This window comes from Triticum aestivum, chromosome 6A, assembly GCF_018294505.1.
Source record: "Triticum aestivum cultivar Chinese Spring chromosome 6A, IWGSC CS RefSeq v2.1, whole genome shotgun sequence".
Classification (NCBI taxonomy): Eukaryota; Viridiplantae; Streptophyta; class Magnoliopsida; order Poales; family Poaceae; genus Triticum; species Triticum aestivum.
Window position 1 is genome coordinate 205,613,917 of NC_057809.1, and position 144,179 is coordinate 205,758,095.

Consider the following 144,179-nt stretch of genomic DNA (forward strand, 5'->3'; position numbering starts at 1 on the left):
CTCTTTTCGGCGGAGTCCAGAAAGAGAACACGGTCTCGTGTTATGCTTGAACGTAAGTAGTTTCAGGATCACTTCTTGATCTTTATAGCTTCTCGACCGTGCTTTGTTTCTCTTCTCGCTCTCATTTGCGTAAGTTAGCCACATATATGCTAGTGCTTGCTGCAGCTCCACCTCACTACCTTTTTCTAACCATAAGCTTAAATAGTCTTGATCGCGAGGGTGTGAGATTGCTGAGTCCCCATGACTCACAGATTACTTCCAAACAGATGCAGGTGCCGATGATGCCAGTGCAGGGGATGCTACCGAACTCAAGTGGGAGTTCGACGACGATTCGGGCCATTACTATGTTGTCTTTCTTTATTTTGGTACCATAGTCGGACCTTGATTGTATTCTGGATGATGTATGCTATATTTATGTATTGTGTGAAGTGGCGATTGTAAGCCAACTCTTTATCCCTTTCTTATTCAGTACATGGTATGTGTAAAGATTACCCCTCTTGCGACATGCCTACTATGCGGTTATGCCTCTAAGTCATGCTCCGACACGCGGGAGATATAGTCATGCTCCAACTCTTTATCCCTTTCTTATTCAATACATGGTATGTGTAAAGTTGGTAATCAGAGCCTTCCCCGACTTAGGAGCCCCCTGCTTGATCGAACCGCTGACATTGTTGAGTCTAGCAAAATGTTTTGAGTCTTATATGATTATATATATCATAGAGAAGGATTCTTTTTTACTCCTCAGTCCCTTCGTCATTCTGGTGAGGCATCCTGACATAGAGTTTTGACTCTTCTCTCCTCAAATTTCACAAAAAAAATTAGGATCACGCGAGTATCTCGGAATCGTTCCGATGGTTTTGTGAGGAGATGCTACCTCTTGAGCACTGCGTTGGTTTTCTCCGAAGAGGAAGGGATGATGCAGCAAAGTAGCGTAAGTATTTCCCGCAGTTTTGAGAACCAAGGTATCAATCCAGTAGGAGGCTATGCGCCAGTCCCTCGTACCTGCACAAAACAAATAAATCCTCGCAACCAACGCGATAAGGGGTTGTCAATCCCTACATGGCCACTTACGAGAGTGAGATCTGATAGATATGATAAGATAATATTTTTGGTATTTTTGTGATAAAGATGCAAAGTAAAATAAAAGCAAAGGAAATAACTAAGTATTGGGAGATTAATATGATGAAGATAGACCCGGGGGCCATAGGTTTCACTAGTGGCTTCTCTCGAGAGCATAAGTATTCTATGGTGGGTGAACAAATTATTGTTGAGCAATTGACAGAATTGAGCATAGTTATGAGAATATCTAGGTATGATCATGTATATAGGCATCACGTCCGAGACAAGTAGACCGACTCATGCCTACATCTACTACTATTACTCCACTCATCGACTGCTATCCAGCATGCATCTAGAGTATTAAGTTAATGAAAACAGAGTAACGCCTTAAGCAAGATGACATGATGTAGAGGGATAAACTCATGCAATATGATGAAAACCCATCTTGTTATCCTCGATGGCAACAATACAATATGTGCCTTGCTGCCCCTATTGTCATTGGGAAAGGACACCGCAAGATTGAACCCAAAGCTAAGCACTTCTACCATTGCAAGAAAGATCAATCTAGTAGGCCAAACCAAACCGATAATTTGAAGAGACCTGCAAAGATAACCAATCATACATAAAAGAATTCAGAGAAGGTTCAAATATTGTTCATAGATAGACTTGATCATAAACCCACGATTCATCGGTCTCAACAAACACACCGCAAAAATAAGATTACATCGAATAGATCTCCACAAGACAGGGGGAGAACATTGTATTGAGATCCAAAAAGAGAGAAGAAGCCATCTAGGTACTAACTATGGACCCGTAGGTCTGAAGTAAACTACTCACACTTCATTGGAGGGGCTATGGTGTTGATGTAGAAGCCCTCCGTGATCGATGCCCCCTCTGGCGGAGCTCCATAACAGGCCCCAAGATGGAATCTCGTGGATACAGAAAGTTGCAGCGGTGGAATTAGGGTTTTGGCTCCGTATCTGATCGTTTGGGGGTACGTAGGTATATATAGGAGGAAGGAGTACGCCGGTGGAGTAACAGGGGGGGCCACAAGGGTGGAGGGCGCGCCTAGGGGGGTAGGTGCACCCCCCTACCTCGTGGCCTCCTCTTTTGTTTCTTGACGTAGGGTCCAAGTCCCCTGGATCACTTTCGGTGAGAAAATCACGTTCCCAAAGGTTTCATTCCGTTTGGATTCTGTTTGATATTCCTTTTCTTCGAAACCCTGAAATAGGCAAAAAAAAACAACAATTCTGGGTTGGGCCTCCGGTTAATAGGTTAGTCCCAAAAATAATATAAAAGTGGATAATAAAGCCCAATAATGTCCAAAACAGTAGATAATATAGCATGGAGCAATACAAAAATATAGATACGTTGGAGACGTATCAAGCATCCCCAAGCTTAATTCCTGCTCGTCCTCGAGTAGGTAAATGATAAAAATAGAATTTTTGATGTGGAGTGCTACTTGGCATAATTTTAATGTAATTCTTCTTAATTGTGGTATGAATATTCAGATCCGAAAGATTCAAGACAAAAGTTCATATTGACATAAAAATAATAATACTTCAAGCATATTAACAAAGCAATTATGTCTTCTCAAAATAACATGGCCAAAGAAAGTTCATCCCTACAAAATCATATAGTTTAGTCATGCTCCATTTTCGTCACACAAGAATGCTCTCATCATGCACAACCCCGATGACAAGCGAAGCAATTGTTTCATACTTTAGTAATCTCAAACCTATAAACTTTCTCGCAATATATGAGCTCGAGCCATGGACATAGCACTATGGGTGGAATAGAATATAATGAGGGGGTTATGTGGAGAAGACAAAAAGGAGGAAGTCTCACATCAACGAGGCTAATCAATGGGCTATGGAGATGCCCACCGATTAATGTTAATGCAAGGAGTAGGAATTGCCCTGCAATGGATGCACTAGAGCTATAAATGTATGAAAGCTCAACAAAAGAAAACTAAGTGGGTGTGCATCCAACTTGCTTGCTCACGAAGACCTAGGGCACTTGAGGAGGCCCATTGTTGGAATATACAATCCAAGTTCTATAATGAAAATTCCCACTAGTATATGAAAGTGACAAAACAAGAGACTCTCTATCATGAAGATTATGGTGCTACTTTGAAGCACAAGTGTGGCAAAGGATAGTAACATTGTCCCTTCTCTCTTTTTCTCTCTTTTTTTTATTTGGCCTTTTCTCTTCTTTTTTTATGGCCTTTCTTTCTCTCTATTTTTTATAATTCCTCACTTGGGACAATGTTCTAGAAAATGATGATCATCACACTTCTATTTATTTTACAACTCAATGATTACAACTCGATACTAGAACAAAAGATGACTCTATATGAATGCCTCCGGCGGTGCACCGGGATATGCAATGGACCAAGAGTGACATGTATGAAAGAGTTATGAACGGTGGCTTTGCCACAAATACTATGTCAACTACATGATCATGCTAAGCAATATGACAATGATGAATGTGTCATGATAAACGAAATGGTGGAAAGTTGCATGGCAATATATCTCGGAATGGCTATGGAAATGCCATAAAAGGTAGGTATGGTGGCTGTTTTGGGGAAGATATAAGGAGGTTTATGTGTGAAAGAGCGTATCATATCACGGGGTTTGGATGCACCGACGAAGTTTGTGCCAACTCTCAATGTGAGAAAGGGCAATGCACGGTACCGAAGAGGCTAGCAAGGATGGAAGGGTGAGAGTGCGTATAATCCATGGACTCAACATTAGTCATAAAGAACTCACATACTTATTGCAAAAATCTACAAGTCATCAAAAACCTCGGCACTATGCGCATGCTCCTAGGGGGATAGATTGGTAGGAAAAGACCATCGCTCGTCCCCGACCGCCACTCATAAGGAGGACAATCAAATAACACCTCATGTTTCAAATTTGTTACATAACGTTTACCATACATGCATGCTACGGGACTTGCAAACTTCAACACAAGCATTTCTCAATTTCACAACTACTCAACTAGCACGACTTTGATATTATTACCTCCATATCTCAAAACAATCATCAAGCATCAAACTTCTCTTAGTATTCAAAACACTCATAAGAAAAATTTACTAATCTTGCATACCTAGAATATTAGGATTTTAAGAAAATTACCATGCTATTTAAGACTCTCAAAATAATCTAAGTGAAGCATGAGAGATCAATAGTTTCTATAAAACAAATCCACCACTGTGCTCTAAAAGATATAAGTGAAGTACAAGAGCAAAACTATATAACTCACAAGATATAAGCGAAGCACATAGAGTATTCTAATAAATTCCAAATCATGTATGGCTCTCTCAAAAGGTGTGTACATCAAGGATGATTGTGGTAAACTAAAAAATAAAGACTCAAATCATACAATACGCTCCAAGCAAAACACATATCATGTGGTGAATAAAAATATAGCTCCAAGTAAAGTTACCGATAGAACTAGACGAAAGAGGGGATGCCTTCTGGGGCATCCCCAAGCTTTGGCTTTTAGATGTACTTAGATTATATTGGGGGTGCCATGGGAATCCCCAAGCTTAGGCTCTTGCCACTCCGTGTTCCATAATCCATCAAATCTTTACCCAAAACTTGAAAACTTCACAACACAAAACTCAAAGTAGAAAATCTCGTGAGCTCCGTTAGCGAAAGAAAACAAAATACCACTTCAAGATACTGTAATGAACTAATTCTTTATTTATATTGGTGTTAAACCTACTTTATTCCAACTTATCTATGGTTTATAAACTATTTTACTAGCCATAGATTCATCAAAATAAGCAAACAACACACGAAAAACAGAATCTGTCAAAAACAGAACAGTATGTAGTAATCTGTAGCTAGCGCAAGATATGGAACCCCAAAAATTCTAAAATAAATTTCTGGACGTGTGGAATTTATCTATTAATCATCTGCAAAAATAATTAACTAAATATCACTTTCCAAATAAAAACGGCGGCAGTTCTCGTGAACGCTAAAGTTTCTGTTTTGTACAGCAAGTTTAACAAGACTTTCCCCAAGTCTTCCCAACGGTTATACTTGGCACAAACACTAATTAAACACAAAAAACACAACCAAAACAGAGACTAGATAATTTTTTTATTACTAAACAGGAGCAAAAAGCAAGGAATAAAAATAAAATTGGGTTGCCTCCCAACAAGCGATATCGTTTAACGCCCCTAGCTAGGCATAACAAGCAAGGATATATCTAGGTATTGCCATCTTTGGTAGGAAATTCTTAAATGAGGCGTCTACCATCTTTAGGAATTTCTTTCCTTTTATTGATTATCAAACTTTTAGGCACAAGATTGAAAAATCCATCTGTAATGAATGGTTCCTTAATGATAGCAAAAAGATTGGGATGAATACTTATAGATTTGAGATCCGCAGTTTCCTTAGAGGATTCACCCTTATTTTTAGGAACATACATAAGCTTGGAAATTTTAGTGGAAGGACTCAGAGTATTCTTTACCGAAGAAAAAGCGGTTCCCAAGTTGGTAATAATATCCTCAAGTTTATCGATCCTAGTGGAATCATTATTTATTTTCTCATTAACTATGGGTTCCTTCTCTTTAATATTTTTCAAAGTGACTCCTACTTTAGATCCATATTGAAAGATTCGGTTGTGGATCTTTTTATCCAAATTTTCAATTAACTCTATGGTAGCAACCTTATTTTCAATAATTTCAAGTCTTTCCATTACCTGTTCTGAAGTTAATACAGTTCCATTAACCAAAAGAGGGGGGAGCCAAACAAATCTATCATAGCATTATAAGAATCAAAAGTATGGCTACCCAAGAAGTTCCCTCCAGTAATAGTATCAAGGACATATCTGTGCCAAGGAGTAACACCTACATAAAAATTGCGAAGAGGAACGGAAGTAGATTGCTTCCTGGTAGATCTATTTTGAGCATTGCAAATTCTATACCAAGCGTCTTTTAGATTTTCTCCCTCCCTTTGCTTTAAATTTAGAATTTCATTTTCGGGAGACAACGGAGAAGATAAGGGACTAGCCATAACGACAAGCAAACGAACTAACACACAAGCAAACAAAAAGCAAGTGGGCAAAAGGAAGCAAACGGGAAAGAGAAGGAGGATAGAGAGAGAGAGGGCGAATAAAACGACAAGGGTGAAGTGGGGGAGAGGAAAACGAGAGGCAAATGGCAAATAATGTAATGCGGGAGATAAGGGTATGTGATGGGTACTTGGTATATTGACTTTTGCATAGACCTCCCTGGCAACGGCGCCAGAAATCCTTCTTGCTACCTCTTGAGCACTGCATTGGTTTTCGCCGAAGAGGAAGGGATGATGCAGCAAAGTAGCGTAAATATTTCCCTCAGTTTTTGAGAACCAAGGTATCAATCTAGTAGGAGGCTACGCGCCAGTCCCTCATACCTGCACAAAACAAATAAATCCTCGCAACGAATGCGATAAGGGGTTGTCAATCCCTACACGGCCACTTACGGAGTGAGATCTGATAGATATGATAAGATAATATTTTTGGTATTTTTGTGATAAAGATGGAAAGCAAAATAAAAGCAAAGTAAAAAAGCAAAGGAAATAACTAAGTATTGGGAGATTAATATGATGAAGATAGACCCGGGGGCCATAGGTTTCACTAGTGGCTTCTCTCGAGAGCATAAGTATTCTACGGTGGGTGAACAAATTATTGTTGAGCAATTGACAGAATTGAGCATAGTTATGAGAATATCTAGGTATGATCATGTATATAGGCATCACGTCCGAGACAAGTAGACCGACTCATGCCTGCATCTACTACTATTACTCCACTCATCGCCCGCTATCCAGCATGCATCTAGAGTATTAAGTTAATGAAAATAGAGTAACGCCTTAAGCAAGATGACATGATGTAGAGGGATAAACTCATGCAATATGATGAAAACCCCATCTTGTTATCCTCGATGGCAACAATACAATACGTGCCTTGCTGCCCCTACTGTCACTGGGAACAGACACCGCAAGATTGAACCCAAAGCTAAGCACTTCTCCCATTGCAAGAAAGATCAATCTAGTAGGCCAAACCAAACCGATAATTCGAAGAGACTTGCAAAGATAACCAATCATACATAAAAGAATTCAGAGAAGATTCAAATATTGTTCATAGATAGACTTGATCATGAACCCATAATTCATCGGTCTCAACAAACACACCGCAAAAAGAAGATTACATCGAATAGATCTCCAAAAGAGAGGGGGAGAACATTGTATTGAGATCCAAAAAGAGAGAAGAAGCCATCTAGATACTAACTATGGACCCGTAGGTCTGAAGTAAACTACTCACACTTCATCGGAGGGGCTATGGTGTTGATGTAGAAGCCCTCCGTGATCGATGCCCCCTCCAGCGGAGCTCCGGAACAGGCCCCAAGATGGGATCTCGTGGATACAGAGAGTTGCGGCGGTGGAATTAGGGTTTTGGCTCTGTATCTGATCGTTTGGAGGTACGTAGGTATATATAGGAGGAAGGAGTACATCGCTGGGGCAACAACGGGCTCACGAGGGTGGAGGGCGCGCCTGGGGGAGGGGGGGTAGGCGCGCCCCCTACCTCGTGGCCTCCTATTTTGTTTCTTGATGTAGGGTCCAATTCCCTTGGATCACGTTCGGTGATAAAATCACGTTCCCGAAGGTTTCATTCTGTTTGGACTCCGTTTGATATTCCTTTTCTTCGAAACCCTGAAATAGGCAAAAAACAGCAATTCTGGGCTAGGCCTCCGGTTAATAGGTTAGTCACAAAAATAATATAAAATTGGATAATAAAGCCCAATAATGTCCAAAACAGTAGATAATATAGCATGGAGCAATCAAAAATTATAGATACATTGGAGACGTATCACGAGAACATTGTTCTTGGTGCCTCCTGACATTTAGGGGTTGTGGCAGTGTCCCGGGGAGTTGAGCTCCGAGGTGTTGTCGTCACAATTTTATCGTTGCAGTTCTGGAATACCTGAGTTCGCCGACATCGAAAATCTCTTTTATGCAGTTGTTGGTGAGATAACCTAGACGCCACCCAGTACTGGGGCGGGAGTTCGGGAGTATTGCCATAACTCGTATAACGGATGCTTTTCGAAGGTTGAGGTAAATGATTTCCGAAGGTTTCTTGGTTATATGTTGAAGGATGGATACAGCTGGATGTAGTATTTGCTAGTTTTGGGTGAGATATGATGCTTCCCCTGTATCCGCAACACCTGATTGCATAACCAGAAAGTTTCGGGAGTTTCATAGGTGGGAATTCATGTAGCTCTAGTATTTCTTCCCGCAGATATTTGGTTTTTGATTGGGTAATCCTTACCAATTATTTGTTCATATCCATACCTTGTTGCTTTATTCATCTACCTTTATCTAAGTGGCTTCTCAACTTATGGAAGTGTGATGATTTACTTTGGAATTCATTTGTTCATTCTTGTTCGAATGTTAAGGCTATATGTTGCAATTTCGATCCATTGATTCAACTTGAATATATGTCTTTCAAGATGCTAACGGATGTCAACCTCTTCAGGATGGCTCCTCCAACGCGTCAGAATCCGAAACCTCCGCCACCACCTCCACCTCCGGAGGCATGGCAAGATGTCATGGCTGCTACCAACGCCAACACGCAGATGCTTTTGCAACTCTTGCAAGAGCGCAACCAAGGAAATCAAGGCCAAGGCAACAATCAAGCTCAGTTCGCTACCCTCAATCAGTTCCTCGCAAACCAGCCGAAGTCCTTCAGTAACTGTGTCGAGGCCACAGACGCCGACGACTGGCTCGTGGATATATGCAAACATTTTGAGTGTAGTAATGTCAGGCCTGAGGACTTTGTCAAGTTTGCTTTGTTCCAACTCAAAGACCAAGCTGCTGAGTGGTATCAACAATACAAAGATTCCAGAGGAGGTCGTGTGATTACCTGGGATGATTTCTGCGAGACTTCAAAGCTCACCACATTCCTCAAAGTGTTGCTGAGAGTACGCGCGAGGAGTTCGGCAATCTCAAGCAAGGCAACATGTCTGTTTACCAATACAACATCCTGTTTCAGAGGACCGCTCGCTTCGCTAAACAAGACGTCCCTAATGAGAAGAGCATGATTTATCAATTCAGAGGTGGCCTCAGAGAAGATCTGCAACTATCTCTTGTGCTTTTTGAGCCGACCAAGTATGATGAATTCTACAACATGGCTCTAAAGAAAGAAGCTTCTCAGCTCAAGTGCGATGCTTCTAAGAAGAGAGTCAGGGATGAAACTCAATCGTCTTCTTCATCTCAAGTGGCAGCTAAGCAGCAGAAGTTTTGGTTGCCTCCTCCTCCTCCGTTCCGTTAGCCTTATCAGCAGAAGAGTAAAGGTGGCAATGGATCTTCCCACCCACCCAACCCAGGCTAACAGAGCAAAGCTTCGTCTCATGCTCCAAGGTCAAGTGCTCTGTATCACCGGCCTCTCTCAGAGGTTACGTGCAACAAGTGTCAGTAGAAAGGGCACTATGCAAACAAATGCTTCAACCAAAGGCGCCTTCCGCCTCCTCCTCCTGTGAGAGCTGCCAGCAATGCAGTGGTCAAGCATAATCACAAGTTCGCAAAGGTCAACATGATGAACGCAGCTCAGGCAGAAGACTCTTCATAAGTAATTATGGGTAATCTTCATGTTAATGATATTCCTGCAAAAGTTCTTTCTGACACTGGTGCATCGCTTAGTTTCATCTCAAGACCATTTGTATCTATGCATGAGTTGACTTTCCAAGATTTGCCTAGTCTGTTAGCAGTTGTCTCACCGGGTAAATGCTTGTACGCAAGCTACATCATTTCGGATGTTTCTATCAAGATGGGTGACTATAAGTTTTTGTCTTCTCCAATTGTTCTGGGTAACTCGGATATTGATCTAATTCTCGGCATGGATTGGCTTTCTAAGCACAAGGCTCCCCTTGATTGTGCTGCCAGGCAGATTCAATTGACACACTCGTCTGAGGATGTGATCATCTATGCCACTCGTGATGATACCATTCAACTGTTTTCCCTCAATGAGAAGGGTGAGTTGGATGCCATCTCTTAGATTCCAGTCATTTGTGAATATCAAGACGTCTTTCCAGAAGAGCTTCCAGGAATGCCTCCTCACGGCCAGTTGAATTCGTCATCGATCTTGAGCCAGGCACGGAACCTATTTGCAAACGTCCTTACAAGCTTGGACCAGAAGAGTTGAAGGAGCTGAACAAACGACTCAATGAACAAGAGCGTATGGGTCTGATCCGATAGAGTTCTTCTCCATGGGGTTGTGGTGTTCTTTTTGTCAAGAAGAAGGATGGAACGGAACGACTCTGCGTCGACTACCGTCCATTGAACAAGAAGACAATTAAGAACAAGTACCCACTTCCCAACATCAATGAGCTTTTCGAGCAACTCAAAGGTGCCGAAGTATTCTCCAAGCTTGATCTCCGTATGGGCTATCATCAGATTCGCATTCGTGAACAAGATATCCCCAAGACAGCATTTAGAACAAGCTAGGGTTCTTATGAATATACTGTCATGTCTTTCGGCCTTGTCAATGCTCCTCCAACGTTCTCTCGCATGATGAACTTCATCTTCAACCCTTACACAAATGATTTCGTCTTGGTATATCTTGATGATATTTTGGTCTTTTCCAAGTACAAGGAGGATCATGCCAAGCATTTGAGATTGGTACTCGACAAACTCAGAGAACATCAGTTCTATGCGAAGTTTTCAAAATGTGAGTTTTGGCTCGATGAGGTTCTCTACCTTGGCCATATCATCTCCGCCAAGGGCATAGCTGTTAATCTTGAGAAGGTGTCTGCAATTTTGAATTGGGAACCGCCTCAGAATGTGAAGCAACTCCGCAGTTTCCTTGGGCTTGCAAGCTATTGTCGAAGATTCGTTGAGAATTTCTCTAAGATCGCGAAGCCTCTTTCCAACCTCCTCCAGAAGCATGTGAAGTATGTCTGGATGCCTCAATGTGACATCACTTTCAACACCCTCAAAGAGAAGTTAGTCACATCTCCAGTTCTGACTCCTCCTGATGAATCCAAACCATTCGAAGTTTTCTGTGATGCTTCCCTGCAAGGTCTCGATGTTGTGTTAATGCAAGAGAAGAAAGTTGTGGCTTATACCTCTCACTAGTTGAAGCCCAACGAAAAGAACTACCCCACTCATGACCTCGAGCTGGCAACAGTTGTCCATGCTCTTTTAACATGGAGACATCTCTTGTTGGGAAGGAAAGTGGACATCTTCACTGATCATAAGATCCTCAAGTACATTTTCACTGAGCCCAACCTCAACCTCAAGAAGACTCGTTGGGTCGAAATGATTCAAGAGTACAACCCGAGTATTGAATATACTCCAGGCAAGGCCAATGTCATTGCAGACGCTTTGAGCAGGAAGGCTTACTGCAACAGCTTAATTCTCAAGCCCTTCCAACCGGACCTTTGTGAAGCTTTCTGCAAATTGAATCTCCAAGTTGTTCCTCAAGGATTTCTTGCCAACCTCCAAGTCTATCCTACTTTGGAAGATCAGATTCGTGAGGCACAACTTCTTGATGCCATGGTGAAGAAGGTGAAAATGGGATTGCCAAGAGCCAACCCAAGTACAAGTGCTATCGCCTTGATAACAAAGATACTCTATTCTTCGAGGATCGAATTGTGGTTCCTAAAGGTGATCTACGTAAAGTCATTATGAGCGATGCACACAATTCACTCCTATCTATTCATCCTGGAAGTACGAAGATGTACCATGACCTCAAGCAGTCGTATTGGTGGACTCGAATGAAGCGAGAAATTGCTCAGTTCGTAAATGAATGTGATGTCTGCAGAAGAGTGAAAGCAGAACACCAATGGCCAGCTGGTCTCCTCCAACCTGTTGCTATTCCGGAATGGAAGTTTGACCATATTGAGATGGACTTCATGACTGGATTTCCCAAGTCCAAGCGTGGAAATGATGCCATCTTTGTTGTCATCGACAAGCTTACAAAAGTGGCTCATTTTCTTCCTATCAAAGAATCTATCACAACAGCTTAGTTGGCAGAGCTATATACCTCCAGGTTTGTCTCCTTGCATGGCATTCCGCAGTTGATATCTTCAGATCGTGGAAGCATCTTTACTTCTAAGTTTTGGGACTCCTTTCAGAAAGCCATGGGCACCAACATTCGCTTCAGTTCAGCCTTCCATCCTCAAACTAGTGGACAAGTCGAGCGAGTCAATCAAATTCTTGAAGATATGCTCAGGGCTTGTGTCATTTCCCTCGGTATGAAGTGGGAAGATTGTCTTCCATATGCCGAGTTCTCCTACAACAACAGCTTCCAAGCAAGCTCGGGCAAGGCCCCATTCGAGATTCTCTATGGCAGAAAGTGTCGTACCCCTCTTAATTGGTCAGAGGCTAGTGAACGCTAACTTCTTGGCAATGACTTAATCACAGAAGCTGAAGAAATGTGTAAAGTCATCCATGAAAATCTCAAAGCCGCACAATCGTGCCAGAAGAGTTACTATGATAGCAAGCACCGCGACTTGGCTTTCGAGATAGGAGACCATGTCTACCTCCGCGTCTCTCCGATGAAAGGTACTCGTCGCTCCGGTATCAAAGGGAAGCTTGCCCCTAGATACGTGGGTCCTTTCAAGATCATTGGCAAAAGAGGCGATCTCGCCTATCAACTTGAGCTTCCGTCCAACTTCGCGAATGTGCACAACGTGTTTCACGTGTCACAGCTTCGCAAGTGCTTCAAGACTCCTGACTGCACCATCAACTTCGAAGAGATTGATCTCCAAGAAGACATGTCTTATCATGAGCATCCCGTTGCTATTCTTGAGCATCCCATCGCAACAAGTCTATCAAATTCCTAAAAGTGAAGTGGTCACATCATTCCGACCGAGAAGCCACCTGGGAACGCGAGGACCACCTCCGTTCCGAGTATCCCGAGTTCTTTCTGTCCTAGATCTCGGGACGAGATCCTTTCGTAGTGGTGGAGTGTTGTAACACCCCGGATGTAACTTACCATATGTGTACTCCGACTCTTGCCATTTTCGGCTCTAAGTTATGAGATTCCCTCGTGGTTGGGTTTTGTCTTCGGTTTTCATTTTGTTCATGTCATGCATTTCATATCATGTCATCATGTGCATCTCATTTGCATACGTGTTCGTCACATGCATCCAAGCATTTTTTTCCCCGTTGTCCGTTTTGCATTCCGACACTCCCATGTCCTCTGGCGCCCCCTTTTGTCTCTTTTCATGTGCGGGTGTTAAACTTTCTCGAAATGGACCGACATTTGCCAAGCGGCCTTGGTACACCACCGGTAGACCTCCTGTCAAGTTTCGTGCCATTTGGAGTGCGTTTGATACTCCAACGGTTAACCAGGGAACCGTAAAGGCCTCATGTGTGTTGCATCCCAACACCCCTCCAAAGTGGCCCAATAACCCATCCAAACCTATCCCATGTCCTCCGTCGTTGGATCATGATCGCATGGCCGAAAACTACACCTCATTTGGACACTCCCACCTCCTTCTAGGTATAAATATGTCCTCCCCATCCAAATTTCGGGTCCAAACCCTAAATTTCATCCCCGCCGCCACCGGACGTGTCCGCCCTTCGCCGGACAGAGTAGCGCCGCCGCCCGCAGCCAATCGCAGCCAGCCACGTGGCACCGCAGCGCCGTCCACCGCCGTCGGCCCGCTCGGCCCGTGCGGGGCCCCCGCGGCCCGCACCGCGCCCTCCGCCACCGACGCGCCTCGCCGCCTCCACCCGCCGGCCGCCTCCGCGCGCCACCGCCGCCCGCCGCCGCCTTCGCACCGCCGCCTCCGCGTCGCCTCCTCCGCCGCTGTCGTCGCTGGCGAGCACCAGATCCAGCGCCCCGCTAGCTTTGGCGAGCTCCGGGCGTCTTCCTCCTTAACTCCAGCATCTTCTTCCTGTGAGCCCCGGTGAATCTCGATCCGCGCGCGCCAGATCTGGATCAGATCCACCAGGCCAGCAAACCAAACGGTCGCCCGCGTTCGGGATTCTGCCGTCCCACTTCCCTCCGTCCCGTTTTCGACAAGGGTAATTTACTCTAAGTCCCCAGATCCATACATTTCCAGGCCCTGTTCATCATGCCATAACTTTGTGCTCATAGCTTTGTTTTGTGCATATAATATATCGAAATGTTCATCATGATGTGTTCTTCATTTTGTTCCATCGTGAAATGCTTGTTTGAGTCCATCTTGATGCCCAAATCATTGATGCAAGAGTGCTATAAAATGTTAGGTGCTGATTTCAGGGACTTAGAATTTCACTAAGTCATTGCTCTGCTGATATTTTTATGCCATGTATTCATGTTGCTACAGTGAGATCCATGCTTCTTTTGAGTTGCTTCAGTAAGGATGATCTAGACATATGGTTGTGCTCTATCCATCCATGCCCCTTTTTGCATTTATGGAGTGCCCTACCATGACATAATCTTGCTCTACTTTTGCTATAAAATGTTCCTGGCAGATTGTTTACATGTTAATCAATTTTGCCATGGTTGTTGTAGTTGATCCATGCATTCCATAAACTTGTTCTTGCCATGGTTAGCTTCATGAACATGTCTTCTTACTGATAGTATGCTTAGTTTGTCATGCAATGCTTTGTGGTGAGTGAATCGAGCTCGCAAAGAGGCCTTCATAACTCTTGTTTTTGCCATGCTCAGTTTTCTGCTAAGTCTGAATCTGTTAACGAAACATGCTATGTTTACATGGGTGCCATCATATCTTCTGCCCCTTTTTGGCTTATGGTCAGTAAGGGAATTTTGTTCTATGCTTTGAGTACATTCATGCCATGCCTTTGTTTTCTATGATCTATTCTTGTAGCATGTTGTTTGCTTGCTGTAAACCTTGCTTCATGATGTTATTCCTGGCATGTTAGTTTTTCCACTAAGTCTGTGATGCTGATATCTTTTGCACTTTTGTCATGCTTGTTTGAACCTGCTCTTGTGTGAATTAGCCGTATCTCAGTGTTCATCTTTTGTCAAGCATCTTGAGTAGATCACTGCCATGTGCTATGTGGCTATGTTGGAGTGCAGTAGCTTAGTTTATTATTGCATTCTAGATGGCATCGTGTTGTTAATCGCAGAATTGTGCCATTATTGTTTTGCTTGCCATTTGCAAACCGTGCATCTGATTCCGGTGATCTTTATATCAATTTCAATCAAAATCAACTCATCTTTCCAGCAGCACACTTGGTTTGCCAAGTTGAGCCCTGGTTCAATCTTTCCTTTTCGAAGCACGCATATGCATTGCATATCACATCCCGCATGCCATGTCATGTTTTGCATCATGTTGATTGCGCATTGCACCGTGATTGATTGTTGGTCCTTTGCTTGTATTCTTGCTTTGGGTAGAGCTGGGAGACAAATACGTGATCGAGGAACCAGTTGAGTATGCTTATGAGGATCAAGATTTCGTCAACTTGGAGAACTTTGCAGGCAAGATGACCATACCCTCGAAATCACTTCTATCTTTGCTTGCTAGTTGTTCGCTCTATTGCTATGCCGCGATGCCTACTACTTGCTTTATATTGCCTCCCATATTGCCATGTCAAGGCTCTAACCCACCTTTCCTAGCAAACCGTTGTTTGGCTATGTTACCGCTTTTCTCAGCCCCTCTTATAGCGTTGTTAGTTGCAGGTGAAGATGGAGTTTGTTCCTTGTTGGAACATGGTTATTGTTGGGATATCATTATTATATCTTGTTTACTTTAAAGCACCTATATACTTGGTAAAGGGTGGAAGGCTCGGCCTTATGCCTGGTGTTTTGTTCCACTCTTGTCGTCCTAGTTTCCATCATACCAGTGTTATGTTCCTTGATTTTGCGTTCCTTACGCGGTTGGGTGTTATGGGAACCCGAGGGAGTCCTGGATTAGGGGGTGTTTGAATAGCCGAACTATACCTTCAGTCGGACTCCTGGACTATGAAGATACAAGATTGAAGACTCCGTCCCGTGTCCTAAAGGGACTTTCCTTGGCGTGGAAGGCAAGCTTGGCGATACGGATGTTCAAATCTCCTACCATTGTAACCGACTCTATGTAACCCTAACCCTCTCTGGTGTCTATATAAACCGGGGGGTTTTAGTCCGTAGGACAACATACACATCAACAATCATACCATAGGCTAGCTTCTAGGGTTTAGCCTCTCTGATCTCGTGGTAGATCTACTCTTGTACTACCCATATCATCAATATTAATCAAGCAGGACGTAGGGTTTTACCTCCATCAAGAGGGCCCGAACCTGGGTAAAACTTCGTGTCCCTTGCCTCCTGTTACCATCCGGCCTAGACGCACAGTTCGGGACCCCCTACCCGAGATCCGCCGGTTTTGACACCGACATTGGTGCTTTCATTGAGAGTTCCTCTATGCCATCGCCGTCAGGCCCGATGGCTCCTACGATCATCAATGGCGATGCAGTCCAGGGTGAGACCTTCCTTCCCGAACAGATCTTCGTCTTTGGCGGCTTCGCACTGCGGGCCAATTCACTTGGCCATCTAGAGCAGATCGAAAGCTACGCCCCTGGCCATCAGGTCAGATTCGGAAATTTAAACTACAAGGCTGACATCCGCGGGGACTTGATCTTCGGCGGATTCAAACCACCGCCAAGCGCGCCGCACTGTCACGACGAGCATGATCTAGCTCTGCCGCCGAACAGTGCCCTGGAGGCCGCACCCGCATCGGCTCCGACCCTTAGTTCGGAGCCAACCGCGCCGATCGAGGATGGGCAGTTGGACGCCACCTCGGGGGTTGTGATCCCAACGGCGGTTGAGCCAAACACCAGCCCCGTACTCTGCGAGACTCGTGACTCCACGGAGACGGATTCTTCCGCGGACTCCGAACCCTCTGCGCCCATGCCGATCGAATCCGATTGGGCGTCAATCATGGAGTTCACGGCCGCGGACGTCTTTCAGCACTCGCCTTTCGGCGATATCCTGAAGTCACTGAAGTCTCTCTCTTTATCAGGAGAGCCCTGGCCAGACTACGGTCAGCAAGGTTGGGGTACGGACGATGAAGAAATTCAAAACCCACCCACCACCCATTTTGTAGCCACTGTCGACGACTTAACCGACATGCTCGACTTCGACTCTGAAGACATCGACGGTATGGACGCCGATGAAGGAGATGATGAAGAACCAGCGCCTACTAGGCCCTGGAAATCCACCTCGTCATATGCACATACATGGTGGACACCCCAAAAGAGGGAGAGGGCGATGGAACAGCGGAGGATGACCCCTCCAAGAAACAGCCCAAGCGCCGCGTCAGCGGCGCCGCTCAAAATCCCGCCAACACAAAAATGGTGATTCCAGCACGGGAGATAATAATACTCCGGAGAGTGCCGAAGAAAACCCCCTCCAGCAAGGTTTAGCACAATAGGATGGAGAAACCAGCCCTCATGAGAGAGCGGCAGATAGAGAGGTCGAGGACTATAATTATATGCCTCCCTCCGAAGACAAGGCAAGCCTCGACGACGACGAATTCGTCGTGCCAGAGGATCCTATTGAGCAAAAGCGTTTCCAACGCAGGCTTATGGCCACGGCAAGAAGCCTCAAGAAAAAAACAGCAACAGGTCTGAGCTGATCAAGATTTGCTGGTTGACAGATGGGCCGAAGTCCTTGCGGCCGAAGAGCATAAACTCGAACGCCCCTCCAAGAGTTACCCAAAGCGCAGGTTGCTACCCCAATTAGAGGAGGAAGCACTTGATGGGGCCGAACGGCCACCTTGCGGCCGGGACAGAGAGGCCTCCCGGCCCTCCACTCAAGCCGCACCCCGTACCAAGGCACGGGAATATGCGTCGGACTTATGAGACATGTTGGAGGACAAGGCAAGGCAAACACGATCGATCTATGGATCGCGTGGGCACCCCACGGCTCGAGACGGTAACCGTCACGCCGGCCACAAATTCGACAGGGCCAAACACAGTAGACAAAACTCATTGGAGCTACGTCAGGATATCGCCCAGTACAGAGGCGCCGCACACCCACTATGCTTTACAGGCGAAATAATGGATCATCAAATCCCTGAGGGTTTCAAACCCATAAACATCGAATCATATGATGGCACAACAGACCCTGCGGTATGGATCGAGGATTATCTCCTTCATATCCACATGGCCCGCGGTGACGATTTTCACGCCATCAAATACCTCCCACTCAAGCTTAAAGGACCAGATCGGCATTGGTTCAACAGCTTGCCAACAGGATCAATCAGTTGTTGGGAGGACCTGGAAGCCGCATTCCTCGACAATTTCCAAGGCACTTATGTGCGACCCCCAGACGCCGATGACCTAAGTCACGTAATTCAGCAGCCATATGAATCGGCCAGGCAATTCTGGACACGGTTCCTAACAAAGAAAAATCAAATAGTCGACTGTCCGGACGCTGAGGCCCTAGCAGCCTTCAAGCACAATATCCGTGACGAGTGGCTGGCCCGGCACCTTGGACAGGAAAAGCCGAAATCTATGGCAGCACTCACGACACTCATGACCCGCTTTTGCATGGGAGAAGACAGCTGGCTTGCTCGTAGCAACAATATGACCAAGAACCCTGGTAGTTCGGACACCAGGGACATTAGTGGAAGGTCACGTCGCAACAAGCAGAAGCGCCACATTAACGGCGACAATGCTGAGGATATGGCAGTTAATGCCGAATTCAGAGGCTCTAAATCCGGTCAGCGGAAAAAGCCATTCAAAAGGAATCCTAGGGGCCCGTCCAGCTTGGAGCGAATACTCGACTGCTTGTGCCAAATACATGGCACCCCCGAAAAGCCGGCCAATCACACCAACAGGGATTGTTGGGTGTTCAAGCAGGCAGGCAAGTTAAGCACCGACAATGAAGACAAGGGGCTGCATAGCAATGACGACGAGGAGCCCCGGCCACCAAACAACAATGGACAGAAGGATTTTCCCCCACAAGTGCGGACGGTGAACATGATATACGCCACCCACGTCCCAAGAAGGGAGCAGAAGCGCGCGTTAAGGGACGTATACGCGGTAGAGCCAGTCGCCCCAAAGTTCAACCCATGGTCCTCCTGCCTGATCACCTTTGATCGAAGAGACCATCCCACTAGTATCCGTCATGGCAGATTTTCCGCATTGGTTCTAGACCCAATTATTGACGGATTTCATCTCACTAGAGTCCTCATGGACGGCGGCAGCAGCTTGAACCTGCTTTACCAGGATACAGTGCAAAAAATGGGCATCGATCCCTCGAGGATTAAGCCCACCAAAATGACCTTTAAAGGCGTAATACCAGGTGTAGAGGCCAACTGTATAGGCTCAGTCACAATTGAAGTGGTCTTCGGATCCCCGGATAATTTCCGAAGCGAGGAATTGGTCTTCGACATAGTCCCATTCCGTAGTGGCTATCATGCACTGCTCGGACGAACCGCATTCGCCAAATTCAATGCAGTACCGCACTACGCATACCTTAAGCTCAAGATGCCAGGCCCTCGTGGAGTAATTATGGTCAATGGAAACACCGAACGCTCCCTCCGAACGGAGGAGCACACGCCGGCCCTTGCAGCGGAAGTACAAAGCAGCCTCTCCAGGCAGTTCTCCAGTCCGGCCATTAAACGTCCGAACACCGTCAAGCGCGCCCGGAGTAACCTACAACAAGACCGCCTGGCATGTTCTGAGTAGGCGTAGCAATACGACCCCAACCCCAACCCTAGCAAAAAGGCGACGCCAGTACTTCGCGTACATAATTACGCTCTAGAAATACCATGGGCATAGGGGGAGGGGCACCATCACGGCACACCGAAAACACGGCTTAAACCGCACCAGGGGCTGCTGATTTTTTACTTTTCTCTTACTTCTAGGACTCTACTCTTCGGAAGGCCTGTTCAGCAGTTCAATTGCCGCACAAACGATGCAAGAACCAGGGAAGCGGACAAGCCATGCCGCATTACGGAAATCCCAGGTGGTCTCTATTCCGCAGCTTGCCCCTAGAGCAGACATGTTAAATAGTCCAACTTTTCATTTATCGCATTACTTGTATCGTTCTGCTTTGATCACAGCTATTTTTAATAAACAATGCATAGCTTTTGTCTATTTTTGCACTATCTTTTTATAAATAAATGTTCCTTAACGACATGTCGCACCCGTACAACTTGGTACGGCCAAAATACGCTAGGGGCTTTTAGCACCCCTCAATATGGTGTAAGAAGTCCGAACACTTTCACAAGTGCGGCACCCCGAACTTATATCATTATATGCATCGGCTCAGAATCATGTCTTGGGTCAATAGTTGGGTTTGCCCGGCTCCTATGTTTTGGTGCCTTACGTTCCGCTATATCGGCTAAGGTAGCACTAGGAGAACCACTGCGATTGTGCCCCAGTTGAGCTGGGCCGAGCACCTCAATGGAGAAAGCTAAAACTGACTGTCATGATGAAGCGAGAGCTGGTCGCTGTTTGAGAGGTTTTTTTCGAGTCCCTAAAGACTTATGCCGCTTAGGGCGACGAGTCGGCTCTGTGCGGCTAAGGCGTGGATAGCGCCCCGAACTCGGTCTTCCAAATACTAGGGGCTTCGCCGAAATTTAAAATTATAGAATTCTATGGCTAAGTGAGAGTGTTCACGCATTATAGTACGATTGCCTCGTTCGTCGGGCTGAGCGCCTCCCTCGAAGGACCCAAATATGGGAAAAAGAGCGCCCAGATTTATCCCCGAACACCCCAGCACTAGTGGCAAGGGGGCAGAAGCCGATGACTCGCCATCTCTCAGTATTGATAAATAGCCGCACAGAAGGTAATATTTTAAATTCAAGCAGCATTGCTCAGCGCATTTGAACAAGTTTTTAGCGCACAGGACAAAAACGAGCGAGTTTTACTCAAAAATTACATCCCTAGTACATTCATCCGCCACAAGGCGGGCACCCTTCAGAACATCCTTATAGTAATTTTCGGGCTTGCGATGCTCTTTCCCCGCTGGTGGCCCGTCCTTCACAAGCTTCTCCGCATCCAGCCTGCCCCAGTGCACCTTAGCGCGGGCAAAGGCCCTACGGGCACCTTCAATACAGACGGAGCGCTTGATGACTTCAAGCCTTGGACAGGCCTCCACCAGCCGCCGCACCAGCCCAAAATAGCTCCCAGGCAGAGCCTCTCCAGGCCACAACCGAACTAGGAGGCCCTTCATGGCCTGTTCGGCCGCCTTGTGGAGCTCGACCAGTTGCTTCAGCTGGTCGCTCAGGGGCACGGGGTGTCTGGCCTCAGCATACTGAGACCAGAACACCTTCTCCGTTGAGCTGCCCTCCTCGGCTCGATAGAATGTGGCGGCATCAGATACACTCCGGGGAAGATCTGCAAATGCCCCTAGAGAGCTCCGGATTCGGGTAAGTATCAAGTAACTCACGTTTATGTGTTTACTTTGCATAAAGAATGCCTTACCCGCCGCTATTTTCTTCACCTCATCCAACTCCTGGAGGGTCTTCTGGGATTCGGCCTTGGCAGACTTGGCATTTTCAATAGCCACCGCGAGCTCGGACGCTCGCGTCTTCGAGTCAAGCTCCAAACTCTCATGTTTCTTCATGCAAACCTGGAGCTCTTGCCGCACCTTGCCAACCTCGGCCTCATACCTCTCCCGCTCGGTGCGCTCCGCGGCCGCACTCTTCTCGGCCTCGAGCAGCGCTTGCTTAAGGGTCGCCACCTCAGATGTGGCCCCTACAATAGCCATGTTAATCCTGTCATTTCTTGCAATTGCACCTTTTTTATATACATATTCAACCAAGGTATTTCTTACCTTCCTTCTCCTCGAGCTGCTTCTTGGCACGCCCGAGCTCTTGCTCGGACTTCTCGAGGCTCTGCTTCAGCGTGTCCACTTCTGCAATGAGTACGGCAGACGCCAGCAGAGAAGCCTGCACACGCATATTGACTCCTTTTGTTGTTAGACTCCTGCGAATTTTTTGATCCTCTATTCGGCTTTTCTTCCCGAATGCCCAACAGAGCATCAGGGGCTACTGTCTATGCGGTAATATTATTTACACATTATTTACTTACCTCAAAGCCTGTCAAAAGGCTAGTACAAGCTTCAGTCAGTCTGCTCTTGGCGGACTGAACCTTCTGGACCATTGCACTCATAATAGCGCGGTGCTCCTTGTCGATGGAGGCGCCTTGGAGCACCTCCAACATATTGTCCGGCGCCTCCGGGTGGACGGGGGTCGCCGGCACGGTGGACTTGCTCCTCTTGGAAGGAGGTCCCCCGCCGGACTCCGGAATCCTTGAAGGTTCCGGAGCGGTGTCCGGCCTAGAGCCGAACTTGGAGCCCTGGGGGGTTTCATCCCCTTTACTCCTGGAGTCCGGGAGGTCGCCTTGTGGCGCCTCTGGGAGCACCTCCTCCCTGCTTGGAACCTGTTGGGACAACACCTCGGTGTCGTCCATAGGGCGGGGGGAGGAAGTCGTCGGAAGCGAGTTCACATCTGACGAGTCCAGTGAGCCGCTCGACGACGCGTCGAGCCGGTCTTTGGGTGGGCTGCATAAGCATATTCGACATAAGGGAAAGTTGTGCAATAAACGAATACTATGAATTACTCCAGTATCCAGATACTTACGATTTTGCCAGGGGCTTGGCCCTGGGCTGCCACTCCTCTCCGCCGTCGTCGGCGTTGTTGGAGTAGTCCGGAGGAAGGGTTTTCCCCTTCTTGGACCCTCCAGCCTCCTCAGAGAGGGCGGCCTTCCTTTTCTTCTCTCCTCCCGCTGGAGGGGGAGAGGTCTCTTCTTCTTCCTCCTCGTCTTCATGAGAGGAAGGCGCTTCGGGACCGTCGGATGATGAATCCGACACCTCCTGGCGCTGGGCACTCTTTCGAGTCCCCGTGGCCCTTTTCGTGGCCTTCTTATCCGGCACCACATAGGGCGCCGGAACCAGCAGCTTCGCCAAGCAAGCGTCCGCTGGGCCTTCGGGCAAAGGGGCCAGACAGTTGATCTGTCCGGACGTTACCTCCCAATCCTGTCAAAGATAAGGGAGCTCAGATCCCGCATAGAGTCAAACTATGAAAAACTGATACCCTGTAAAAGTACAAAAACAACTTACCGCATGAGCGTGATGCTGAGTACTGAATCCGTGATCCTCGGTAGCGGATGCGGGAGCCTCGGCGCCTTTGAAAAGCATCCTCCAGGCATCTTCGTACATCGTGTCGAAGAGCTTGTTTAGAGTTCGATGCTGCGCCGGGTCAAACACCCACAGGTTGAAGGCCCGTCGTTGACATGGGAGGATCAGGCAGATGAGCATAATCTGGACTACGTTGACAAGCTTGAGCTTCTTGTCCACCAGGGTTTGGATGCATGTTTGGAGTCCGGTCAGCTCTCCTTTTTTACCCCAAGACAGGCCTATCTCCTTCCAGGAGGTGAGCTGCGTAGGGGGGCTGGATCGAAACTCAGGGGGTGCGACCCATTCGGCGTCGCGCGGCTTGGTGACGTAAAACTACCATGATTGCCACCCCTTCAGGGTCTCCACAAAGGAGCCCTCGAGCCACAGGACGTTGGCCATCTTGCCAACCATGGCACCGCCGCACTCCGCCTGGCTACCACGCACCACCTTTGGCTTGACGTTAAAAGTCTTAAGCCATAGGCCAAAATGGGGGCGGATGCGGAGGAACGCCTCGCACACGACGATAAACGCCGAGATGTTGAGGACGAAGTTCGGGGCTAGATCGTGGAAATCCAGGCCGTAGTAGAACATGAGCCCCCGGACAAATGGATGCAGAGGGAAGCCCAGTCCGCGGATGAAATGGGGGAGGAATACCACCCTCTGATGGGGCCTAGGAGTGGGGATGAGCTGCCCCTTTTCGGGAAGCCAGTGCGCGATGTCGCTAGCCAGATATCCGGCCTTCCTCAGCTTTTTGATGTGTCCCTCCGTGACGGAGGAGACCATCCACTTGCCTCCCGCTCCGGACATGACTGGAGAGGGTCGAGGTGGTAGTGCGGACTTGGGCGTTGGAGCTCGAGTGCGCAAGAATGGATAGGCAAAGGAGGAAGAAGGCGTGGGTGAAAAGGTGGATCCTTATCCCCTTATATGGGTGGACGCAACTACATGTCCCCACCAGCCTGGTAAAACTCGCTTATCTCCAAGCGCCATAATCAAAGGCGCGGTTGGGTTATCCACGCCCGTATTGATGAGAATCCCGGAAAAAGGGGATACGATCTCTGCTTTGACAAGACGTGCCAAGGAAACCGCCTCGCATGACGCGCTAAGGTGGGATAATGAAACGACTCGGATAAAAGCTTGGCCGTGGTGTGTCGCACTATGGAATACGCCAGCAGATTAGATTTGTGTAAATATTATTCTCTCTATGGAAATATGTGGAAAACTTATTTTGCAGAGCCGGACACTACCTTTGTGTTTAAAATCTTCTATAAAGTACTTGGAGGAGGAACCCGCCTTGCAATGCCGAAGACAATCTGCACGCCGGACTCGTCGTCATTGAAGCCTGGTTCAGGGGCTACTGAGGGAGTCCTGGATTAGGGGGTGTTCGGATAGCCGAACTATACCTTCAGCCGGACTCCTGGACTATGAAGATACAAGATTGAAGACTCCGTCCCGTGTCTGGAAGGGACTTTCCTTGGCGTGGAAGGCAAGCTTGGTGATATGGATGTTGAGATCTCCTACCATTGTAACCGACTCTATGTAACCCTAACCCTCTCCGGTGTCTATATAAACCGGGGGGTTTTAGTCCGTAGGACAACATACACATCAACAATCATACCATAGGATAGCTTCTAGGGTTTAGCCTCTCTGATCTCGTGGTAGATCTACTCTTGTACTACCCATATCATTAATATTAATCAAGCAGGACGTAGGGTTTTACCTCCATCGAGAGGGCCCGAACCTGGGTAAAACTTCGTGTCCCTTGCCTCCTGTTACCATCCGTCCTAGACGCACAGTTCGTGACCCCCTACCCGAGATCCTCCGGTTTTGACACCGACAGAACCCCTTGACAGTTCTCCTTGAATAAAACTCCTCCAGCAAGGCCCAACCTTGGTTTTACCATTTGCCACCTAAGCATTTTTCCCTTGGGTTCCGCGGACTCAAGGGTCATCTTTATTTAAAACCCCCGGGCCAGTGCTCCTCTGAGTGTTGGTCCAACTTGTCAGCCGCCGATGGCCACCAGGGGCAACTCTGGGCTGGCCTACCGGAAGTTTGGACAATCCGGTGTGCCCTGAGAATGAGATATGTGCATCTCCTATCGGTATTTGTCAGCACATTCGGGTGGCTTTGCTGGTCTTGTTTTACCATTGTCGAAATGTCTTGTAACCGGGATTCCGAGTCTGATCGGGTCGTCCTGGGAGAAGGAATATCCTTCGTTGACCATGAGATCTTGTGATGGGATAAGTTGGGACACCCCTGCAGAGTTTTGAACTTTTGAAAATCGTGCCCGTGGTTATGGGCAGATGGGAATTTGTTAATGTCTGGTTGTAGAGAACTTGAAACTTAACTTAATTAAAATGAATCAACCGCGTGTGTAACCATGATGGTCTCTTTTCGGTGGAGTCCGGAAAGAGAACATGGTCTCGTGTTATGCTTGAACGTAAGTAGTTTCAGGATCACTTCTTGATCTTTATAGCTTCTCGACCATGCTTTGCTTTTCTTCTCGCTCTCATTTGCGTAAGTTAGCCACATATATGCTAGTGCTTGCTGCAGCTCCACCTCACTACCTTTTTCTACCCATAAGCTTAAATAGTCTTGATCGCGAGGGTGTGAGATTGCTGAGTCCCCGTGACTCACAGATTACTTCCAAATAGATGCAGGTGCCGATGATGCCAGTGCAGGGGATGCTACCAAACTCAAGTGGGAGTTCGACGAGGATTCGGGTCGTTACTATGTGTCTTTTCCGGACAATCAGTAGAGGAGCCCAGTTGGGGCGATCGGGGATCTAGCATTTGGGGTTGTCTTTCTTTATTTTGGTACCGTAGTCGGACCTTGATTGTATTCTGGATGATGTATGCTATATTTATGTATGGTGTGAAGTGGTGATTGTAAGCCAACTGTTTATCCCTTTCTTATTCAGTACATGGGATGTGTAAAGATTACCCCTCTTGCTACATGCCTACTATGCGGTTATGCCTCTAAGTCGTGTTCCGACACGTGGGAGATATAGCCGCATCGTGGGTGTTACATTTAATTTCTATGCATTCTTAGTAGTAACATTAAAAAGAAAACCCAAAAAGATTTCCTTGTTCTTCTTTTGCTTGTTGGGAGCTTTCCCATGTAAATAGTTTTTCTTGTTTTTGCTTTTCCCTTATTTGCTTGTTCGAGAAAACCAAAAACTCCAAAAACATTTCAGTGTGTTTCTCTGAATTTCTTTTTCTTTTTATTCTAGTTGTACCGAGGAGAAGACCATGATGAAAATGTTGAGTGGCTTTGAATTGAATAACTGTTGAACTAATAAAAACACATTTTACCTTGTCTTCTCATGTTGAATAAAATGTTTTGCAGATTCCATCTTAGTCCATGACACTCTTGCACTATTATTATTTTCATATCATTCGGTCGTGCAAGTGAAAGGCAATAATGACGACATTCGATGAACTGGCCATGGCAGAGAGAAACTGGTATGAACTCGACTTGTTCTATCTGTGTAAATATGTTTAACCTAGTATCCATGATTCAGCCCATTATGATTAAACATGTTTGCAATGACAATTAGAGATTATAGTTTCCCATGCCATGCATAAGTAGCTGGGAGTTGATAATGATTTATCTTGTATATCAACATTGCATTAAAATGGTTGTGATGTAGTATAATGATATGGTATCCTCCTCTAAACATTCAAGTGGCTTGACTTGGTACATGTTCATGCATGTAGTTGAATCAAAACCAACATAGCCTCTATAATATTTATGTTCATGGTGTTCATATCCTACTCATGCTAGTGTCCAATGTTACTTATGCATAATGCATGGTCATGATCGTTGTTGCTCTCTAGCTGGCCGCTTCTCAATCTAATTGCTAGCCTTCTCCTATACTAAGTGGGGGTTCTGCTTGTACATCAAAAACCTTGAACCCAAGTTATTCCAGATGAGTCCACCATATCTACCTATATGGGGTATTACCCTGCCGTCCTAAGTAAATTTGCATGTGCCACCTCTAAATACTTCTAATAATATCTGTTTTGTGTGCCTCGATTGTTCATGGAACGATAGGAGGTGGTCGGTATCTTCCATGCTAAGTGGGTTATTCTCAGGTCGAGTGTTTATTCACTCGCCATGGCATGAGAAAAGGGCGGTAATAGGGACGCCCAGTCCCAAACAGCAAAATACAAAAAGATTTAATCGCTCGAATAATCAAACAAAAACTCCCAATGGAGTCAAAACCTTTACTTTTATCGCTTGGGAACCGCCACTAGCCTGTTTAGCATGGGAGATATTGATAACTGATGGTCGTGAATTAAATGAGAAGGGTGCATGTCTCAAAATAACATTTATCTCTGTTTTAAAATTTGAGCTCTGGCACATCTACAAATCATGGCTTCCCTCTACGAAGGGACTTTCTATTTACTTTTATGTTGTGTCATCACCTTCTAAAACAAGCGCCAGAAACTGAGTAGAGCACAGTTGTCATGATTTATGCATTGTGTGTAGCTAATGCTGGGTGCATCATGACTAGATCTTTTCTACCATGAATTACAGTGTTTAGTCGCTGCTTGAACTTTGGAGGTGCTCTGCATTTATGTTTTGCGGTCTCAGAAACGGCTAGCGAGATACCACTGTTGTCATATTATATCATAGTTGTTTTGACAACGTGTTGCTATTTGAGATATCTTATTATTGCTCGGTAGTTGATTATGCCATTGATATGAGTCATTATAATCTTTAAGAGTTATTGTCGACATGGTTAGTTATAATGTTGGCTGGAAACCTTGGTGTTGTTGAAGCTTATTTATGCAAACAAGAGCAAAAGAGTTCGTAAAAGTTTTTCTTTTTCACTTCCAGTTTATCAACTGAATTGCTTGGGGACAAGCAAAGGTTTAAGCTTGGGGGAGTTGATACGTCTCCAATGTATCTACTTTTCCTAATGCTTTTCCTCTTGTTTTGGACTCTAACTTGCATGATTCGAATGAAACTAACCCTGGATTGACGTTGTTTTTAGCAGAACTACCATGGTGTTGTTTTTGTGCAAAAATAAAACTTCTCGGAATGGAACGAAACTTTGCAAAGATTTTTTATATCAATAATAAGAATTTCTGGAGCCAAGACCTGCATGAGAGGGGCACCTGGGTGGGCACAACCCACCAGGGCGCACCCCCTCTCCTAGCGTGCCCAGGTGGGTAGTCCCCACCTGGTGGCCCCGCTGATCCTGAAACCAACTCTATAAATTCCTATTTTCAGAGAAAAAATCAGGGAGAAAGAATTATCACGATCCACGAGACAGAGCCGCCGCCAAGACCTGCTCTTCCTCAGGAGGGCAAATCTGGAGTCTGTTTGGGCCTCCAGAGAGGGGGGTCTTCGTTCTTCGTCATCACCAACCCTTCTCCATCACCAATTCCATGATGCTCCCCACCGGGAGTGAGTAATTCCTTCGTAGGCTCGCTGGTCGGTGAGGATTTGGATGAGATTCATCATGTAATCGAGTTAGTTTTGTTAGGGCTTGATCCCTAGTATCCACTATGTTCTTAGATTGATGTTGCTATGACTTTGCCATGCTTAATGCTTGACACTTTGGGCCGGGTGCCATGATTTCAGATCTTAACCATTTATGTTATCATCATTATATCCATGTTCTAGATCCGATCTTGCAAGTTATTACTGTAGTGACAATAACCGGGACTTCTTTCGGTGATTACCGTAGTTTGATTACTGTAGTATTCACTATGTGTTAATGCTTTGTTTCGGTTCCCTATTAAAAGGGGGCCTTAATATCCCTTAGTTTCCAATATGGACCCCGCTGCCACGGGAGGGTAGGACAAAAGATGTCATGCAAGTTCTTTTACTAACGCATGTATGACTATTTACAGAATCCATGCCTACATTATAAAGATGAACTGGAGCTAGTGTCGTGTTGCCCTAGGTTATAACTGTCACATGATGAATATCACCCAACAAGTCACCAGTCCAATGCCTACGAACTTTTCCATATTGTTTCTACTAAGTTACTACTGCTATCATCATGGTTACACTTGCTACAAAATTATTGTTATCACTGTTACTGTCACTATTGCTGTTGTCATACTATCAAAACTATCAAACTACTATGCTACTGATCACTTTGCTGCAGATAATTAATCTCCAGGTGTGGTTGAATTGACAACTCAGCTACAAATACCTTCAAGTATTCTTTGGCTCCCCTTGTGCCGAATCTATATATTTGGGTTAAATACTCTACCCTCGAAAACTGTTGCGATCCCCTATACTTGTGGGTTATCAACCAGCAATTGGGTGTTCCATCACAAGACATGCCCCGAATGTTCTCTCGAGCGCTACAAGGCACGCTAGGTGGCACGTGGTTTCGGATAGCGAGACGGCGTGGACTTCACCGACACTTTTGCTCCGGTTGTCAAGCCAAGCACGATTCGTGCAGTTCTTTAGTTGGCCATATCTTGTGCCTGACCAGTGCACGAGCTGGACGTGTCTAACGCTTTCCTGCACTGACATCTGGATGACCGAGTGTTCTGTCAGCAGTCTACCGGTTTCGTCGGTGATGCCTACCCTGATCACATGTGCTTGCTCTCTCGTTCGCTCTATGGGTTGAAGTAGGCACCACATGTGTGGTACCAGCGTATCACGGTATTTCTTCAGCAGATGTGGTTTCGGTCCACCTGGTCCGACGCCTCGTTGTTTATCTACCATTAGGGATCCGCTACAACATACATTCTCCTATATGTAGATGACATCATCCTGACAGCATCATCTCTTGAGGTTCTCAAGCAGATCACCGCTCGTCTTTGTGCTGAGTTCGCCCTCAAGGACTTGGGGGCTCTGCACTACTTCCTTGGCATCGAGGTTGACTGGCGTGCCACAGGATTCTTTCTGCATCAGCAGAGGTATGCCAACGAGCTTCTGGAGCGCGCATGCATGCTTAACTGCAAGCCTGCCTCCACGCCTGTTGACATGAAGGCCAACGTGTCCGCCGTCGAGGGATCTCCGGCGTCTGATGCTGCCTTCTACCACTCCATTGTTGGCGCTCTTCAGTACTTCATCGAGGAGCCATACGACTGTGCATACGATTCATACACCATTGTTGCCTCTATTGCCCCTGCTTGCTTGTGTTGGCGCTTCCCTCGTTTGATACGACCTTGGGTGGTAGTATAATATGTCATATTTTCCTCTGTTTTTTCTAGAACTTCCTTTTCCTCGAGAATTCCTGCAGGGTTAGTTCCAACACTTGTATTGGGCAAATATTAAGAAGATTCAACAATGCAAGGGTAGCACATAATTTTTTTGAGTTGACGACAAATTTCACCTAGTGAAGACTTAAACCAAACCAACTTTAATAGCAATTCATGCATAGCATCAATGCAAAAAAAGAATGCAAACTCTAGTAAAAATACTCAAAACTAATAAATACTCCTACTTACTGCCGGGCTCCCGATAGCGCTTTCTTTAGAGCCGTATAGCTAGGCTTCGATGCTCCATATATCTACCAGGATCCCGAGGGATATTGACCTGTTATCTAGTTGGGCTTGCCTCTAAGCACTATTTGGAGCAACTCATAGCAAAGTTCAGTCAGAGTCGTACCCTCTTGCGGTTCATCAGCATCATGTATGTGAAGAGGTCCTCACCCTCAAGCGAGAACCAATGCACCGAGCTAGGCATACATGTATCCTTGTTCTTCTGCAATGCAATGGTTTGAGACTTGAGAAGAAAATAAGGATAATACCTTGGCTATCATTGTAGCGAAATACTTCATAAAATTCTTCCTATGGAGCGGATACTTCAACACTCCCTATTAGTTTCCCCTGCATGAGTGAATTGTCCAAATAAACATAGTTTGACATTAGCATCGTTAAATCAAGAGTATTTTCTTCCTCTAGTTTATCATTACTGCTAACATAACAATTGTCATCCTCAACATGATGGTGACATTCCTGCATGGGAAGTTCGTTGGCATCAAATTCATTCAAACTAGAGTCATCATCATACTCTTGTTCCCGCAGATTAGTATCATCTTGCGATTTTTCTTGATCCTAAAGATATTTTTGACAAATCTAAATTGTTGAATCCACTTTGCATTGTATCCAATTAAGAAGTTTGCCCTTACTGCATGCTTGGACCATTTCGATCTTCGAAAATAGCATCCTTCGACTTGTTCGCAACACATACCAGATGACATCCTAGGTGGGATTAATCTTAGCCCCACCCTTTGCATGCCTAGCACCGAATATGATTTGTGCATTGAGCCCTAGAGTGGTTCATCGAAAGACAAGGGTATAGGTTCCTCTGGCATTCACAGGGCTAGAGATCAGACAAGGCCCAAGAATGCATCTTTCAAAGAAAACATAGATCCTGCTCTTGACTGCTCATTAAACAACTGACCACAAACTGATCCCTGCTGATTGCTAGGAAATTCAAGCCGCTGAAAGCCTGATTGACGAACTACTGGAGATGAATTTGGATCAAAGAATCTTGGAGATTGAACCACTTGAGTATAAGATTCCGAGTACCCTTTACGAAAACCCTGGTCCATTCTGCATTTTTTTCTCGACAGCATAACTCGAATTCACGCAAATAATCCGGTCCTCTAGAGCCCTAATGCCAGAATGAGAGGTTGAAATTCTGATTTCAATGTTACCCCCATGATAGATTGCAAAACCTACATCCTTGGAAGCTGTCGGATTTCGGGTTCCGGCAGACCCTTGAGGTTCGAACACTGGGGTGCACGCGGAGATCTCTCCCCTATTGATCTACGTCCAATCCTCTCGTGTGAACTAAGATAAAAATGATGAACAACATAGGAGACACGAGGTTTATACTGGTTCGGGCCACCGTTGTGGTGTAATACCCTACTCCAGTGTGTGGTGTGGTGGATTGCCTTTGGGCTGATGATGAATAGTACAAGGGAAGAACAGCCTCGCGAGAGGTGTTCTTGAGCTGGTGCGATGAACTACTAGGGTGAGTTCAGTCGCCTCTTCCCCTCTCTTTGCTAGGGTTCTACCAGATTTCTAGCTGTCGCTCTACTCTGTGGTGGCTAGCTCTATTTATAGAGGCCCTAGGCCTCTCCCCAAATAATGAGCGGGAAGGGTGCCAACAATTGGCCATTTTGAAGGGGAACATCTAGTATAAGTTATCCTGACCAAAGGTGGTCTTTGGCTGCCAAAATCACTGGTGATGACGCCGTCTTAGGCTCCACGGTGACCTTTGTCCTGCCGCTCTGCTGGTCTTGGTCTCGTTGCACCGGAATGGTAACCATTGCCTGATACCTTGGCCTGTGCTTGCCCCCTTTGAACCAAATGGGAAACAAGGACCCTGCGCAGGCCGACGCCCGCCTGGCCTTGATTGTCATGGCTTGCGTCATGGGATCCTCGTGAGGTACCCCCTGCCTTGATCTCTCCGCCTCCTCACGAGCCTGCCTGATGAGGCTGCCTCTGAGGAAGCTTCCTGTCGTCCGCCCCGCGAGGCTTGGCCCCTCGCGAGGGTCTTGAGCTTGGGTTGATGAAGATGGGCTGCGTTGGGCCCCCACCTGAGCCACGTCGCAGGCCGCAGGCAGGCAAGTCTGGGGACCCCCGTTCCTAGAACGCCGATAGTAGCCCCCGGGCCCAAGGCGCACGCGGGCTTGGCTTAGCAGAGAAGCGAAGGGGCAAGCGCGAAGCGCCGCGGGCCCTAACAGCCTGCGGCCTTGGGCTCCGCGTGGCGGTTGATTGGACGTGGGCGTCTGTGCTTCCCCACGATGCCTCAGCGACCGCACGACTCGACAAGTCCTTGCATGCAGAGATATGGGTCATGATTACCTGCGATCATGGTGCTCGGTGGTTGGCCTTCCCTGGCTATAAGAACGGGGCCGTGTGAGCTTCTTCAGTTCACCCCTTTCTGCTACTCCCTTCTTCTTCTTGGCCACTCGCCATTCTCATGGCTCCGAAGAGATTCTCGGCCGCAGAGAAGGGAAAAGCCCGCCAGGCAGTGCCCGACTCCCCCCGACCAAGCGCGGTCGGGGTCGTCCTCGCAAGCATCCCGCGGTCTCTACAGCGGCTCCCCGCGGCTACGGAGGCGGCTCCCTACGCGGTGGTGAGCACTCGGCTACCGAGGGGAGGCATGTCTTGACCGCGCGGCCCACAGGCCGCGCTTTTGCTCGGTGGAGGTGCTGCCGGAGTTCGTCGTGTGGTCGGCGGACCCGACCAGCACCTGGCTCCAGCTCCCCCGCTTCTTCGTAGGTGAACTTCCGGCCAGCGCCCAGTGCGGCTTTTGGCTCCAGGCGGATGGTTGCTGCAGCAGGGCCTTCTGGGCTTCGCTGGAGGTCTCCCCTTCCGGAAATGGGGCCCTGACTCGCGGCTGGCAAACGTTTGCCCGCGCGCGCGGCCTGAGTCGGCGGTGCACCCTGCACTTCAAGTTCGATGGCGACGCCACCCTCTACATGAGGGTGTTTGGGGAAGATGGTCGCCGCGCTGGGTGCTGCCCCGAAGATGGTGACCGCGGCCGCCTGCCCAGCCCCGGCACCGACTAGGATGAAGACAGCGTCAGGCGTGCCGGCAGCGGTGCTCGGGGCTCGCCAAGCTTCGGCGACTCTTCCTTAGGCAGCGGCTCCTCCAGTGGTGGCCGCGACCAGCCCCCGCGCCGTCGCTCCTACCTAGGTGAAGGCAGCGGGTCCACCCGCCGCCGCGCCTTGGTGAAGCGAGAGGAGGCGTCCACCTGAGCCCCGGGAGCAGCTCGAGCTTTTGCTGTAGGTTGGTGTTGGACAGGTCGTGTCCATTTTGTTTCCTTCCTTTCCTACGTAAGAAGAAGGTAGTACAGGGCCCCGCGGGGGCGTGTTAGAACTGTTGCTGTCAAGTGTCACGTTGCTTTTGCCATTTCTGCGCTATGTTTCCGTGCTGCGTGTCCATGTGCGGGAGTCATTTGAGCTTGGTGGAGCTTGACGCGGCCCTCGCCTCCCGAGGCTGAGGCCTTGCCGTGCGCTTCATGCCCTGCAAGGATTAGTTAGAGGGGTAACCTTTGGCCCCGGCAGCGGGGGCGATCAGCCTAGGTCCTGTATTCGTGTCGCGATGCCCATGAGGCATGGACTGGGAGGGGTGCTCCCGCAGAGGACTAAGACAGGAAAGCTCCAGACGATCGGGGCAGAAGACGCTCGCGAGGGCGCCCACGAACATCCCTCGCGAGACTTGTGCGAGACAAAATGAGGCGAGTGGATGAAAAAGACAGAGAGTCACAAGCCAGGAATGCCAACAACTCCAACAAGACTTCAAACGGGAATAAACATGCCAACTGTAGAAAGCAAATGAAAAAGCCGCATCCGGCACCTATTCTAGTCTTCGATGTCTTCTCACCATCGCGGAGCTAAGTGCTGCCACTGGGCGTGGGCGGGAGCCACCGAGGCCCAAGGGCGGCACTTCGGAGACTCCGGGCGTGTACAGCCCCACTCATTATTACGTGAGAGTGTCACGGGCGGCGAGCTTCACAGGCATCGGGCCTTTTCCAAAGCGCGATAGCTTCACAGGCATTGGCCTTCTTCACAGGCACCGGGCCTTTCCCAAAACGTGATAGCTTCACAGGCATTGGCCTTCTTCACAGGCACCGGGCCTTTCCCAAAACGCGATAGCTTCATAGGCATTGGCCTTCTTCACAGGCACCGGGACTTTCCCAAAACGCGATAGCTTCACAGGCATTGGCCTTCTTCACAGGCACTGGGCCTTTCCCAAAACGCGATAGCTTCACAGGCATTGGCCTTCTTCACAGGCACCGGGCCTTTCCCAAAACGCGATAGCTTCACAGGCATTGGCCTTCTTCACAGGCACGGGGCCTTTCCCAAAACGCGATAGCTTCACAGGCATTGGCCTTCTTCACAGGCACCGGGCCTTTCCCAGGTGCTAGGCCTCACTCAGGGGTAGAACCTCCGGAGATGTTGAATGTTCCATGCGTTCTGGATGGGTACTCCCTCCGGAGTCTCCATTCGCGCGGAGCCAGGCCTAAGAACATGAACAACCTTGAATGGGCCCTCCCACATGGGAGAGAGCTTGTGCAGCCCCTCCCTGGAGAGAACCCGTCTGAGCACGAGATCCCCTACCTCAAGGGTCCTGGGGCGGATGTTGCGGCTGTGGTATCATCGTAGCGCCTGTTGATACCTTGCCTCTCACAGTGCGGCTTCCCGACGGCGTTCCCCCCAGCACGAGGTCCGTCCCCCGCATGGTGTCCTACTGAGCCTCGTCGAATGCCAGGACCCGTGCGGAGCGACGCCGGACCTCGTGAGGGAGAATAGCCTCCGCTCCATAGACGAGGAAGAACGGGGTCTCGCCAGTCAGCTTGGTCGCTGTCGTGCGGATCGACCACAGCACGGACTGGAGCTCGTCGTGCTAGCCCCTGCCACAGGCCTCCAGCTTTTTCTTGAAGGTCCTGGCCTTGAGGCCCCTCAGGACCTCCATGTTGGCTCGTTCAGCCTGGCCATTGATCCGGGGGTGTGCCACCAAAGCGTAGCATACCTGCGTTCCAAGGTTAGCATAGTACATTTTGAAGAGATTACTGGTGAATTGCGAACCGTTGTCAGTGATGATGCGGTTAGGCACCCCAAACCGGCTCACGAGGCCCTTGATGAACTTGACTGCCGAGCTTGCCGGGATTGTGCGGACAGCTTCCACCTCATCCCACTTGGTGAACTTGTCCACAACGATGTAGACGTAGCGATAGCCCCCTGGCGCCCGATGGAACGGGCCCAGAATGTCCAACCCCCAAACTGCGAACGGCCATGAGAGGGGTATGGTCTGCAAACCCCCCGCAGGCTGATGGGTCTGTTTAGCGTGAAACTAGCAGGCCTCGCAAGCCTTCACCAGCTCAACGGCGTCGTTGAGTGTTGTGGGCCAGTAGAACCCGCTGCGGTACGCCTTGCCGACGAGGGTTCGTGACGACAAGTGGTGCCCGCAGTCTCTGTTGTGTACGTCCGCCAGCAGTTCCTTTCCTTGCTCCCTGGAAATGCAAGATAGGGACACGTCATTTGGCCTCTTCCTGTAGAGCTCGCCATCCTGGATGCAATAAGCCGTGGCCTGCCGTGCCACACGCTCCGCCTCCTCCTCGTCCTCCGGCAGAATCCCTTGCATCAGGTAGTCCTTGAGCTCTGGGATCCAACATCCCACCTGAGGCTCCAACGCCAGGAGCAGGCATGCCCCTAAGGCCGGGCCGCAGACCGGAGTTCCCGAGGCAGGCGGCTGAGGAGGCTCCTCCCTTGGTTGCGCCGTGCCCGATAGCGACGGCACCGCCGAGGGCTTGAAGAGTCGCTCCTCGAAGATGGCAGGTTCCCGCGGCAGCCGCCTAGACACCCTCTTGGCAATGTCGTCAGCCTCCTGATTGGTGCCGCGAGGCACATGCTGCAGCTCTAGCCCCCAGAACTGTTTCTCCATCCTGCGGACTTCAGCGAGGTAAGCTTCCATGTGCTTGTCCTTTGGCTCGTATATCTTGTTGGAGAAGTTGATGAGGAGCTGTGAATCGCCCTTGATGGTGAGGCGCTTTACCCCTAAGGCGATCGCGGCTTTCAAGCCTGCTATCAGGCCTTTGTACTCTGCTATGTTGTTGGAGAGATTATCTCCGTGCTGGAAGCAGAGTTGCACGACGTAATAGAGTTTGTCCTGAGTGGGGAATACGAGCACTGCGCCAGCTCCCGCGCCGTGTCGGGAGAACGCCCCATCGAAGTACATGACCCAGCCGTCCGGCGCTTCGCTTCCTGGGGAAAGTGACCGGTCTTCGCCAGCCTTGAGACCCGGTGCTTCTGCCCATTCTGCCACGAAATTCGCAAGTGCGGCTCCCTTGATAACCCTGGTCGTACTGAATTCCAGCTGAAATGCTTGTAGTTCGATGTTCCATTCAGCGACCCTTCCAACTGAGTTGGGGCTCCTGAGTACCCTCTCCAAGGGGTATGCCGAGACGACCTTGATGGGGTGGCCTTGGAAGTAGTGTTGTAGCTTGCGTGAGGCCACCAATAGCGCGAGGAGGAGCTTTTGAGGCATGGGGTACCGCGCCCTCGCGTCCCGTAGCACTATGCTAACGAAATACATGGGATGCTCGATGAGGTTGAGGGTGTTGACGCAGCTTGCGTCCTCCAGGGGTCGTGGCGCCTCCTGAGGCAACGGAGCTCCCAGCCCTTGATCGTTTGAAGGGGCCTCCCTGCCTCGGGTGCGCCCTCCTGCTGCGGCTGCCCCTCTCCAGTTGTGGTCGCGACCCTCGCGGGGCCCTCCTGGCCTTGCTCTGCTTCAGCCTGGTCAGTCGACGTTGAGGTTGGCCCCTATGGTGAAGGTGGCGCTAGTGGACCCGTCCTCATTGACTAGTACCTGCTTGGTTTTCGCCTTGTCTTGGGTGAACAACTACTTCTTTTTAGCCGGAGCAGCCCCCTTGGGCTCAAGGGCGTCGGTGCTAGTGGGCTGCGCCACCGCGGCCGCCCTGAAAGCAAGCCGGAGCACCTGCAGTGCATCCCTTGTGTCTCCTAACACGGTGAGGACGCTGCTGCTCCCGGGCATCTTCATGAGGTTGTACGCCGGGTGAGTTGCTGCCATGAACCGAGCCAAGGCCGGATAGCCCAGGATGGCACTGTAGGGGAGGCCGATGGGGGCAATGTCAAAGTCGATCAGCTCCGTGCGAAAGTTGTCGCAGGTGCCGAAGGTCACTGGGAGGCGGATCTACCCCAAGGAGGCGGTGGAACCGGCTCCGACGCCCGAGAAAGGCCTGTTGGGTTGGAGCCGCTCCAACGACACATGGAGGAGGCTGAAGGCCTCCACCGAGAGCACGTTGAGGCTGGCACCACCGTCGATGAGGGTCCTGGTGACGGCCACCTGGAAGATGGTGGGGGTGCACAACGTCGGGAGCGCGCCTGAACCAATGGGGTTGAAGGGGTGGTCCTCCGAGTCGAAGGTTAGATCGGCCTCGAGCGCCACCCAGCTCGGGGGGGCTTCTCGGCGCTTGGAGGCGGTGCTGATCCGGCAGGCGAACGGCTTGACGTGATGAGTCGAGGGTGGTGCCTGGGAGCCACCCAGGAGAGCTGCGACGACGGGCGGCGCTGGTGCGACGAAACGGGCGAGGAAGAGGTCACGCAGCTCCTCCCAGGAAGTGACAGAGGCCGTCGGCAGGTGGAGGAGCCACGCGCGCGGGATGTCGGTGAGGGCCATGGGTAACCAATTGGCCATCACCCGATCATCGCCCCAGCTCCGAAGACGGCCTCCTCGTACGCCAATAGGAAAATCATTGGGTCCGTCGCGCCGTCGTAGCGCGGCGGCATCTCGGGCCTGAACTTGCGCGGCCACTGCACCTGTCCCAAGGCGTGGGCCAAGGCCCGGAGCCCCCTAGCCCCAGTGTCGGCATCCGTTGCTGGAGCGGGCGGCGCGTTGTCCGCCATGAGGGCGGGATGCGATGTCGAGGGAGAGCGGGTCGTTGGGAGGGAGGACTCCGGCGCACCCCTACCTGGCGCGCCAAATGTCGGATTTCAGGTTCCGGCAGACCCTTGAGGTTCGAACACTGGGGTGCGCGTTGAGATCTCTCCCCTACCGATCTACATCCGATCCTCTCGTGTGAACTAAGATGAAAATGATGAACAACACAAGAGACACGAGGTTTATACTGGTTCGGGCCACCGTTGTGGTGTAATACCCTACTCCAGTGTGTGGTGTGGTGGATTGCCTCTAGGGCTGATGATGAATAGTACAAGGGAAGAACAGCCTCGTGAGAGGTGTTCTTGAGCTGGTGTGATGAACTGCTAGGGTGAGTTCAGTCGCCTCTTCCTCTCTCTGCTAGGGTTCTACCAGATTTCCAGCTGTCGCTCTACTTTGTGGTGGCTAGCTCTATTTATAGAGGCCCTGGGCCTCTCCCTAAATAATGAGCGGGAAGGGCGCCAACAATTGGCCATTTTGAAGGGGAACATCTAGTACAAGTTATCCTGACCAAAGGTGGTCTTCGGCTGCCAAAAGCACTGGTGATGACGCCGTCTTGGGCTCCACGGTGACCTCCGTCCTGCCGCTCTGCTGGTCTTGGTCTCGTTGCACCGGAATGGTAACCTTTGCCTGATACCTTGGCCTATGCTTGCCCCCTTTGCACCAAAGGGGAAACAAGGACCCTGCGCAGGCCGGCGCCCGCCTGGCCTTGATCGTCATGGCTTGCGTCATGGGATCCTCGCGAGGTACCCCTGCCTTGATCTCTCTGCCTCCTCGCGAGCCTGCCTGATGAGGCTGCCTCTGAGGAAGCTTCCTATCGTCCGCCCCGCGAGGCTTGGCCCCTCGCGAGGGTCTTGAGCTTGGGCTGATGAAGATGGGTCGCGCTGGGCCCCCACCTGAGCCACGCCGCAGGCCGCAGGCAGGCAAGTCTGGGGACCCCCGTTCCCAGAACGCTGACAGAAGCAACAACAAAAATGAACGACCCATTCTAACATCATGTTACCTTGAATTGGGAAGCATGCCCGCCAAAATATGACTGAAGAATAAGCTCCACTGTATCTTCGTTGAGCTTGATCTTGAAACGAGAAAATTCAGCCACAAGGAAAAATTCCTTGAGATTACATCCATCAATAAAGTTCACTGGCACACCAAACTTCTTCTAGTTCTTGCCATCGAAGGCCAAACCTTGATCAAACTAAAGGTCGGAAAGAGCCATGGATGGTAATGGGTGGTGGTCGTCGTGGCCGGAGTAGCAGACGACGATATGGGGGGGGGGCGTCGCGACCGGAGTGGTCAGCGGTGCGACGGCTGAGCATTGGCCGGAGTGGCCTACGGTGGGCTAGGTGGAGTAGCTAGGCCGTAGTGGGCGTGTACTGGATTTTCTCGTACATATTGATTTAGATGTTTTGTGCTTCAGATCCTTAGAAGTAGAAAGGCCACAAGGACTAATTTGTCCTTCAGTTGGAAAGTCATTTTCTTTGACAAACTGCACAACCAAGAGCTAAACAATAGGTAAGCTGGTAGAGCAAGCGTATCCTGATAACTAAGGGTGTGTTTGGTTGCGGAATGAAGTGGAATGGAATGTCATGGTTTCATTCCACTAGAATAGGTTGGTTTCATTCTTACGTTTGGTTAGGAATAATAGGTAGAATGGAATGGTTACGTTTTAGTGTTTGGTTGGTGAGATGGAACAAAACAAATTTGGTTCATTTTGATAACATACATACACAAGCATGGCAGATATATGATATTTAGTATATCTACAACCATTTCTCTTGCCCCAATACATTTCTAGGAGTACAAGACAAAAGAAGCAATGTTCAGAGAAGAATCAAGAATATATGAAAGTAAGGAAAGAAATATACTAGTGCACCATATGGTAGTGCTATATCACTGCCTCCCCTAGCACATCAGGCCGCAGCCGACAACCATCAGCCGGCCACCCCATAGCCACTCGCTAGTCACAACTTCTCCTCTTCTGATCGATAGGAAGAGATGAGGGAGAGGTGACACAGTACGAGGGATGGAGATGCTAGCCACCATGGGAGAAGGAGAAATGATGGGAAGGTGAGGGGAGACGATGGGGAGGCGAGGGATAGACGACGCTGGGGAAGGAGGGAGGTGGCTTGGCCTAGCGCAGCTCAGATTAAGAGAGGGGAAGGTGCGAGAGATGGAGTGTGTCGTGCGAGTAGAGGAGAAAGCTTGATCCGCATGGTCCACTCATTTTTTGAGGTACTGTCTGGTTCTGCATAATCAGTGAATATGTTGGTCCCTAGAACCAGTGTGTTCTGGTACCTTGGACGAACCAAACATGAGAATGGGCCTTCATAGAACCGACCCATTACGTTCCACCCACTATCAGGAACCAAACACACCCTAAGATGTTTCAAGGTTTGATATCTCTTCCAGCTGAAAAGAAACGCCATTCAAAGCTAGCTTCCAGCCAGATAGTCACATTTCCATGGATCGCTCATCTCTTCTCTCTTCAACACTTCAACCATTTCATCACCTCCATACCAGTACATCCCCTCCATCACCATAGTCTGCAGATTCATATGAATTTACCACCATCTAAGTATACACAACACGTTCGGTGTCATTTTCCTAAATATTTCCCTGGTTATGGTCTTCCCCAAGCCACACCACTTCGAAACTTAATCCGATATGAAGCTTTGTCTACGCTAAGATGAGATCCATATGTCAAGATAGACACCCCAAAACATGAATAAACATTGTGCTTTCTCAATGCTTTTGCAAATTCGCAAAAACCACTTCAGAAAATGTCCAATATATATTAGAGAAAAATTCATTGTATATTAGCAAAAGGTGCACTCTACATTAAAAAAAGTTCATTATATATGAAAAAACGTCCATTGTATATTAGAACTTTGTTCAGTGTGTATTTTAAAAAATGTATCGATACCCGAGGCAGCGAGCTCCTATGCAGCGCTTCACGCGCTAGGGAAGCTACCTAGCACCCACGCGTCAACACTGGTGGGCCAACCCATTTACATTTCACATTTATTTCCTCATTCGCTAGACCAAAATTTGGCCAAAAAATGAGAAAAAGGAAAAAAATGTGAAATCAAAAAATTCATGGATTTTTTTAAAAAGTTCACCGATTTAAAAAAAAATTCATTGAATTTTTAAAAAGGTTCATCGAATTCGAGAAAAAGTTCATCAAAATAGAAAAAAAATCATCAATTTTGAAAAATAGCTCATTAACATTAAAAAGTTCATTGAATTAGGAAAAAAACATCTATTCAAAAAAAAGTTCAAGGATTTTGAAAAAAGTTCATCAATTTTATAAAAAATTTAAAATTGGTAAAATTCGTCAATTTTGAAAATAGTTCATGAATTTCAATAAAAGCTCATGGATTTTGGAAACAAATTTGCACGAATTTGAATAAAAGTTCATCGGTTTTGAAAAAAATGTCATGAATTTGAATGAAAGTTCATGGATTTTGGAAGAAAGTTTCAATGATTTTGAAGAAAAGGTTCATAAATTCTAAAAGAATCCACGCATTTAAGGAAAAGGAAAAAATCAAGAAAAAAGGAAAAAGAAAACTGGATAAAAACTTCTAGAAAAAACCCATGAAGTGGAGAAAGTAATAAAAGGAAATAAACATCAATTATTTCAAAACCGGTTTGATAGCCGAGAGGTTAGTGCACTTGCCCATTGAAGGTGACGTTGTGAGTTTGAATCAAGTTTTTTGCACCGTTTTTGGAGTTTACATAAAATGAAAGGGTATGGGTCAGCCATGGTAAGAGTGCCTTCAGCGCCAATTAACGAAAGGGGGTGAATTGGTGACTTGGCAGCTTGACTTGCTCTCTTGATCAAACAACCGGAAACCTTTTCTGTGCAGATATGAAAGGTTTTCCCTTGAAGGTTCAACTAGATTGCGAAGGTTTTCCCTGGTTCGCTAGATCGCATTTTGTTAGAAAGGCAAAAAATAAAATTAATTCAGGAAAACACAAATTCAAAAAAGTCATGGATTTTCAAAAAATGACATCAATTTAAATAAAGTTCATAATTTTTTTTTAAAAAGAGTTCATCAAAATCGGAAAAACTTCATCAATTATGCAAAAAAGGTTCATGGATTGGAAAAAAAATTGATTTCCAAAAAAGTTCACAAAATTGGAAATGTCCAACAATTATTTTAAAAAAGCCCACTGATTTTGAAAATTGTTCACGAATTTGAACATAATCTGATGGATTTTGAAAAAAAAATGTTCAAGAATTTGAATAAAAGTTCATTACTTTGAAAAATGTTCTTGAATTTGAAAAAAAAGTCATGGATTTAGCAAACTATGTTTCATTGAAGTTCAAGAAAAAAATCATAAATTCTAGAAGCATCCACGCATTTAAGAAAAAAAAGGAAAAAAAAGAAAAAGAAAACTGAATAAAACCATCGAGAAAGAAACCCACGAACTGGAGAATGCAATAAAAGGAAATAAAAAGTAAGTACTTCGAGGGAAATTATTTCCAAGGTTATATGGCTGGCCCATAGTATTAAAATAATGTACGCATTTTTAAAAGTTCATATTTCCCACATTTTTGTTACAATTCAAAAAGGTGTTGAGAAATTCCAAATTTTGTTCACATTTTCTATGAATTGTTCTGAATTTCAAAAAAAGTTAGGAATTTTAAATTTTATTCAGGTTTTCAAAAAAAGTTTGGAGTTTTTGAATTTTGTTCACGTTCTAAAAAATATTTCAAATTTTGCAATTTTGTTCATATTTTAACAAATTCTTCACAATGTTTGAAAATATTCCAAATTTTGAAAGGAAATCATGTCCAAAAATGTTTGGAGTTTCATAATTTTGTTCATGTTTTAAGAAATTGTTCTCATTTTCAAAAAATGTTCAGAATTTTAATTTTTGTTCATGTTTTGAAACAAATTTAGGGTTTCAAATTTGTTCATGTTTCTAAAAATTGTTTGGAACTTATAAATTTGTTCGTGTTTCAAAAAAATTGGAGGAAATTTTTTTTTGTGTTTTCAAAAGTTATTCATTTTAAAAGAAAAATAAGAATTTTAGTTTTCTGTTCACATTTTTTAAAGATTGTTCATAATTCCTAGGATCGTTCGTGTTTTCAAAAAAAATTGCAATTTCAAAAGAAATTGGAATTTGATAAATTGTGTGTGCTTCTTAAAATCCTTGAGTAGTGTTGAGTTACGTTGCATGTCTTTTGTTCTACTAGAACAATGTTCGTGCGTTGCAACGGGATATAAATATTGTAGTACGTTAGCTTGTAATTTACCCGTCGATAATAATGCGACAATGAATTACCCTATATTTTGATTAGAAGTTTGGTAGGTAAGTTAAAGTGGAATTGGTTCAGAAGGTATATAAATTAAGATGATTGATTATCATATACATGAAAGTTTGGACCAAGAGATGGTGGCAAGAAATGTGAAATGAGAACCTTACATTCTTTTTAAGTAGTAGGGAAGTTATATTTCGCGCTGCCCATATGTCACGACCACTGAGCCAGTTCGACGGCTAACGATGTTCCGACCTCAACAAACGTTGTTCGGATCGAATCCTGGCTCGCACATTACTTTTTTTCATGATTTTTGCGCCCTATCATACCCTAAGTGTTTGACCCCAATGGGACGGCCCAATCAGTTGCGCTCTGTGCGAAGAGGCGTCTATTTGCCGCAGAATGCGACAAATAGAAGCTCCCTTCGTTAGTCTTCTCCTACTTCACACATTAATGGATGAAATACTGCTAAATTGTGCGGATGGGCTAGGCCGAGTAGGCATCAGTACCACTCAATTGTTACCCATACTTCGCCGCGAGTTTCACTTGTTTTTTTCTTCTTCCTTTCTTTGACAGGAAGGCTGTGAGGGGCCGCCCTATTTTAACATATAATGAGGCTGGCCAACTCGTCTCCTTAGTTGTCCCTCGATTTGCTTCGATTTGGACCGTTGGATGTTGGTTAAACTGTTTATTTTCGCGTTGGTGGACGTTGGATCTTCGTTGGTTCTCGTTTTGACCGTGCGGTGTGTTCTCGGCAGACCATGACCTGTGGGCTCGGTCTCTCAGCCGATTGGCTGGGTGAGCCTTTTTCGGGCACGAGCGGCCTCTCCCGCCGCGCCGCGTGCGTGCGTCGTGGGCGCTATGCGCGATTTACGCGTTATGCGGTTCCCGCTCGCCCCTGTGGTTTGCTTGTCAGTGACGCTGCAGGTGGGGCTGTCTTCTCCTTGGTCCCGTGCGTCATTGTCCTGCCTCTTACTTTTTTGTGTGCGCGTGGCCTCCCGCGTCTGGATTGGCTCGTGCCGAGTATGGAGCGAGGAGGGACGCCATCGCCATGCTGCGTCGCGTCGTGAGGCATACTGGAGGCTTCTTTTTCTTTGGGTCGTTTGTTACCTTTTCCTGTGTCGCTTTGACCCGTCGCCCACCTGCCTCGTCATCCCTCTCGCTGTCCTCTCTGAGGCATAGCCCTCTTCGTCCACCCCAGGCCCAGCAGGTGATGGGGGCGCCGCCCTGGTTGCGAGGAAGCTGCTGGAGGAAGAGCTCAACTTGGACATTGTCGACCGAAGGAGGGGATCGATTCGATCTGCAGAAGAGATATAGTAGATGAGAGGGGGAGAGGGAAGGAAGGAGAGGGATTCTATCTCCAAGAGAGAGAGAGAGAAGATGAGAGGGAAAGACAGATGGAAGTAGAGGAGGGAGAAAGAGAGAGGAAAGATGAGAGGGAGACGCGACAACGGACATGAGAGGGTCAACAGTCGGCGTTGGCCTGCCCGGGCAAGGTAGGGCGCGACCAGAAGGTTGGTGGTGGCTCGATCCGCTTCTAGATCAGGACCTACGAGGAGGGTGGGGCTCGGGCGTGAGGTACGGCAGGCTGCGCTCCACCTCTTCCTCGAGGTGCACGTGTAGTGGGTGGACGGCAGCTCGCGCGGTGGTGCGGGGGCCTCAACAGGTGCGCAATGGGGACTCCATGCATCTCCTACGCTCCGCAACGAGAAATTTGACTATTTATTATTAAGTTCATCGAACTTTGATTATAACTACAAAGTTCATTTTTTCTTGACAAAACATGGCTAGGGACTAGTTTGTGAGAGAAGATTAGTGCTAGGGAAAAAGAAGAAGATCCCACACGTCGTATACATGTACAAGTACAAGGTTGGTGATCGGCCCATAACTATCGACATCGCTCCATGCCTTCATCTATACCTAGCCGTCGCAACTCATCAGGCAGCGACGCCGCCTCCTCAACCCCAGGCGACGAAGTCATCGTCCGGTGCGCCGGCCGCCGGCAAGTCAGGTCCCCAGCAGATCCTAATGTTCAGGCGGACATCCGGCTAGCCGCTCACAATTCTTCTACGTTGTTTCTAATATCTCCATGTAAGTACTCAATCGTACTTGGCAGTATATGCCGCTAGCCGCTCACAAGTCCGTCTAGTACTTGTAGTATGCTAATTTCTCCATGTACTTTGTAGTACTCGTAATCACAAGGTACAGTCAGTTATCCAACTTTTGCAAAATATGTATGTTCTCTCAACCCTGTGGAAATAAGTGTGCGCTTTTTAGTGCTAGGAAAAGTAGAAGAAATGAGGCTCCATGGGAAGCTGCAAGTAGTCCTCGAGCTGTGACAAGGAGGTAAATAACTTGCTTGCTTTCTTATTTACAATACTTTTATGTTGCTTTCTTATGATATAGTTTCTTTTCCTAGTCAAACTGCATTATCTCCTGGGCCAGTTACAAGCAGCCAAACTGGAATGTCCCTTGCGGAAACTCCATCCAAATCTCCTGCAAATTCAATAAAGAATCCTCCCAAAAAGCTCACACTGAAGAGGAGGAAGCTCGATCTGTGATATTTGTTTGTCACTAGAGAGAGTTATTTGCCATGGAGTCATTTGCAAGTTCTGTGCTATCAAGTTCGTGACGTTTGAAGTTATTTTTTTCAATAATTTTATGAGATGTGAACTCACCTCGATAAGTAGATGGTCAAGCATAAACTACTTATTATGTCTTTTCCTCATGCAACATTCTGCCGGATGACACTTTTATCTGATATATCTTGTTATTTTGAGATACTCATCATTTGTTGAAATCATTTTGTGTGTGTTTTCATATATCTATCATACGCTAACTGCTAGATTACTTGGCAAATCTAGATGCTGCTGTGTACGCTTGCTACCAGTCGGCATTGTTGGCCTCGCACGAACTTAGCGCGAACTGATCTAGAGGCCAGCGATCAGTTCGATCTTTTGTTTCCCTACTATAGTCGTAGCATGTCAATTGTCAAAAGTAAAAAAAATGAAAAACGTTGCACGTAAAATAGAATCGTAGCATCTAGCACTGGGCACCACACTTTTTTTGGTCTTGGAACGATGGATCAGTATATGTTGTGTGTGTAGCGATCGATGTGTATACGACCTGTGTACACGTGGGATCTTTTTCATTTTCCCCTAGCACTAATCATCTCTTACGCTCTAGTCCCTGGTTAACGTTTTGTCAAGAAAAAAATGAACTTTGTAGTTATAATCAAATTCAAACGAACTTAATAATAAATAGTCAATTCTCTCCTCCGCAACCCTCTCCTTCCCGACACGGCAGAAACAAGGATGCCGAGGCCGTTCAGGTTTGCCTTCACCTCCTCTCATCTGCAGCTTCATTCAATCATATATATTAAATTGGTAGGTATTCCAGGGATTTAGCTTACGGAGAAGTTTCCATGTACACATATCACTAAAAGTGGAATGTGTATTCCAAATGCCAACACAACCATAGTCCAATATGCAGAACTATTTGCGCCCACGCAGCACATACCTCTTCTACACTTACAAGTCTTCCTTTCCAGGATTGCCATGGTGAGCTGCTACTGTATTGCTTTATAATTTTTTTGTCCCTTTGCTAAACTTTGTTCTCTTATTTTGATGCTATGATTTGTAATGGCTAGATGAGATTTGTGGTGAAAAGTTTCCTTTCTTTTGTTTACCTACAGATCTTGAATGCACGATTGATGATTTTGTTTGATAGGTTAGAAATCTAAATAATAAACATTTTTAAATTGTGTAGTTGGTAAACATCGAAATACAAGGAAAATATACTAGCTTACTACAATGTTGTTTGATCAATTGCTTTGCAGGAGGCTCACTGATGGAGTATGCCTAATCTCAGTTTATTGCATGGTGTTGGTATGTTTCTTTTATTCTATTTAGGAGGGTTCTAAACTATTAAGGGAAACATACAATTTATCAGTTTGAGACCTGCTTCAGTCTGTGTGCTGCTGCAGGGGGACTTTGGATGGTGGTCTTGATATTCCGCACAGTGACAAGAGATTTGCTGGCTTCAAGAAGAATGAGAAGTAGCTGGACACTGAGATTCACCGCAACTACATTTATGAAGATCATGTTGCAGACTACATGAAGGTGAGTTGGATCCATTGTCATTGTGGTATTATTATAATGCCATTTCTTCGTTCCCCTGGGCTATCGTTGTTGTATACATGAATTCTTTCTGAGCCCGATTCATCCATATAAAAGTATCCTAAAACAGTGTACTTTGTTCTTATTTCTGAAGCAGGTTACTGAATCTTGTTTTAACTTCTGCCCTACCCTTATTTCAGTCAATAGCTGATGACGAACCTGAGGCGTACCAATTTCACTTTAGTGAGTACATCAAGAAGGGGATTGCGGCTGATGACATGGAAGCACTGTACAAGAAGGTTCATGCTACCATTCGTGTTAATCCTACCATGGAAAAATAAACCAAGGAACCTCCGAAGACACACAAGAGGTAGATGTATCTTGCTGTTTATTAAAGTCAGACAACTTATTTCAGCACTTTCATTGGATTGCAAGTACGGGACTGTTCGTTGCAGGTATAATCTCAGGAAGCATTGAGACACAGCTTGCCTTGTATGTGATGTTGCAGCTCAAAATTAAGATGTTGTCAATCCAATAAGAGAAGCCAAGGAGCTATTGGCGATCATGTGGTGCGTAGTAGATCATGAAGTTTATCAGTATGCAGTAATGGCTATCAATGGTTTCTCATACTCATGTAGTCCATTCACTCCTAAACTGTATGTTCTTATTTTGTTAAAACCTTGAAGTATTAAGATGTTAGGCTAAATATATTCCTTCATAATCAATAATAGAAATTTTTTGCTATGCAATAAGATATAGTTTCATGCAAAAAATAATCTTGTCTTATATAGTTATATATCAAAACTATGGATTTGCTATGCACTTCTTGTGATCATTAGTGTTCACTTTTTCCTTCGGATTTTGTTGGACACCTGCGGCATCGTGGTGTCGGATGCGACGGACGCTGGCAGGTCCGCGCCCATATCATGCTCACGGAGCCTGGCCTCTTTAGTCGTGTTCTCCATCTTGCAGCACATGATGAACTACACTGTAGAGTTCAGCTGTGTTTCCCCTGTTTTCTTCTACTACAAGAGTTCTAATGATTTTTTCGAGGGAAGAGTTCTAATGATTTGTACTGTTTGGCTGCAAATTTATGTTCTTTGCATCACCATATGGATAGTCATAACGATTGAAGAGATTTGAGAGAGTTTCACAATCTGACTCGAGTCACAGGCTATAGGTTAACTTTAATTGAATGGTAGTATGGGAGTAATAATTCTGAAATCTAGAAATGATCTTGTTGCTCGTATAGATCTTTCTGGTAATCTGATCTACCTTTGCTGTATTAGTGGTGTTGGGTTAAAAATCAACAGTGATGCTTAAAATAGCTAAAGGTGATTGTTGTAGTTACTGGGATCCTCCAAGTGGATCATAATAATGATGAGAAAACATAACCAAAAAACATAAAATGGATTAAAAGGGAACCCACTTTCTAGGATTGTGGGCTGAAGAGAGAATGGATGCATGCTTTGTCTCAAGGAGATTATCTGACAAGAATGAATTAGTCATCAACAGTTGAGGCGCAGCGAACCTTCTTACTTGCTCCACCTTGTTATTCTCTTCTTTTTTTTCTCCTTCGTTGTTGTGTCGCTCGACTGCATCTTTATTAGTTCAAACTCATGCTTGTTTTAGCTAGGATGAATTTAGGAATGGTTGCCATTTCATGGTACAGTTGAGCTGATGTTGAGTATGTGTTTGTGTGTAGCGGTTCATTTCCTCCTTTTCTTTCTGCAACATTTCGTTCACTTGCTTATAGAAAGATTCATCGCATAGGCCTTTAGCTTGATTGTTCCGCATACCATGAGAACCAGCATGACTTTGGATATATGTTTCTGCAGATTTTAGAATGTATCCAAGATTGCAGGGAAGTTAATTACACCATCTGTGGAAGATGGATTGTGGAAGATGTACATAGCCCCTCAGGTTATTTCACTTTGTCCTGGATTAATAACAGATTACTAATTTATTTGTTTAAACAGGGCGGGTTATTTACGAAAGTATTTGCTATGCAGAACTGGTCAGCATTAACTCTAGACCATTTACTATTGACTTGATAATTTACATGTTGGCAAGGACTTATTCCTGCAGCCTGGTCATAATTGCTCAGCCAATTTCCCAACCCAAATCCAGAACCACTTCATTTTTATATATTTACGTGCTTGATGAAATGCCTTAGTGATTAAGCTCTGCACTTTGTTTTTCTTTGTTCTCCTGCTCACAGATTAACCGATGGCTGCAAGACCGAGAGAAGCATTAGGAACTGGTCCGCAGCATCTTCCAGTGTATGCGTACACACAATTCACTTTCCTTTTCTTTTCACACTTTTTATAGATGATGTGGTTGAGTTACGGAGCCTCTTCTTGTAGTGTTGTCTGCAAGGCCGAAGGGTGTGAGCAATTTCATCGAGGCTGATGCAATCTTTGGACCAGTAGTGACGCCAGTGCCTGTATATCCCATGACTGGTTCTTTCAGCTCAATATCCATACACTACTTGTTTGTATTCTGTATTCCAGTGCAAATTATGATTGTTGCTAAACACTCTTGCATGTAACTGCATTACTATCTGCTCTAAAAAATGTCACTGCACTACCACAATGCTAGCATGCATTCCTTTTCACATCTAACACTTATTGAATTGTTCATCTTCTTTCTCCTCTGTTTGTCACGAAGATTATTCTATGACAACCTCTTTGAGGAGATCAACTAATCTTCTTGTCGCAGTTTTTGTTGAAACATTGATTAGGTGCTCCAAGAATGTATGTGAGCTTGACATTGTATTTAACGGCATCAAGGTACAATGATTCTCTTTGTTTGTATTTTATTCTGGAATGTCACTGTCATAATAAATAAAGTCCAGAAAAGCATTGGTGTTTTTATCTTAGTATGTACTCCCTCCGTTCATAAATATAAATATTTTGAGAGATTTCAATAAGAACTACATATGGATGTATATAGACAAGTAGACGCTTTTTTGTAGCTTAGTTTCATATGTTGAATTGTGTTGTTGAGTGCAGTGCGTAGGCTCTTTATAAATTGCTCAGTAGGCAGTCAACGCGACACATGTGGGGGCTGTGAGAGCTGTGAATGGCATCAGTCTTGTCATACTTATGAGCAGGAGCACGGGCCACATTACTCTTCATGCCACTCTGACCAGCCGAGATGTTGACTGCTGCTTAAATCCTGAGATTGATTTCCACGTTGTAATATAAGGGAGGCCTGTTTGAGTTCCTGTATGAAAGGGTAAATAAGAAGGGGCATGTTTTCATGGTAGTTGCTGAAGGTGTTGGTCAGGAGTTGATTACCTGGACCGATGACCAGAACCAAGAGCAGGATGAGTATGTTAACATGTTGTTCCTTGACGTTGGCCTTCTTCTATAAAGTTTACATAACTCTCCTCCATGGTTAAAAAACCAATTTTGTTTTGTTTCTTTGACGGTTACTCATTTCTCTTACCGTTGTTGTATCAAAACAATTGTATTTTTGTTTATGGCCGCTTGGGCTCATTTTCTAGGAGAATGAGATGTGGGATAATCTACTCTGAAATGCTTGGTTCCCTTCAAACAATTTATAAGCTAACTAATTTTGGCTGCTGCTGCACATGAAACAATCGTACTATGTTGTTGCCATCTTGCCTTTTATGTGAGCTTAAACACACAATCAATTAAAATTTTACTAAGTTCATACCGTATGTATTTGCTCAAACAAAGTTGTTGAAAATGCAAATACTTTTAACGACTACATGATTTTAAATGGGACTCTGCGCCATTTGGCGGAACGGGTCATGTTATACAAATATAATTTTTTAGCACAATGGGTCATACAATTTTTTTTTCAAATTCGGATTTTGCAATGTGATAAACATATTTTCAATATAGCATGGTTTAACACATGGGTTCTCTGACTACCAATATCGAATATGACCTTGCAAAATGAAACAATTTTCATCAACAACATGGCTTTAGCGGGTCTCTGCGCCATTTGGCGCAACGGGTCAACTAGTAATATAATTGGTGCAAACAAACCAGGGTTGGGCAATTGATGTAGGTGACTGCGGGTATGGCTAACGGTGAGAAGTCAGCAGTAGTGAGGACCAGTCCCGTGGAGGCGGCCTCGCGTCGGTGCCTTATGGTGCAGTATCTGTTGGCAGGGATGAACAAAAAACATCAGCGCTAGAAAAGCAGACTCCCCTATCGCTCGCGATATGTGAGAGAGGGGGTGTCCAGCGCTGGATGTGTTGTTCACCGTGGAGGCTAAATCAGGAGGGAATAAGGTTAGGGTTGGAGCGCATGCGCACAGAGAGTCATGTAGAGTTCGTTCGGGCATGCTCCAGAGTGTTTTGTGGGTTTTTTAGGATAAAACCACGTGGGAGAGCGACAGGTCGGAGAGGATTGGTGGAAAAAATGGGAGATTGGACGAAGGGGAGGGCAGAACGTAGTTTTTTGGCAGGAAAATAACCTTACTCTTTTGTTAAGTAGTAGAGATAATGAAACACATGTGCAAATGTGCTTTCTTGTAACTTAGTAGAAATTGAAGCGAGCCTAGCAAATCAAACACAAAAGAACATCTTAAAGTAATAAACATATATGAGGCATATATCCTCAATGTAATCACAAACAACATCAGTTCAGATTCATGCTCGTTCTTGAATATTGACTTCTTTACATTGGATCTTTGATGTATTGCATATAGAACAATATTCCTGAAAATTGGGTGTCATGTATGAGAAGATATACATATCAGCCAACTAACCCAAATGACCGACTGATAGGAAGAAGAGTCCATTTTTGTCACTTCAAAATAAATTAAGAACTTTTTTTTTCAAAACATAAAATCAAGAACTATCATGTAACTTGGGATTGAAGCATATCATTATCAACATCAAAGCAAGTGCCACAAACATGTAATAATGAAAAGGGAAAAAAGATCTCACCCATCCATAAGAAACTAATTGTAGAACTCATTTGTTCCGCCTCACAGACCTAAATACCTGCTTGGGAAATTAACCAACATGGAGCATGGTTAGAAGGATGAAGAATACATAATGTTTATCTAACATGTTCACAGTAACAATAATCAATCAATGGAATGAAGAATGGTAGATAGAGGGGGTAAGAAAAAACTAAGGCATGAAAGTGATCTTGAAAAGGTAGTCCTTGTTCATCTCGGCCTTCCTAAACACATGGCGAGGATGATGAACACGCCGGACCCCTCCAGCGTTGCCCCCAAGTTGGTCATCACCTATGAATCCCTTCCGCTACAGTATAATTTTGAGATTACTGCACATTTACATGATAAGATTGACCATGGTTGCATTTCAGGGCATGAATAGACTGCACAGGGAAATTGATGTGGGTGACACAGGATGTGGGTAGCAGCAGAGGAAAGGTAGTGAGGACGGTGATCGTCGGGACGACTCTGTGGTGTCCCGACGAGATGAGCCGCATGGTGGCAGCCTAGGGAGGCTAGGAGCTCCACACCCTCCTCGATGTCATTGGCGAAGTAGTCGAGGCAGAGTGTCGAATCGCTGGATCATCCGTGTAGGTGGCTCACTAGTGTGGCATGATACGTCTCCAACGTATCTATAATTTGTGATTGTTCCATGCTATTATATTATCTGTTTTGGATGTTTTATATGCATTAATATGCTATTTTATATTATTTTTGGGACTAACTTATTAACCTAGAGCTTAGTACCAGTTTCTGTTTTTTCCTTGTTTTAGAGCTTCGCAGAAAAGGAATACCAAACGGTTTCAAACGGAATAAAACCTTCACGATGATTTTTCTTGGACTAGAAGACACCCCGGAGACTTGAAGATCAAGTCAGAAGAGCCACGAGGTGGCGACAAGGGGGGAGGGCGCACCCCTGCCTTGTGGGCCCCTCGCGACTCCCCTGACCTAATTCTCCCTCCTATATATTCACATATATTCTCAAACCACCAGAGCATCCACGAAAACACATTTCCAATGCCGCAACCTTCTATTCCCATGAGATCCCATCTTAGGGCCTTGTCTGGTATCCTGCCGGAGGGGGATTCGATCATAGAGGGCATCTACATCAACTCTATTGCCCTTCCGATGAAGCGTGAGTAGTTTACGTCTGACCTACGGGTCCACAGCTAGTAGCTAGATGGCCTGTTCTCTCTCTTTGATTCTCAATACCATGTTCTCCCTGATGTTCTTGGAGATCTATCCGATGTAATCTTCTTTTGCAGTTTGTTTGTCGAGATCCGATGAATTGTGGATTTATGATCAGATTATCTATGAATATTGTTTGAATCTTCTCTGAATTCTTTTATCCATGATTTCATATCTTTGTAATTCTCTTGGAACTATCGGTTTAGTTTGACCAACTAGATTGGTTTTTCTTGCAATGGGAGAAGTGTTTAGCTTTGGTTTCAATCTTGCGGTGTCCTCTCCTAGTGACAGTAGGGGTAGCGAGGCACGTATTGTATTGTTGCCATCGAGGATAAAAAGATGGGGTTTACATCATATTGCTTGAGTTTATTCCTCTACATCATGTCATCTTACTTAAAGTGTTACTCTGTTCTTCATGAATTTAATACTCTAGATGCAGGCAGGAGTCAGTCGATGTGTGGAGTAATAGTAGTAGATGCAGGAAGGAGTCGGTCTACTTGACACGAACGTGATACCTATATTTCAGAATCATTGCCTTGGATATCGTCATAACTTTGCGCTTTTCTATCAATTGCTCGAGAGTAATTTGTTCACCCACCGTATTATTTGCCTTCAAGAGAGAAGCCTCTGCTGAAACCTATGGCCCCGGGGTCTATTTTCCATCATACTTGTTTCCGATCTTCTATTTTCCATCATACTAGTTTCCGATATTATATTTTCCATCATGTAAGTTTCCGATCTACTATTTTGTAATCTTTTACTTTCCGATCTATAAACCAAAAAAACCCAAAAATATTTACTTTATCTTTTGTTTAGTTTTATCTATCTCTACCAGATCTCACTTCTGCAAGTGACCGTGAAGGGATTGACAACCCCTTTATCGTGTTGGGTGCAAGTGTTGTCGCCGTTCTGGGACCGGGGTGCTCACACTTGCCTGCCTGTGGCCCATGGCGTGGCTCCATCAGAGGCCCTGTATGGCCCAGTTTGGCAGCAACAACACAAGACCTTCACGAGGAGCCGAGCCTCGCGAGGCGGACGACACCAAGACCTCCCTGGGGGCGGCCTCACTAGGCTGGCTCGTGAGGAGCGGAGATATCAAGGTAAGGTGCACCTCGCGAGGTTCACATGATGTGAGCCATGACAACCAAGGCCAGGCGAGCGCCAGCGGGCGCAGCATGCCAGTTTCCCCTTTGGTGCTAAGTGGGCAAGCGCAGGCACGGAGACCCGAGGAATCAAGCAAAGGTTTCCATATCAGTGCAACAAGACCAAGACCGCCAGGAGGACGAAGGTCATCGCGGAGCCCATGGCAGCGTCACCACCAGAGCCTTTTGCAGGCGAAGACTACTTTTGTCAGGATAACTTGTACTAGTTGTATCCCTTCGAATTTTGTCATTGTGGGATCCCTTCCCGCCTAACATTTGGGAAGAGGACCGATGCCACTATAAATAGGACTTAGCCACCACCATAGCGGGGCATCTCGGATGGGATCCATTCCACCCTGACCAGCTCACCAGCTCATCAAGCTCAAGAACACCTCACCTCCTGAGGCTATTCATCCACTGTACTAGTTCATCCTCAGCCCCTCGAGGCAATCCACCACAAAGCTGGAGTAGGGTATTACACCGCAAGGTGGCCCGAACCAGGATAAATCAATGTGTCTCTCGTTCTTTGGGTTCGTCAAGTCAAGCTGTGGAGTCGTTAGGCCGGCAGGTCAGGGAGTAGGAGTTCTTCGTACGCACCCCAGTGTTCGAACCTCTCAAGGGTCTGCAGAGCCCTGAATACGACATTTGGCGCGCCAGGTAGGGGTGTGTCAAAGCCTCTCTTCGGTTGATCAACTCGCCGTCGCTCCATCGTCTCCAAGGAAGATGCTCGCCAAGCCCGTGCTGAGCGTTAAGTCGCTCTCGCCGCGCGCGTCGCCCAGACGGCCCCCGTCGGCGGGCCTCCCCATCGTTCTCCACCACCAGCCACCAACATCGTCACCGGCCCGGCGGGGAACGAGCAATAAGCTTCATCGCAGCATCCCTCCGTGCGGTGGGACGGACGCACCGCCACCCCGCCGCTCACTCTAGTAGGCTCATGGCGCGTGAGCTCCTGCACTACCACCCCGTCGACGACCTCTATGAAGATTGGCTGGACTGCGTCGCCGAGCTAGTCAGCGTAGCTGGGGGATCGCCTGCACCGTTCCTCTCGCTGCCTCGTCCGCCGCCTGCTGCGGGCGACGTAGCCTATGGAGCACATCCGCCATCTCCTCGTCAAGACGTTGCCCTCGGCCCAAGACGCATGCCCCTCTGTGCGAGCCACTGCGCCAGGCGCCCGGGCGCGAGGAAGAAAGCTGTCGTGAAGTCCAATGGCCGCAAGAAGGTGCTCCAGCGCTCCCTCCACCGCCATGTCAAGACCGCGCACCACCTGCAGCGGTGGTGCACGAGCACCAAGAACAGGTCCCACCCCCATGACGGGCTCCGGTGACCACAGCAGGCTGCCGCACCCTCACCCCCGAGCTATGCAGCGTTGTCTGGCCAGGCAAGTTCAAGCCTGAGTTGCCTCCACACTATGACGGCACCCTTGACCCTGCGGAGTTCCTGGAGCTCTACAAGATGAGCATCGAGGCGGCCAACAGCGACGAGAAGATCATGGCGAACTAGTTGTTGGAAATATGCCCTAGAGGCAATAATAAATTAGTTATTATTATATTTCCTTGTTCATGATAATCGTTTATTATCCATGCTATAATTGTATTGATAGGAAACTCAGATACATGTGTGGATACATAGACAACACCATGTCCCTAGTAAGCCTCTAGTTGACTAGCTCGTTGATCAATAGATGGTTACGGTTTCCTGACCATGGACATTGGATGTCATTGATAACGGGATCACATCATTAGGAGAATGATGTGATGGACAAGACCCAATCCTAAGCCTAGCACAAAGATCGTGTAGTTCGTATGCTAAAGCTTTTCTAATGTCAAGTATCTTTTCCTTAGACCATGAGATTGTGCAACTCTCGGATACCGTAGGAATGCTTTGGGTGTACCAAACGTCACAACGTAACTGGGTGGCTATAAAGGTGCATTACAGGTATCTCAGAAAGTGTCTGTTGGGTTGGCACGAATCGAGACTGGGATTTGTCACTCCGTGTAAACGGAGAGGTATCTCTGGGCCCACTCGGTAGGACATCATCATAATGTGCACAATGTGACCAAGGGGTTGATCACGGGATGATGTGTTACGGAACGAGTAAAGAGACTTGCCGGTAACGAGATTGAGCAAGGTATCGGTATACCGATGATCGAATCTTGGGCAAGTATAATACCGCTAGACGAAGGGAATTGTATACGGGATTGATTAAGTCCTTGACATCGTGGTTCATCCGATGAGATCATCGTGGAACATATGGGAGCCAACATGGGTATCCAGATCCCGCTGTTGGTTATTGACCGGAGAACGTCTCGGTCATGTCTGCATGTCTCCCGAACCCGTAGGGTCTACACACTTAAGGTTCGATGACGCTAGGGTTATAAAGGAAGTTTGTATGTGGTTACCGAATGTTGTTCGGAGTCCCGGATGAGATCCCGGACGTCACGAGGAGTTCCGGAATGGTCCTGGAGGTAAAGATTTATATATGGGAAGTCCTGTTTTGGTCACCGGAAAAGTTTCGGGGTTTATCGGTAACGTACCGGGACCACCGGGAGGGTCCCGGGGGTCCACCAAGTGGGGCCACAAGCCCCAGAGGCATACATGGGCCAAGTGTGAGAAGGCACCAGCCCCTAGGTGGGCTAGGGCGCCTCCCACCATGGCCCATGCGCCTAGAAGGGGAGAGGGGGCAAACCCTGAGGGCAGATGGGCCCTAAGGCCCATACTCCCTGCGCCTCCCTCTCCTCCCCCCTTGTGGCCGCCACCCATAGATGGGTTTGGGGCTGCCGCCCCTCTAGGGGTGGGAACCCTAGAGGGGGCGCACCCTCCTCCCCTTCCCCTATATATATGAGGCCTAGGGGCTGCCCAAAACACGCGATTCGATCTCTCGTTGGTGCAGCCCTGCATCTCTTCTTCCTCCTCTCCTGTGGTGCTTGGCGAAGCCCTGCGGGATTGCCACGCTCCTCCATCACCACCACGCCGTTGTGCTGCTGCTGGATGGAGTCTTCCTCAACCTCTCCCTCTCTCCTTGCTGGATCAAGGCATGGGAGACGTCACCGGGCTGTACGTGTGTTGAACGCGGAGGTGCCGTCCGTTCGGCACTTGGTCATCGGTGATTTGGATCACGACGAGTACGACTCCATCAACCCCGTTCTCTTGAACGCTTCCGCTTAGCGATCTACAAGGGTATGTAGATGCACTCTCCTTCCCCTCGTTGTTGGTTTCTCCATAGATAGATCTTGGTGACACGTAGGAAAATTTTGAATTTCTGCTACGTTCCCCAACAGTGGCATCATGAGCTAGGTCTATTTCATAGATTCTTTGCATGAGTAGAACACAAAGTAGTTGTGGGCGTTGATGATGTTCAATATGCTTACCGTTACTAGTCCAATCTTGTTTCGACGGTATTGTGGGATGAAGCGGCCCGGACCGACCTTACACGTACTCTTACGTGAGACAGGTTCCACCGACTGACATGCACTTGGTGCATAAGGTGGCTAGCGGGTGCCAGTCTCTCCCACTTTAGTCGGAGCGGATTCGATGAAAAGGGTCCTTATGAAGGGTAAATAGCAATTGGCATATCACGTTGTGGTTTTGCGTAGGTAAGAAACGTTCTTGCTAGAAACCCATAGCAGCCACGTAAAACATGCAAACAACAATTAGAGGACGTCTAACTTGTTTTTGCAGGGTATGCTATGTGATGTGATATGGCCAAGAAGAATGTGATGAATGATATGTGATGTATGAGATTGATCATGTTCTTGTAATAGGATTCACGACTTGCATGTCGATGAGTATGACAACCGGCAGGAGCCATAGGAGTTGTCTTTATTTATTGTATGACCTGCGTGTCATTGAACAACGCCATGTAATTACTTTACTTTATTGCTAACCGGTAGCCATAGTAGTAGAAGTAATAGTTGGCGAGACAACTTCATGAAGACACGATGATGGAGATCATGATGGAGATCATGGTGTCATGCCGGTGACGATGATGATCATGGAGCCCCGAAGCTGGAGATCAAAAGGAGCAAAATGATATTGGCCATATCATGTCACTATTTGATTGCATGTGATGTTTATCATGTTTTTGCATCTTATTTGCTTAGAACGACGGTAGTAAATAAGATGATCCCTCATTAAAATTTCAAGAAAGTGTTTCCCCTAACTGTGCACCGTTGCTAAAGTTCGTCGCTTCTAAGCACCACGTGATGATCGGGTGTGATGGATTCTTACGTTCACATACAACGGGTGTAAGACAGATTTACACACGCGAAACACTTAGGGTTAACTTAACGAGCCTAGCATGTACAGACATGGCCTCGGAACACAGAGACCGAAAGGTCGAGCATGAGTCGTATAGTAGATACGATCAACATGAAGATGTTCACCGATGATGACTAGTCCGTCTCACGTGATGATCGGACACGGCCTAGTTGACTCGGATCATGTAATCACTTAGATGACCAGAGGGATGTCTATCTGAGTGGGAGTTCATAAGGTGAACTTAATTATCTTGAACATAGTCAAAAGACCTTTTGCAAATTATGTCGTAAGCTCGCGCTTTAGTTCCACTGTTTAGATATGTTCCTAGAGAAAATATAGTTGAAAGTTGACAGTAGCGATTATGCGGACAGTAGAAAGCTTATGTCCTTAATGCACCGCTCAGTGTGCTGAGCCCCAAACGTCGTCTGTGGATGTTGCGAACATCGGACATACACTTTTTGATAACTACGTGATAGTTCAGTTAAACGGTTTAGAATTGAGGCACCGAAGACGTTTTTGAAACATCGCGGAACATATGAGATGTTTCGAGGGCTGAAATTGGGATTTCAGGCTCGTGCCCACGTCAAGAGGTATGAGACCTCCAACGATTTTCTTAGCCTGCAAACTAAGGGAGAAAAGCTCAATCGTTGAGCTTGTGCTCAGATTGTCTGAGTGCAACAATCACTTGAATCGAGTGGGATTTGATCTTCCAGATGAGATAGCGATGTTTCTCCAAAGTCATTGCCACCAAGCTGCTAGAGCTTTGTGATGAACTATAACAAATCAGGGATAGATATGATGATCCTTGAGATATTCGTGATGTTTGACACCGCGAAAGTAGAAATCAAGAAGGAGAATCAATTGTTGATGGTTGGTGAAACCACTAGTTTCAAGAAGGGCAAGGGCAAGAAGGGATACTTCATGAAACGGCAAATCAGCTGCTGCTCTAGTGAAGAAACCCAAGGTTGAACCCAAACCCGAGACTAAGTGCTTCTGTAATAAAGGGGACAACCACTGGAGCAGCATTACCCTAGATACTTGGTAGATAAGAAGGTTGGCAAGGTCGATAGAAGTATATTGGATATACATTAAGTTATTGTGTATTTTACTAGTACTTCTAGTAGCACCAGGGTATTAGATACCGGTTCGGTTGCTAAGTGTTAGTAACTCGAAATAAAAGGCTACGGAATAAAACGGAGACTAGCTAAATGAGAGCTGATGATATGTGTTGGAAGTGTTTCCAGTTTTGATGTGATCAAACATCGCACGCTCCCTCTACCATCAAGATTAGTATTAAACCAGAATAATTATTATTTGGTGTTTGCGTTGAGCATAGACATGATTGGATTATGTCTATCGCAATACGGTTATTCATTTAAGGAGAATAATGGTTACTCTATTTATTTGAATAAATACCTTCAATGGTCTTGCACCTAAAAGAATGGTTTATTGAATCTCGATCGTAGTGATACACATTTTCATGCCAAAAGATAGTAATGATAGTACCACTTACTTGTGGCACTGCCATGTAAGTCATATTGGTGTAAAACGCATGAAGAAGCTCCATGTTGATGGATCTTTGGAGTCACTCGTTTTTGAAAAGTTTGAGACATGCAAACCATGTCTATTGGTGTATACGCATGAAGAAACTCCATGCAGATGGATCGTTTGGACTCACTTGATTTTGAATCACTTGAGATATGCAAATCAAACCACATGGGCAAGATGACTGAAAAGCCTCGGTTTCAGTAAGATGGAACAAGGTAGCAACCTGTTGGAAGTAACACATTTTGATGTGTGCAGTCCAATGAGTGCTGAGGCATGCAATGAATATCGTTATGTTCTGACTTCACAGATGATTCGAGTAGATGTTGAGTATATTTACTTGATGAAACACAAGTCTGAATTATTGAATGGTTCAAGTAATTTCAGAGTGAAGTTGAAGATCATCGTGACAAGAGGATAAAATGTCTATGATATGATCATAGAGATGAGTATCTGAGTTACGAGCTTTGGCACACAATTAAGACACCGTGGAAATTGTTTCACAATTAATACCGCCTGGAACACCATAGTGTGATGGTATGTCCGAACATCATAGTTGCACCCTATTAGATATGGTGCGTACCATGATGTCTCTTATCAAATTACCACTATCGTTCATGGGTTAGGCATTAGAGACAACCACATTCACTTTAAATAGGGCACCACGTAATTCCGTTGAGATGACACCGTATGAATTATGGTTTAGAGAAACCTAAGTTGTCGTTTCTTAAAGGTTTGGGGCTGCGACGCTTATGTGAAAAGTTTCAGGATTGATAAGCTTGAACCCAAAGCGGATAAAATGCATCTTCATAGGACACCCAAAACAGTTGGGTATACCTCCTAATTCAGATCCGAAAGCAATATGGATTGTTTCTTCAATCGGGTCCTTTCTCGAGGAAAGGTTTCTCTCGAAAGAATTGAGTAGGAGGATGGTGGAGACTTGATGAGGTTATTGAACCGTCTCTTCAACTAGTGTATAGCAAGGAACAAAGAGTTGTTCCTGTGGCACCTACACCAATTGAAGTGGAAGCTTATGATAGTGATCATGAAACTTCAGATCAAGTCACTACTAAACCTTGTGGGATGACAAGGATGCGTACTACTTCAGAGTGGTACGTAATCCTGTCTTGGAAGTCATGTTGCTAGACAACAATGAACCTACGAGCTATGGAGAAGCGATGGTGGGCCCAAATTCCGATAAATGGCTCGAGGCCATAAAATCCGAGAGAGGATCCATGTATGAAAACAAAGTGTAGACTTTGGCAGAACAGCTCGATGGTCGTAAGGCTGTTGAGTGCAGATGGATTTTAAAAGGAAGACGGACAATGATGGTAAATGTCACCATTAAGAAAGCTCGACTTGTCGTTAAGATGTTTTCCGACAAGTTCAAGGAGTTGACTACGATGAGACTTTCTCACTCGTAGCGATGCTAAGAGTCTGTTGGAATTATATTAGCGATTACTGCATTATTTATGAAATCTTGCAGATAGGATGTCAAAACATTGTTTCCTCGAAGTTTTTTTTGAGGAAAGGTTGTATGTGATACAAACCGGAAGGTTTTGTCAATCCTGAAAGATGCTAATAAGTATGCAAAGCTCCAGCAATCCTTCTAAGGACTGGAGTAAGCATCTCGGAGTTGGAATGTATGCTTTGATAAGATGATCAAAGTTTTGGGCGTATACAAAGTTTATGAGAAACTTGTATTTCCAAAGAAGTGAGTGGGAGCACTATAGAATTTCTGATAAATATATGTTGACATATTGTTGATCAGAAATGACGTAGAATTTCTGGAAAGCATATAGGGTTATTTGGAAAGTGTTTTTCAATGGAAAGCCTGGATTAAGCTACTTGAACGTTGAGCATCAAGATCTATAAGGATAGATCAAAACGCTTAATGGTACTTTCAAATGAGCACATACCTTGACATGATCTTGAAGGTGTTCAAGATGGATCAGTCAAAGAAGGAGTTCTTGCCTGAGTTGTAAGGTATGAAGTTAAGACTTAAAGCTCGACCACGGCAGAATAGAGAGAAAGGACGAAGGTCGTCCCCTATGCTTAAGACATAGGCTCTACAGTATGCTATGCTGTGTACCGCACCTGAAGTGTGCCTTGCCATGAGTCAGTCAAGGGGTACAAGAGTGATCCAAGAATGGATCACAGTACAGCGGTCAAAGTTATCCTTAGTAACTAGTGGACTAAGGAATTTTCTCGGTTATGGAGGTGATAAAGAGTTCGACGTAAAGAGTTACGACGATGCAAGCTTAACACCTATCCGGATAGCTCTGAGTAGAGATACCGGATACGTATAATGGAGCAACAATTTAGAATAACTCCAAGTAGAACAGTTATTTGAAATGGCTCCAAATAGAGCGTGGTAGCTACATCTAGGAGATGACATAGAGATTTGTAAAGCACACACGGATCTGAAAGGTTCAGACCCGTTGACTATAACCTCTCTCACAAGCATAACATGATCAAACCCAGAACTCTTTGGGTGTTAGTCACATGGGGATGTGACCTTAAGTGTTAATCACATATCGATGTGAACTGGATTATTGACTCTAGTGCAAGTGGGAGACTGTTGGAAATATGCCCTAGAGGCAATAATAAATTAGTTATTATTATATTTCCTTGTTCATGATAATCGTTTATTATCCATGCTATAATTGTATTGATAGGAAACTCAGATACATGTGTGGATACATAGACAACACCATGTCCCTAGTAAGCCTCTAGTTGACTAGCTCGTTGATCAATAGATGGTTACGGTTTCCTGACCATGGACATTGGATGTCATTGATAACGGGATCACATCATTAGGAGAATGATGTGATGGACAAGACCCAATCCTAAGCCTAGCACAAAGATCGTGTAGTTCGTATGCTAAAGCTTTTCTAATGTCAAGTATCTTTTCCTTAGACCATGAGATTGTGCAACTCCCGGATACCGTAGGAATGCTTTGGGTGTACCAAACGTCACAACGTAACTGGGTGGCTATAAAGGTGCATTACAGGTATCTCCGAAAGTGTCTGTTGGGTTGGCACGAATCGAGACTGGGATTTGTCACTCCGTGTAAACGGAGAGGTATCTCTGGGCCCACTCGGTAGGACATCATCATAATGTGCACAATGTGACCAAGGGGTTGATCACGGGATGATGTGTTACGGAACGAGTAAAGAGACTTGCCGGTAACGAGATTGAACAAGGTATCGGTATACCGACGATCGAATCTTGGGCAAGTATAATACCGCTAGACAAAGGGAATTGTATACGGGATTGATTAAGTCCTTGACATCGTGGTTCATCCAATGAGATCATCGTGGAACATCTGGGAGCCAACATGGGTATCCAGATCCCGCTGTTGGTTATTGACCGGAGAACGTCTCGGTCATGTCTGCATGTCTCCCGAACCCGTAGGGTCTACACACTTAAGGTTCGATGACGCTAGGGTTATAAAGGAAGTTTGTATGTGGTTACCGAATGTTGTTCGGAGTCCCATATGAGATCCCGGACGTCACGAGGAGATCCGGAATGGTCCGGAGGTAAAGATTTATATATGGGAAGTCCTGTTTTGGTCACCGGAAAAGTTTCGGGGTTTATCGGTAACGTATCGGGACCACCGGGAGGGTCCCGGGGGTCCACCAAGTGGGGCCACAAGCCCCAGAGGCATACATGGGCCAAGTGTGAGAAGGCACCAGCCCCTAGGTGGGCTAGGGCGCCTCCCACCATGGCCCATGCGCCTAGAAGGGGAGAGGGGGCAGACCCTGAGGGAAGATGGGCCCTAAGGCCCATACTCCCTGCGCCTCCCTCTCCTCCCCCCTTGTGGCCACCACCCATAGATGGGTTTGGGGCTGCCGCCCCTCTAGGGGTGGGAACCCTAGAGGGGGCGCACCCTCCTCCCCTTCCCCTATATATATGAGGCCTAGGGGCTGCCCAAAACACGCGATTCGATCTCTCGTTGGTGCAACCCTGCATCTCTTCTTCCTCCTCTCTTGTGGTGCTTGGCGAAGCCCTGCGGGATTTCCACACTCCTCCATCACCACCATGCCGTTGTGCTGCTGCTGGATGGAGTCTTCCTCAACCTCTCCCTCTCTCCTTGCTGGATCAAGGCATGGGAGACGTCACCGGGCTGTACGTGTGTTGAACGCGGAGGTGCCGTCCGTTCGGCACTTGGTCATCGGTGATTTGGATCACGACGAGTACGACTCCATCAACCCCGTTCTCTTGAACGCTTCCGCTTAGCGATCTACAAGGGTATGTAGATGCACTCTCCTTCCCCTCGTTGCTGGTTTCTCCATAGATAGATCTTGGTGACACGTAGGAAAATTTTGAATTTCTGCTACGTTCCCCAACACTAGTTCCCCATGGCCCTCAAGGATGGCACGCGCTCGTGGCTCCTAAATCTGCCCGCGGGATCGATCTCCTCCTGGGTAGATGCGCGAGCGTTTCGTCGCCAACTTCTAGGGCACTTCGCTGCCTTGAAAGTGCAACTATCCCTAGGTGGTTTTGGTAATTCCTAACAACATATAGCTCATTAAGCTAATGCTATTTCAAGATTAATATCTCAGGAAAGCTCAATGATTAGCATGGCATGGATGAGAAAAGTGGACACCTCAAAATGCTAAGGACAAAGGATTGGCTCAAGCTCAAATCTCAAGACTCTACATTTTATATTTTAGTGATCCAAGATCAAATTGAGTCTATAGGAAAAGCCAATACTATCAAGGAGGGATGAGGTGTTGCTTAATAAGGTTCTTGCTCAAAATGCTTAGTGATATGCTCCAAAACCCTCAACTACTTTCTCACATCCACATATGACCTAAACCAAAAGTCAAACTCGGCCCCACCGATTCTTTCTATCCGGCGCCACCGAGTTTCAAATGTCATAGCCACTGCCACAAACCCTAGGCAAATCGGTCTCACCGATAGGGATCTCGGTCTCACCGAGATGGGGTTGTAATCTATCTGTTTCCCTTAGTAACATTTCAGTATCACCGAGATGAGCGATCGGTCCCACCGAGATTGCAATGTAAACTCTCTATTTTCCCTTCGTAACGTTTCGGTCTCACCGAAATGAGCGATCGGTCCCATCGAGTTTACCTGACCAACTCTCTGGTTAGCTTATTACCAAAATCGGTCTCACCGAGTTTGTGTAATCGGTCTCACCGAGATTACGTTATGCCCTAACCCTAATCATATCGGTCATACCGAGTTGCATGTCGGTCCCAACAAAAACCCTAACGATCACTAGCTTTGCTGAATCGGTCCGACCGAGTTTAATCATTCGGTCCCACCGAGTTTGGAAAGTTATGTGTAACGGTTAGATTTTGTGTGGAGGCTATATATACCCCTCCACCTCCTCTTCATTCATGGAGAGAACCATTAGAATAAACCTACACTTCCAACCTATATTTTCTGAGAGAGAACCACCTACACTTGTGTTGAGACCAAGATATTCCATTCCTACCATATGAATCTTGATCTCTAGCCTTCCCCAAGTTGCTTTCCACTCAAATCTTTTTTCCACCAAATCCATATCCTATGAGAGAGAGTTGAGTGTTGGGGAGACTAAGCACAAGAGCAAGGAGTTCATCATCAACACACCATTTGTTACTTCTTGGAGAGTGGTGTCTCCTAGATTGGCTAGGTGTCACTTGGGAGCCTCCGACAAGATTGTGGAGTTGAACCAACGAGTTTGTAAGGGCAAGGGGATCGCCTACTTCGTGAAGATCTACCGCTAGTGAGGCAAGTCCTTCGTGGGAGATGGCCATGGTGGGATAGACAAGGTTGCTTCTTCGTGGACCCTTCGTGGGTGGAGCCCTCCGTGGACTCGTGCAACCGTTACCCTTCGTGGGTTGAAGTCTCCATCAACGTGGATGTACGATAGCACCACCTATCGGAACCACGACAAAACATATGTGTCTTTAATTGCGTTTGAATTCTCCAAACCCTTCCCTTTACATTCTTGCTCTTTGCATGCTTGCTTGAATTGTGTTAAGATTTCTTGACTTGTCCAAAGTTGCTAAAATCTGCCAAGAACTAAAATTGGGAAAAGGCTAGATTTTTATTTGGTCAAGTAGTCTAATCACCCCCCCCCTCTAGACATACTTTCGATCCTACAGACCGCCCGCCTTGCCGCGGGTGACCTTCGGCGCATCAAGCAGCAGCCCGGGGAGACCCTGCAGAAGTACATCAAACGCTTCAACATTGTTCGCCTCAAGATCCCCAAGGTTTCTGATGAAGCCAACATCTCGGCGTTCTCCGATGGCGTTCGTGATGTCAAGATGAAGGAGGAGCTCGCTAATCCATGAGGACCTATGCACGCCTCTGGAGATGTTCTACATGGCTACGAAGTGCGCAAGAGCTAAGGAGGGGCGCCTCTGCCTCCTTGAGATCCCAGCTACAGACCCAGAAGGCCAAAGTCAAGGACGTGAAGCGCAAGGGGGCTGCTGTGCTCGCGGCCGAACCAGAGATGAAGCGCGGATGCGACCACCTAGAGTCGTACAAGGGCAGCCGTCCATTCTGCATCTTTGACAACGTACATAGACACAACACCAACGACTGCCAGGAGCTCAGGGCCATCCACGACAGGCGCCTCGGTCGACGCCCTGAGCACAATGACTGAGGCTATGGCCATGGAGGAGGCAAAAGCGGAGGACGTTGGGACGAACGCGGCCCCCGCCAAGAGTGGCGCGGCCAGCCTCATGAGGATCGCTAGCCATGCTAGCCTCGCGAGGGAGCCTGGAGAAACCAGCCTCGTGAGGTCCGTCCTCAGGGCAACGCCGGCCTCCGTCCGCTGCCGCCACCACCAAGAAGGAACGACCACCACCACCAAGACGAGGGAGATGGGGGCTTCCTGGATCCTCGCGCCATCGCCTGCATCTTGGGTGGCGCTCAGGGCCCAGCTTCCCATCGCATCTTCAAGCAGTTCGCTCATGAGGTGAATGTGGCCCTCCCCAGGCTCCAGGACACACGCCCACTCAAGTGGTCCAAGTGCACCATCACCTTCAGCTCGTTCGACCAGCTCAAGTGCGCGGCAACCACTGGCGCCCTCCCGATGCTCTGCTCGCCCATCATCAGCAATGTCCTTGTCACCAAGACCCTCATCCATGGTGGCGCAGGGCTCAATGTTCTTTCCATCGAGACATTCGACCGCCTCCAAGTGTTGTATGACCAGCTGCAGCCCACCAAGCCCTTCCCAGGAGTGACCGATGGGTCCACCACCCCGATAGGGCAGATTCGCCTCCCTGTCACCTTTGGCCAGCGTGACAACTACCACACTGAGCTCATCAACTTCGATGACACACACATCCGCCTCACGTACAACGCCATCCTTGGGTATCCGGCCCTGGCCACGTTCATGGCAGTGACCCACCACGGCTACAACGTCCTCAAGATGCTAGGGAGCCACAACGTCATCACGGCCACCTGTGAGGTGAAGGACGCGATGTGCTCCCTTGAGCGCACCTACCAGGCTGCGGCGGTTGAAGACCCAGACAACGAAGGCACCACCTACCCTCCTGAGGCAGTCCCCAAGAAGAAGAAGCTGCTACTCCACCAAGGGCCTCAGGAAAGCGGTGTCTCTAGCGGCACCACCTCAGGACCAGCGCCCACGGATGGGGCGCCTCCCTCTCTCGCATAGGAAGGCTCGCCCGGCGCCCTCCTCAGGCTGGGCTCGAGGGCTCTCTTCTGGAGGGTTTCTAACCTAGCCAATGTCACGAGGGAGGCGCTCGGGTACCTCGTGGAGGAATGCTTCACCGCACTCTTCCCCCGCGAGGGCGCTAGGCACAAAGTGCCAGGCGCTCAGGAGTTCATCACCAAGACCGCCGAGGAGCTTCAAGAGGCGAGAGTCATGCGTGGCGACCATCGCCTACCACCCGCGGCTCCTTGTCCTGGCGAGGACAACGAGCTGCGCGTCTGCATCAACATCGAGCTTAATAGAGCCGCAGCTCAACAGCGCTTCTGTCCTTCGCATGCTGGTCGGTGTGAGGGCCCACCTCATAGCTACGTTCGCATTCCCTTTGGCTTGCCGAACATGGCTGCCGCCTTCTAGCATCGCCTGCGAAGCATCGTGGCCGCTCAGGAGGCCAGGTACCACACGGTCCTGGCGGAGGCAGCGACAGTTCTTCGTGAACCTCCCGAGCCTCCAAAGCCTCCCGAGGTTGAAGGCCAAGGCGGCTCGTGAGGAGAAACCTCTTCAGGGCGGATCTCCAGCTACTTCAATACCCCTCCAGCAACGACACCAGGTGACATTTTCCAATTTATTCAGTTGGGGGTGCCCCTCGGGCTGCAACATCCCCATGTCGCATGGGCATGTCCCTACGGCGCCTATCCTTTTTTGCATCTTTAGTTTACCTTGTTGGGGGTGCCCCTCGGGCTGCTGTAGGATCGAAAGTATGTCTAGAGGGGGGGTGATTAGACTACTTGACCAAATAAAAACTTAACATTTTCCCAATTTTAGTTCTTGGCAGATTTTAGCTATTGTAGGACAAGTCAAGCAATCATCACACAATTCAAGCAACCATGCAAAGAGTATATTGGCAGCGGAAAGTAAAGCATGCAACTTGCAAGAATGTAAAGGGAAGGGTTTGGAGAATTCAAACGCAATTGGAGACACGGATGTTTTTCCCGTGGTTCGGATAGGTGGTGCTATCCTACATCCACGTTGATGGAGACTTCAACCCACGAAGGGTAACGGTTGCGCGAGTCCACGGAGGGCTCCACCCACGAAGGGTAATGGTTGCGCGAGTCCACGGAGGGCTCCACCCACGAAGGGTCCACGAAGAAGCAACCACCCACGAAGGGTCCACGAAGAAGCAACCTTGTCTATCCCACCATGGCCATCGCCCACGAAGGACTTGCCTCACTAGCGGTAGATCTTCACGAAGTAGGCGATCTCCTTGCCCTTACAAACTCCTTGGTTCAACTCCACAATCTTGTCGGAGGCTCCCAAGTGACACCTAGCCAATCTAGGAGACACCACTCTCCAAGAAGTAACAAATGGTGTGTTGATGATGAACTCCTTGCTCTTGTGCTTCAAATGATAGTCTCCCCAACACTCAACTCTCTCTCATAGGATTTGGATTTTGTGGAAAGAAGATTTGAGTGGAAAGCAACTTGGGGAAGGCTAGAGATCAAGATTCATATGGTAGGAATGGAATATCTTGGTCTCAACACATGAGTAGGTGGTTCTCTCTCAGAACATATGAGTTGGAATTGTGTATGTGTTCTGATGGCTCTCTCCACGAATGAAGAGGAGGTGGAGGGGTATATATAGCCTCCACACAAAATCCAACCGTTACACACAGTTTTCCAATCTCGGTGGGACCGAATCAACAAACTCGGTCGGACCGAAAAGGTAAACCTAGTGACCGTTAGAGATTTTCGGTGGGACTGACATGCAACTCGGTAGGACCGATATGGTTAGGGTTTGGGCATAACGTAATCTCGGTGAGACCGATTACACAAACTCGGTGAGACCGAGTTTGGTAATAAGCTAACCAGAGAGTTGGTCAGGCAAACTCGGTGGGACCGATTTGCTCTTTCGGTGAGACCGAAAAGTTACAAAAGGGAAACAAAGAGTTTACATTGCAATCTCGGTGGGACCGATTCGCTCTTTCGGTGAGACCGAAAAGTTACGAAAGGGAAACAGAGAGTTTGCAATCCCATCTCGGTGAGACCGAGATCCCTATCGGTAGAACCGAATTGCTAGGGTTTGGCAGTGGCTTATGACAAGTGAAACTCGGTGGCGCCGGATAGAAAGAATCGGTAGGACCGAGTTTGGCTTAGGGTTTAGGTCATATGTGGATATGGGAAAGTAGTTGAGGGTTTTGGAGCATATCACTAAGCACATGAAGCAAGAGGCTCATTAAGCAACACCTCATCCCTCCTTGATAGTATTGGCTTTTCCTAAAGACTCAATGTGATCTTGGATCACTAAAATATAAAATGAAGAGTCTTGAGCTTTTGAGCTTGAGCCAATCCTTTGTCCTTAGCATTTTGAGGGTTCCACTTTCACATCCATGCCATGCCAATCATTGAGCTTTCCTGAAATAGTCATCTTGGAATAGCATTAGCTCAATGAGCTATATGTTGTTATGAATTACCAAAACCACCTAGGGATAGTTGCACTTTCAATCTCCCCCTTTTTGGTAATTGATGACAACATATAGATCAAAGCTTCGACAAATGATAATAAGCATGAAATATATCGTCGCTTTGAGAAGTATGTGACAAGTAAGAGCTCCCCCTAAATTTGTGCATATTTAAAATTTGCTTTGGACTGCAAATGCACAAAGAGTTAGAGTCATGGGTTACTCTTCCATGTCACATACATCTTGGTGGAGCGCTTAAAATGATAAGAATGAAATACATGCACTCATCACCAAGAATAGTGAATGATCACATAAGATAGATAAGATGATAATATTAAGCAAACATTAAGTGTAGCTTATGATCAAACACATGATCATCAATGTCTCACGAGCAATGACATAGTATCTCACACAAAAGCAAACAAAGTTCGAAAAACCACCAAATAAAACAAGAGAGAATAAAAGCAACACTCTCTCTCGAAGCCTATGATCTATACATTTTCTCCCCCTTTGGCAACAAGTTACCAAAAAGTTCCTAGAAAATGCATAGTGCTAAGTCGACACTCAGGCTTGATCTTCAGGTGGTGGTGGAGTCCGGAGCACTCCAAGGACGAAGCCTTCTGTAGACGTGGTCGGAGTCGAGGCTGAAGTGGACGCTGGAGCTGGTGGAACTGAGGCTGTAGCTGGTGCAGACGTGGTGGCTCTGGGGTCAGCAACTGGCACTGCAGACGACCTCGGACCTCGTGGCACTCTGGCAAAGGCATCAGTTGTAGTCTTGCCTCTCCTCTCCTGCATGTCATCCTGGAGCTGCTCCACTGCAGTCTGAATCTCTGTCACTTTGACATCCAAGTCATAGAACTTTTGTTCCATGATCCTCTCTAAGCTTGCCTGGTTCTGAGTTAGGGTGGCTAGTCCTTGCTCAATCCGCAGGGTGGATGCAATCAAGTAACCAAGCTGCTCTTGTTTGGTTTTCAGGAAATATTCAGATGCCTCCTCTTGAGTAGGCATTTTGGCAGCTTTCTCCTTCCTCGCCTTCTCCTTCTTGGCTTGTGCTTGTGCAGACGATGGTTCATTCTCAGTCATAACAACTTGATTATCTTCAAAATTTGGACGGATGGGCAGGTGATCCTTGTCCAACAAGTATATGCCCGTGCCCATCTTAGAGTTGATGAGCTCCTGAATCTGTGGGGCATATCCATAGCTCCTCTTCTAGTCTGCTGCTGTCCTCTTGATTGTTTCAATCATAAGGCTCATGACTTTGAATTTCTGTGGCACATCAAATATATGAAGCAAATTGATTGCATGACCTCTGATCATCTTGTGATCACCTGACTTGGGCAACAAGGTGTGCCTAAGGATCCAGTTGATAATTGGCAGCCCTGACAGAAGATAATGCACTGAGCCAAACTTGAAAGTATCAAGTGCTTCATTTGGAATTTCCTTGTACATGTTGGACATAGAGTTATGATCCATCTTCTTCTTGGCATAGATATCCAAGTCATCCTCATGCTCTTCAGGGGCATTGTTGAGCTGTGCCCACTCAGCAACTGTAGATTGGTACCTCGTACCCTCAGACATCCATATAATTCTACCATCTGAATAGAAATGGGCTGTGGAGTAGAACTGCATGATGAGTTCCTCGTTCCACTTTGTGAGCTTCTGCCCAACAAAGTCCTCTACTCCACATGCCTTGAAGCTGTCCTACACTCCAGGGTAGTACTCTTCGTTGTCCTTGATGTATTGCCAATCAACCCATCTCATATCACAGACAATTGGCTTCTTGTCTAGCAGCACTGTCTCATAAAAGTCTTGCTGCTCCTTGGTGTGAAACCTGTAGTCAACTGCAGTCCTTCTCCTTGAAGCATACGGGTCTGCTTCTCTCCACTTCCGGAGCCCTGAATCTCTCCTGAGTTTCATATCCTCAGCCACAGGATGAGCATCGTTGTGGTCTGGGATCTTGGGCTTGAGCTTTCTAAGAACATTCTCTTCTTCTTCTTCTGCAGCTTCAGGCACTGGGGCCTTGTTCTTCTCAGTAGCTGGGATGCTTCTTGTGTTCCTCTTTGGCTTTGGCTTTGGAGCTGGCTTGGCCTTGGAAGCAGCTGCCCCTGTTCTTATGGCATCACCCATCAGCTTGGGTGCCTTAGGTGCTGGTGCAGCTACCTCTTCTTCTTCCTCCTCATCTTCCATGATGGAAGCCTTGCCAAGCACTCTGGCTACAGTTTTCTTCACCCTTTCTTTCCTCTTCTTGCCTTCAGCAGCAACTGGCTCAATGGGAGTGGGCTTCTCAGTTGAAGCTCTGGCCTTTGACATAGGCTGCCTGCCTGCTGGCCTTTTGATCTTCATCCCTGGTTTTATGCCCTGTGCTGGCTCAACTCTCTTGGAAGTTGCTTCCTCTTCTGCCACATAATCCTCATCTTCTGAGTCTGAGGTTCTCTTCTTTCTCTGTCTTGTGGCAGCTTTAGGCAGATTGCTAGGGGTGCTCCTGCTGCCATCATCTGAGGAACTTGAGGGACTAGTGCCCTCACTCATCTGCACTTGCTGCTCTGACAAGTTCTGGCTATCACTTTGGTCTGACATGATGCAAACTCTGACTGCTGACCCTGTGAATAGGTTATAGATGAGATAGAGTGGATGAGCATCACAAAATGCAGAGATTTTTGCAAAAGAATAATTCAAAAACTTAGTTTTAGTTTCCCACTGAAAGCATCTCGGATCTACCGATTTCTAAACTCGGTGATACCGAAGCAGTTTTGGCACCTAAACTAGTGAACTCGGTCAGACCGAGTCACAGTTCGGTGGCACCGAGACTGCTAGGGTTTCACAGAGTTCCAAAATCGGTCACACCGATAAGTAATTCTCGGTCAGACCGAGTCTCACTTGTGCAATGGCATAAGCCAAATCGGTGGGACCGAGTTTTTCAACTCGGTGGGTCCGAGATGGTTTCGGCGGAAACCTAACCCTAAAATTTTCGAATTAAACCTAATCTACGAGTTCATTGACTGGATAGAAGTTTAACAAACGTGGCAAGAATCATGATGATCACAATGTGCTAAGAATCGGATTGGGGAATAGCACAAAGATCGAGTCCATACCCTAGTTCGGCGGAGACTCGCTACGGCGGCAACGGCGGGGTTGAATTTCCGTTGACGGCGACGGAGACCAGCGACTGGAGGCGGCTGGCGGCGAGGAGACGATCCGGAGACCAAGTTGGCAGAGCAGGCTATCGCGCGGGCGAAGGGGTTCGGAGAAATTTCCAAATTTTTGCCCGTGACTATATATAGCCCGACCCTGTCGGTGTGACCGAGTGGAACAACTCGGTGGCACCGAGATGCAAAACTGTATACAGTTGTTGCAACTCGGTGTGACCGAATGGTTCAAATCGGTTGCACCGAGATCGAAAACCTAGATCAACTTAATGATCTCGGTAGGACCGAAAGTAGGGTATCGGTCAGACCGAGAATCATAAAGAGGTTTTGGAAGTTTAAGTCTATGACGAATCGGGGACTCCGAGCGCTCCTCACACAGAGTGGTTCGAATCTGACTTGATCAAATTTTGTGATGTAGCATGAATAGAGTTTGAGACGAGAAAAGCATAGATAGCTAGAGGAGGTTCTTAGGCATTCTTGTCCATCCACTTGGCAAAAGGAAATAAAACCAAACAATCAAAACAACAAGTGGATGTCCTCGAATGAGTAAAATATGCAACCAGCATGCTCACACAATAAGATGGCAAATGAAATATGTGACAAGGCATGCACAACCAATTCTAGCATCTATCAAGCAATTTGCGATGACAAGGTCATCTATATATGAGTATATTGACTTAGGAGTCAAGTGAGAACACTTGATCATAGGTCATACTCATCGTTTAAGCTCAAGTGGGGTTACCACTTTTACATAAAGCATTGTTGTGTTCACATCTTTAGAGTTGCTTTAGCTCAAGTCTTAGAGTAAAGCTCCCCCTAGATGTGATATCCCCCCTTAGAGGGATGAACTAACCTCGGGTTTTGTCGATGATGACTTCATGTAGATGTTGAAGATGTGGATGCTCAATGTTGATGTAGATCACTTGGAGCTATCCATTTGAGTGAATTGCACTTTCAATACCTACATGGGTTAGTCCCACAAGGAACAAACAAGGATATCCATAGACATAGAGTGATGCACACACAAGATGATGTCCATGAAAACTTTTAGGTTACCTTGTCCCTTGTCTTACCAACAAGAGGGTTTGTGACTCCTTGAACTAGTGCAAGATGTGGAAGTTGATTGCACTTGTTCTTGCCAAAATGATAAGAGTGAAGTATGTTGGCGGAGTCACCCTCAAGAACTCTCTAGTTCTTCTTCTTTTGGATCCACACCATCTTGATGGGAATCCTTGGAGTTGTAGTCGTACTTGATGAAGTGGAACTTGAAGTAGTCTTGGGAATCCACTTGACTAAGGTCTTAGGAGCTTCTTCAAATGCATCAATTTCCTCTTGAAGCTTGTCCTTGCCTTTTTGCTTGTAGTCTTGTGGTGGAAGATCATCTTGAGCTTGTGTCCCCTTGAAAGAAGTATCATACTTCTCTTGTTGAGGAACAAACTTTGTCTTGGGGTATTGATCTTCTTCCCACTCAACTCCATTGGCATTGAACTTTCGTTCAAAACCAACACCTTGATTCTTCCGGTGCATTCCTTGCTTGCGCACAATTTCCTCGAATTGCTTACTCCCGGCAAGGCTTTTGTACACTCCTTTCTCTATAATTCCCTTCAATAAGCTATTTTCTTGCTCAAGTGTAACTTGGCTAAGAGAATCATTAGTGGAATCAAGAGAACTACTAGAAGCAACAATATTGGATTTAGCATGATCATTGTTACTGCTAGAGGAAGAATCTTTCTTGTTCTTGTTACTAGACTTGACTTGAGGCATGTAAGTGGATAAGAGTAAACGCTTGGCAATGTAAGAAGAACTTTTCTTGCGGAGATCATCATTGATTGCTTTTAAGAACTCATGCTCTTGCTCAAGATTGAGCTTTTCAAAGCGTAATTTCTCATGAGCTCTTAAAAGTTCTCGATGATCTTCGAAGATAGTTTCATGAGCTAACTTAAGAGTGTTTAGTTCTTTAGTTAGAGCCTCAATCTTCTCCTTATCATTGTCATTCGTTTTATCTTGATTAGCATGATTAATTGACGTTTCATCATAGTATTCATCACTAGAGTTGTCAACAAGCAAATCATCACCTAACAAGTCATCTTCATCACTATTGAAATCAACATACTCGGGGTGTGTTACCTTAGGACCTTTGGCCATGAAGCATCTTCCAATTCCTTCATTTGGTGAGTCAAATATGTCGTAGGAGTTGGTTGACACAAGTGCTAGACCGGCAACACCTTCATCTTGAGTATCTTCGGAGTCGGAGTGATAACTTCTCTCGGAGTGGCTGTCGGAGTCGGAGCCGGATACCCATTCACCAACATGAGCTTGATGTCTTCGTTTTGTGTAGCTCCTTGATGATTTTTCCTTCCTTTCCGAATCCTTGCTTCTCCGTGAGTATCTTCGTTCATAACGATCATCTCTACTCCTTCTCTCTCTTGGTGGTGATTCTTTGCTTCTTCTTTTTGGAGAATCTTCTCTTCTCTTGTAGGGAGCCGTACACTCATTGGAATAGTGTCCGGGTCTTCCACAACTGTAGCAGTTTCGCTCTCGACTAGAAGATCTTTTGTCATTGTAGGACCTTGACTTGAAGCTTCTATCTTTGCTTCTACTCTTGTAGAACTTGTTGAAGTTCTTCACCATTAAGCTCAATTCTTCATTGAAGTTTTGTTTCTCACTTGATGATGTAGGGGCTTCACATGAGGCTTTGTAGGCACCACTTGATTTGTTGTGAAGTTCCTCTTTATCCTTAAGTGACATCTCATGAGCAACAATTCTTCCAATCACCTCCGTTGGCTTGAGATCTTTGTAATTGGGCATCATTTGGATCAATGTGCACACGGTATCATATTTTCCATCCAAGGCTCTTAGAATCTTCTTGATGATGAATCTATCGGTCATCTCTTCACTTCCTAAGCCGGCAATCTCATTTGTGATGAGAGCAAGCCTAGAGTACATTTCAGCGACACCTTCACCATCCTTCATTTTGAACTTGTCAAGTTGACTTTGAAGCACATCCAACTTGGATTCCTTGACGGAGTCGGTACCTTCGTGCATATCAATCAAAGTGTCCCAAATTTCCTTTGCATTCTCAAGACGGCTGATTTTGTTGAATTCTTCGGGGCACAATCCGTTGAAGAGAATATCACAAGCTTGAGCATTGTATTGCAACATCTTCAACTCATCCGCGGTAGCTTCACGGTTTGGTTCTTTCCCATCAAAGAAGTCACCTTGCAAACCAACACACACAATAGCCCAAACGGCGGGGTTATGTCCAAGAATATGCATTTTCATTTTATGCTTCCAACTAGCAAAATTAGTACCATCAAAGTAAGGACCTCTACGGTGATAATTTCCCTCGCTAGACGCCATACTCTCCTAGGTTGTGAAACCAAGGCTATGACCACCAAAAGCTATGGAGATCAAAGCAAATGGAGACCAAAGCTCTGATACCACTTGTAGGATCGAAAGTATGTCTAGAGGGGGGGTGATTAGACTACTTGACCAAATAAAAACTTAACCTTTTCCCAATTTTAGTTCTTGGCAGATTTTAGCTATTGTAGGACAAGTCAAGCAATCATCACACAATTCAAGCAAGCATGCAAAGAGTATATTGGCAGCGGAAAGTAAAGCATGCAACTTGCAAGAATGTAAAGGGAAGGGTTTGGAGAATTCAAACGCAATTGGAGACACGGATGTTTTTCCCGTGGTTCGGATAGGTGGTGCTATCCTACATCCACGTTGATGGAGACTTCAACCCACGAAGGGTAACGGTTGCGCGAGTCCACGGAGGGCTCCACCCACGAAGGGTAATGGTTGCGCGAGTCCACGGAGGGCTCCACCCACGAAGGGTCCACGAAGAAGCAACCACCCACGAAGGGTCCACGAAGAAGCAACCTTGTCTATCCCACCATGGCCATCGCCCACGAAGGACTTGCCTCACTAGCGGTAGATCTTCACGAAGTAGGCGATCTCCTTGCCCTTACAAACTCCTTGGTTCAACTCCACAATCTTGTCGGAGGCTCCCAAGTGACACCTAGCCAATCTAGGAGACACCACTCTCCAAGAAGTAACAAATGGTGTGTTGATGATGAACTCCTTGCTCTTGTGCTTCAAATGATAGTCTCCCCAACACTCAACTCTCTCTCATAGGATTTGGATTTTGTGGAAAGAAGATTTGAGTGGAAAGCAACTTGGGGAAGGCTAGAGATCAAGATTCATATGGTAGGAATGGAATATCTTGGTCTCAACACATGAGTAGGTGGTTCTCTCTCAGAACATATGAGTTGGAATTGTGTATGTGTTCTGATGGCTCTCTCCACGAATGAAGAGGAGGTGGAGGGGTATATATAGCCTCCACACAAAATCCAACCGTTACACACAGTTTTCCAATCTCGGTGGGACCGAATCAACAAACTCGGTCGGACCGAAAAGGTAAACCTAGTGACCGTTAGAGATTTTCGGTGGGACTGACATGCAACTCGGTAGGACCGATATGGTTAGGGTTTGGGCATAACGTAATCTCGGTGAGACCGATTACACAAACTCGGTGAGACCGAGTTTGGTAATAAGCTAACCAGAGAGTTGGTCAGGCAAACTCGGTGGGACCGATTTGCTCTTTCGGTGAGACCGAAAAGTTACAAAAGGAAACAAAGAGTTTACATTGCAATCTCGGTGGGACCGATTCGCTCTTTCGGTGAGACCGAAAAGTTACGAAAGGGAAACAGAGAGTTTGCAATCCCATCTCGGTGAGACCGAGATCCCTATCGGTAGAACCGAATTGCTAGGGTTTGGCAGTGGCTTATGACAAGTGAAACTCGGTGGCGCCGGATAGAAAGAATCGGTAGGACCGAGTTTGGCTTAGGGTTTAGGTCATATGTGGATATGGGAAAGTAGTTGAGGGTTTTGGAGCATATCACTAAGCACATGAAGCAAGAGGCTCATTAAGCAACACCTCATCCCTCCTTGATAGTATTGGCTTTTCCTAAAGACTCAATGTGATCTTGGATCACTAAAATATAAAATGAAGAGTCTTGAGCTTTTGAGCTTGAGCCAATCCTTTGTCCTTAGCATTTTGAGGGTTCCACTTTCACATCCATGCCATGCCAATCATTGAGCTTTCCTGAAATAGTCATCTTGGAATAGCATTAGCTCAATGAGCTATATGTTGTTATGAATTACCAAAACCACCTAGGGATAGTTGCACTTTCAGCTGCATCATCCCCAAGTTGTGTGGGTCCATCCCTGTGGTGTGTATCATTCTTGCATCTATCTGGACTAGCTTTACCTCCTTCCATGAGTTACTTTAAGATTATTATATGTCTATCCGGTACTTCGATACCATGAACGTAGTACGCCCTTGCAAATCCACCCACGACCGCCTCATGATTAAGGACTGGCACGACGTATGTGCTTGGGTCCGTCCCTGCAGCGTCGCTAAACTCAAGAGGCTGAGCTCTAGCTCACGACCAGCTACCGTGTACGTCACCTCCCATGGCCCTTGGTGCCTTGTTCTTCCATAAGCTAATCGCGGGCGAACGAGCCAGGACGCGCGACCCGGTGCCTCGCCACCATGGGAGCCGCGTGCCGGTTTTTTTCTTCAGGATTTTCGCATGAGAAGATGGGGCATGGCGTCTGTGCTCGGGTCCGTCCCTGCAGCATCGATAAACCCAATGGCTAAGCTCCGTCTAGCGGGCCAGCCCCGTTCACGTCACCTCCTAGGATCGTTGGTGTCTGGCCTTCTCATGTGATAGCCTTAGGAGATTCATTTGGCGCAGGTATCCTAACCATCTCGCAGGGCCACCACAACTATCAAGAATCAAATTCAGGTGCAACCTGCCTCGAGGTAGGGCCTCGTGAGTCCTGCGCTGGCTCACGAGTGCCCAGACACACCTCGTCTAGCCCTGCCGTGTAAGCCACGTGTCAGGGTGGGGTTGTACACGCCCCGGGGGCTCCACTCAGAGGGAGTCCTCACCCACGCACTAGTGGAAGCACCATGCTCCATGCTGGCAGTCGACACGGTTGAGGCGCGGCTATGCCCGTGCAAGTGCGGAAGCGCCATGCTCCGCGCTTGTGATAAACAACTGAGGGCGGCTCCATGGCCGCATCAACCTTGGGGAGCCACCATGCTCAGTGTCCAGCCTCATCGCAACACTTTCCCCTCGGGATAGTCACGCGAGGGGGCTGGGCATGGGGGCTGCGCTCAGGTCACGCCTAGCGTACGCCACCCTGCCAGGTCCCTCAGACCTTGTGGTCGCGCGTCCCTCACGAGCGGGACCTCGGCGAGAAAGGGTATGAGAGTCTGTTTGTACATCAAGGGGGACTCCTGAGCATCGCGGCTCAGGAGCCTAACTGGCCACGTAGCCCCTCACCCCTTGGTCTCGTCCTGGTGATCCAGACGATCCAACGGCAGCTGAGGTATGTGCGGGGTCGGGCCCTGCCGATGCAGAATGCTAAGGCCTACTCTCGCATCTCCTTCCCGCAAACCGTTTGAGCGTCAAGGGGGACTCCTGAGCATCGCGACTCAGGATCCTCACTGGTCACGTAGCTCCTCATCCCTTGGACTCATCCTGGTGATCCGGACGACCCAATGGCGGCTGAGGTATGCGCGGGGTTGGGCCCTGCCGACGCAGAACATTAAGAAAACGGGAAGGAAATCATGGAATTCTAACAAATTATTACAAGACATATTGTTCTTCAAATACCAAACAGAAGTTTTAATGCCTCCACGAGGCACGGTGCATATTGCAGGAAAAGAAAAGTGCGAAGGAGCACCGCCAGCAAGCCTTCTCTTTAGCCTTGGGCGCCGCCGTCAGGGAGTGCCCCGTCATTGACAGCGTCGTTGTTGCCCATGCCATCAGCCGTGGCTGTAGGATCGGCGGCACCATCAGCCGGAGGCGCGGGGTCGATGGTGAGGAACTTCTCTAGCAGGGCCTCCACTAGGTCCTTCACGGCGTCGACAGCGGCTGTGCAGTGCTCCTTGTCCATAGGCTCAAGCAGAGCTCCAAGGTCGGCGCTCGGGTCGCAAAGATGGAGGTGGCTGAAGATGCGCGTCATAGCTGAGGAGGAGAGCACGCGGGCTTCCCCTTCCACCATGGTGCCGACCCCATTGGCAACCCCCTCGAGCACCTCGACAAGCTGGGGGAGCAGCTCGGCAGGGCCTTCCTCAGCAGTCACCAACGGCTTCTTCAACCCCCTTCCGTAGAGATCCCGCAATGCCTTGCGGGACCTCTTCTCAAGGGAATCGAAGGCAGCACGATCAATGACAAGGATGTTAGCCTTGGCCTCCAGCAGGGCCTTCTCCCTCTCCACCTCCTCCTTCAGCTTCGCCAGGCGATCGCGCTCAGCGGCCTGCGCCTGTGCCGACTGCTCCAGCTCGGTGTCACGACCGGAAACCGCGTCTTCTCGAGCCTTTAGCTTCTCCTCCCATGCCTCGCGTGGACGAGCCTCGGCAGTGCGCTCATTGCGCAGGGTCTCTAGCTCGGCCTCCGCCACCCGGCAGCACTCCTTGGCGGCCTCGACAACCTTCAACGCCACCTCACGGGCAGCCGCGGACAGGTCGGCGGCCATCCTACCCTCCTCAAAAGCTGCCATGACACGACCCCATGCCGCCCTCACGGACGCATCAGATCGCAGCCACCCCGAGCCCAACTCCAGTCGCCCCGACGCCAGCTAATGGTCAGCACCCTGAAGGTTGTTGCGAAGCTGGGTCAGCGCGAGAAGGGCGTCCTCCAGGGCATCAGGCGAAGTAGGGGATCATGGCCCAGCGATGTGATGGAAGGGAGAAGAGACAACATCGACAGTAAGGCCTGCAGGTTAGCGGCAGTAGAAGGGGCCAGGGGCTATGGAGCCTTCGCGACCTCAGCAGGTGAGCTGGGGGCGGGAGTTAGGAGCCGGCTCGGCTACATAGATGGCCTTCTCCTGAGGACGAGCTTCTAGATCTTGCGAGGACGACCCGACTGCTGAGGCTTGGGAGCCATCACTGTGGGATCACGGGTTCCGGCAAAACCCTTAAGGTTCGAACATCGGGGCACGCACGAAGATCTCCCCCCTATCGATCCACGTCCTAGCTCGGCTAAGATCTTACGAACTAATTTGACGAACTCTCAACACAAAGGACATAGGATTTATACTGGTTCGGGCCACCGTTGTGGTGTAATACCCTACTCTAGTGTGGTGGTGGTGGATTGCCTCTTGGGATGAGGATGAACAGTACAAAGGGAAGAACAACCTCCTGAGGTTGAGGTGTTCTTGTGCTTGGCAAACTTGTGTGTGCACTGGTCTTTCTCTCTCTGTGCGTATACGGTTCGGTCTCTCTGGTCTTTCTCTCTTTGTGCGTCTACAGTTCTGTCTTCTTGTGTGTCTCGGTTCTCGTCCTCTGTCTCTCTATATCCCCAAGCTATGGTGGCGGCTAGTCCTATTTATAGAGGCCCAGGCCCTCTCTCCAACTATTGAGCGGGAAGGGAGCCAACAATGGCCAATTTCAAAGGGGACAGCTAGTACATCTTATCTTGACAAAAGTGGTCTTCGCCTGCAAAAGCCTCTGGTGATGACACCGTCTTGGGCTCCATGGTGACCTCCGTCTTGCTGTCCTGCTGGTCCTGGTCTCGTTGCACCAATATGGATACCTTTGCTTGATGCCTCGGTACTCCGTGCCTGTGCTTGCCCCCTTAGCACCAAAGAGGAAACAAGGACGCTGCGCGCGCTGGCACCCGCCTGGCGCCCTCCTGGCCTTGGTCGTCATGGCTCACATCACTAGAACCTCACGAGTTCTGCCGTGCCTTGAACTCTCCGCCCTCATGAGCCAACCTGGTGAGGTCGCTCCTGAGGAGGTCTTGTGTCGTCCGCCTCGCGAGGCTTGGCCCCTCGCGAGGGTCTTGAATGTCTTGTTGATGGAGATGGGCCGTACGGGCCTACTAGCAGAGCCACGCCGTGGGCTGCAGGCAGGCAAGTCTGGGGACCCCCATTTCCAGAACGCCGACAGTAGCCCCCGGGCCCAAGGCACGCTCGGGCTTGGCTTCGAGGCGAAGCCAAAGGTCAAGTGCGGAGCGCCGCGGGCCCCAATAGCCTGCGGCCTAGGTTGACACGTGGCGGTTGATCGGACATGGGCGTCTCCGCTTCCCCATGCTGCCTTGGCAACTACCCGACTTGACAAGTCCATGCGACATGCAAGGAAAACCATCATTACCTGTGATCATGGGGGTGCTGGTTGGCCTTCTCCTGCTATAAATGAGGAGGGGGCAGAGCCCCCATCGCTCATCTCTTCTTCTGCCTCTCCCGCTTCTTCTCCTTCCTAGCTCCACTCCTTGCTTGTGCAGACATGGCGCCGATCCGGAGGTTCACTGCCGCGGAGAAGGGGAAGGCTCCCCTTACTGAGCCTGAGTTGCTCCCATCGAAGAAGAGGAGGTCTCATCACCGCGAGATGGTCGTGAGGCCGGTGGTGTCACGGCCATGGTAAGAAAGGCCGCCGCCTGGGTAGCCGCTGCCCTTGTATGCTCATGCCAATGATTCCGGAGGGAGGAGCGATGAGCGGCGCCGCCCGCGCCAGAGCCGTGGCCGCAGAGGCGCACGCCGTCGCCCAAGGGGTCCATGCGACGGACTCCTCGCGCGAGTTCGTGCTGTGGGTGGTGATGCCCCCGAGCACCTGGATTCGCCTTCCGCAGTTCTTCGCCATCGAGATGCCGCCGAGAGGCCTTCGCAAGCTTTGGCTTCAACACGCCGACTATGACGCCCCAGCGACTAGAGCAGAGATTGGAGCTGTTGCCTCCGGGAAGATCTTCATGACCCGAGGCTGGGGCAAGATTGCCCGGGTCTCCCACGCGGATGGTGCCCTCGTGATCCAGTTCGAGTACGACGGCGCCTCCATGTTGTTCTTCAAGGTCTTCGACGAGGAAGGCCGCCGCCTGGAGTGCTGCCCTGAAGGAGGTCGCCAAGACGACGCTGCGGCAGGTGCTGGGCCCGCCGCAGGCCTCGCCTACAGCTCCTCCAGCGACAGCGGCGACTCTTGCTGGTCCAGCGACTCTCCTGAGCTCTTGGAGTCTCCGAAGACGAGCGATGACAGCTATGTGCCCCCGAGCTCCCGTTGAGACCGGAGCAGGGCTGCGGCGTCCAACCGCCGTCGCCGCTGATCTGGATGGGGTTGGCACCGGCATCGTGTGGCCCACTGTTGATGATGGCGTCGGCGACATTGGGTGCGTGTAGATAAAACTCCTTGGAATCCCTTCCCTTTTGTTCCCTGTGAGGAATCAGGAAATCAACCCTGTGGGGGCATGTAAAGCGTCTGTAATGCCTTTTGTCAACATAGCCCTCATTATGAAGATTTGTGTGTGCATATCCTGTCGAGGCTCGGCCTCCCCTTTCCAACCCTGTGGCAGCTTGGTGCTCTACACTAACAGGTCCCGGTCCCCAGGCAGGCTGCAGCCGTTGCTGGTATGCCAGGTCGCGTGCCGTGGTCAAGGCCAGGAGGTGAGCGGCCCGTGGTCCAGTAAGATCTCCTGAGGCGCGATGCTCAAGAGGTCCCCTTTAGCGCACAAGCAGCTGTCTTAGGATGGGAAAGGAAGAAAACGTTGCCGCAGCAGGGCAGCGAACGGAGTGAGCGAGGGTCTCGCGCCGTAGCAACTGGTGGATCTAGAGCGAGGACTTATCTTGGCTGCCCGGGGTTAGCTCCTCGAGTCGTGTCGAACTCGTACGTCGGCCATTGTAGTGTAGCTTGGCCAGGCCCGTGCGGGTCTCCCCCTCCTCTCCATGTTCTTCTTGGTGCTCTGCATCCTCAGGTCCTGGCCCTCGAGCGAGCTCAGCCGCCGCTAGTATGCCAGGTCGCGTGCCATGGTCAAGGCCAGGGGTGAGGGCTGGAGAGCCAGTAAGAGCTCATGAGGCACGATGCTCAGGAGCCCCCCTTTTAATGCGCAAGCGAATCGCGTGAGACAAGAGGGAGAGTCCATGGGCACCGCCTGCTGTGGCCCTTAGGAAGTCCCTGCAAGTTAGCGCGAGGAAGGGCGCCGGTTGTCGTGGTGATTGCTGGTTTGCTTCTGGCGCGTGAGAGGGGACTCCCTACTGCGGAGAGCCCCCGGGGCATGTACAGCTTCGCCCTGACATGTGGCTTGCACGACAGGGCTAGACGAGGTGTGTCTGGACACTCGTGAGCCAGTGCGGGACTCACGAGGCCCTACCTCAAGGCGGGTTGCGCCTGGTCTTGGTTCTTGTTTGATGTCTTGGTCCTGCGAGGTGGTTAGACAACGTGAAGGGTCTTAAAGAAAGACGACCGACGCGCGGCTCCCATGGTGGACAATCATCAAGCAGGTGATTTTCATAGATAGATCAAGCATGAAAGGCAACCTAGCTTAGGTAAATGCAGGGAGGATGCATGCCACTGGGTCAGGCCCGAGCGACTTGGGGATGATGCAGCCCGAGGGGTGCCCCCAACAAGGTAAGGTAAAGACATAAAAAGGAAAGATACATGCCACAGGGACGGACCCACGTGGCCTAGGAATGATGCAGCCCTGGGGGCGCTCCTAGCTGAACGAACTTGGAAAATGTCACCTGGTTCTATTGATGAAGGAGAGTTGGGGCAGCTGATGGTATGCGGCGAAGGGGCTGCTCCTCATGAGCCACCGGGGCCCTGAGCCTCGGGAGACTCTAGGGGTCCAGGGGGTTCCTTGAGGACCGTCTTCATCTCCACCAACACTGCGTGGTGCCTGGCCTCCTGAGCCGCCAGGATGCTCCATAGGTTGCGTTGATAGGCGGTCGCCACGCTCGGCAGGCCAAAAGGCATGCGAACGTAGCTGTGAGGTGGGCCCTCACAGCGTCCCACGCGCAAAGGCTAGAAAAGCTCCTGAGAGGCGGCCCGGTTGAGCCCTAGGATGTCGATGCAGACGCGCAACCCGACATCCTCGCCTGGATGGCGAGCTGCGCCTGGTGAGCGGCGGTTGCCGCGCATGGTCCTTGCGTCTTGCAGTTCCTGAGTGCTCTTGGTGATGAACTCCTGAACGGTGGGCACTCCTTGCCCTGTGTTCTCCTGAGGGAAACATGCCATGAAGCATGCCTACAAGTGGTGCACGAGCGCCTCCCTCGTGATGTTGGCAAAGTCTGAGGCCCTCAAGAAGAGAGCCCCCGAGCCCTGCCCGAGAGGGGCGCTGGGTGCGCCTTCCTATGCAATTGAGGGAGGCACCACAGGCACGGGCGCCGATCCTGACGAGGCGCCGCTTGCCTAAGGCCCTGCATGGTGCAACTGCTTCTTCTTCTTGGGGGTGGCCTCAGGAGGGTGCTCGCCCTGGCTGTCTGGGTCGTCGATTGCCGCAGCTTGGAAGGAACGCTCGAGGGAGCATACCGCGTCTCTTTCCTCGCACGGGACTGTGATGATTCCACCGCTTCCCGACATCTTGAGGACATTGTAGCCATGATGGGTCACCGCCATGAGCTTGGCTAGGGCTGGATACCCGAGGATGGCGTTGTATGGCAGGCGGATGTAGGCGACATCAAAGTCGATGAATTCAGTGTGGTAGTTGTTGCATTCTCCGAAGGTAACGGGGAGGCGGACCTGCCCGATTGGGGTAGTAGAGCCGTCGGTCACTCCTGAGAAAGGCTTGGTAGGCTGAAGCTGGTCATATGGCACTTTGAGGTTGTCGAACGTGTCGACGAACAGGACATTGAGCCCTACACTGCCATCAATGAGGGTTTTAGTAACTCGCATGTTGCTGATGACTGGTGAACAAAGCATTGGGACGACGCCTACAGTAGCCGCGCACTTGAGCTGATCTGTCGAATTGAACGTGATGGGGCACCTGGACCATCTGAGCGGGCGTGTGGCCTCGAGCTTGGGGAGGACTGCATTCACTTCGTGAGCAAACTGTTTGAATCTACGCAGCGAGGCTGGGGCTTGAGCTCCGCCCAAGATGCAGGCGATAGCATGCGGCTCCGGGAAGCCCCCAGCCCCCTCGTCTTGATGGTGGTCATCATTCCTTCTGGGTGGTGGCGGTAGCGGAGGAAGGCCGGCCTTGCCATGAGGACAGTCCGCACGAGGCTGGTATCTCCAGGCGGCCTCGCGAGGCTGATCCTGCCAGCGGTCCTCACGAGGCCGGTCGTGCCACTACTGGCACGGGCCACGGTCGTCCCAGCGTCCGCCACCATGTCCTCCTCCTCGGTCGTAGCCCAGGTCGCTGCGCTCAGGGCGTCAACCGAAGCGCCCTTCTCGGATGGCTCTGAGCTCTTGACAGTCGCTGGTGTTGTGGGCATGCAGGTTATGGAAGGCGCAGAACGGTCAGCTGCTCTTGGATGACTCGGGAAGATCTCGGCCGCGCTTGGTGTCTGGCTGCGCCGCGAGCACGGCCACTCCTTTGCGTTTCACGTCCTTGGCCTTGGTCTTCTTCCCTTCTGGGTCCGTAGCAGGGAGTTCGAGGAGGGAGAGGCACCCCTCCTCAGCTCCTGCACACTTGGTCGCAATGTTGAACAACTCCAAGGTCGTACACAGCTCCTCATGGATGGCGAGCTCCTCCTTCATATTGACATCGCGGATGCCGTCGGAGCACGCTGAGATGATGGCCTCATCGGTCACCTTGGAGATCTTGATTCGCGCGCTGTTGAAGCGCTAGATCTACTTCTGCAGGGTCTCTCCTGGTTGCTGCTTGATGCGGCGCAGGTCACCCGCGACTGGGGGGCGGTCACGAGTGCCCTAGAAGTTGGCGATGAAGTGGTTGTGCATCTCGTCCCAGGAGGAAATTGAGCCTGGAGGCAGGTTCAGGAGCCAGAAGTGGGCGCCACCCTTGAGAGCCATGGGAAACCAGTTCGCCATGACTTTCTCGTCGCCGTTGGCCGCCTCGATGCTCAGCTCATAGAGCTGCAGGAACTCCGCGGGGTCAGGGGTGCCGTCATAGCGAGGAGGTAGATCTGGCTTGAACTTGCCGGGCCAGGTGACGCTACGCAGATCGGGGGTGAAGGCGCGGCAGCCGGCCGTGGTCACCGGAGCCCGCCTTGGAGGTGGAACTTGGTCTTGGCGCCCGCACGCCGCTACGCAAGTGGCACAGGGCCTTGCCACAGTAAAAGATCCTGGCGCGGCGGCGCGGGGAGTGGCGGAGCGTTTGCTTGCAGTCGAGGGACTTCTTGACAACTTATTTCTTCACGCATGGGCGCCGGACGCGGTGGGTCGCGCCATTGAGCCGCGCGCCTTGGCGCTAGGGCACCGTCTTGGTGCTGAGGTGGTGGAGGTGCTTCGTGAGCCGCGTCTCCTGTGGCCGGCGGAGGACGAGGCAGAGAGTGGGACGACGCAGGGGAGCCTCCTGTGGCGCGGACAAGCTCGGCGATGCGGTCAAGCCCGTCCTCGTAGAGGTCGTCGACTGGGCAGTAGCGCAGGAGCTCGTGCGCCATGAGGAGCACGGCCCGTGCGTCTGTGGGAACACGACGAGTGTGAGACGATGAACCAGCGGGAGCCAGTGATGGAGTGGCGGTGCGGCCGTCCGGTTGCACTAAGGGGTGCAGCGAGGATGCTTTCTGCTCATTCCCCGCCAGGCCGGTGGCGGCGTTGGCGGCAGGCGACGGAGAGCTATGGGGCGGCCTGCCGACAGGGGCCGTCTGAGAAACGTGGGTGGCGAGGGCGGCTCGGCGCTCGGTGCGGTCGTGCGTGCGTCTGCCATGGAGATGATGAGGCGACGTCACATGGAGCAACGGAAGGGAAGCTTCAGCGCAACCCTACCAGGCGCGCCAAATGTCGGATCACGGTTTCTGGCAAAACCCTTAAGGTTCGAACACTGGGGTGCGCGTCAAGATCTCCCCCTATCGATCCACGTCCTAGCTCGGCTAAGATCTTACGGACTAATTTGACGAACTCGTAACACAAAGGACACAAGATTTATACTGGTTCGGGCCACCGTTGTGGTGTAATACCCTACTCTAGTGTGGTGGTGGATTGCCTCTTGGGCTGAGAATGAACAGTACAAAGGGAAGAACAGCCTCCTGAGGTTGAGGTGTTCTTGTGCTTGGCGAACTTGTGTGTGCTCTGGTCTTTCTCTCTCTGTGCATCTACGGTTCGGTCTCTCTGGTCTTTCTCTCTCTGTGCATCTACGGTTCTGTCTCCTTGTGCGTCTCCGGTTCTCGTCCTCTGTCTCTCTATCTCCCCCTAGCTATGATGGTGGCTAGTCCTATTTATAGAGGCCCTAGTCCTCTCTCCAAATATTGAGCTGGAAGGGAGCCAACAACGGCCAATTTGAAAGGGGACAACTAGTACAGCTTATCCTGACAAAAGTAGTCTTCGCCTACAAAAGGCTCTGGTGATGACACCGTCTTGGGCTCCATGGTGACCTCCGTCTTGCCGTCCTGCTGGTCTTGGTCTCATTGCACCAATATGGAAACCTTTGCTTGATGCCTCGGTACTCTGCACCTGCGCTTGCCCCCTTAGCACCAAAGAGGAAACAAGGACGCTGCGCACGCTGGCGCCCGCCTGGCCTTGGTCGTCATGGCTCACGTCACTAGAACCTCGCAAGGTTTGTCGTGCCTTGAACTCTCCGCCCCTCGCGAGCCAACCTGGTGAGGCCACTCCTAAGGAGGTCTTGTGTCATCCGCCTCGCGAGGCTTGGCCCCTCGTGAGGTTCTTGAATGTCTTGTTGATGGAGATGGGTTGTACGGGCCTGCTAGCAGAGCCACACCATGGGCCGCAGGCAGGCATGTCTGGGGACCCCCATTTCCACAACACCAACAATCACCATCCTTCCACGTCAGAGGAGGCGGGGCCGCGGTAGGCTGCTGGGCCACGGGGGTTGAGGTCGCCCCCTTCTTCTTCTTCACCACTGGCGTTAGCCTAACAGCACAAGAGGGAGGCATCAAGAAACAACGGTGAAGACATGAACAAAGGATCAAGACAAAGCGCTTACTAGTCCACGGTGGCGTACTCCCTCACCCTCTTATGGAGCACCAAGCCCAAAGGCTATGCGGGCTAGGGCACCGACACGCGAGCCCCGGGGGCAGACAAGGGTACGACGCCCGGACCCGCAGTAGCAACGGCTAGCGACGAAGCAGAGGCATCACCTCGGGAGATCAATGCCGATCTGCTCTTCTTCTGGACCTCGGCATGCGGCTTCTTCGAGGGGTGCCCCTGGACCTCGTGGTGACCCCAGCGGGGTTCGGCGACTCCCTCATCGGATGCTTGTCGGCCTCGTCGTCATCGGGGAAGGTGCGGAGGAGATCTACCAGGCACGAAGGAGAAGTCTCCCCCGCCCCCTCCTGGGTCGCCTCCTAGTCCGACCCCTCCTCCTGGGCGGGCTCGTCGGAGGACACCACCACCGGGGCCCCGGTGGGCGCCGGCGGCTCGAGCCTGCGCTCGTTGAAGACGGGCATGGCGGCGGTACAACAGAAGATGGGCATCAGGCGGGTACCCTTGATCCTCCGCGACCAGGAGGCGGAGGACCTTTTCCAGCTCGTCATCGGACAGGGCATCCAGGTGCAGGCGGAGGTCGCCTCCCTCGTCCAAGAGCTTCCACATGGGGCGCGAGCGCGCCTGGAGTGGAGCCAGCCGCTACGCCAGGAACTTCTTGACGATTGTGGCCCCCATCACTTCTCCGCCTTCAGGTCGTCAGGCTTCAGGTTGGCCACCATCTTCCCCAACATCTGCTCTGCCCACGGGTCAGTGAGCTTCACGCTATTCCACCCCTCGTGAGGCGCTAGCATCCCTGTCGATAGCACCAGCCGAGGGTAGGGCCTCTTGGCATCCATGAGGACCCACTTGTTCCGGAAACCCTCCACCTTCTTCCCGACTCTCGAAATTGTGTTGCTTCCGTTGACCGCAACAAAGTTTGTGCATCCCGAGCATTGGCCCTCCTTGTTCCGGAGGTAGAAGAAATGGCGAAGTAGCTCCACGGACGGCATCACCCGAACTAATGCTTCGCAGTAGAAGGCGAAGATCGATAGGAGGAGGACGGAGTTGGGATGAAGATGGAGGGCGTGGAGCATGTAATGGCAGAGGACAGCATAGAAAAATTTAGAGAAAGGGGGGACCAGCCCCACGAAGACACTGTGCATGAAGAAGGGGTGGAAGGTACTACCCGAGGCCTCCGGTTTGGCGAAGATGGCCCAAAGCGCGGTCTCTCCCCCTCATTGCTGTCGCCCGCCACCATCAGGAGTGCGGTGGCAAAGTTCTTTTCCGTGATGTTGGGCGCGCTCAGGTCAGGCTCAAACCAGGAAGGCGAGCGCATGGCCTTCGCCTTGTCGGTGGCCAGCGACCGCCGGCTTGGGGGAGAGTTTCGGCAGATATGGAGTCTCTTTGGGAAGGAAGGAGAAGGGGATTTGGAGCAAGACGAAGGGAGAGGAATGAAATCCATGTTGTGGGCTCTAGCCCTTTTTGTCAGGCGAGGATGGTTGTCGAGGCAACATGGGAGCAGAGGCGCCCATGTCCCAATCGCCACGCGTCGACCAAGGCCGCAGGAGGTTGGGACCCGTGGTGCTCCGCACCTGCCCTTTGGCTTCCCCTCGAAGCCAAGTTCGAGCACACCTTGGGCCCGAGGGCTACTGTCGGTGTTCTGGGACCGGGGGTGCCCAAACTTGCCTGCTTGCAGCCCATAGCGTGGCTCCATCAGCGGCCCTGTACGACCTAGTTCGGCAGCAACTACACAAGACCCTCACGAGGGGACAAGCCTCGCGAGTTGGACTACACCAAGACCTCCCTGGGGGCGGCCTCACTAGGCTGGCTCTCGAGGAGCGGAGATATCAAGGTAAGGTGCACCTCGCGAGGTTCACATGACGTGAGCCATGAAGACCAAGGCCAGGCGGGCGCCAGCGGGCGCAGCATGCCAGTTTCCCCTTTGGTGCTAAGGGAGCAAGCGCAGGTGCGGAGTGCCGAGGAATCAAGTAAAGCTTTCCATATCGGTGCAACAAGACCAAGACTGCCAGGACGGCGGGATGGAGATCATCACAGAGACCACGACAGCGTCACCACCAGAACCATTTGCGGGCGAAGACTACTTTTTTCAGGATAACTTGTACTAGTTCTCTCCCTTCGAATTTTGCCATTGTGGGATCCCTTCCCACCTAACATTTGGTAAGAGGACCGAGGCCACTATAAATAGGACTTAGCCACCACCATAGTGGGGCATCTCGGATGGGATCCGTTCCACCCTGACTAGCTCACCAGCTCATCGAGCTCAAGAACACCTCACCTCCTGAGGCTATTCATCCATCATACTAGTTCATCCTCAGCCCCTCGAGGCAATCCACCACAAAGCTGGAGTAGGGTGCTACACCGCAAGTTGGCCCGAACCAGGACAAATCTCTGTGTCTCTCGTTCTTTGGGTTCGTCGAGTCAAGCTGTGGAGTCGTTGGGCCGGTAGGTCGGGGAGTAGGAGTTCTTCGTACGCACCCCAGTGTTCGGACCTCTCAAGGGTCTGCGGAGCCCTGAATTCGACAAGTGTTTGATTGTTTGTGCAGGTATTGGTGATTTGTGCGTTGTCTCCTACTGGATTGATACCTTGGTTCTCTAACTGAGGGAAATATTTATCTCTACTTTGCTGCATCACCCTCCTAGTGAAGATGTCGCATCCCATCTTAATAATTTTGTTGAGTTGTGTGATATGCAAAAGAAGAAATATGTGGAAAATGATATTGTTAAATTGAAGCTATTTTCATTCTCACTTCGAGATCGTGCTAAAACCTGGTTTTCGTCTTTGCCTAAAAATAGTATTGATTCATGGAATAAGTGTAAACATGCTTTTATTTCCAAGTATTTTCCTCCCGCTAAGATCATCTCCCTTAGGAATGATATTATGAATTTTAAGCAACTTGATCATGAGCATGTTGCACAATCTTTGGAAAGGATGAAATTGATGATACAAAATTGCCCTACTCATGGTTTGAATTTGTGAATGATTATACAATTTTTTATGCCAGATTGAATTTTGCTTCTAGAAATCTTTTCGATCACCCGCTGTCGGTGTCAAAACCGGCCGATCTCGGGGTAGGGGGTCCTGAACTGTGCGTCTGAGGATCGAAGGTAACAGGAAGCGGGGGACATAATGTTTACCCAGGTTCAGGCCCTCTTAATGGAGGTAATACTCTACTTCCTGTTTGATTGACTTTGATGAGTATAGGGGTTACAAGAGTTGATCTACCTCGAGATCGTAATGGCTAAACCCTAGATGTCTAGCATGTATGATTGTGATTGCCCCTACGGACTAAACCCTTCCAGTTTATATAGACACCGGAAGGGCCTAGGGTTACACAGAGTCGGTTTACAGAGAAAGGAATCTTCATATCCGAATGCCAAGCTTCCCATCCACGCAAAGGAGAGTCCCATCCAGACACGGGGGGAAGCCTTCTATCTTGTATATTCACGGCCCACCAGTCTGGCCCACATCACACAGCCTGGACGCCTGGGGACCCCCTAATCCAGGACTCCCTTAGTAGCCCCTGAACCAGGCTTCAATGATGATGTGTCCGGCGCGCAGATTGTGTTCGACACTGCAAGGGGGGTTTCTCCTCCGAACACTCCAAAGTAGTTTATCAAAAGAACTATATCGGGCTCTACACAATAGTTACAACCCTGAACCACAACGGAAAAATACTTAAACAAAAATAGGCCATGTCTTCTGACAGCTTTTTTGGCGAGGCGTTGTGTTTTGGCCTCATTATTATTTCGAACCATTTTTTAGCCTCCTGTTTCGCGTTTCGAGGTGTGGTTTTCATTGACACGTCTTGTCAAAGTAGATATCGTGCCCCCTTATTGCGGGATTCTCATCAATATGGTTTTGGGTAACCCAACCGTGTCGTTTACACGATGTCTTGGGAATAGGTGAGTTTTAAGGCTCATGGGGGGGGCGTTTGATATTCACTGCCTTTATAAGATGATAAGGGTCCATCTTTTTATCCCACACCTTCTTCCTCCTCAGCCCATCCGTCCTCAAGATCCAGCGCCCAAGCTCCAAGATTTCCCCTCGCCGCCAAGTACTCCAATCATGTCCAGATCCGGCTCACAAGGAAAGTGGATGACCTCCTTCGTGATGGAGAAGGACATCAAAGAGCTTCAGGAAGCGAGGTATTTGACAGCGGAGATCAGGCATAGACTCCCTGCCAAAGAGCAAGTTATCCCCACTCTAGAACCTGGTGAGAGGGCCGTATTCGTCCCTCACTTTCTCCGCGGACTAGGATTTCCCCTACACCCCATTGTCCGCGGTCTCATGTTCTATTACGGGCTGGATTTTCAAGATCTGGCCCCGAATTCCTTTCTCCACATCTCGGCGTTTATCGTCATGTGTGAGGCATTCCTCTGCGTCCCTCCACACTTTGGCATATGGCTCAAAATTTTCAATGTGAAGCCGAAGGTGGTCGACAGGCAACACGTGGACTACGGCGGTGCCATGATAAGCAGACTTACCAAAGTTATCTGGCCCAAAGGGGCCTTTGTGGATACCATCAAGATATGGCAGCATGAGTGGTTTTACATTATTGAACCCCGCGGCACCAAATGGGAAGCTGCCCCTGCATTCATATCCGGACCCCCACTGCGGCTTGCATCCTGGACCAACAAGGGTCTAGATTGGGGATCATCCGATGAGGTGCTGATGCTGAAGAAGAGCATCAAAAATATCATTAGAGAAGAATACCAGCCTCACAGATGTAATACAGGTGATGCTCATCCGCCGATCTCTTCCCTGCCAACGCCGGCCTCTCCGCATGTGGAAGTTCAATCTGGAAGGGCCACGGATCCTGGCGCGATTCTTCGGCATGACGCATAAAATGATCTGGAAGCTACTTTTTAAGACTCGAAAGTCATGGTCGGAGACGTCCGAAGACATTGTCCTTGACTTCAGTCATCTAGGTTCCCTTGTAAGTTCTATTTTTCCTAACATAACACAGTCAATTAGTTAAAAGAGGGTACGGGCTAAGAATTCCATCTTATAAAACAGGGCTGGACGAAGAAGGCGGAGTGGATCAGATGTCCTACTCCATTGCCTGAAAACCCAGCAAATCCTCTTTTAATGAAGATGCTAGTCCCGGCGCCCTATCAAGCGCCGGAGAAAAAGGTCCGAAAGAAGAGCAAGGAAACCAAAGATGGCCTCCCTTGCAAAGGTACTTCGAACAGGGCGTACGGAGAGAATGAAACCCATTCCTCTGAGGAGAATGAATATGATGATGAGGAGGAGGAGGCCGATAGCACCCTATTCCCGAAGGGTAATAAGAAAAGGAGGGCGGCCTCCGAAGACCCAGAGGCGGAGGCGCCCAAAAGGGGAAATATCCCTTCCAGACGGCTCGGATTCAGACACCGTGGCCATTCCCAAGTGGCTCCCCAGGCCGAAGCCCCTTGCCGAATTGTGAGTATAGAAAGATGTCATACATAAGTCCGGTTTTGATGAGTATGGTATTAACATTTTGAATGGTGTGGGCCGGCCTGCGATCTTCCCCAACAATCATCAGAGAGAAACTCTTTGGATCCAAGGATGATGGAGAGCGAGTCACTTTCACGAGCCTCCCCACCTCTCTCTAAGGACGACACTGAGGTGTTGTCCCGAAGGGCCTCTCCGGGGCACGAGGCGGTACGGGAGGCCACCAAAACGACGCCAAAAGGTAATACTTCGGTTGCCGAAAACATGGGGGTAACAATCACCTCGAGGGCTATCGGTGGGGGTCTAGACCAGTCCGACCATCAGTCGGGCACTACTCCAGAAACCCAAATGGCTCCGGAGCCGAATAAGCAATCCCCTTGAGGGAGGGGGAGTGCCAACTCCCGCGGCAATCTCCGCTAGTCCGAAGGCGCCGAATACACTGATGGAGGTACTACAACGAGCTTCCATCGTGGAGGAGCACCGCACCCTGATGGGTATGATGGTTGAAAAGGTTCAGTGTACCAGGAATGGACTGAACGAGGCCTTTGCTAGCCTGTTAACAGGCTTTGAGGTATGCAATGTAATATTCCTGACCGCTTTTCATATGAGGAGATGCCTGTGTATAGATAATAGCCCCTGAGACTCGGATTGCCCCTTTTGTTAATCAAAAAGAGGCGGACAGAGGGTCAATAATATTCCACATGAGCTGATGTACTTCCATACATTGAAATGTAGGCTTCACTGTTAGCAGCGACCGCCCAGGCCACTGAGGTATCTGAACTTAAGCGTCAGCTGGGACTGGCCAATGAGGATCTCGTCTGCATCAATAAGGGTATTGATGAGGCGCAGGGTATGCTATTAAAATGTTTCGTTCAGGCCCATACCTCTGGAGTTTAAAGCTCACGCGCTGCTATGTGCGTGATTGCAGGTAGCGCGGCTAGAGTTGAGGCCATTAGGGGTGAAATTGCCCATGCCAAGGAGCAGGCAAGGGTGAACAAGGCAGCCGCTGATAAAGCGGCCGAGGACTTGAAGTCCGAACAGGTTGTCTGCTGCCAGTACGAGGAGCGGGTGGCCGAAGTAGAGAAGGCTCTCAAGGACGCCGCCGACAAGTATAAGTCCCTGGAGGAGAAGTGTAAAGCCCAAGAGACCGACCTTGCTGAGGCCCTTAAAGAGGCCGAGGAGGCGTGGGTCGAATCCCAAGTGGCGCGTGAGGAGATTAGGCAAGTCGGACAAGTAACTGCTAGTAAGCCCCTTCTTCTACAGAGTAAATTCGGCTATCGGTCGTATGTTTTACTCACGCGACTTTGGGGTTCCCTAGATGTCTTTGTGGATCTTCCGAGGAGCTCTGCTGATGCCACGTGGTTCTTCCAAGCCCAGGAGGGGTATGCGATGAGGAGCAATTCTGGAGCCAGTTCGTAGCACGGGAGCACCCCGCATTGCTGAATGACCAGATGGCGTAGTGACCCGAGCTGCATAAGATGTTCGGCTCAGCTATGAGGGATGTCATAGTCCGACTATGGCTGACCGAACCCGTTCTGAGCAGCTATTTTGGCCTAGTACGACAACTAGTTGACGCCCTGCTTCGTATTGATGCGGTTAAGCGGCCGTCGTGTACAGAAGGTGCGCAGTTGGCTTTTGCCCGTGTCAAGATGCACTGGGCCAAGATGAAGGCCACCAGCGTGGCCTTTGAAGGTCCGCCCGGAGACAAGATCCACTGTATGCCCGAGCGCTATTTCAAAGACGTCCTGGAAGGCACCCACTTAATAGAGGGCCAGTGCTCAAAGGACATCTTCTTCGAATATATGTCTGAATACCTAGATGCTTGTATGAACCAAAGCTTTGTAATATATTTATATTGCTTGTCTTTAAAAGTGTTATTCCTCCTGTGCGGCCGTTGTATACCTGAGAGTTTACCAGTCGTTGGCTTCAGCCCCCATGTAGATACTACGGGGGTGTTCAGAATAGCACATGACCACACGTTAACCCAACGTCTTGGCCCGTAAAGGAGGTGTCAGTGCAGCGAACGAGGCAATCAGACTATGTGGCTTTACCACTCTCACTTAGCCATAGGAGTTTGACGATGGGGTTGTAAGATAGCCCCTGGTGTGTATGCGGCTATCAAACATAGATGCCTTTAAACACGTGTCTAAACAAAGCCAAACCTTCATGCAATATAGAAGAAATCGCTAGAGATTTAATAAGTCACCGAATTGCGGACCAGCTTGCCGCATCACGACAGTCAGTGTTCGACTTTCTCTACTGAGGTGCTTGGCTGGGCTAGCCGGAAACACAATCGCAGTAGTTCTCCCTTTACTACCTTAGCCAAAAAAACGGAATGTAAGGTGGCAAGCACAGGAGCCGGGCAACCCAACTATTTACCAAAGACGTGATTCGGAGCCGATGCATAGAATGCAGTATTCGGGACGCCGAAGTATACTCTGAGAGTGTTCGGACTTTCTATTGTTGAAGATATGTATATGGCTTGAATAGAGCCCTTGGCGATTTAAGTCGTACCAAGTTGTATATGCCAATTTGAACATAAAGTTGGAAAACAGAAAAAAAGGTCAATACCAAACGAGGCTGGGCGAAACTATTTCCTTTATAATCTGATTGGTACGTCAAAACGTATTTTTACAGAAGATGCAATAAGCATCATGGCTATTTCACATGCCGAGAACAAGGGAAAGCTGTATACAGGTCCTAAATTTGAAAAATGATCTAGAAGATCCTTTGGACATACTGCCGCATGTCTGCGCCACTTTTCATCTTGGTTTAGGATCCTTTGAGAGGATCGACAATCAAGTATGTATAAGGGGCCTAGAAGAGGGCCCTTGTTAGCTCCAGAAATTGATGTGGGCTGTAAAGAACCTGAAAAAATAAAAACGAGAAGAAAAAGGTGGAGCAATATGTAGGTCCGGATAGGGTCAGGCCGTAACGTGGACCCTATGTTTAGTGTGCCTCCGTCCTTGCCCATGGTATTTTTAACGTGTAGTTATGTGCGTGCGGTACGTATGCCACTATCAGGATGAGGCATTCGCGGAGGCCGAATTGCTAATCTAGCTCTAGATGAGCCGTACTGTCATTCTGCAGGGTAGACCGGACTCTTTTAACAGTGTCTGGGGGCTTGACTGACAGTGTGGTTTTCGGCTTATCGAGGCCGCCCTGCACCTCGGCCGCAAGGGCCACGGTATGCTCCTATGTACGGAGTGAGCGCTCCATGTTCCCATTGATTGTTATAACACCACGTGGTCCAGGCATCTTAAGCTTGAGATAAGCGTACTGCAGGACTACATTGAAACGGGCGAAAGCGGTTTGTCCGAGTAGTGCATGATAGCCACTTCGGAACAGGACAATGTCGAAGATCAGGTCTTCGCTCCGGAAGTTACCTGGTGAGCCGAAGACGACTTCCAGCGTTATGGATCCTGTGCAACAGGCCTCTACGCCGGGTATTACCCCTTTAAAGGTGGTTTTAGTGGGCTTGATTCTTGATGGATCAATGCCCATTGCTACCTCTTGAGCACTCCGTTGGTTTTCCCCGAAGAGTAAGGGATGATGCAGCATAGTAGCGTAAGTATTTCCCTCAATTTTTGAGAACCAAGGCTACGCGCGAGTCCCTCGTACCTGCACAAAACAAATAAATCCTCGCAACCAATATAAGGCCACTTACGAGAGTGAGATCTGATAGATATGATAAGATAATTTTTTTGGTATTTTTATGATAAAGATGCAAAGTAAAATAAAGGCAAAGTAAATAGCAAATGAAATAACTAAGTAGTAGAAGATCAATATGATAAAGATAGACCCGGGGGCCATAGGTTTCACTAGTGGCTTCTCTCGAGAGCATAAGTATTCTACGGTGGGTGAACAAATTACTGTTGAGCAATTGACAGAATTAAGCATAGTTATGAGAATATCTAGGTATGATCATATATATAGGCATCACGTCCGAAACAAGTAGACTGACTCCTGCCTGCATCTACTACTCTTACTCCACTCATCGGCCGCTATCCAGCATGAATCTAGTATTAAGTTAAAAACAGAGTAACGCTGTCGGGGGTTTGGTGCGACATATGCCAACGGATGGCTTATCATGGTGGGGGCGAGTAGAACGTCGCCGGTGCCTGGAAACAGGATGAGGCGAAGGCATGCACGCCGGTGAATCTTACCCAGCTTCGGGGCTCTCTGGGGAGATAATACCCCTACTGCTGCTCTGTGGGGTCTCCGCATGATCACTATGGTCAAGTGTTTACACGGATGCTCCTTGAGCTATGTATGGTGGTAGGAGTGGGCAAGGCTAGCTCTCTCCCTCTATCTGGTGAGGTATAGAACTACTGGGATCCAACCCTTTGCATGGGTGCCCTGGGGGGTTTATATAGGCCTACCCCCAGGGGTACAATGGTAATGTGACTGGGCGCGGGCCCAGCTGTCAGTGTCTCCGACCTCCGACTTCTCCACCGACTGCTGGGGCCCGCCGGCTGGTGGGCCCCGCCGACTGGTCTGGTACGGAGCCGACAGGTCGGGTCCGCCGCGGGCGGGTCTTGCTGGCTGCTGATTACTATAGCCGTGCTCCTGATGATGCAAGCTTGGTCATGGGGTCGTGGCAACAGTCGCGCCGCCTGGCGGGCGATCACTGTGGCCACTCCCCATCTCTTCTTGATTAATGGCGCGTGGGCCCAGGGGAGGGCTCGGCCGACTCCCCCGGGCCGACTCCCGTTGGGTCCGACTGGCGGTGCTCCCGCCGTCTCCCGAGGTCTCGTTGGCTGGTGGGCCCTGCTGCCTCCAGGCCGTACAGACAAGCCATCATGGGTGCAGGACCAGGTATAGTGGTGCTGATGTCAGGGCCGGCTGGGCAACAGTGCCACGCCGCGGGAGATCTTCCCAAGTACGGCGCGTTGTAGCCATGCCTGCCCTTGGTAAGGGGCGGGGAGTGGGCTTCATTGTAGCCACGCCCCTGCCCCGTCCCCCTCGATGAGGTCACGGTTTGTTGGAGTCGCCAGCCGGCTCCCCAAAGCCGGCTTCTCTGGAAGTCGTCCCTGGGACTCGGCCGTGAGTGGGCAGTCGACCGCCTTGCCGTAGACTCCCCGGGAGGCGGCTCTTCGCCCGGTGGTCTTGAGGGGCGCAGCCTGCCCCGATGTCTTGAAAGGTCGTGGGGCTCGGGTTGGCCTACCCATGGCCCATTACTCCGACAGTAGTCCCCGAAGCTGGTGAGGCGCCGCGGACGATCGGTCGAGAAGCCTCAGTAGTTTCTCTATCTGGGCGCAACACATGGTCTTGATTGACTTCCGCCGGGCTGACTAGAAGGAGTCGGACTCGCCCAACTAGGACTCACTCAACTCTGACTTTCTCAGTAGTTCGAACGTCGCGGCGGGATTTCAAGTGGCGTGCTAGCTAAGCTTCCAGGACGCCGCCCGTTCCTGGCCTGTCACAGGAGGGCACGTGGCCAGGCCGTTCTGCCATCCCACGCGCGCAACGGGACAGGCCCATAGGCGGGGCCCGCCACTACCGCGCCTCGGCACCCGAGCGGATCCGCTGCGGCCCTGGCGGGCGGTTGGGATTCCCGTGAAGTTACTGCGCGCAGTAACTTTACGTGGATCGTGGGGGTCATGGGGTTGCGGGCGCAGTAAATCCCCACGTCCACCCCTCGGCTTCGCAGCCCATAGGGCTATAAGTAGGGGGAAGAGGGGGGCACGCACGCCCCTCCTTCCCACTACCCCTCGCTTCTTCCTCCTCGCAGCTCCTCGCTCTCCTGCTTCCTCTTCTCTTCTTCGCCTTGCCGCATGCCCAAGCTCCGGCGAACGCCGCGGCGACAGCTTTGCGATGAGCTCTTCCTCCGCTGCCGCGCCTCCCCCAGTGCGCTCCGGCACCTGGGACGGCTCCGAGGTCCACGAAGACCATATCGAGTTCCTCCGCCGGACCCGTCGGCTTCCCGGCGAGGATCGTGTGCAGGTGCGTCTTGCGCCGGAGGGGGAGATTTCCCCCGCCCCGCGGGAGGGCGAGTGGGTCATCTTCCGCTCGCACTGCCTGCGCGGGCTGGGGCTGCCGGCGAGCAGCTTCTTCCGGTCGTTCATGGAGTTTTACGGACTCCAGCCGCACCACCTCACCCCCAACACAGTGGTGCTACTGCCCGCCTTCATGGCTCTGTGCGAGGGCTTCCTTGGAGTCCTCCCCACCCTCGAGCTCTGGGGGGAGTTCTTCTTCTCCAAGCTCGGTACCCAGGCCGCGGGCGTGCCGGCTCAGTGCGGCGCCTTCATCGCCGTGCAAAGGACAGGAGCCGACAACCAGTTCCCCTCCATCTCGCTGCTGAAGTCGGTGAAGATGTGGCAGCGGTCCTACTTCTACGTCAGGAACGTCGCCACGAGGGGCGACTGGGTTAATCTGCCGGCTGGAAGACTACCCAACTAGTCGTACCGGGCCAGGTCGCTGACGCCTGCGGGAGCCGGCGCCATCACGCGACTCCGAGTGTTGACGCAGTCGGAGGGTCTGACTGGCCCGGACCTGCTGGCCGCCTTCGTCTCGCGCCAAGTTCTCCCACTCCAAGGCCGCCCTCACCTGATATGCCAGATGAGCGGGGGCCGTGACCCGAGTCGGATGTGCACCAAGGACATGCCTCACGAAGAGGTAGCCCTGATGGTGAACTACCTCTCGGACAGCAAGCTCCCGGAGGACTGGAGATTCGGCAAGGAGCCATACTCCCGCGCCCACCCCCCGCTCGTGGTGAGTCGCCTTTCTTTTCTTTAGATTGTCTTCTTCTTGCCGAGTCTTGTTTTAATCAGTCTGCTTTTTGGTTAGAATCCCCTTCTTCACCCACCAGCCGGCACCTCGGGGCCGGCCCGTGAGTTCGCCGCCGATCGGGCGGAGAGCGACGTCGACGATCCCGACCTAGGGGCGGCGGCTCTGGAAGACGAAGCCGAGGGAGGAGGAGGAACGACAAGCGACTTCAGGCCCTCGGCTACCTTTGCCGACTGGCCTGAAGACGACGCCGAGGGAGGAGTCGCCCCTCACCATCGGCCAGGACCCAGCCAGCCGGGCACGGGCTCTTCTGCCGCGTCGGGTGCTCCAGGCGGCGGGAAGAAGCGCCGGGCTGCGCCGACTTTGTTTGGCAGTCGGCCGAAGAAGCCCAAGGGCTCGGCTGCGGCGACACGGCGGGACGAGGCAGCCGCGAAGGCCATCCGCTTCCGTAAGGAAGTGAAGAAGCCGCCGTTGGTCTCCGCGTAAGTATTCTGACTTCAAAGTTTATTCTTTCTTCGTGTTTTGTCTGAGTCTCTGCTCGCCCTTCTTTCTTCAGGGCTCCCCTCTCTCTTGAGCGGGTCGCCGCCGCCTCCGTCATGGGGTCAGTGGAGACGCCCTCCACCACTCAGCGGATAGACCCCGCTGCTGACCTCCGGGAGGCGACGGAGTGGAATGCGCAGGAGAAGCGCAATGAAGAAGAAGCCCTCCGCCTGGAGAAGGCAGAGGCCGATAGGGCGGAGGCCTCCACCAAGAAAAAACTAGCGGAGGCCGAAGCCACCGCCGCGGCGAAGCAGCAGGCTGAGGAAGCCGCACGCCGCCAGGCGGCCTTGCTTGTTACCCCACTGAACTCTGCGCCGCCGTCGCCGGAGTTCACGGGGCAGACTGGGGGAGCCGGCGGGGAGAACCTCGTCGAGGAGAGGGAAGGCGGCGAGCCCTCTACTCTGGGCGCGAATGTTCCGCCGCCACCTCCGCTGCCGTCTGAAGGCGTGCGAGGCGAGCAGCCAGCGGACCCTCCGGTGCCGTCGACCGAAGAAGAGGCCGTGGCGAGGCTACTCCTCCAGGTCGGCTCGCCAGCGCGCCGTCGTTTGGAGAAGGCGACTTCGGCACCCCGCCCCCTGGAGGACAGCACCGCCAGCTCCGCGGCTCCAGACGCCGAGGCGACGAGCGCCGCACCTGTTGGGTGGGTGCGGGGAGGCGGCACAGGGCCGCTGAACCGGGCGCTCCTGGATGTCCAGGCGAAGCTCCGCGCTGAGGGCGACGCCCTCCAGAGCCGCACCAAGGCGTTCCTGGCGTCACGGGCGGCTGTCCGGGTATGTCTTTTCTTTGGGCCTTTATTTTTCTTGTTCCTCTCTATGGGGGCGCGCCAGCGCACCCACTGGGTGTAGTCCCCGAGTCTCGGGTCGGCAGCTGAGCAGGCGGTCCAGAACTCCAAATTGATGAACTTCTGGGTACTAACTTTGTCTGAAATGCTTGTTGCAGGACTACCACAACCTCCGCGTCACCGCCTTCAACCGTAATGTTTAAGAGTTGGGCAAGCGGACCGCCGACTTGGCGGAGAGCCGGAGTAAGTCCTTCTCCTTTTTCTCTTCTCTGCGAGGGCGCTCTAGCGCACCCACGTCCTGTAGTCCCCGAGATTCGGGCCGACTGCTAAGCAGTCGGGCCGGATCTCCCTGGCGACCTACTTTATTGACGACTGCTGTCTTTCTTTCTTTCCTTCAGGGGCCAACGCTGCTCTTCAACAGGAGCTGAGCGAAGCCAACTCCGCCCTGCTCGCCAAAGGGGAGGAGTGCGGCAAGCTCGCCGCGGAGCGCGATCTGCAGACCACTCAGTTGGCAGAGTAGAAGGGTCTGCTCGCGAAGTCGCAGAGGGAGGCGGAGGAGACGGAGGCCGCCCTCCTGGTCGAGTTCGCGAGTGAGCGCTCTTCCTGGTCTGACAAGGAGGCGATGTTGTCCTCTGGCTTCCACGAGATCGAAGACATCGTTGATGGTGAGTCTCTTTGTTTTCTTTCTTTGAGCCGCCGACCTAGGTCGTGCCGACTCCTAGTTTTTGACTCGCTTTTTTGTTTCTTCGTTTGTTTTGCAGACTTCTTCCCTGGGCAGTTTCAGGCCGCCATCCAAGCCATCAAGGCCGATCGTGCAAGTCGGAGGGCGGAGGGCGTAGAGATCGTCGCCGATGCCCCCCAAACTCTTGATGAGCACATCTTGAGTATCGAGGCTCGCCTCCGGCCGGCTCACCGGATGCTGCGCCGGCTTCAGCGCGTCGGTGCCCAGGTGATCTCCGCCCTTTGGCCGGATATGCAGGCTTCGCGCACCCCCAGCCTGACGGCCAACTGGTTGGAGGTCGCGGCTGGTCGCCTCGAGGCCTAGAAGGGCTCTTCGGCCCGGGCTGGAGCATGCCGGGCCTTGGAGTTCGTCAAGGCGTGGTACCCGGGGCTGTATCTAGACCGGTTGGCCACGCTTCGGTCGGAGGCCCAGCCGGAGCTGGCGGCTGCGGAAGACGCCCTCGTCAAGCGTGCTGCGGCAATCGCCGAGTACACTGACACAAGAATCTTCGTCCCCGAGCGGTCTGAAGACGGCGAGGAGGTCCCGCCGGAGTGGTTTGGGATGAATCCAGACTACGGCGAAGACTCAGCGGAGGTGATCGGCTCCAGCATCGAGGAGGAGGATGAGGCGGAGGATGAGGGCGAGGCGGAGGCACCAAAAGACGGAGCAGACGGCCAGCCTCAGCCCGACCACGCCTCCAGCAACGAGCCGCGTGCGACCGATCCGACTCCTTCTGGAGGCGATCAAGCCGAGACTAGCCAGCCGACCGCCCCGACGACTGACGCTGCCGCCTCCTCCGACCCCTCGACTCCGTCTGCCGCCTCCTAAGCTGCCGCTGTGTCTTTTGTTTTATCTGCTTCAGTAGTCTTTTGAAGAACTTGTTAATTCGCACAATTCCTCCCGCGGGGTGTATTCTGAACCTCTGCTTGACAATTCAGCCAAGGGCCTGTGTTATATATATATGTGTCTATCTTTTCTTGCTCATTGTTCTTTTGGCTGTTTTCCTTTGCCGCTTTCTCCTAGTTGCCTACCTTGCCAATCGGACAGCCGCTCTGGAGACTGTTGCTAGATCAAGTGCTAGGCTACTTTGGGAAAGCAAGTACTTAGCCGATTTTAAGATTGTTTGAGCAAGTTGAATAGAAAACGACAATCTGACTGTCCGAGAGTCAGTTTGCGAGAAGGGCTTGGAAGCCATCTTGAGCTATGTTTTACGCTTTGAGTCCCTAGCCATTTTTCGTGCGATCACCCATTCTAACTTACCTCTGCCCACCGTACAGTTGCCCTGCAAGCTGCGGCTTCTGACAGAAGACGGCTTAGATGTTACACACTACTTGTCCGGCTGCAGGAAGCATTTCATAGTGCAAGGCGGCAAGTCCTCGGGCCAACTTGTCGAGCCCGGTGCCAAGCGGCATGATAAAGAGTAACATACTTGTAGGCATAATTTTTATCATACAGACAAATGAGGGCAGTCCCCGAGCTCGTCTCGGGGGGGCCGAAGTCTTGGTATTTTAATATCAAAGGTAGCATGGTACATACTGCATCAACTGTAAAATCTTCGGAGAAGATTTGCATTCCATGGCCGCTCTGTCTCCTTGCCGGAGTCATCCCTCTTGCATGCTCGGGGCTTCTGAGCGTCGATCAGGTAGTAGGAGTCGTTGCCTAGTACTTTGCTGATGATGAAAGGGCCTTCCCAAGGCGGCGACAACTTGTGTTGGCCGGCTATTCGCTGGATCAGCCGGAGTACAAGGTCGCCTTCTTAGAAAGATCTTGGCCTGACCTTCCTGTTGTGGTATCGGTGCAGGCTCTGCTGGTAGATGCTGGACCGGCTGAGTGCCAACAGCCGGCCCTCTTCCAGCAGATCGACGCCATCTTGTCGTGCTTCTTCTTCTTCCTCCTCGGTGTACATGGTGACTCGTGGGGAGTCGAACTCTATGTCCGTTGGGATGACGGCTTCGGCACCGTAGACGAGGAATAAGGGCGTGAAGCCGGTTGACTTGTTTGGAGTCGTGCGCAGACTCCAGAGGACGGCTGGCAGCTCGTCGAGCCAGCAGCCAGCCGAGCGCTCCAGAGGCTCGATCAACCGAGGCTTGATGTCGGACAGGATGAGGCCGTTTGCTCGCTCCACTTGGCTGTTTGACTGCGGGTGGGCGACAGACGCTAGGTCCAGTCGAATGCCCTGTGTTGCGCAGAAACGGGCCAAGGCGCCTCTGGCAAAATTTGTGCTATTGTCGGTGATGATGCTGTGTGGTATGCCGTACCGAATTGTGATATCGGTGATGAAGGTCACGGTAGTCGGACCGTTCAGTTTCTTAATTGGCTTTACTTCCACCCACTTGGTGAACTTGTCCACTACGACAAGTAGGTGAGTTAGACCACCTCGTGCTGTTTTGAATGGTCCCACCATGTCTAGACCCCAAACTGCGAAAGGCCAAGCAATGGGGATGGTCTTGAGCACAGAAGCCGGCTGATGCGGCTTGGAGCTGAACTTCTGGCACCCTTTGCATTTTTGGACCAACTCCTTGGCCTCTTCCAAGGCAGTCGGCCAAAAGAAACCGTGCTGAAAGGCTTTGGCGACGAGTGCTCTTGAAGCCGCATGGTGGCCACATTCGCCTTGATGGATGTCTTTGAGGATCGCCTGACCTTGCTCTGGCTCTACGCAGCGTTGGTAGACACCAGTGACGCTGCGCCTGACCAGCTCTCTGTTGATTATGGTATAGGCTGTTTCCCGGTGTTGTACTTGCCGAGCTGAGGTCTCATCAGTTGGTAGCTCTTTGTTCACCAGAAATTTGAGGATGGGCTGGGCCCATGAGGGTGCTGCTATTTCGTCGACTATCAGAACTGCGACTTGGACGAGGGCGGCTGGGCTGGAGTCAACAACTGCTTGTTGGGCTGATGAAGTCCCCAGGCCGACTGGCTTGGTCCTTGGGCCGAGTTCTGGAATCTTCAAGTCCGTCACCGCAGTCTCCGGGCCGGGCTCGACTGTGGCAGCTTTGGAGTCGCCCACCAAAGTCCCCGTTCCGACTGCCGGAACTCTGGAGTCGGGTCCGCCGTCTTCGGGGGGAGCCGGCACAAAGATGGAGTCTGATTCTGGTGAAGGCTTGATAGACGGCTTGAGGAGGCGTTGAAGGGCGACACCAGATGGTATTGCTTGGCGCGTAGAGCCGAATCGTGCCAAGGCGTCTGCTTGGTCGTTGTCGTTTCTTGGCACATGGAGGAACTCGCACCCTTCGAAATACCCACTAAGTTGCTACACGAGGAAACGGTAGCTCGCCATGTTTGTGTCTTTGGCGTCCCAGTCGCCAGACGACTGCTGGACCACTAAGTCCGAGTCGCCATAACACAAGATCCGGCAGATGCCAAGTTCTTTGGAAAGCCGGAGCCCGTGAATGAGCGCCTCATACTCGGCGACGTTTTTGGAGGCGGCAAAGTGGATTTGCAGCGCGCATTTGAGCTTGTAGCCTTTGGGAGAGGTGAGGACGATGCCGGCTCCCAAGCCGGTGCGCATCTTGGAGCCGTCGAAGTGCATCCGCCAATGGGTGGAGTCAGGTGCTGGAGGCAGGTACTGGATCTCGGCCCAGTCGATGAGGAAGTCGACCAGTGCTTGTGATTTGATAGCGGTGCGGGGCTGGTAGTAGATGGTGTAAGGAGCCAGCTCTATGGCCCACTTGGCCACTCGACCAGAGGCATCACGGCTGCCGATGATCTCGGCAAGTGGAGCTGTGCAGACCACCGTGATTGGATGTTCTTGAATGTAAGGCTTCAATTTCTTGGCAGCAAAGTGCACGCCATAGCACATCTTCTGGTAGTGGGGGTAGTTCTGCTTGGAGGTCGACAGTACCTCGCTCAGGTAATATACTGGTCTCTGGACAGGTAGCGCCTTGCCTTCCTCCTTGCGCTCTACTACAATGACTGTGCTGACTACTCGGCTGGTGGCGGCGATGTACAGGAGCATAGGTTCCTTGGGAGTCGGAGCCACCAGGACGGGTGGAGTAGTCAGCATCTTCTTCAACTGGTGAAAAGCTTCGTCCGCCTTATGGTTCCACTCGAAAAAAGTGGTCTTCTTCATGAGTTGGTATAAGGGGAGAGCTTTCTCGCCCAGCCGACTGATGAATCGGCTGATGGACGCCAAGCAGCCGGTGAACTTCTGCACATCCAGCAGTCGGCTAGGTACCTCCATTCTCTCGATGGCCTTGATTTTTACTGGGTTGCATTCTATGCCGCGTTCAGAGACCAGGAAACCTAGCAGCTGGCCGGCTGGTACTCCGAAGACACACTTCTCGGGGTTGAGCTTGATCTGGAACCGGCGCAGGTTCTCAAAGGTCTCCTTGAGGTCTTCCAGCAATGTTCCTCGCTTTTCCGTCTTCACCACCACGTCGTCCACGTAAACGTGGGCGTTCCTACCGAGCTGCTTGAGGAGGCACTTCTGCATGCAACGCTGAAAGGTGGCGCCGGCATTCCTCAAGCCGAACGTCATGGTGAGGTAGCAGAATGCTCCAAACGGCGTGATGAAGGCGGTCTTCAATCTATCAGCCGGGTTCAGCTTGATCTGGTGATATCCTGAGTACGCATCCAAGAAACTCAACAGCTCGCATCCGGCTGTGGAGTCTATCACCTGATCAATTCTCGGCAGAGCAAACGGGTCCTTGGGGCAGGCCTTGTTGAGGCTCGTGTAGTCAATACACATTCGCCATTGCTTGTTCTTCTTTAGCACCAGGACCGGATTTGCCAGCCACTCCGGGAAGAAAACTTCCATAATGAAGCCGGCTGCTAGGAGTCGGGCTATCTCTTCTCCGACAACTCTTCTCTTCTCTTCTGATAAGCGGCGCAGGGGCTGCCTGACCGGCTTTGCATCAGATCGGACGTGTAACTTGTGCTCGGCGAATTCCGTCGGCACACCTGGCATGTCTTTGGGAGACCATGCGAAGATGTCCCGATTCTCACGGAGGAAATCGACGAGCTCGCCTTCCTATTTGCTGTCGAGGTTTGCACCTACGACGGCGTACCTCTCTGGTGTTCCGGATCCAAGGGTATCTTCTTTGTCTCTTTGGCCGGCTTGAACGAACCTTCGGCTTCCGACTCCTTCGGGTCGGGCGATATCTCCGGCTGCTTGCCGGCCATCGCCACAGCTCGCTCAAGGAGTCGCTTCTCGGCCGCAATCACCAGGGACTCGGCCAGCCGACTGCTCTCGGCCGCGCAAGCGGACGACTTCCGGTAGTCGCCGGCCACAGTCAGAATTCCCCTGGAACTGGGCATCTTCATCTTGAGGTAGGCGTAGTGGGGGACCGCCATGAACTTGGCCAAGGCGGGCCGGCCAAGTAGCGCATGGTATGGGCTCTCAAGGTCCACCACCTCAAACCAAACAGACTCTCTTCGGAAGTGATCTTTGTCCCCAAAGAGGACGTCAATCAGGATCTTGCCGATTGGTGAACAGGAAAGCCCAGGAACAATGCCGTGGAACACAGTCCGGCTGTTCTGAAGCTGTCTCTGCTTGATTCCTAACTTCTCCATGGTGTCCTTGTACAGGATGTTGATGCTGCTGCCCCCATCTATCAAAACTCGCAAGAAACGCGCAGCCCGTTTGTCCATGGCAAAGGTGGCGTCCAGGACCAAGGCGTAGGAGCCCGGACTCGGCATCACTTCTGGGTGGTCAGCCCTGCTCCAGCTGATGGGCCTCTCTGACCAGTGCATGAACTCTGGCATGTCTGAGGCTACCGCGTTCACCTCTTGTCGCTGCAGCCGCCTGCTGCGTTGATCATCAGCCACACTGGTGAACACTATGTAGGCTCCGTGCTCTTCAAGGTACTCGTCTTGTACTGCGCCGACTGGCCTGACTGCCGGCTGCTGGGGCGGAGGCGAAGGCGGCTGCCCAGCAGGCGGGGGTGGCAGGAGGCCGTCTCCCTTGGCGATCCTGGTGAGCCAGTGGCACTTCCGGGTGGTGTGACTCGATGGCTTTGCGCCACTGTGGAACTTGCAAGGTCCATCCAAGGTCTGCTCGTAGGAGAAGGCCGGCAACCAGTTTGGCTTGCCGCCTTTCTATCGCTGGGGCGGAGGCTGCTCTTCTGGCTACTGGGCTTCGACGGTCGCGACCTGCCGGCTGTTGGAAGCCGGCTACGGGGCCTTGCGCTTGTGGTCGCCCTGCTGTTGTCGCCGGCCCGCGTCTGCTGCCGGAGTTCTTGGAGCCTGAGGAGCTACTTTGCCAGTCATGCTGATTTGAATTTCCGTCTTCATGGAGGAGTCGGCCGTAGCGTACTTGTCCGTTATGATCAGCAGCTCATCGAGGGTTTCTGGCTCGTCGCAGAGGAGCTTGTGCTTGAGGAGGGTGCCTTCTCGGCACCCAGCTGTGAAGTACTCGATGGCCTGCACCTCGTGCGCGCCCTCGCAGGAGTTCCGGAGCTCAGCCCAACGTGTGAGGTAGTCGCGAGTCGACTCATTAGGACCTTGCATGCATAGGGAGAGCTGGCGAGGCTTGGGAGGACGCTTGTACGTGCTGGTGAAGTTGCGAACGAATGCTTCGGTGAAGTCGACCCAGCTGTTGATGCTGCGGGGCTTTAGGCTATTCAGCCATGTCCGGGCCGTGCCCTGGAGCATGAGCGGAACGTACTTTACGGTGACACGCTTGTTGCCGTTTGCTATGCTGAAAGTCGTGGAGTAGTCGACTAGCCAGTCTTCCGGCTTCACGGAGCTAGTATACTTGGGTGTGTCTCTTGGGAGCGTGAACCCTCTGGGAAAGGGCTCGTCCCGAATGCGGGGCCCGAAACAAGGCGGACCCAGCTCGTCTTCTTCTTCCAGCGCCAGGGACCGGTGAAGTCGGTCGATCCGGTGGCGGGTGTCATTCTCTCCGACCCCCTCTCGGCGGCCAAGGTGGTCACCGAGAGTCGGATGGTCAACAGGCGGCGGGGAGACTCGCCTCTCCTTGCGGGGAGGGGGAGGCGGACAGTCGTCCCGTCGTTCCACTGCTCTCGGGCGGCCGTCTCGGTCGTGCTCTATGGTAATCCGAGTCCGACTATGGCTGACAGCCAGCTCCTTGTCCTTTCTTCCTCGGGCACCGCCAGTCGGCGTCCGAGACGTCGCGCCTTGATCTCGGTGCGGGTCGTCGTTTGGCCGCTACGGCGCCTCCGTGCGGCAGCCGGCCTCGTTCTGCGCGGCGGCCGCGTCGAGGAGCCGCTGGACTCACTCCATCATGAGGCGGCGCTCTTCGCCCTCGAAATTGTCCAGCTCATCCGCCGCTGCCTGGGCGGCTCGGATGTTCTTCGCTGGCGTGGCATACACGGGGCGGCTAGCCCCAAACAGGCTGGCGATGGCTACGCTGCGCTGCTGAACCGCGCCAAGGCGGATAGGCCCTGCCAGAGCCGGTGAGCCGCCAACAGCGCGATCCATCTCCCGCTGGTAAGCTTCTGACAAGCGTCTCACGCTGGCTATCTTCTTCGCGCCTTCAACAAGCTGAAGGCGGCGCACTTCTAACATCTCCGCGCCAGCATCTTCCAGAATGGGCGCAGCTAGGTCTTGCAGCGCCGCGCTGAGTGAGTCGGGCGCCCTTCCACCAGGGAACTCGTCATGACTGATGACCAGCACCTCAGTGATGGTGCTCCCATCGCTCTCCGCATGGGGGAGAGGTTCGTCGTAGACCACCACGTTGGAGGGGAAAGCATCAACCGACGCGGTGTCGGAGTCGACCAGCATCGGATCGGTGGAGCCTACGGACTCCAAGTCTACGGCAGGCTCGCCGGAAACGTGGAGTTGATCAAGGAGGCCCGCAAGGAAGTTTTCGGGGCCGCCTACGCCTGCGTCGGACGCAGGTTCGTCGGAGAGGCGGACCTCGCCGACAAGTTCGGCCAAGGAGCTGGCTGCGCAGGCGATCTCCACGCCGCGCAGCGCATTGACGCAAACTTTGTCTGGCGTGCCTGGCTGGCTGCGCTCGCCGGGGAGGAAAAGGGTTCCCGTCCAGAACAGATCTCCGGACGGCGGTGCACCAGGCCCCACGGTGGGCGCCAAATGTCGGGGGTTTGGTCCGACATATGCCAACGGATGGCTTATCATGGTGGGGGCGAGTAGAACGTCGCCGGTGCCTGGAAACGGAATGAGGCGAAGGCATGCACGCCGGCGAATCTTACCCAGCTTCGGGGCTCTCTGGGGAGATAATACCCCTACTGCTGCTCTGCGGGGTCTCCGCATGATCACTATGGTTAAGTGTTTACACGGTTGCTCCTTGAGCTATGTATGGTGGTAGGAGAGGGCAAGGCTAGCTCTCTCCCTCTATCTGGTAAGTTATAGAACTACTGGGATCCAACCCTTTGCATGGGTGCCCTGGGGGGTTTATATAGGCCTACCCCCCAGGGGTACAATGGTAACGTGACTGGGCGCGGGCCCAGCCGTCAGTGTCTCCAACCTCCGACTTCTCCGCCGACTGCTGGGTCCTGTCGGCTGGTGGGCCCCGCCGACTGGTCTGGTACGGAGCCGACAGGCTGGGTCCGCCGCGGGCAGGTCTTGCCGGCTGCTGATTACTATAGTCGTGCTCCTGATGATGCAAGCTTGGTCATGGGGTCGTGGCAACAGCCCCGCCGCCTGGCGGGCGATCACTGTGGCCACTCCCCATCTCTTCTTGATTAATGGCGCGTGGGCCCAGGGGAGGGCTCGGCCGACTCCCCCGGGCCGACTCCCGTTGGGTCCGACTGGCGGTGCTCCCGCCGTCTCTCGAGGTCTCGTTGGCTGGTGGGCCCTGCTGCCTCCAGGCCGTACAGACAAGCCATCGTGGGTGCAGGACCAGGTATAGTGGTGCTGATGTCAGGGCCGGCTGGGCAACAGTGCCACGCCGCGGGAGATCTTCGCAAGTACGGCGCGCTGTAGCCATGCCTGCCCTTGGTAAGGGGCGGGGAGTGGGCTTCATTGTAGCCACGCCCCTGCCCCGTCCCCCTCGATGAGGTCACGGTTTGTTGGAGTCGCCAGCCGGCTCCCCAAAGCCGGCTTCTCTGGAAGTCGTCCCTGGGACTCGGCCGTGAGTGGGCAGTCGACCGCCTTGCCGTAGACTCCCCGGGAGGCGGCTCTCGCCCGGTGGTCTTGAGGGGCGCAGCCTACCCCGATGTCTTGAAAGGTCGTGGGGCTCGGGTTGCCTACCCGTGGCCCATTACTCCGACAAACGCCTTAAGCAAGATGACATGATGTAGAGGGATAGACTCATGCAATATGAAGAAAACCCCATCTTGTTATCCTCGATGGCAACAATACAATATGTGCCTTGCTGCCCCTACTATCACCGGGAAAGGACACCGCAAGATTGAACCCAAAGCTAAGCACTTCTCCCATTGCAAGAAAGATCAATCTAGTAGGCCAAACCAAACTGATAATTCGAAGATACTTGCAAAGATAACCAATCATACATAAAAGAATTCAGAGAAGATTCAAATATTATTCATAGATAGACTTGATCATAAATCCACAATTCATCGGTCTCAACAAACACACCGCAAAAAGAAGATTACATCGAATAGTTCTCCACAAGAGAGGGGTAGAACATTGTATTGAGATCCCAAAAGAGAGAAGAAGCCATCTAGCAACTAACTATGGACCCGTAGGTCTGAGGTGAACTACTCACACTTCATCGGAGGGGCTATGGTGTTGATGTAGAAGCCCTCCGTGATCGATGCCCCCTCCGGCGGAGCTCTGGAACAGGCTCCAAGATGGGATCTCGTGGATACAGAAAGTTGCAGCGGTGGAATTAGGTTTTTGGCTCCGTATCTGATCGTTTGCGGGCACGTAGGTATATATAGGAGGAAGGAGTACGTTGGTGGAGCAACAGGGGGCCCACGAGGGTGGAGGGCGCGCCTGGGGTAGGCAGGCGCGCCCCCTACCTCGTGGCCTCCTGTTTCTTTTCTTGATGTAGGGTCCAAGTTTCTTTGGTCTTGTTTGTTGAGAAAATCACGTTCCCGAAGGTTTCATTCCGTTTGGACTCCGTTTGATATTCCTTTTCTTCAAAACCCTAAAACAGGCAAAAAATAGCAAATCTGGGCTGGGCCTCCGGTTAATAGGTTAGTCCCAAAAATAATATAAAAGTGGATAATAAAGCCCAATAATGTCCAAAACATTAGATATTATAGCATGGAGCAATCAAAAATTATAGATACGTTGGAGACGTATCACCCATTTTACGGACGGTGTCCAGATAAGGCAGATTGAGACTGCTGCTGCTGTCCATAAGGACTCGCGTGAGGTGGAATGCATCGATAATTGGATCGAGAACCAATGCAGTCGAGCCTCCATGATGGATACTGGTCGGATGGTCTCTGTGATCAAAAGTGATCGGACAAGCTGTTGGGGAACACAGTAATTTCAAAAATTTCCTACACGCACGCAAGATCATGGTGATGCATAGCAACGAGAGGGTACGGTGTCGTCCACGTACCCTCGTAGACCATAAGCGTAAGCGTTATGAGAATGCGGTTGATGTAGTCATACGTCTTCACGATCCGACCAATCCAAGTACCGAACGTACGACACATTGCTACCTATTGAGCACTGCGTTGGTTTTCCCTTGAAGAGGAAAGGATGATGCAGTAAAGTAGCGTAAGTATTTCCCTCAGTTTTTGAGAACCAAGGTATCAATCCAGTAGGAGATCACGCTTGAGTCCCATTCACCTACACAAACAAATAAGAACCTCGCAACCAACGTGATAAAGGGGTTGTTAATCCCTTCACTGTCACTTACGAGAGTGAGATCTGATAGATATGATAAGATAATATTTTTGTTATTTTTATAATAAAGAGAAATAAAGATGCAAAGTAAAATAAACGGCAAAGGAAATAGCTAAGTGTTGGAAGATTAATATGATGGAAGATAGACCCGGGGGAGATAGGTTTCACTAGTGGCTTCTCTCAAAAGCATAAGTATTACGGTGGGTATACGAATTACTGTCGAGCAATTAATAGAATTGAGCATAGTTATGAGAATATCTAGGTATGATCATGTATATAGGCATCATGTCCGTGATAAGTAGACCGAAACAATTCTGGATCTACTACTATTACTCCACACATCGAACACTATCCAGCATGCATCGAGAGTATTAAGTTCATAAGGACAGAGTAATGCTTTAAGATGACATGATGTAGAGTGATAAACTCATGGAATATGATATAAACCCCATCTTTGTATCCTTGATGGAAATAATACAATACATGTCGTTTCCCTTTCTGTCACTGGGATCGAGCATCGCAAGATTGAACCCAAAGCTAAGCACTTCTCCCATTGCAAGAAAGATAATTCTAGTAGGCCAAACCAAACTGATAATTCGAAGAGACTTGCAAAGATAAACCAATCATACATAAAAGAATTCAGAGGAGATTCAAATATTGTTCATAGATAAACTGGATAATAAACCCACAATTCATCGGATCTCGACAAACACACCGCAAAAGAAGATTACATCGAATATATCTCCAAGAGAATCGAGGAGAACTTTGTATTGAGATCCAAAGAGAGAGAAGAAGCAATCTAGCTAATAACTATGGACCCGTAGGTCTGAAGTAAACTACTCACACATCGCCGGAGAGGCCATGGAGTTGATGTAGAGGCCCTCCGTGATCAATGCCCCCTCCGGTGGAGTTCCGGAAAAGGCCCCTAGTCCAATTCGGACTAGGCCCATGGGGGCGCGTCGCCAGCCCTCGTGGCTTCTCCTTTTTTCCCTTAAAGCCCAATAAGGCCCATATGTACTCCCGTATTCCCGTAACTCTCCCTGTACTCTGAAAAATACCCGGATTACTCGGAACCTTTCCGATGTCCGAATATAGCCTTCCAATATATCGATCTTTACGGCTCGATCATTTCGAGACTCCTTGTCATGTCCGTGATCTCATCCAGGACTCCGAACAACCTTCGCTATATCAAATCACATAAACTCATAATACCAATCTTCACCGAACGTTAAGCGTGCGGACCCTACGGGTTCAAGAATTATGTAGACATGACCGAGACATGTGTTCAATCAATAACCAATACCGGAACTTGGATGCTCATATCGGCTCCTACATATTCTACGAAGATCTTTATCGGTCAAACCGCATAACGGTATACGTTGTTCCCTTTATCATCGGTATGTTACTTGCCCGAGATTCGATCGTCGGTATCCTCATACCTATTTCAATATCGTTACCAGAAATTCTATTTACTCATTCTGTAATGCATCATCCCGCAACTAACTCATTAGTCACAATGCTTGCAAGGCTTATAGTGATGTGCATTACCGAGAGGGCCCAGAGATACCTCTCCGACAATCGGAGTGACACATCCTAATCTCGATCTATGCCAACTCAACAAGAACCATAGGAGACACCTGTAGAGCACCTTTATAATTACCCAGTTACGTTGTGACATTTGGTAGCACACAAAGTGTTCCTCCGGTACTCGGGAGTTGCATAATCTCATAGTCATAGGAACATGTATAAGTCATGAAGAAAGCAATAGCAACAAACTAAACGATCATCATGCTAAGCTAATGGATGGGTCAAGTCAATCACATCATTATCTAAGGATGTGATCCTGTTAATCAAATGACAACTCATGTCTATGGTTAGGAAACATAACCATCATTGATTCAACGAGCTAGTCAAGTAGAGGCATACCAGTGACATTCTGTTTGTCTATGTATTCACACATGTACTAAGTTTCCAATTAATACAATTCTAGCATGAATAATAAACATTTCTCATGATATAAGGAAATATAACTAACAAATTTATTATTGCCTCTAGGGCATATTTCCTTCACAAGCTGACCATGGGTTAAATTTTGGGGCGACTGGCTCTATAGCGTAGACATCCCTTAATGCGCGCTTGCGCTCCCGTTTAGGGATGTGAGTGACGTAGATCATGTTCACCATTTTGACCTCGGGGGCAAATTTCTTCTGTCCCCCTGTGTTCTGTGGGCGATGCTCTTCATCGTCGTCCTCGTTGGGCGGCCCTTTCCCCCTGTGTTCGGCGTTGAGCTTGCTGGCCTGTTTAAAGACCCAACAATTTCTGTTGGTATGATTGGCAGGCTTATCGGGGGTGCCGTGAAACTGGCAAGGCCGGTCGAGTACTCTGTCCAAACTAGATGGACCATCTTTGTTTCCTTTGAATGGCTTCTTCCGCTGACCGGGTTTAGAGCCACTGAATCCAGCATTAACCGTCATGTCTTTGGTATCTTGGTTGTTGCTTCGACGCTTGTGCTTGTTGCGTCGTGGCTTGCCATTACCATCCTTGGCTTCGGAGGTGCTAGGTAGGGATGAAAATGGAGTGGAAACTTTCCATTTTTCTGGAGGAAATCTCACACCCTAGCAAGTTCATGCATTAGAGTGTCCGCATCATGTTTAATTCTCCCAGAAAGATGAAATGGGGATGACAGAGCCCCCAGCACCCCCTTAAACCAACTAGGGTTTACAAAAATTGGTTTCAATGAACCCAAAATGCCCTTCACAAAATGTTCATCATTTCTGGATTAGGCAAAAACCCCTAGCAAGAATGGTGCACTCTTTTCTAGGACATTCTGGATTTTTTGAATTAAATCATAAGTATTTGAATTTGGGCATTTAAATGCTATAAAATATTTTGAATGCCCAAATAATTCTGGATTTAAGTGAGGGCTGTTAGGAATAATCCCAACAGAGCCCACAATTATTTTCAGAATTTTTAGAAACGTTTTAGTATTTTTAATAAAGCTCAACAGTTGCAAAAGAAGCCATCTAGCTAATAATTATGGACCCGTAGGTCTGAAGTAAACTACTCACACATCACCGGAGAGGCCATGGAGTTTATGTAGAGGCCCTCCGTGATGAATGCCCCCTCTGACGGAGCTCCAGAAAAGGCCCCAAGATGGGATATCTCGGGTACAGAAGGTAGCGGCGGTGGAGTTAGGTTTTCGTGGTGCTCCTAGATGTTTGAGGATATGTGGATATATATAGGAGGAAGAAGTACGTCAATGGAGCAACGAGGGGCCCATGAGGGTGGAGGGCACACCCCCCTACCTCGTGCCCTCCTCGATCGTTTCTTGACGCCCACTCCAAGTCTCCTAGATCACGTTTGTTTAGAAAATCACGTTCCCGAAGGTTTCATTCCGTTTGGACTCCGTTTGGTATTCCTTTTTGGCGAAACTCTAGAATAGGCAAAAAAACAGCAATTTGGGCTGGGCCTCCGGTTAGTAGGTTAGTCCCAAAAATGATATAAAAGTGTAAAATAAAGCCCATTAACATCCAAAATAGATAATACAATAGCATGGAGCAATCAAAAATTATAGATACGAGCTCAGCACACGTTCAGCTCGGTGACGTCCCATGAACTCCGATCCAGCAGAGCTTCGAGGGAGAGTTCCGTCAGCACGACAGCGTGATGACGGTGATGATGATGCTACCGACGCAGGGCTTCGCCTAAGCACCGCTGTGATATGACCGAGGTGGATTATGATGGAGGGGGCACCGCACACGGCTAAAAGATCAACTGATCAACTTGTGTGTTCTATCGTGCCCCCTACCCATGTATATAAAGAAGGGATGGGAGGCGGGACAACCTCTCTAGGCGCGCCAAAGGGAGGGAGGAATCCTCCTAGTTGGAGTAGGATTCCTCCTTTCCTAGTCCTATTAGGAGGGGGAAGGAAGGAGAAGGGGAGGAGAAGGAAAGAGGAGGCGCAGCCCCTCCCCTAGTCCAATTCGGACTAGGCCCATGGGGGGCACGCGGCCAGCCCTCGTGGCTTCTCCTCTTTTCCCCTTAAAGCCCACTAAGGCCCATATGTACTCCCATATTCCCGTAACTCTCCCAGTACTCCGAAAAATACCCGAATCACTCGGAACCTTTCCGATGTCTGAATATAGCCTTCTGATATATCGATCTTTATAGCTCGATCATTTCGAGACTCCTCGTCATGTCTGTGATCTCATCCGGGACTCCGAACAACCTTCGGTACATCAAATCACATAAACTCATAATACCAATCGTCACTGAACGTTAAGCGTGCGGACCCTACGGGTTCAAGAATTATGTAGACATGACTGAGACATGTCTCTGGCCAATAACCAATAGCGGAACCTGGATGCTCATATTGGCTTCTACATATTCTACGAAGATCTTTATCGGTCAAACCGCATAACGGTATACGTTGTTCCCTTTGTCATCGGTATGTTACTTTCCCGAGATTCAATCGTCAGTATCCTCATACCTAGTTAAAACTCGTTACTAGCAAGTCTCCTCGTTCCGTAATGCATCATCCCGCAACTAACTCATTAGTCACAATGCTTGCAAGGCTTATAGTGATGTGCATTACCGAGAGGGCCTAGAGATACCTCTCCGACAATCGGAGTGACAATTCCTAATCTCGATCTATGCCAACTCAACAAGAACCATCGGAGACACCTATAGAGCACCTTTATAATCATCCAGTTACATTGTGATGTTTGGTAGCACACAAAGTGTTCCTCCAGCACTCGGGAGTTGCATAATCTCATAGTCATAGGAACATGTATAAGTCATGAAGAAAGCAATAGCAACAAACTAAATGATCATCGTGCTAAGCTAACGGATGGGTCAAGTCAATCACATCATTCTCTATTGATGTGATCCCGTTAATCAAATGACAACTCATGTCTATGGTTAGGAAACATAACCATCATTGATTCAACGAGCTAGTCAAGTAGACGCATACTAGTGACATTTTGTTTGTCTATGTATTCACACATGTACTAAGTTTCCAATTAATACAATTCTAGCATGAACAATAAACATTTATCATGATATAAGGAAATATAAATAACAACTTTATTATTGCCTCTAGGGCACATTTCCCTCAGTCTCCCACTTGCACTAAAGTCGATAATCTAGTTCACATCGCCATGTGATTTAACACCAATAGTTCACATCTTTATGTGATTAGTTCACATCTCCATGTGACTAACACCCAAAGTGTTTACTAGAGTCAATAATTTTGTTCACATCGCTATGTGATTAACACCCAAAGAGTGATCATGTTTTGCTTGTGAGAGAAATTTAGTCAACGGGTCTGCCACATTCAGATCCATATGTATTTTGCAAATTTCTATGTCTACAATGCTCTGCACGAAGCTACTCTAGCTACTTGCTCCCACTTTTAATATGTATCCAGATCGAGACCTAGAGTCATCCAAATCGATGTAAAAAGCTTGCATTGATGTAACTCTTTACGACGAACTCTTTAATCACCTCCATAACCGAGAAATATTTCCTTAGTCCTCTAAGGATAATTTTGACTGTTGTCCAGTGATCTACTCCTAGATCACTATTGTACTCCTTTGTCAAACTCAGGGCAGGGTATACAATAGGTCTGGTACATAGCATGGCATACTTTATAGAACCTATGACTGAGGCATAGGGAATGACTTTTCAGTCTCTTTCTATTTTCTACCGTGGTCGGGTTTTGAGTCTATACTCAACTTCACACCTTGCAACACAGGCAAGAACTCCTTCTTTGACTGTTCTATTTTGAACTACTTCAAAATCTTGTCAAGGTATCTACTTATTGAAAAAAACTTATCAAGCATCTTGATCTATCTCTATAGATCTTGATGCTCAATGTGTAAGCAGCTTCATCGAGGTCTTTATTTGAAAAACTCTTTTCAAACACTCCTTTATGCTTTCCAGAAAATTCTACATTATTTCCGATCAACAATATGTCATTCACATATACTTATCAGAAATGTTGTAGTGCTCCCACTCACTTTCTTGTAAATACAGGCTTCACCGCAAGTCTGTATAAAACCATATGCTTTGATCACTTTATCAAAGCATATATTCCAACTTCGAGATGCTTGCACCAGTCCATAGATGGATTGCTGGAGCTTTCTCACTTTGTTAACACCTTTAGGATCGACAAAACCTTCTAGTTGCATCATATACAACTCTTCTTTTTAAAAAATCCATTAAGGAATATAGTTTTGACATCTATTTGCCAAATTTCATAAAATGCGGCAACTGCTAACATGATTCGGACAGACTTTTAAGCATCAATACGAGTGAGAAAATCTCATCGTAGTCAACACCTTGAACTTGTCGAAAACATTTTGCGACAATTCGAGCTTTGGATAGCAACACTACTATTGGCGTCCGTCTTCCTCTTGAAGACCCATTTATTCTTAATGACTCACCAATCATCGGGCAAGTCAATCAAATTCCATACTTTGTTCTCATACATGGATCCCATCTCAGATTTCATGGCCTCGAGCCATTTCGCGAAATTTAGGATCATCATCGCTTCCTCATAGTTCATAGGTTCGTCATGGTCTAGTAACATGACTTCCAGAAAGGATTACCGTACCACTCTGGTGCGGACCATACTCTGGTTGTCCTACGAGGTTCGGTAGTAACTTGATCTGAAGTTTCGTGATCATCATCATTAGCTTCCTCACTAATTGGTGTAGAGATCACTAGAACTAATTTCTGTGATGAACTACTTTCCAATTCGGGAGATGGTACAATTACCTCATCAAGTTCTACATTCCTCCCACTCACTTCTTTTGAGAGAAACTTCTTCTCTAGAAAGGATCCACTCTTTAGCAACAAAGATATTGCCTTTCAGATCTATGATAGAAGGTGTACCCAACAGTTTCTTTTGGGTACCTATGAAGACGCACTTTTTCGATTTAGGTTTGTGCTTATCAGGGTGAAACTTTTTCACATAAGCATCACAACCCCAAACTTTAAGAAACGACAGCTTAGGTTTCTTGCTAAACCACAGTTCATACGGTGTCGTCTCAACGGATTTAGATGGTGCTTTTTTTTTAACGTGAATGTAGCCGTCTCTAATGCATAACCCCAAAAATGATAGTGGTAAATCGGTAAGAGACATCATAGATTGCACTATATCCAAAAAGTACGGTTATGATGTTTGGACACACCATTATGCTGTGGTGTTCCAGGTGGCACGAATTTGTGAAACTATTCTACATTGTTTTAATTGAAGACCAAACTCGTAACTCAAATATTCGTCTCCGCGATCAGATCGTAGAAACTTTATTTTCTTGTCACGATGATTTTCCACTTCACTCTGAAATTCTTTGAACTTTTCAAATGTTTCAGACTTATGCTTCATCAAGTAGATATACCCATATCTTCTCAAATCATCTGTGAAGGTCAGAAAATTATGATACCCGCTGCGAGCCTCAACACTCATCGGATCGCATACATCAGTATGTATTATTTCCGATAAGTCAGTTGCTCGCTCCATTGTTCCGGAGAATGGAGTCTTAGTCATCTTGCCCATGAGGCATGGTTCGCAAGCATCAAGTGATTCATAATCAAGTGATTCCAAAAACCCATCAGCATGGAGTTTCTTCATGCGCTTTACACTAATATGATCTAAACGGCAGTGCCACAAATAATTTGCACTACCATTATTAACTTTGCATCTTTTGGCTACAATATTATGGATATGTGTATCACTACGATCGAGATTCAATAAACCATTTATTTTGAGTGTATGACCATAGAAGGTTTTATTCATGCAAATAGAACAAGAATTATTCTTTGACGGAAATGAATAACTGAATTGCAATAAACATGATCCTATCATATTCATGCTTAACACAAACACCAAATAACATTTATTTTAGGTTCAACACTAATCCCGAAAGTATAGGGAGTGTGCGATGATGATCATATCAATCATGGAACCACTTCCAACACACATTGTCACTTCACCCTTAACTAGTCTCTGTTCATTCTCCAACTCCCGTTTCGAGTTACTAATCTTAGCAACTGAACTAGTATCAAATACTGAGGGGTTGCTATATACACTAGTAAAGTACACATCAATAACATGTATATCAAATATACCTTTATTCACTTTGCCATCCTTCTTATCAGCCAAATACTTGGGGCAGTTTTGCTTCCAGTGACCAGTCCCTTGAAGTAGAAGCACTTAGTATAAGGCTCAGGTCCACACTTGGGCTTCTTCACTTGAGCAGCAACTTGCTTTCCGTTCTTCTGGAAGTTCCCCTTCTTCCATTTGCCCTTTTCTTGAAACTAGTAGTCTTGTCAACCATCAACACTTGATGCTTTTCTTGGTTTCTACCTTCGTCGATTTCAGCATCACGAAGAGCTTGGGAATCGTTTCTGTTATCCCTTGCATATTATAGTTCATCATAAAGTTCTAATAACTTGGTGATAGTGACTAGAGAACTCTGTCAATCACTATCTTATCTGGAAGATTAACTCCCACTCGATTCAAGTGATTGTAGTACTCATACATTTTGAGCACATGCTCACTAGCTGAGCTATTCTGCTCCATCTTGTAGGCAAAGTACTGTCAGAGGTCTTATACTTCTTGACATGAGCATCAGTATGAAATACCAATTTCAACTCTTGGAACATCTTATATGCTCCGTGGTGTTCAAAACATTTTTGAAGTCCCGGTTCTAAGCCGTAAAGCATGGTGCACTAAACTATCAAGTAGTCATCATACCGAGCTTTGCCAAAACGTTCATAATGTCTGCATCTGCTCTTGCAATAGGTGTGTCACCTAGCGATGCATCAAGGACATAATTCTTCTGTGCAACAATGAGGATAATCCTCATATCACGAACCTAGTCCGCATCATTGCTACTATCATTTTTCAACATATTTTTTCTCTAGGAACATATAAAAAATAAACGGAGAGCTACATCGCGAGCAATTGATCTACAACATAGTTATGAAAATACTATCAGGACTAAGTTCATGATAAATTAAAGTTCAATTAATCATATTTAAGAACTCCCTCTTAGATAGACATCCCTCTAATCATCTAAGTGATCACGTGATCCATATCAACTAAACCATGACCGATCATCACGTGAAATGGAGTAGTTTTTAATGGTGAACAACACTATGTTGATCATATCTACTATATGATTCACGCTCGACCTTTCGGTCTCAGTGTTCCGAGGCCATATCTGCATATGCTAGGCTCGTCAAGTTTAACCCGAGTATTTCTGCGTGTGCAAAACTGGCTTGCACCCGTTGTATGTGAACGTAGAGCTTATCACACCCGATCATCACGTGGTGTCTCGGCACAATGAACTTTGGCAACGGTGCATACTCAGGAAGAACACTTGTACCTTGAAATTTAGTGAGAGATCATCTTATAATGCTACCATCAATCAAGCAGAATAAGATGCATAAAGGATAAACATCACATCCAACCAATATAAGTGATATGATATGGCCATCATCATCTTGTGCCTTTGATATCCATCTCCAAAGCACCGTCATGATCACCATCATCACCGAATTGACACCTTGATCTCCATCGAAGCATCGTTGTCATCACGCCAACTATTGCCTCCACAACTATCGCTACCGCTTAGTGATAAAGTAAAGCAATTACATGGTGATTGAATTTCATACAATAAAGCGACAACCATATGGCTCCTGCCAGTTGCCAATAACTGTGTTACAAAACATGATAATCTCATACAATAAAATTTAGCATCATGTCTTGACCATATCACATCACAACATGCCCTACAAAAACAAGTCAGACGTCCTCTACTTTGTTGTTACAAGTTTTACGTGGCTGCTACGGGCTGAGCAAGAACCGTTCTTACCTACGCATGAAGACCACAACGATATTTCATCAAGTTAGTGTTGTTTTAACCTTCAACAAGGACTGGGCGTAGTCACACTCGGTTCAATAGTGTCTGGGGGCTTGACTGCCAGTGTGGTTTTCGGCTTATCGAGGCCGCCCTACACCTCGGCCGCGAGGGTCGCGGTATGCTCCTCTGTACGTAGGGAGCGCCCCATATTCCCATTGACTGTTATAACACCCCATGGTCTAGGCATCTTAAGCTTGAGATAAGCGTACTGTGGGACTGCATTGAAATGGGCGAAAGCGGTTCATCTGAGTAGTGCATGATAGCCACTTCGGAACAGGACAATGTGAAAGATCAGGCCTTCGCTCCGGAAGTTACCTGGTGAGATGAAGACGAATTCCAGCATTATGGATCCTGTGCAACAGGCCTCTATGTCGGGTATTACCCCTTTAAAAGTGGTTTTAGTGGGCTTGATTCCTCATGGATCAATGCCCATTTTATGGATGGTGTCCTGATAAGGCAGACTGAGACTGCTGCCGCCGTCCATAAGGACTCGCATGAGGTGGAATCCGTTGATAATTGGATCGAGAACCAACGCGGTCGAGCCTCCGTGACGGATACTGGTCGGATGGTCTCTGCGATCAAAAGTGATCGGACAAGCTCTTGGGAAACGCAGTAATTTCAAAAATTTCCTATGCACACACAAGATCATGGTGATGCATAGCAACGAGAGGGGAGAGTGTCGTCCACGTACCCTCGTAGACCGTAAGCAGAAGCGTTATGAGAACGCGGTTGATGTAGTCGTACGTCTTCACGATCCGACCGACCCATGTACCGAACATACGACACCTTGCTACCTCTTGAGCACTGCGTTGGTTTTCCCTTGAAGAGGAAAGGGTGATGCAGTAAAGTAGCATAAGTATTTCCCTTAGTTTTTGAGAACCAACGTATCAATCCAGTAGGAGATCACGCTCGAGTCCCACGCACCTACACAAACAAATAAGAACCTCGCAACCAACACGATAAAGGGGTTGTCAATCCCTTCATGGTCACTTACGAGAGTGAGATCTGATAGATATGATAAGATAATATTTTTGGTATTTTTATAATAAAGAGGAATAAAGATGCAAAGTAAAATAAATGGCAGAGGAAATAGCTAAGTGTTGGAAGATTAATATGATGGAAGATAGACCCGGGGGCCATAGGTTTCACTAGTGGCTTCTCTCAAAAGCATAATTATTACGGTGGGTATACGAATTACTGTCAAGCAATTGATAGAATTGAGCATAGTTATGAGAATATCTAGGTATGATCATGTATATAGGTATCACGTCTGTGACAAGTAGACCGAAACGATTCTGCATCTACTACTATTACTCCACACATCGACTGCTATCCAGCATGCATCTAGAGTATCAAGTTCATAAGAACAGAGTAACGCTTTAAGTAAGATGACATGATGTAGAGGGATAAACTCATGCATTATGATATAAACCCCATCTTTTTATCCTCGATGGCAACAATACAATATGTGTCGTTTCCCTTTCTGTCACAGGGATCGAGCACCGCAAAATTGAACCCAAAGCTAAGCACTTCTCCCATTGCAAGAAAGACCAATCTAGTAGGCCAAACCAAACTAATAATTTGAAGAGACTTGCAAAGATAAACCAATCATACATAAAAGAATTCAGAGGAGATTGAAATATTGTTCATAGATAAACTGGATCATAAACCCACAATTCATCAGACCTCGACAAACCCACCGCAAAAGAAGATTACATCGAATAGATCTCCAAGAGAATCGAGGAGAACTTTGTATTGAGATCCAAAGAGAGAGAAGAAGCCATCTAGCTAATAATTATGGACCCGTAGGTCTGAAGTAAACTACTCGCACATCACCGGAGAGGCCATGGAGTTTATGTAGAGGCCCTCCGTGATCAATGCCCCCTCCGACGGAGCTCCAGAAAAGGCCCCGAGATGGGATATCTCGGGTACAGAAGGTAGCGGCGGTGGAATTAGGTTTTCGTGGTGCTCCTGGATGTTTGAGGGTATGTGGATATATATAGGAGGAAGAAGTACGTCAGTGGAGCAACGAGGGGCCCATGAGGGTGGAGGGCGCGCCCCCCTGCCTCGTGCCCTCCTTGATCGTTTCTTGATGCCCACTCCAAGTCTCCTGGATCACGTTTGTTTAGAAAATCACGTTCCCGAAGGTTTCATTCCATTTGGACTCCGTTTGGTATTCCTTTTCGGCGAAACTCTAAAATAGGCAAAAAAACAGCAATTTGGGTTGGGCCTCCGGTTAGTAGGTTAGTCCCAAAAATGATATAGAAGTGTAAAATAAAGCCCATTAACATACAAAATAGATAATATAATAGCATGGAGCAATCAAAAATTATAGATACGAGCTCAACACATGTTCAGCTCGGTGACGTCCCACGAACTCCGATCCAGCAGAGCTTCGAGGGAGAGTTCCGTCAGCACGACGGCGTAATGACGGTGATGATGATGCTACCGACGCAGGGCTTCTCCTAAGCACCGCTGTGATATGACCGAGGTGGATTATGGTGGAGGGGGCACCGCACACGGCTAAAACTGATCAACTTGTGTGTTCTATTGTGCCCCCTACCCATGTATATAAAGAAGGGATGGGAGGCGGGACAACCTCTCTAGGCACGCCAAAGGGAGGGAGGAATCCTCCTAGTTGGAGTAGGATTCCTCCTTTCCTAGTCCTACTAGGAGGGGGAAGGAAGGAGAAGGGGAGCAGAAGGAAAGAGGAGGCGCAGCCCCTCCCCTAGTCCAATTCGGACTAGGCCCATGGGGGGCACGCGGCCAGCCCTCGTGGCTTCTCCTCTTTTCCCCTTAAAGCCCACTAAGGCCCATATGTACTCCCGTATTCCCGTAACTCTCCCAGTACTCCGAAAAATACCCGAATCACTCGGAACCTTTCCGATGTCCGAATATAGCCTTCCGATATATCGATCTTTAGAGCTCGATCATTTCGAGACTCCTCGTCATGTCTGTGATCTCATCCGGGACTCCGAACAACCTTCGGTACCTCAAATCACATAAACTCATAATACCAATCGTCACTGAACGTTAAGCGTGCGGACCCTACGGGTTCAAGAATTATGTAGACATGACCGAGACATGTCTCCGGTCAATAACCAATAGCGGAACCTGGATGCTCATATTGGCTCCTACATATTCTACGAAGATCTTTATCGGTCAAACCGCATAATGGTATACGTTGTTCCCTTTGTCATCGGTATGTTACTTTCCCGAGATTCAATCGTCGGTATTCTCATACCTAGTTAAATCTCGTTACTAGCAAGTCTCCTCGTTCCGTAATGCATCATCCCGCAACTAACTCATTAGTCACAATGCTTGCAAGGCTTATAGTGATGTGCATTACCGAGAGGGCCCAGAGATACCTCTCCGACAATCGGAGTGACAAATCCTAATCTCGATCTATGCCAACTCAACAAGAACCATCGGAGACACCTGTAGAGCACCTTTATAATCATCCAGTTACGTTGTGATGTTTGGTAGCACACAAAGTGTTCCTCCAGCACTCGGGAGTTGCATAATCTCATAGTCATAGGAACATGTATAAGTCATGAAGAAAGCAATAGCAACAAACTAAACGATCATCGTGCTAAGATAACGGATGGGTCAAGTCAATCACATCATTATCTAATGATGTGATCCCGTTAATCAAATGACAACTCATGTCTATGGTTAGGAAACATAACCATCATTGATTCAACGAGCTAGTCAAGTAGAGGCATACTAGTGACATTCTGTTTGTCTATGTATTCACACATGTACTAAGTTTCCAATTAATACAATTGTAGCATGAATAATAAACATTTCTCATGATATAAGAAAATATAAATAACAACTTTATTATTGCCTCTAGGGCATATTTCCTTCACAAGCTGGCCATGGGTTAAATTTTGGGGCGACTGGCTCTATGGCGTAGACATCCCTTAATGCGCGCTTGCGCTCCCGTTTAGGGATGTGAGTGACGTAGATCATGTTCACCGTTTTGACCTCGGGGGAAAATTTCTTCTGTCCCCCTGTGTTCTATGGGCGATTCTCTTCATCGTCGTCCTCGTTGGGCGGCCCTTTCCCCTGTGTTCGGCGTTGAGCTTGCTGGCATGTTTAAAGACCCAATAATTTCTGTTGGTATGATTGGCAGGCTTATCGGGGGTGCCGTGAATCTGTCAAGGCCGATCGAGTACTCTGTCCAAACTAGATGGACCATCTTTGTTTCGTTTGAATGGCTTCTTCCGCTGACCGGGTTTAGAGCCATTGAATCCGGCATTAACCGTCATGTCTTTGGTATCTTGGTTGTTGCTTCGACACTTGTGCTTGTTGCGTCGTGGCTTGCCATTACCATCCCTGGCTTCGGAGGTGCTAGGTAGGGATGAAAATGGAGTGGAAACTTTCCGTTTTTCCGGAGGAAATGTCACACCCTAGCAAGTTCATGCACTAGAGTGTTTGCATCATGGTTAATTCTCCCAGAAAGATGAAATTGGGATGACAGAGCCCCCAGCACCCCCTTAAACCAACTAGGGTTTACTAAAATTGGTTTCAATGAGCCCAAAATGCCCTTCACAAAATGTTCATCATTTCTGGATTAGGCTAAAACCCCTGGCAAAAATGGTGCACTCTTTTCTAGGACATTCTGGATTGTTTGAATTAAATCATAAGTATTTGAATTTGGGCATTTAAATGCTATAAATTTTTTTGAATGCCCAAATAATTCTGGATTTAAGTGAGGGCTGTTAGGAATAATCCCAACAGAGCCCGCAATTATTTTTAGGATTTTTGGAAACGTTTTAGTTTTTTTAATAAAGCTCAACAGTTGCGAAAAATTAGAAAACAGAAACAAATCAGAAAAAGAGAGAGAGAGAAAGGCCAAAGGCCACTTACCTGGCTGGCCCGGCCCATCTGGCCCGTGCCATTCATCACCTACCTCTGCCAGTAGGTAGAGGAGGGACACCGTGACGCCGCCGAGCTCGCCACACCACCTCCCTGCCTGCCTGTCGTCGCCCACGCCAGCGCGACGCCTTGAAGCGTCTCTGCGGCCTCCCCTCGACCCCGTGGACACCTCATTCCTCCCCCATGCTCTCTCCCTCGCTCCCCCGAAGCCATGGCCGACGCAGCCACCGTCGTCTTTCCGCCGTAGCCGTAGCCACCGTCGTCCCCATGTCACCCCACCATGCCCACGAGCTCCGCAACATCTCCCTCGACCTCCTCGACGAGCCACGAGGCCTCAGACGCGCTGCAACGCCGCCACCGCTGCCATTCCCCTCGTCGGCCACCAGAGATCGTCGCCGACAATTCGCCGCCTCCCGAGCTTCCCCGAGCCCGTTTCGACGCCCGCTGCACTCGCCATGAGCCCCTCTTTCTTCTCCCCTAGCCACGCCGCTTGAGCTGCCCTCTAACCCCATTGGCCATCACGGCCGAGAGCTCGGCTCCGCCGGACATGTCGCCGTCGTGGCCACAGATGCGTAAGCTCGAATCCGAGCGCGTCACCGCATTCACCACGTCCCCAGGAACCCAACGCACCACCCCACATGCCTCGCCGTGCCCTGTAGCCTCGGGTTCATCCTCACCCGAGCTCCGGCGACTGCCAAGGTCGTCGCCGGCGTCGTTCCCGGCCTCCCCGAGCTCCACTTCCACCACCAACTGATGCGGCTCGCTTCTATCTCCCCGTAGATGGTCTCGGCCACCCGTTTGGTCGCCGGAGACGCAAACCCGAGCCCCTCTGCCGCGTCTGTCGTCGCTGGCGTCAAGCCGCCGGCGAGTTGACCTTGTTTGACCAGGGGTTTAACTCCCCTGGGTCAATGACAGGTGGGCCCAGAGCCCCGTTGATCTTAGTTAGCACTAATTAACTATTAGTTAACCCAATAGGTCACTGACATGCAGGCCCAGGCCCCACTAATAGTTTGGTTAGTACTAATTTAATTCTGTTAGTTAGCTGAGATACTGACAGATGGGGCCCACCAGTCAGGTTTGACCTGGGCTGGCGCCTTTGACTCACTAACGTCACAGTGAGGCAGTGTTGACGCAGATATTTAATTTCTGGATTTATTTTTATATAGGAAATTCCAGAAAATAGCCAAAACTTCTAAAAATCATACAAAATCAACCATAGCTCCAAATCAAACAAATTATATATGAAAAATGATCAGAAAAATTCAATCTTTCCATCTGTAATGGTTTCATGCATGACAAAACACTTTAACCTTGCTGTTTAGGTGAAACAAGCTAATACACTTATTATGCATAAGAACTTAAGCTTTCATTTGAATCTTTGATTCAAATGTACCCATTTCAACTTGTTTCACATTACATTAGGCAGGACACATCATTTTGCCATGTCATAGCATGCATCATATTGTTGCATATTGCCATGTGTTGATTATGTTCTGTGTGTCCTTCGTGGTAGGTTCTGCCTCCGAGGATATCTCCGAGTATCCAATTGAAGGGCAGTACCCTACTACCACTCCATCAGGCAAGCAGCCCCATTGATCATATCGATACAATCCCATGTTCTCACCTCTGCTCCCGTTTACTGCATTAAGACAAGAACGTTTCAAACTGCTGTGTGATGCGGTAGTTGAACCCTTATCCTCTGCATGACCTGTCATTCCACAGTAACTAGATGAAACCCACTAGCATGTGTAGGAGTTGATTGAGCCATGTTTGTGTTTCCTACCTTGCTATGCCTGATATGCTTAGAGTTGTGTCAGGTCTGGTTCATATGGGTGATGGGCTAGAGTGAAATGATTATGTCGGTAATGTGAGGGATGTGTTGAACATGTTTTGGTAAAGGTATCGATGAAAGGCCATGTAGGAGTACATGGTGGGTTGTTTCATTGAGGCCGTCCCTAAGAACTGAGATATGTATGTGTGATTTAAGATTTAGTTACTACCATACATTGGTCCCGAAACCAATGGACCCTCTCGGCTTATTAATCACCCTAGTACTCTGTCCAGGAGTTGCAATTAGTTTCCGGTGTTTGTAGGTTATGTGTTGGCGGCCGTGCGTAGCGCTGACGCTAGGGGTGGGCTATGTTGCGGTAGATACACCATGGCCGGGTATGCCGGGCGCCCGTTTGGCATCTCAGGACCCTGTTCACATTGTTCGGGGCCGTATGTGGAAACCTCGGCCGGACTCCCTGCGGATGGAACCTGGATAGGCGATAAACCTGGACTAGAGACTTGAGTGTTTAGGTAGGCTGTGGCCCACACCCTCGTTGGGCTTCCGCTTGAAGGTTGCCGAGTACATGTCGTGTAAACGGCAGTAAGTGGTGAGAGTGTGTATGAAGAAGTACACCCCTGCAGGGTTAACAACATCTATTTGAATAGCCGCGTCCGCGGTAAAGGACTACTTGGTTGCCTATACAGTTCATAGACAAGTTAATGGTTACTACTAAAAGACTCAAGATAAGTGTGAGTACCGAGGATGGCCCTCTCGTAGGATGACGAGGGAGGATCCCCGGTGGAGTATTGTGTTGGTGATTAGTGGACTCGTGTGCGAAACTATTTTACTAGTGGTGTTCCATAGGATAGCTTAGCCAAGAGTCAAAGCTGGCTTGCTGCAATAACTCCACCACCTTCTTGAGAATGAGCATGTATAGTAGGTTCTGTTGTAAGACTTGCTGAGTACCTTTGTACTCATGTTTGCTTTAATTACTGTTTTCAGACGACAACACCGCCCCCTCCGATGGGTTTTATGTAGATCTCGACGTCGATGAGTGACTTGCCACCCAGGTGGTGATCCTGGCCATGGAGGGCCCTATGTAGATAGACAGGCTTCGAGAAGCCTTCTTTCTTTCTAGTGTCTATACTCAGACTATTTGCTTCCGCATGTGCTTGTATGCTTGTATGACTTGAGTGTCGGGTCATGTGACCCCTACCTGTATGAACATGTTATGTATGGCTCTCTGGAGCCTTTAAATAAAGTACTTGAGTTGTAGAGTTTTGTTGTGATGCCATGTTGTATTTGCACATATCGAGCATATTGTGTGTATGATTGAAATGCTTGGTTTGTGTGGGATCCGACAATATGGTTGTTTATCCTTGGTAGCCTCTCTTATGGGGAAATGTAGTCTAGTGCTCCTTGAGCCATAGTAGTCCGCTACAGCCCGGTTCACCGGAGTCCTACTAGCCCAGCACTACTGCTCAGGACACTTGACTGGCCGGCATGTGTTTCACTTCGTTCCTATGTCTGTCCCTTCGGGGAAATGTCATGCGGTGACTTCCGGAGTCCTGCCTAGCCTGCTACAGCCCGGGTTCCCCGGAGTCCTGTTAGCCCAGTGCTACAGCCCGGATTCACTCGCTGATGATCGACATGCTCGATGTGATTCATGTATGCCTGTCTCCATAGGTCTGTGCCGCTTTGGGTTCACGACTAGCCATGTTGGCCCGGGTTCTCTGTCATATGGATGCTAGCGACACTATCATATACGTGAGCCAAAAGGCGCAAACGGTCTCGGGCCATGGTAAGGCGACACCCGTGGGAATACCGTGCGTGAGGCCGCAATGTGATATGAGGTGTTACCGGCTAGATCGATGTGACTTGGAATCGGGGTCTTGACAGGAAAATGGAAACGGAGAGGAAATATGAAAATGGAAACGAAAATTTGCAAAACGGAAGTGGAAATGGATTTTTTATGTGGAAACGGAAACAAAAATGGAACGGTGTTTTTCGGTGGAACATACATGGAAATGGAACTTTCCGTTTCCGTGAATATGGAATTTCTATTTTTACTATAGACCTATAGTTTCTTTTGGAGGTCGAACATAGGTACCTTGGAAGTTGTCTCTAAAGGAATCCTCCAAGTCTTCCCAGTTGTCGACGGAGTTCTCTGGGAGGCTATTTAACCAGTGCCGAGCTGGTCCCTTTAATTTGAGTGGGGGGTATTTGATGGCGTGGAGGTCATCACCGCGTGCCATGTGGATATGGAGGAGGAAATCTTCGATCCATACTGCGGGGTCTGTCATACCATCGTACGATTCAATGTTGACGGGTTTAAACCCTTCTAGGAACTGATGTTCCATCACTTCATCGATGAAGCATAGGGGGTGTGCAGCGCCCCTGTACCGGGCGATGTCGCAGCGTAGTTCGAACGAAGGCCATATGTGGTTTTCGGCCTGGTGAGGTTGTGCCTGTCACGCCAAGTCTGATGGTCGTCCTCTCGCGTTGGGGCATGCCCCCTCGATCCATAGATTGATCTTCTCTGACCGGCTGTATTGTACAGGTCCTTGCGTAGGTCATAGGTGTAGCCCGGGGCCGCTTCCTCCCTGCCCCGATGGTGGGGGCGTGAGCTGGTGTTCGACATGAGTAGCTAGTCTATCCCGTCCACGTGGTGGTCGGTCGGGCTCGTCAACAGTTTTGTGCTTTGGCGGTATTGGCTCAAGGGCCTCGTCATTGAATTGTGGTAATAGCTTGTGCTTCGGGTAGCTCTTAGTTGGGCGTTCAAGGTCCTACTCCTCGGCTGCCAGGACATTAGTCCATCTGTCATTGAGTAAATTATGATCAACTTGAAGCTGCTGCTGTTTCTTTTTCAGGCTTGTTGCAGTAGCGATTAGCCGGCACTTAAAGCGCTCTTGTTCGAGGGGTTCCTCCGACACGATGTAATCTTCGTCGCTGAGGCTCACATCCTCTTCGGAGATCGGTAGGTAATTACTGTCCTCCGAGTCCTCTGTCCCGACGGGATCGTCAGGATTAACTTGCCCATCCTCCCAATCATCATGTTCAGATGTTGTCTCGACAGGGGCTTCGGGGTCTTCGACGTTCTCCGGAGTGTTATTGTCTTTAGTGCCGGTATTGCTGTCTTTTTCCCGGCGTGATTTTGAGCGGCACCGCTGACGTCGACGCTTTGAAGGTGCTTCGATAGGCTTGTCCTCAACCGGATCCTTCTTGCCGTCGCCGTCATCCTCTTTGGGTGTATCCACCATGTATACGTCGTATGTGGAGGTGGCTGTCCAACGTCCGGTAAACGGAGGGTTTTGGCCTTGATCGTCTCCGGAATCGTCGTCCATACCATCGATGTCTTCGAAGGCGTAGTTCAGCATGTCGGTTAGATCTTCAACAGTGGCTATGAAGTGGGTGGTGGGTGGGACGTAAAATTCTCCGCTCTCAGCCCCTAGTCTAGGCTGGCGTAATTCGGAAGCGATTCCTTTGTTATGGCAAGGGATCACATTAAGTCCAGAGCCTCGTTTAGGAGCGTGGTTTGGTCATAGAGGCGAGAGTCCGCTGGGCCGACCGGGGTGATGGCCTCCTGGCTGCACATGCTTGTCGTGGACCTCAAGAGTTCGAATTTAGAGTCCGAGGGAGAGTCCGGTGCTCTAGCGGCGAGGAGAGTTTGGTTCATCTTTCGGTATCCTGATGACGTCGTCCCCTCCGGATCTCCAGTAGCGAGCTCCATAATTGTAGGGAGGCCAGCGGGCTCTAAATTCCCGTCTTCGGACCCGGTGGTCTGCTCTGGATCTAAGGCTGGAGCGGTGGTCGGGGCTGCGAATCCTTCGAAGATCAAGTCTCCTCGGATATCGGCGACATAGTTTATGTTCCTGAAACTGATCTGATGACCAGGGGCATAGCTGTCGATCTGCTCAAGGTGGCCAATCGAGTTGGCACGCAGTGCGAAGCCGCCGACTAAGAAAATTTGGCCGGGGAGGAAAGTCTCCTCCGAATCAGCATCGTTGCAGATGATTGAACGAGCCATCCAATCTTCAGTCGACAGCACAGAGGAACTCTCAATGAAAGCACCAATGTCAGTGTCAAAACCGGCCGATCTCGGGTAGGGGGTCCCGAACTGTGCATCTGAGGATCGAAGGTAACATGAAGCGGGGGACACAATGTTTACCCAGGTTCGGGCCCTCTTAATGGAGGTAATACCCTACTTCCTGCTTGATTGACTTTGATGAGTATAGGGGTTACAAGAGTTGATCTACCTCAAGATTGTAATGGCTAAACCATAGATGTCTAGCCTGTATGATTGTGATTGCCCCTACGGACTAAACCCTTCCAGTTTATATAGACACCGAAGGGGCCTATGGTTATACAAAGTTGGTTTACAAAAAAAGGAATCTTCATATCCGAACGCCAAGCTTGCCATCCACGCAAAGGAGAGTCACATCCGGACACGGGGGACGCCTTCTATCTTGTATATTCATGGCCCACCAGTCCGGCCCACGTCACATAGCCCGGACGCCCGGGGACCCCCTAACCTAGGACTCCCTCACCCGTGGGAGGTACTTTTATGGAAATTACTCTAGGAGAAGCTACTAAACTCCTGGATAATATTATGGTTAATTATTCTCAATGGCATACCGAAAGATCTTCCACTAGTAAAAAAAGTGCATGCGATTGAAGAGATTAATGTTTTGAGTGGAAAGATGGATGAACTTATGAAATTATTTGCTAGCAAGAGTGCTTCTATTGATCCTAATGATATGTTTTTGTCTACTTTGATTAATGAATCTATAGATGTGAATTTTGTTGGTAGGAACAATTTTGGTAATAATGTGTATAGAGGTAATTTTAATCCTAGGTCGTTTCCTAGTAATTCCTCCAACAATTATGGTAATTCCTACAACAATTCTTATGGAAATTATAATAAGATGCCCTCTGATTTTGAGAATAGTGTTAAAGAATTTATGAGTTCGCAAAAGAATTTCAATGCTTTGGTTAAAGAAAAATTGCTTAAGATTGATGATTTGGCTAGGAACGTGGATATAATTTCTCTTGATGTTGACTCTTTGAAAATTAGATCTATTCCACCCAAACATGATATCAATGAATCTCTAAAGGCTATAAGAATCTCCATTGATGAGTGCAAAGAAAGAACCGCTAAGATGCGTGCTAAACGAGATTGGTTTGTAAAAAGCGTGTTCTTCTAGTTTTGTGAAAATAAGGATGAAGATCCTAAAGTAATTGATGTGACTCCTATTGAATCTTTGTTTTCCAATATAAATCTAGATAAATATGAGACTGGAGATGAGTCAACTTTAGTTAAAAGGCATCACAATGATTCAGAGTTTTTAGATCTTGATGCAAAAATTGATAAAAGTGGGATTGGAGAGGTCAAAACTTTAAGTAGCAATGAACCCACTCTTTTGGATTTCAAGGATTTTAATTATGATAATTGTTCTTTAATAGATTGTATTTCCTTTTTGCAATCCATGTTGAATTCTCCTCATGCTTATAATCAAAACAAAGGTTTTACTAAACATATTGTTGATGTCATGATGCAATCTTTTGAAGAAAAGCTTGAATTGGAAGTTTCTATCCCTAGAAAACTTTATGATGAGTGGAAACCTACTATTAAGATTAAGATTAAATATTATGAGTGCCATGTCTTGTGTGCTTTGGGTGCTAGCGTTTCCACGATTCCAAAAACTTTATGTGATGTGTTAGGTTTCCGTGAATTTGATGATTGTTCTTTAAATTTGCATCTTGTGGATTCCACTATTAAGAAACCTATGGGAAGGATTAATGATGTTCTTATTGTTGCAAATAAGAATTATGTGCCAGTAGATTTCATTGTTCTTGATATAGATTGCAATCCTACATGTCCTATTATTCTTGGTAGACCTTTCCTTAGAACGATTGGTGCAATTATTGGTATGAAAGAAGAAAACATTAGATTTCAATTTCTGTTAAGAAAGGGCGTGGAACACTTTCCTAGAAATAAAATTAAGTTGCCATATGAATCTATTATGATAGCTACTTATGGATTGCATACCAAAGATGACAATACTTAGATCTATGTGTTTTTATGCCTAGCTAGGGGCGTTGAACAATAGCGCTTATTGGGAGGCAGCCAAATTTTATTTTTTGAGTTTTCTAATGTTATTGAATAAATTACACATTATTACCTCTATAGTAATTGTGTTTTGGTGTTTTATTTAGTGTTTGTGCCAAGTAAGACCTTTGGGATGGCTTACGGTGATAGTTGTTTTGATCTTAATGAAAAACACAAACTTTTGTGCTCAGGAAAACAATTATCATTTTTAACAGAAGCGTGATAAAATACTGATTATTTTTGCAAACCATTAGTACACAAATTTCCTAGGATACCCTAAGTTTTCAGAATTTTTGGAGTTACAGAAGTATTCGAGAGTTACAGATTACTACAGACTATTCTGTTTTTGACAGATTCTGTTTTCTATGTGTTGTTTGCTTATTTTGATGAATATATGGGTAGTATCGGGGGTATGAACCATGGAAAAGTTGGAATACAGTAGATATTACACCAATATAAATAAACAATGAGTTCACAACAGTACCAAAAGTGGTGATTTAATTTCTTATACTAACGGAGCTTATTAGATTTTCTGTTGAGTTTTGTGTTCTGAAGTTTTCAAGTTTTGGGTAAGGATTTGATGGACTATGGAATAAGGAGTGGCAAGAGCCTAAGCTTGGGGATTCCAAACGCACCCCAAGTTAATATTCAAGGACAACCAAGAGCCTAAGCTTGGCGATGCCCCGGAAGGCATCCCCTCTTTCGTCTTCGTCTATCAGTATCTTTACTTGAGGCTATATTTTTATTCACCACATGATATGTGTTTTGCTTGGAGCGTCTTGTATGATATGAGTCTTTACTTTTTAGTTTTCCACAATCATCATTGATGTACACACCTTTCGAGAGGGACACGCATGAATCATGATTTATTAGAATACTCTATGTGCTTCACTTATATCTTTTGAGCTAGGCAATTTTGCTCTAGTGCTTCACTTATATCTTTTTAGAGCACAGCGGTGGCTTTATTTTGTAGAAATTATTGAACTCCCATGCTTCACTTATATTATTTTGAGAGTCTTTATAAACAGCATGGTAATTTGCTTTGGTTATGAATTTAGTCCTAATATGATAGACATCCAAGAGGGATATAATAAAAACTTTCATATAAAGTGCATTGAATACTATGAGAAGTTTGATTCCTTATGATTGTTTTGAGATATAAAGATGGTGATATTAGAGTCATGCTAGTCAATAATTGTGAATTGGAGAAATACTTGTGTTAAGGTTTGTGAGTCCCGTAGCATGCACATATGGTGAACCGTTATGTAACGAAGTTGGAGCATGAGGTATTTTTTGATTGTCTTCCTTATGAGTGGCGGTCGGGGACGAGCGATGGTCTTTTCCTACCAATCTATCCACCTAGGAGCATATGCTTAGTACTTTGTTTCAATAACTAATAGATTTTTGCAATAAGTATGTGAGTTCATTATGACTAATGTTGAGTCCATGGATTATACGCACTCTCACCCTTCCACCATTGCTAGCCTCTATAGTACCACGCAACTTTCGCTGGTACCATACACCCACCTTATACCTTCTTGAAAATAGCTACCATATCTGCCTATTATGGCATTTCCATGGACATTTCGAGATATATTGCCATGCAACTTTCCACCGTTCTGTTTTATTATGACATGTTCAATCATTGTCATATTGCTTTATATGATCACATAGTTGACATCGTATTTGTGGCAAAGCCACCTTTCATAATTCTTTCATACATGTCACTCTTGAGTCATTGCAGATCCCGGTACACCGCCGGAGGCATTCATATAGAGTCATATTTTGTTCTAACTTTCGAGTTGTAATTTTTGAGTTGTAACTAAATAAAAGTGTGATGATCTTCATTATTAGAGCATTGTCCCATGTGAGGAAAAAAATAAAAGGGAGGCCAAAGAAGCCAAACAAAAAAATGAGAGAAAAAGAGAGAAGTGGCAATGTTATTATCCTTTTTCCTCACTTGTGCTTCAAAGTAACACCATGATCTTCATGGCATAGAGTCTCCTATGTTGTCACTTTCATATACTAGTGGGAATTTTTCATTATAGAACTTGGGTTGTATATTCCAACGATGGGCTTCCTCAAATTTCCCTCGGTCTTCATGAGCAAGGAGTTGGATGCACACCCACTTAGTTTTCTTTTGAGCTTTCATAAACTTATAGCTCTAGTGCATCTGTTGGATGGCAATCCCTACTCACTCACATTGATATCTATCGATGGACATCTCCATAGCCCGTTGGTACGCCTAGTTGATGTGAGACTATCTCCCTCTTTTTTGCTTGTACACAACCACCATATTCTATTCCACCTATAGTGCTATGTCCATGGCTCACGCTTATGTATTGCATAAAAGTTGAAAAGGTTTGAGAACATCAAAAGTATGAAACAATTGCTTGGCTTGTCATTGAGGTTGTGCATGATTTGAATATTTTGTGTGATGAAGATGGAGCATAGCTAAACTATATGATTTTGTAGGGATAAGCTTTCTTTGGCCATGTTGTTTTGAGAAGACATAATTGCCTTGTTAGTATGCTTGAAGTATTATTGTTTTTATGTCAATATTAAACTTTTGTTTTGAATCTTATGGATCTGAAAATTCATGCCACATTAAAGAAAAATTACATGGATAAATATGTTAGGTAGCATTCCACATCAAAAATTCTGTTTTTATCATTTACCTACTCGAGGACGAGTAGGAATAAAGCTTGGGGATGCTTGATGCGTCTCCAACGTATCTATAATTTTTTATTGTTCCATGCTATTATATTATCTATTTTGGATGTTTTATATGATTTAATATGCTATTTTATATTATTTTTGGAACTAACTTCTTAACCTAGAGCCTAGTGCCAGTTTCTATTTTTTTACTTATTTTTGAGCTTCGCGGAAAAGGAATACCAAATGGAATAAAACCTTCGCGATGATTTTTCTTGGACCAGAAGAAACCCCGGAGACTCAAAGATCAAGTCAGAAGAGCCACGAGGCGCAGACAAGGGGGGAGGGCATGCCCAGGGGGTAGGGCGCCCCTGCCTTGTGGGCCCCTCATGCCTCCCCTAACCTAATTTTGCCTCCTATATATTCACATATATTCCCAAACCACCAGAAGCACCCACGAAAACACTTTTCCACTGCCGCAACCTTCTGTTCTCGTGAGATCCCATCTTGGGGCCTTTTCCGGCATCCTGCCGGAGGGGGATTCGATCACAGAGGGCATCTACATCAACTTTATTGCCCTTTCAATGAAGCGTGAGTAGTTTACCTCAGACCTACGAGTCCATAGCTAGTAGCTAGATTGCTTCTTCTCTCTCTTTGATTCTCAATACCATGTTCTCCTTGATGTTCTTGGAAATCTATCCCATGAAATCTTCTTTTGCGGTGTGTTTGTCGAGATCCGATGAATTGTGGATTTATGATCAACTTATCTATGAGTACTATTTGAATCTTCTCTGAATTCTTTTATGCATGATTTGATATCTTTTTAATTCTCTTTGAACTATTGGTTTAGTTTGGCTAACTAGATTGGTTTTTCTTACAATGGAAGAAGTAGCTTTGGGTTCAATCTTGCGGTGTCCTCTCCCAATGATAGTAGGAGCAGCGAGGCACGTATTGTATTGTTGCCATCGAGGGTAAAAAGATGGGATTTACATCATATTGCTTGAGTTTTTTTCCTCTACAACATGTCATCTTACTTAAAGTGTTACTCTGTTCTTCATGAACTTAATACTCTAAATTCAGGCAGGAGTCGGTCGATGTGTGGAGTAATAGTAGTAGATGCAGGCAGGAGTCGGTCTACTTGACACAGACGTGATGCCTATATTTCATAATCATTGCCTTGGATATCATCATAACTTTGTGATTTTCTATCAATTGCTTGAGTGTAATTTGTTCACCCACCATATTATTTGCCTTCAAGCGAGAAGCCTCTAGTGAAACCTATGGCCCCCGAGTCTATTTTCCATCATACTAGTTTCCGATCTTCTATTTTCCATTATACTAGTTTTCGATCTTCTATTTTCCATCATATAAGTTTCCGATCTACTATTTTGCAATATTTTACTTTCCGATCTATAAACCAAAAAACCCAAAAATACTTACTTTATCTTTTGTTTAGTTTTATCTATCTCTATCAGATCTCACTTTTACAAGTGATTGTGAAGGGATTGACAACCCCTTTATCGCGTTGGGTGCAAGTGTTTGATTGTTTGTACAGGTATTGGTGATTTGTGTGTTGTCTCCTACTAGATTGATACCTTGGTTCTCTAAGTGAGGGAATTACTTATCTCTACTTTGTTGCATCACCCTTTTCTCTTCAAGGAAAAAACCAACGCAAGCTCAAGAAGTAGCATGGCGTTGGTTGGCGGACGCGAGTGTGTGGCGTTGGTACTGGAGGACGCGAGCTCCCCTGTCACTCGCCAGATGTGGGAGAGTGGGTGGCGGTGCCGAATGCATTGTTGACTGTGGAAACGACTAAATTGGGAGGGAATAAGGTTAGGTTTATGGAGGGCCAGTGCGAAGAGAATCATGGAGAGTTCAGTTGGGCAGGCTCCGAAGTGTTTTGTGGTTTTTTTTACAAGATATAACCACGTGGGAGAGTGGCAGGTCGGGGAGGGCTTGATGAGCGAAACGGGAGGTTGGATGAAGGGCAGGGCAGAACGGTGTTCGTTGGCAGGAAAATGAATCGTACTCTTTTCTTTAACTTGTAAGATAGTGAAGTAGAAGAAGTCGACTTAGCCATCGGTCTTGTCCTTTGCTTGTTGATGATTTTACCCTTGCTTCCTTGGGTCAACTTCAGTGAAATATGATTGCCTGCATCTATGAATGCAGGGACCGAGAGGTTAATTTATCCTTCTTTTCTAAGAAAAAACTCAAGATTGTTTGTAAGTGCCCGACCGTAGTAGCATGGGACTAGTGTGGACATAGAGAAAAATTATAAGTGTGGAAAATTAAGTAATACATTGGTGCCCCCGAGTGCACCCTATATGCAAAAACTATTTAGTAATTATGAAAAAGATCAAAAGAAATTCAAATATTTTTCTGAAATCAAATATGATTAAGTATTGTACTCGTATAAATAGATTCGTTAAGGGATAACTTTCACAGTATTCTGAGCGGGAAAAAATAGTGAAACGCTATATACAAGTACTATTCACTTTGTCGTCCTAAATTTGTTTTTTTTTAATTCAATGCCAATCATTCCTTGGCCAAATTTTACAAATACATACTTGATCATATTTGATTAAAAAATATGATTTTTATTAACTTTTTTGCAATTACTAAATTATTTGGCCCATATAGGGTGTGCTGGCACCCCACAGCACCAAGTTCCCTTCCGTGGAAACATCCTGTTACAGAAAGAGGCGACAACCCCACGACTACGCTTGATCTCATCTATTTTCAAATATTTTGATAACCGAGGCATATGGCCTAGATTGAAATTCCCTTGGCGTTTTGTTCGTCCTGACTCTATTCTTATGATGATTGTCTGGTGTTCCTTTGCTTGCTACGCAGCTTCCTTCCGTCGGGAAGAGATGGGCCTGTTTCTACTCTGTACTCTTGCGTATCCCTGATAGCGTAGCAGCAGCCTGGGACTGTCGTGTGGACGTAGAGAAGCAGCAGCCAGACAGATACTGGAACCAAATCTGAATTATCGTTTGTACCGGTTAGTGCAGCAGCAGCATGGGACTGTCGTGTGGACGGAGGGGCAGCAGCCAGACAGATGCCGGAATAAATCTGGCCGGCCAACTGGGCTTCAGAAAAATCTGGCCGGCCACCAAGTCAAACAGCCTGAGGAAGCTGTCGATGTCTTGCGTTGATAGAGTTTAATACGACCAAGTGGGCAACTTTTTTGGCTTAATTAACTGAACCAATCCAATTTGTAGACCAGAAATCCTTCTTTACACTAAAATCACCTGTCCTGTGCAAATACATGTGCACAAGTAGAGATGCCACTCCATTAGTGCCTGCCCACCCTTCGACACAACTTCATGAAACAGGCACGCCCCGCTCTATTGATCAAACACAAACCGTACGTGACCAAACGATGCAAGTTAGAATGAAAAGCTCTCTTACAAAGCAAATCTTGGGATAGTTGAACAGGAAAAATGCACGCGACTACATTGCCGAGATATACCACAGGTCGTTCTAAATACAACATCACGACACAACTTAGGATACCTAAGCTCCACGACAACGCTCTCTAGAAGTAAACAATGCAAAGCGTCGCCGCTGTCGAGTCCAAGGCGGACAAGGGCATTCACCGGAACCCTGACATAAAGAGGAGATCTACAGCAACGTCCTTAAGAGGAGAGCGTCACCCGTGGGTGTTGCCACCGTCGGTGGCGAAGTGCGGAGCTCTCACTCCACACCTAAGACAACCGCAACGGGCACACACCTCTAGATCCGGATATGGGCGTCGCAACTGCCAGCAACAAAGGAGACCGAGCCACCCGCCACTACACCCCTCGTCGCCCACACAGCCAAGCGACATGTAGTTAGCACCGACATGCCCGCCGAAATCCAACCATGT